The sequence below is a fragment of the Canis lupus genome, chromosome 18 (genome assembly GCF_048164855.1).
Source record: "Canis lupus baileyi chromosome 18, mCanLup2.hap1, whole genome shotgun sequence".
Taxonomy (NCBI): domain Eukaryota; kingdom Metazoa; phylum Chordata; class Mammalia; order Carnivora; family Canidae; genus Canis; species Canis lupus.
The window spans coordinates 22,384,718-22,503,762 of NC_132855.1; the positions used below are offsets into that span (position 1 = coordinate 22,384,718).

The 119,045-nt window shown below is 39.2% G+C and overlaps 3 protein-coding genes, 1 long non-coding RNA gene and 1 pseudogene across 12 annotated transcripts; 3 read left to right on the forward strand and 2 right to left on the reverse strand.

Annotated features, from left to right (window-relative positions):
* The first annotated feature begins 18,613 nt into the window (after window positions 1–18,613).
* Window positions 18,614–21,882, forward strand: NPVF (neuropeptide VF precursor). Its single transcript, XM_072784755.1, has 3 exons — window positions 18,614–18,751; window positions 20,040–20,443; window positions 21,831–21,882. Exons 1-3 carry the CDS (start codon window positions 18,614–18,616, stop codon window positions 21,880–21,882), a joined length of 594 nt encoding a protein of 197 aa, XP_072640856.1.
* Window positions 21,883–39,066: 17,184 nt separating this feature from the next.
* LOC140608849 (uncharacterized) lies at window positions 39,067–93,977 on the reverse strand. Of its 4 annotated transcripts, none has more exons than XR_012010847.1 (5): window positions 93,786–93,977; window positions 86,756–86,859; window positions 60,794–60,953; window positions 58,167–58,315; window positions 39,067–39,206 (listed from the first exon to the last, which is right to left on the reverse strand). It is a non-coding gene; the product is annotated as an uncharacterized lncRNA (long non-coding RNA). The 4 variants fall into 4 exon arrangements; XR_012010848.1 differs by lacking the exon at window positions 93,786–93,977 and adding an exon at window positions 93,272–93,732; XR_012010845.1 differs by lacking the exon at window positions 86,756–86,859 and having other exon boundaries at window positions 93,786–93,965.
* On the forward strand, window positions 44,485–79,501 carry SPMIP4 (sperm microtubule inner protein 4). Of its 6 annotated transcripts, none has more exons than XM_072783720.1 (11): window positions 44,485–44,641; window positions 45,314–45,473; window positions 52,563–52,709; window positions 55,257–55,424; window positions 63,988–64,059; window positions 66,256–66,285; window positions 69,319–69,500; window positions 71,251–71,339; window positions 75,353–75,527; window positions 75,824–75,915; window positions 78,616–79,501. In XM_072783720.1, exons 2-11 carry the CDS (start codon window positions 45,340–45,342, stop codon window positions 79,432–79,434), a joined length of 1,908 nt encoding a protein of 635 aa, XP_072639821.1. In that variant the 5' UTR covers window positions 44,485–44,641; window positions 45,314–45,339; the 3' UTR covers window positions 79,435–79,501. The 6 variants fall into 6 exon arrangements, with proteins under 6 accessions (XP_072639821.1, XP_072639823.1, XP_072639824.1 ...); XM_072783723.1 differs by lacking the exon at window positions 44,485–44,641 and adding an exon at window positions 50,143–50,239 and having other exon boundaries at window positions 45,319–45,473; XM_072783725.1 differs by lacking the exons at window positions 44,485–44,641; window positions 52,563–52,709 and adding exons at window positions 50,143–50,239; window positions 58,801–58,906 and having other exon boundaries at window positions 45,319–45,473.
* Window positions 86,896–90,686, reverse strand: LOC140608847 (ubiquitin-conjugating enzyme E2 variant 1 pseudogene; annotated as a pseudogene).
* On the forward strand, window positions 93,883–96,622 carry CYCS (cytochrome c, somatic). The gene is made up of 3 exons (XM_072783726.1): window positions 93,883–94,212; window positions 95,295–95,471; window positions 95,596–96,622. Exons 2-3 carry the CDS (start codon window positions 95,303–95,305, stop codon window positions 95,742–95,744), a joined length of 318 nt encoding a protein of 105 aa, XP_072639827.1. The 5' UTR covers window positions 93,883–94,212; window positions 95,295–95,302; the 3' UTR covers window positions 95,745–96,622.
* The last annotated feature ends 22,423 nt before the right edge of the window (window positions 96,623–119,045 follow it).

Here is a 119,045-nt window from a genome sequence, read left to right on the forward strand (position 1 = left end):
ATCTTTTGTCCCAGAGGGAGACATTATCTTAATTTCAAAATTGCTCATTGCAGATATAACCCTGAGAAATACCCTGGGTAAAGGGAGGTCAGGGCCTTACATTCTTGGTATACCCAACAAGATGCGTATAAGCATGAGAAATTTATGGAGGAGTTTTTCGCAATAACAACCAGACCACTGGGGAAAAAGTAGTAATTTTTAGAGATCTGCATTGTATCACTTGCCAATTTCCTGACTTAAATACTACCTCATGGCTGACTTCAAGCTTCCACTGTGATATCACTCAAGTCAAAGTTCAGAAAAGATGTGCACACACACTAGCTGGACCATTCATTGATAATTGTTGCTTGAATCAATTATTGCTATGATTATTGCCCTTGTCTTTGAAATGCATTGAAAGGTATGCATTTCAAAGTCTATTCACCTATGAGAACAAGAACGTCTCTCATCTGAGAATCCTAAAATAATTTCTGAGGAAGTTTGGAAGGAAAATCTTCGGTTATATTCATGGATAAAAGAAAACCCATAAAATTGAAATGTTGAGAATTGTGGTATGATAGTCCCAACTTCTAACTGGTAGTCAATTCTCCACATTTCTTTCTACATCTTTAATAAACCATTAAACTCATGCTTATAAATTTCTGAGTCTGTAGTCATTTTCTCTGACATTTATCTGGCCTTAATTTTCTTCATAATATTTATTACTCCTTAAATTTCCAGGCCCCCCTTTAGTATTTTTTTACTTCATGGATTGTCTTACTGCCTTTAGAATGCAAAAACAAGAATTTCACCTATCTGGTTTATCCCTCTGTCCCCAGAACCTGTAAGTGAGAATTAGTCAATAAATATAGGATTTATAAATGAAATCTGGGTCCTGTGTTAGTTATCAATCCCATCTCATTATGCTGCCTCTGATTTTGGGATGGTGGGCATGAAGATAGCAATCAAGATGGCCAACAGAGGCTCCAAATTTTTTCCTCTTTTTTCTTTTAAGATTTTATTCATTTATTCATGAAAGAGAGAGAGAGAGAGGCAGAGACATAAGCAGAGGGAGAAGCAGGCCCCAGGCAGGGAGCCCCTTGAGGAACTTGATCCCAGGACTCCAGGATCATGCCCTGAGCTGAAGGCAGACACTCAACCACTGAGCCACTCAATCATCCCCAAGTGTTTCCTCTGATAATTAAACCTTGATTAGGTTTCAGGACATCTGATATCCCAATGCTGCCACTCATACACTATGTATAATCAAATCATTAAACCTTTCCATGCCTCAGTTTCTCTATCTAACTCAAGATCTTGGAAAGAATGGCTTCAATTTTCATTGTCATCTGTAGACCATATAGTGCTGGGCATGTATCGGTGATAGTTTTTGTCTCATGCTGATGACCTCTTTGCCTCTGGAAGGTGAAAAGAGAGTAGGAATGAACAGCTAACGTTTTACATTTCTGTCATCTATCATAGTGATTCAGAAAATCTTTTTTCTTTTTTTTTTAAAGATTTATTTATTTACGATAGAGAGAGAGAGAGAGAGGCAGAGACACAGGAGGAGGGAGGAGCAGGCTCCATGCAGGGAGCCCGATGTGGGACTCGATCCCGGGACTCCAGCATGGAAGGCAGGAGCTAAACCACTGAGCCACCCGGGGGATCCCCTGATTCAGAAAATCTGAAGATTCTTTGTAGACAATATCTGTTTCTCTTTAACCAGGGTTCAAACCATTATTCTGACAAGTTTCACAAACTGAACACTCATCTGTATTATCATCTATAAAATGGGGCTAATAACATCTACATCACAGTATTGCAGTGTCAATTAAATGAGACAACCTAAATAAGTGGTTCTCAAGTGAGGAGCTTTCACCAACAGCATTGGCATCATCTGCCAGCTAGGTAGAAACCACAAAATCTTGGGACCTGCCCCAGATCTACAGAAGCAGAAAGTCAGGGGTTGCCCCCTTCCATCTGTGTTTTAATAAGCCTTTCAGGAAATTCAGATGTACATGAGAGTTTGAGAATCACTAACAAATGAAATTACTTGACATTCATTTGGCACTCAATGTCTGCTTTTTTTTATTCATTCAGCTTTATTAGCCACCCAAACCAATCCCAGCTAAGCTGCAGAATTATTTCACCTCACCATACTTGACAGATGGGAACAATGGATGGGAGACTTGGGAGCAGATCCTGCTCTAAAACCCAACTACAAATGCTTGTTCTGGCTGTTGTTCCTCTTCTCTGCAATGATCACATTTTGACCAAATGTTACCTCCATATTTATGTTTTTCTCTCTCCTGTATCTTTTTATTTATCAAGGACTTGTTTCAATAGACCAATTTACACATACCCAAGTAGCCAGATAGTTGCCTACATGGGCAGAGTCTAAGAAGGCCGTAACACTGGGGTGACAGAGAGAAGAGCATGTGCTTCAAGATCAACCAGTGCTGGGCTAACACCATCCAGGGAGAAATTAGCACTGGAGAAATTAGCCTTGATGGATCCTGAGTTTTTCAAATAAAAATTAGCATTAACAACAAGAAAAGTCTATATTTATTGAATGTCTCCTATGTGCCAGGCACTAAGCTAGGCATATTACATTTGATATATATTATCTCATTTAAACCAAAACCACTAGTTATTTTTTTGTCTTTAAACATATCTTATTTAAATACTTCCAACAGGGGCACCTGGGTGGCTCAGTGGTTAAGTGTCTGCCTTTGGCTCAGGGCATGATCCCAAGGTCCTGGGATCGAGTCCAGCATCAGGCTCCCTGCAGGAAGCCTGCTTCCCCCTCTGCCTATGTCTCTGCCTCTCCCTATGTGTCTCTCATGAATAAATAAATAAAATCTTTTAAAAAATAAATACTACCAACATTTTAATGCAATTTTGCAACATACAACACCCATGATTTCATTGTCCAATATAATCAAAAGATAATAAAGATACTTTGGGGAAACAGGACTTAATTAATAACTAGCTTTTTGGCAAACTCTGTTAGAATGCCTCAATTCCATTAAGTGAGTGATATCAGTTGGAAAAATGAGGCTAATTTTGCTGCAGGTTTAAAGAAAGTGGAAATAACCTCTAAATAGTGGTTTATCTGCACTTTGCAGTAAAGGTTCTTAGTTCATTCTTAATTGAAAAGGCAAGTTACTGTTGAATTCTGAAAATCCTGAAAGAGATTTTAAAAGTAATTTAATGTAGCATTTTATGGTTGCTTTTGTAGTTTAGAATTTGCGATGGATATCGAGGGATGTATATGCCTTCTGATCCCTTAGATTTAATCAGACTTCTCGCTTGCTTGCATAATGGTTTATGGTACCTTTGATGATTTGCAACCAACCTAGCTCTTTTAATAATTTACTGTAAAAGCATTTAATTTTTAATGGACAAGAATGGGTTAGAGGTAGCTTTTGCATTGGTAAGTGCTCTCCTGAAGACTGGGAAAAAGGAACAGTGTATTTAAATTCCAAACATTATTGAAAAACATGCGTCTTTTATTACCAAAATCAAATGCATAATTGAAGAATATACCTAACCCAAAATTATTGTTCATGCTTTATTTAACCAGAAGATAGCATTGCTTTCATGATGCTATCATGAGGACATTTTTTCAAATGGCCCCCCTTTTTTTAATCTTCCATGCTGCTTTCAATATTCTGTCCCACTAGATAAAGTCTATCTCCCACAGGGTGAGCATATACATCATTTCATTACAACTTGCTCATCAAGAAAAGCCCAACAAAAGAATGGTTTTAAGTCTGGTACAGAAAAGAAATACCATCTTATACTCATTTTCCTTAAAAGTTTTTCTAAGATCTCCATATAATGTGCATACCTAGGAATGATTTCACAACTAGTCTTAAAAATATCAGAGTTTCCATGTGGAAAGAAAAATGGGAAGATGCCAGGATAAATATTTTTTAAGACTTGATGGAGGACAAAACATATCTTGCCTTCAGAGGCACATAAAACAAAAAATGTTGCAATTGACGAATAACCCCTTTTTCAGATATGCCATATGTAAAAATCAGAATGACTTCACAGAACTACTTTCTAGGGAATCAACTAACAGCCCACAGCCCTGGAAACTTATTCTCTACTCTCCTAACATTCCACAGCTGACTGTCCCCAACCCTACCCTGAAATGGCCCACAGGGAGAACTCTGATGGTCAAGAGTCCAAGTCTAAGCTCTATTTCTAAAGCACCTTTGGAACTCAGACATCAGAGCAGTTTCATGAAAATGTGAAACTCATTCTCTTTGTTTTGGCCTTCAAACCGTCTTGAGACCAACGCCTGCTACACAGATTGGCTCCTAAGAACCTTTGGTTCTTAGCCAGAAAGTTTGTGCTCTGTCAAAAATTACCCCATCTAAAAATGAAAGTTTGAGGATCCAGCCACCATTCCCATGCTTGGTTTCCTGGAATAAACCTGCAGGTGTGAGACTTACCTGGTTAACAAGGACTCTATCTACTGCCCACTATCTTTTGGCTTCCTGGCAGAGGTTATATGTAAAACAGCCCAATACCAACTTTCTCTATTAGCCAGATTCTCATCTCCACCCCAGCTAAAAAACAGATCCCCCAGATTTAAAGAAGTATGAATTGGTCCGGAGTAGACAAGTTCTGGGGCACCTGACTTGGGTGACCCTTATCAACCACATACACACGTATTTCTTTCCTCTCTGGCTCTTTCAAATTCTTTATCTCATATCATCAATATTGACTTAGAGGTAAAGAGTCATTAATGGTCATCAGGCAATCCACAAACCTTTCCTGTAGAAGAAACTGAGAGCTAGGTAATTGCCCAAAGTTACACAAAAGCCAGAAACTAGTTTTCTAAATTGAGTGTTCTCTAAATAGAGTGATTTTTGAAATCTGCTTTCCAAATCAAGTGCTTTCCCCATTACATCATAGTCTCACTCTTCCCTTCACACCTCTGTTTTCCTCTCCACCCTCCCCTACCCTCCCCTGCAACTACTCTCATCACCTTTGCTTTAGCTTTAGGCTTTTCCATGGTGCCAAGGGAACCCATGGGTGTCACTTATCTGAAGTGGTAGGCTTCATTGCTTAAAAAAAAAATTAAGGGATGGGTGGGGAGGGACAGATAGTAGATGGTCCTGACCCCAGTCTAACAACTTTTTTCCTCTTCCTCTTCCTCTTCCAATCAGGTGTGCTGCCTCTTTTTTTACATTCTGACAACATCACAGAATGAACTGACTTACCCCTAGTTTATCTGTCAGCCTCATCTCTACAACAGAAACATAATTAAGTTTCTTGGGCATATTAATTCCTTGTAATGTCCTCACCAGGTTCAGGCTTTGTCACCCATCTTCAAAAGAGAACAAGGAAATGTAGAAAAGAATGTTATAAATGTAGCCTCTAACTTCTATCCCAGTTGGGTTATCCTGGGTTATCTAACCTCTATCCTTGGCCTCACCCCAAAATTTATGCCAACTATACATGAAGTGATACCCTAAAGTGCTAACATTGGTCATTCCATGGTCATCGGACGGGAATAGGGTAGAACCAGAGAGAGAGATTATTATCTTCATCCTATTAACATCTTTTAAAAGATGAGGAAAAAGGAAAGAAGGAAAAACGGGAGAAAAACATGCCTAAATCACAATAAAATTTGTAAGCCTGAAACCTAGAGTATATCAGAAAAAAAATGTTTTAAATATATATTACAAATAAAAAGGCTACAAGGTATAATCAAACCTATAATTCTTTAAATCTATAAAGCTAGGTTTTTAATGAAAGGTGAAAAGGTCTATAAATTCCATTTTTCCCTTAGCAGTTAAAAATAAGAAAATTCTGAGTTATGGAGTGATTGTGAATAGAAAAGAAAAATGTCTCTGTTATGACTGGGTGCTACAATTTTTCATATATACCACTGATATCTATACAAGGGGGAAAACAGACTGAGTAACAGTCCATCTTGTATTTTTGGCAGACTAAATGATTAACCATTTCACATCTGAGTCAGTCTCAATCCAATCAACTGTATGGAAATGAGTCACTATAATAGAAAAAGTACTTAACTCAAAAGGGTTCATTCATTAATCACATATCAACACACCAGAAAGATAATTTTCCTGCTTAAGTTCCCAGGCTCTACTTGCTCATTCATTCCTTCACCAGATATTTGTTGAACTCTTACAATGAGGCAGGCACTCTATAGGGCACTGAGGATAAAACTCTTTAAAATAAAGAGTATTGTTGATTGGAAGGGAAAAATTAAAAAATAAATAAATTAGCTCATGATCTAAACATTAACATAGATTTTCCACACAGACAAAAAAAAAAAAAAAAAGTGCTGCAGGGATGGGGGCAAAAGGGAACAATTACATATCTATTCTAGGGCAAGTGGAAAACTCTTCACAGAAGAAGTGACACCTGAGCCAGGACTTAGGGAGATGTTGGAGTTCATTGCCAAATTTCCAATGAAATTCAAAACCTGAAAATGGAAGAGGCCAAGTTTACAAAGACTTCCATTAGGCCAGTATTTCCCAATGTGTTTATAGATACTATTTGGGAGAGAAAAAAAGGGGCAGGGGATTCCATGGTCAAAGGAAAGTTTAGGAAATGCTGGATTCTACAGCCTGAAAGTTTTCTGTACTGCAGGACTTCTCAGAACCCTTACATCCTCAAAATTTATACCAACAAAATACATGAAAAAGATACATCCAAGTGTGAACATTGGTTACTCCATGGTTATAGAACTGGGGTGGAGTGGAATCAGTGAGTACTATAGGAATCTAGAAAAGAGGGATAGAATATTCAGTAATTCCCAGGCTTAAAGAAAGTTCCCCTTTCTTTATAAAACTTCAGGGTTTACTTGTCTGTGTATACACTTTACAGCTGTATTCATCATCTGTACTTGTGGATTTATTTTCATGTGTGTTTTAGACTAAGATAAGAGAAGGTAATTGTATGCTCCACCAGTGAAAGTTCGAATCCCTACTAGAAAAAGCAGCAGACAAGTCTTAACATTTTATTATTATTCCCATCAACCCTACAACCATTCTCATTCCTGAAGCCTGTTATCATCTTACAGAATCTAGAGCCTCTGCCACCATTTTGTTTGGTGTCAGTGTTCAAAGAAGATCAGAGAATCCAGAGTAAGATGACTGAGTAATACATATGCATTTGATTGGTAATTATATCTGAGAATTAAACCAAATAGCAACCCAGCTATCACTTTTCTTCTTCGTATAATGACCAACAAAGAGATTAATAATCAGATCGCCCCTTCACACTCATTGCACATGTGTGTTAAACTATGCTTTTTCTATTTGTGAAAAGAAGTATAATTAGGTATATTTTAAGAAGTACTAAATATTAATAAAAGGGGGGAAATGCAGATGGTCTAGATAACACAGTAAAAGATGAATGACTCACAGTGTCACTATTTCTGTGAACAGAACCTCAGAAACTGCAGATAAAGACTCCAGGCCTGTGACACGACTCTATTTAAAGCATGTACTACCTGTATAATAGGCTGGAGAAGGACTGATCCAACTGATGGAGGGGGCTTTAGATCTATGACTTGCATTATCATGATGAATTCTATATTAATATTAAAGTTCTATCCATCCATCACATTGGAAATTTCCCTAGAGAGTTTTTTAACATTTCCCTGGTGGCTGCCTCAATATGTAAATCACTGCCATCCTGGGAGACCAATGCAGAATCTCTGCTTATAACTTTTTCTACATTACAGGGCTTTCCCCCCCATTTTATTTCTGTGCAAAGTGAGTTCTTTTGGATTTTACAAAGAAGAAAGTTGCTCCCTCTTCAGATTACCTGAGTCTGTATCACTCTCGCAAGCCCTCTAGTTTAGCTGTTCTGCATTGTTTCCTACTTCCCTTTTGTTTGCTGATAGTAAAATTAGCAGCAGCAAGAGGTTTGCTCCGTAGGCTTAGGAAACTTGGCTCGAGCTGCTAGTACAAGCAATAAATGCTGGCCAGCTTATATTTTGTAGCCTGTAAAATGTTGGATACCGTAGCTCAGATTCTTTGGTCGGTGGCCACAGTCTGCAAATGTCACATTTCATCAAAATCACTTCGGCAACTGTTGTTCACAGGCCTGACCAAAAGGAGAGAGGGTGATGCAATCGGACCATGTGGGAGAGGAGTTGGAGTCTTGTGGAGTCTCTTGAGGGTGTATCAAGAACTGTGCTGCCCCAAGTTCTCAGGTGTGACAAAGATCTAGGGGTCTCCTTGACCGTAATTACAATAAGCTCCAAATTCAACTACTTTTGAGATTTGGGATTGGGGTAAAGGAAAAGAACAACAGGCCCAGAATCACCCACCAGGCCTGATTCTCTCTTCCGTGCCAGAAAGAAAATCTTGGAGATAGAAGATCATCTTCCACCAGCCTTCCAATTATACTCTTCTCCCTCCCAGCCTGCATCACTCTTCTTCCTCCCACCCCACCATTAACTCTAGAGGATAGTGAGAATAAAAGCAGAGCAGTAGCAGTGATCAGTAACTGACATTTAGGAGGATCATTCGGGGCTGATGACTCGCCAGCCCTGCTGAAGCATTTGCTCAACTTTCCCCCCAGATGGGCCATTCAGAAACCGTGGGCAGCTGAACACAGAGCGGGTGAACACTGACTAGCTGCCCTTCACCCGACAGCTTGCATTTATTCCGGAATGGGGCCAACCTACATCATCCTCCCTGACACCAGCATTTTTCACAATTTGCCCTTCAGAAGGCTTCCAGGAGGGGGGCGAAGGAGAATGACTGGCACAACCCAGAGCATCTTGAATGTCCTTTACTAGTGTGTAGTTAAGGAGAGGGGTGTGGGACTAAATTGTCCAGCCTCCTAGATGGAGAGCGCCTACTGCAGGGAGAAATTACCTGGCAGATTTTTCATTCAAAAAACTTTATAAATTTTTTAATCTTACTCTTTCAAAATGAGCCATAAATGGGTCAAATGATACAGAATAGCAAAATGGATTTGGTATGAATTCTTTATAATTATGGAAATGGCAGCTTCCTTATTGGTTACATGAGTCACATAACATGTAATTCCCTGTCTTGGGTTATTAATAATGGATACACAGTTATCAAATTGTTTTAATGAACACTTCTAAAATACTTTCTGTCACTAAAAGCAAATATTTTATTGCAGACAGATCTATTTGTAGGACTGAACTAGGATGTCCCATTTTTACTACTTCTAATTTAGTCTAAGTATTGTCAAAAAATTGACAGAGAACAAGGAAGCTAATTATCAAAAGAATATGTGCTTATATTTGGAATTATGCACAAGAGCCTTATTTTTACTATCTCCAAAATAAACTTACTGATCTTATTATTCAAGGAAAGTCCATTATTTAAGGAGAAGGAATTTTGGACTGTTTCCAAAGACGACCCAAGTGTCAGACGGAGAATGGCAAGTCTGCCAACTTAATAGAAAAATAAACTTGCTTGCTCAAAAAGCAATGAACCATTCTACCCTGGGTCACAGAACTCACTCAACCTTGGTAAACACAGTGGGAAGAAATGAAGCAAGCCAGTATCACCACAGCAAAATAAAGGGTGTGAAACATTTAGGAAAGAGGCCTAAGTTAAAAAGAGTTTAGGACCATTTAGGGACCAAACCACCTGGTCTTGAAATTCTCAGGACAGTGCTTCATATCTGGTGCTGAGCATAATGGTGGAAACAGGAGCGCCTCCAAATGCCAAAGAGAAACACCTGAGCCAGGGCTGCTCTCACCTGCCAGGGGAGAAAGGGAATCTTACAGGCTCTCAACGTTGGCACTGCTTTTGATGGATATATGGAGAAATAGCTGGGAATTGTGCCCTCAGCTGCCCCTGGGGAAGGAAAGATCTCAAATTTGTTTTGTTTTGTTTTGTTTTTACCATCAAAGCCCCACATGAGCCACAAAAATATCTCACAAGAACACCTGCTTGCAAAAACAAAGACCCAGATGGCACAGATGAAAGCACTGTCTACTAGTATCACTGGGCTAGGACAGAGACCTCCTCAGCATCTTTAAAGAAAAACAGAGAAATGCCCACCAACAGAATGATCAAGCGGCTCTTTAATTGCAACTCAGAACTTAAGTTTTTCACCAGCTTGGAAAGCAGTTTTCCTCTGCATGGAGAATTGGATTCAGGAAGGGAAGAGTCCAGATTCTCCCTCACATTCTATCTATCCAGCTGTATTACACATTTTTATATGGTCTTCCCAGTAGCAACACCTACCCTCGACTCATTCACAGGTTTGCAATAGGATCTTCAACGTTAGTGCAATGTGACCCACCCCTGGCCATAAATGATTGGTTCAGGATGGGGCACGTTATCTAGACTGGACCAATCAGAATCCTCCCCCAGTTATTTTGAATCTGGAACTGAGATAAAGCAGTTTTTTATGAGGTTGCTGAAATTGAGAATATGTAAACTCAGAAGGGCTGGGCTGAGAGGTGGAAAAATCAAGATAGCAGTAGGAAGGAATGATGAAACTGATGCACTGAGAGAAGAAATGAGAATCAAGGAGAAAGTCCCAATGGTGATTTAAGTCCTGGGCTCCAGATGTTCTACGAGCCCCCATCCCATTCATAAGATATCCCCATATCCTCATAATAAATTCTCCATTTTGCTTAAACACATTAAAAATTTCAGTTACGTGCAACTGAGGAGCTCTGAGTAATATATCAGGTAAAGGAGAGACTAGTTTTGCAGCTGTGCCAATATGAAAAGCCTCAACTACAAAACATTTACAAGACTAGGAAACTGCTCAAGAGGCAGGGAGGTCCAAAGTAAGCCCACAGTGATTTTTCTCCCATTTCATCTCTCATCATGGCCAGGATTCTGGAACTCCTCTCCTTGGTTATTTTTATCCAAGTTAGATTAAGTTAAGATACTCATTAAGGGAAGTTTTGAAATGGTAAGTTTAAACGAGCAAATCAACCAAAGAATATGGAAGCATAAGAAGGGCAGTTCCACTGCTCTTTGAACTAGATGTTGGGGAATGGGGCATGGACAGAGGTGGTATTCACTGAAAGATCCACATCAGGCTCCTAGCTGGATGCTTCTAGATAGATGAATCAGAGAGGACTCCAACAGGGCCCATCAGCCAAATCCCACCATCGCCTGGGTCATTCAAGCCTATGTTTACAATACGCTATTGTCCCTAGAGACGGTATGCCTGCTTGTACATCTAAATATGTTCTAAAACTTTTACCAGCTTTGTCTGTTTTCTTTATTACTGTTTATCAAAGGGTAAATATCTGATTTTTTAAATTCATCTGGTACAAAACTTAGTATAAAATTAAATCCATTAGGCATTCAATAAGATTACATTAATATTTATTTAGCTCATTTAACCTCCAGTAAGTTCTGAATTTTCTGTTGAGATCTCATATTTTAGAATCAGGAGATTGCCAGAAAATCTTCTCCTTTAATTAAATTTATACCCCCAAGTCACTATAGACTTAAAAGTATGCTTTTGAGGGCTCCTTTGGAAGAAGAAGGAGGCATTTCTGTTGCTTGCTTGGGATTGGTTGCATTTTATTTGTCATAGAAGTTGGTTGAGTTTAACCAGCAGAACTGCCATGTCGTAATTCCTGGCTATGTCATGGACACATCCTTCTAAAGGTCCAATAAAAACCAGTGTTGAAGGAAAATGTAAACCCCTCCTCAGTAGTGAAATCCAGCCACTGAGATCTAAGGGATACAGGCACCGATTGGCATACAGTATCCACATGAGCTCAGACCTAGAACAGAGAAGCAGGCAGTATGGACAAAGCCAAAGGACTGGTAAAAAAGAAGAGCAAAATCCAAGTGTCAATGTGTTAACACAGGAGCGGTCAGAGCTAGGGCAGCTTCTGCTAAGAACAGCAACTGCATGGCTGCTATGGGTCTTCAAGAACTCCTACCAGGAGTACTCAGGACCCCTGATCACAGTACATCTCTAGTAGCCCCCTATATCATCTCTTTTCATCAGAGATGAAAGAGCATCTAGAAAAGTCCACATTAGTGATGACACTCATTGTTATTAGTTGCTCATCTGCCCTTATTCCTGTTTGAGATGGGAAAACAGTTGTACTCAAAAACATCCTTCAAAACCCACATCAGTGTAGGCTTAAGCAACAAATTTCGTCCTCAGTGAAGATGTGTTCAGGCTAGTGGAAAAATCAGGCTACTGGATTCAACTAGGTCCTTCCTAAACTATTAAAAGTCTGAAATTTGGGCAGCTCGGGTAGCTCAGCAGTTTAGCGCCGCCTTCAGCCCAAGGTGTGATCCTGGAGACCCGGGATCCCTGCATGGAGCCTGCTTCTCCCTCTGCCTGTGTCTGTGCCTCTGTGTGTGTGTGTGTGTGTGTGTGTGTGTGTGTGTGTCATGAATAAATAAATAAAATCTTTTTTTTAAAGTCTGAAATTTTCTTTTTTTTTAAGGAAATTATTATTTAAAAAGGCACACACTTGGTAAAAAAAAAAATTAAATTATTCTGCTCAGGTTAGAATAACAAGATGGCTACTTGCTTATTTTAAAAATATAAAGGCAAAACTGGCCAAAAAAAGAGGGGAAAAAAAAAAATCCCAGGAAAGGTCTTGGTTTCCATTACCTATATTTGTATAAAAGCTATGTGTTGTTTTAACTAAACATCTGGTCTTTGTCCCTCATGTAGAGAATTCTGAGTTTTCTTGACACTTTGGCAAGAGGTACCATAACCCCCTGCCAGGCCAGTAAAAATCACACATTTTTCCTGCAAAGAAAAAAATGTCAATAAAAATGAAACATTAAAAAGCATAAAAGCCCGAATTGGAAAGCTGTGCTGTAGAGAGGCTGCTTCCTAATCAGCCTTGCACAATTGCTTTAAAAATTCTTTAAAACATTACCACTCCATATCGTTGGAAAGATTTAATACTGAAAAGTTTGTTCAGTATATTGTTCTAAAATATGTCCTTTAGACATAGGGACTTTGCGGTTTAATCAAACTTCTAGAATAAATCTTATGAATTAATTTTTATAATTATTTAATGTGTATTCCTGTACAAACTGATTCTTTAAGTGACTCCAACTTGAATTGAAATTCAACTGCTTTTACTATGTGGAGGAATCATCTTTGTCTCGCGTTCACATCAGCACCTCCAAGGCCCTGGCATTGTACTCTGTCATAACAAAAAAGCAGAGAAGTAAATACAATCCTACTATTAAAATATGACAAGCTCATTATAACAAGCCACCCATAAATCTTGAAACAAAGGCACCATCACGCATTTTTAAAATAGTAATGTTATACAATTTGCATGGGATATTTTATTTGGAACCAAGGCAGGTATTTCTTTGTCTCTGTGCACAATACACTGAAATGTATTATAAAGCAATGTCACCACCCACCTCTAAAGGGGGCCTGAAATTAGTTAACAAATGGTTACAAAATACTTTGCAAACAGGCAATGCAAAATAAGACTACAATGCCCATGAAGTCTTCTGCAGAGTGCAACAACTGGACTATGCTTAGATGGAGAAGAAAGAAACCATCAAGATGCAAATGCCCTGGAAGTCAACTGCTGGGCTGAGGATGAGGAACAGGGTTCTCTAACAAAATTCTTCTGGATATTTAACATTTACCACCTCTTTGGTAGAGCTCTCCGTGGCCTTATGGGGTATAGATCAATGTGTGGAGGAAGCTAGCTCTACTGCACAAAAACTTTTTTTTTTTTGCACAAAAACTTAAATAAAAAATTTGCAGCTCATGCCACAAAAACAACCACTTACTTTAAATATTGTCCTAGAGATGCAGATAAACTAGAACCTTACAAGGTCCTAAGCAACTCAAGTCAGCTCAGTTCCTGATTGGTAGAAAGGATCTGTCCCCTCCTCTTACTGTCTGCCAGAGGCTGGGGGGCATCTAATGGGCAAGGAAAAAAAATAAGTAATTAGAGAAACCTTTTTCTATCCTTAGCCAGGGGATCAGGGGAGCCTATGAAGTCTGCCTACTGGAAGACCCTGAAGCATCATCAGGAAGCCCTCTTTTGAGCTGTGTCATCCCTTTACACACCCTTTCTGGTGTTTGGATCCATTTACACAGCAAGATCCATCAGAAAATATTGAACTTAATCAAGCTACATGTTGCACTGTAACAGGATAAACCGATGCTCACATTCAACCTACTTATACCTGACTGTTCGTGTATGAGTCTCAGTCTGGGAAAGCCTTAGATGTGAATCCTCACCAGGAAAATGTTAAGATGTTAAGATTTCTGGATAACCCAACAAACTTAAGCTCTAATAATATATAAGTCACAGGAAAAGGAAACTCTGGTCAACAGCCAAAACTGGAGAAAACAATTAACAACCACCTTCAATTTTAACCCTTATTCCTGAGACACCTGGGTAGCTCAGTGGTTAAGTGTCTGCCTTCAGCTCAGGTTGTGGTCTCGTAGTACTGGTGTTGAATCCCACATTGGGCTCCCCTGGAGGAGCCTGCTTCTCCTCTGCCTATGTCTCTTGTGTGTTTTTCATGAATAAATAAAATCTTTAAAAAAACAAAAAAACTTATTCCTAATACCAGTAAAAAATGTGTTCATTCATTTAGAAATAAAATGTCCTGAGCAACTGTGAGATAGACAATGGAAATGCCACTGTGTTCTACACAAGCAAGGCTCTGCCCTGACATAGTTTCCCCGAGCAGTACAGGGGGAGGGGAGGCAAGGTATGGTGTAGGACACGTCCTAGCGAAAAAGCCACCACCAGTAAATACAGCAAGAGGCTGCAGCTGGAGGTCAAGTGAGCTGGAGGTCAAGGGAGACTTCGTGTAACACGTGATGCCTCAGCTGAGACCCAAACGATCAAGAGGTATAAGAAGGAGAGAAGGGAGTGGACGAATATTACATGCATCAGAAAATCATGAGCAAAGGCAAAAGAAATCACATCCATTTGGAAGAACAGAAAGAAGTTTGTCAGAAAACACAGAGGTGGTAGGGAGTGGTGGGAGAGACAATGCGGGAGACGTAAGGAGACTATACAAAATGAAAAGTGGGCCTAGGTGAATCCAAGAAAAATGGGAAATCACTGAAAGGTTTTAAAAAAGAAATCACAGATATGTTCTACTTTGTAAAAATGCTTCTGATTACTCCATGGAGGAAGAATTGGAGAGGGCCAAGGAAAAGGTCTAGGCAAGAGAAAATAGTGAACCAAGTACTGGAGATGGGGATGGAGAGACGTAAACAGATTAATTAGAAGTTAGAGGAGGCACACCTGGGTGGCTCAGTGGTTGAGCATCTGCCCTTGGCTCAGGTCGTAATCCCGGGGTCCTGGGATCGAGTCCCGTATCGGGCTCCCCACAGGGAGCCTGCTTCTCCCTCTGCCTGTGTCTCTGCCTCTCTCTGTGTCTCTCATGAATAAAGAAATAAAATTGTAAAAAAAGAAAAAAAAAGTTAGAAGAGACCAGGCTTGACCGGGCAGACTGGCAAAGTGAAAGCACATTCATAATGCTTGGATTCAAATAATCCTGGCTCTGCCATTTGTAGTTGCTTCATCCTTCTGCACCTTAGTCTTCCTTTCTTGAAAATGGGAATAATAACAATAATAGTAGTAGCTACTTATGGGACTATTATGAAGGCTAAACAAGTTAATTCACAAGGTACATAGGACAGTTCTTGGCATGTGGCAAGCGCTCAAAAAAAATACTGTCTGTTATTATTGAATGTGATAGCTCAAAAACTAGAAACTAGCTGTTTATTAACTCTAGAATGGGATGAGGGAGAAAAGGGGAGAAAATAGTTGTGAATCTCTCAAAGAATTTGGGCCTGGTCAAATGTAGTGACTGTGCCAGTTAATCTATTTATTGCCTCTCAGCTCCAAATCTGCTCTTCATTTCATGCTCTGAGATAATAGAGATGGACCCCACAAGCATTTTATCCTTTACAGCAGGCATAATTTTAAGCTTCGTCAGTAAACAGCACTAGAGGGGTATACTACAGGAGGAAGGGACATCTCCTGGCTCGAATGGGTTTCCATTTGCTTCTTTTTGCTCCTACACATGGCTATCAGTGGTGCACATGGGGGGCATCTGTAGTACTCAGCCCCATGTGGTTTCAGCGGCAGATTCCCACTGAGTCTCAGAAATATCCCAGAAAAAGCCTTCCCAGCCTTGACCCATTGGTACCCCGGAAGCATATCTCCCACCTGTGACTACAGACAGGCTCTGGCCTGGAGCAACCTGGCATGCTTCTCTGCCATCTATACTTTCTCCAATATGGTTTGAATTCCTATCAGCTTATCCTTTCCTTGGATACTCTCCCTTGGCCCTCCACGTATTCTTTCTCATTTCATAGTTAACCCAGATTATCACTAAATTCTTTATGTTGTTTAAATTACTATGTTATTTTCTATCTCCTGATTAGACCCTGACAGAAACAGTATTGTTCATTGAAATGGGAAACATAGGGAGAGAGACAGGTGTGAAAAAGATAAATTCCAATTTGGACACAGAGGACTTGAGATGCCTGTGAGGCATCCCTATGGCACTATCTGGTAGGAAGCCAAGGATCAGGGCGGGGGGGAGGGGGTCTAAAGCTCAGCAGAAGTGTCCAAGCTGGACAGAGAAGCTTAGATGTGAGTAGCCCTCAGGTCACTAAAGTCTCCGTTAATGAAACATGTATGCAAATGCCACACATACAGAAGATAGGTTTTTTTTTTTCATTTTTTGTATGTCCCTATGCCTCATCAAGAATCCCTAAATATGCTATGTATGTAGGAGCACAATTCATCAAAAGATTTATAGTGATTTCACACCGTGTGTGTCAGGTCATGTTGTTTTGTATCAGTGTTTTCAAAGCTCACTGAAAATACAGTTGAAAAGTGCCAAGCTCTATGTTAATAAGATAACTCTAATTATGCTCCAAACTTGGAAGTTTGAACCTGGTGGAGGCAGGGGAGTAATTAGTCATATCGGCTACACTAGATGCTGACTGCAATCAGAAAAACTCATAGATGTGCCAAAATCCCAAGTAGCAGTACTGAAAATCGGTGTCCTGCTAACGTCTGGAACAACCAGATAACAAACACACTTTGAGAGAGACCCAGGCTGATCCCTTCCACTTTTTCCAGGATGTGAATTCAGCCAACATAACTTGCTCCTTGCTTCACCCATTTCTCAAAAGTTTGGATCTACTGACCACAAAAAAAGGAAGTTCCATCAGCAGTTTGCAAAGGAACAATTTGAAAGAGAAATGCATTAAATCCTCAGGGAAATTAAACCCAAATAATCCAATAACAGTGTTACAAAATTAACCCTAGACTATGAATTGAATTAATTGCCTCCTACTGTGGGGATTCTTGGCTAGCACAGACCAAAACAAATGAGGCCAATGATGTCAACTGCCTTCAGAGAGGACTGTGGGCAAGTGCGACCTCAGGGCACCCAAGAGTTTACCCTTTGTTGTATTTCTCATTTATTCTGGAGATCTATAATACAGAGAAAGTCTTCACGTCTGCCCATCACAAACCTCAAATTATGGTTAGTTGCGGAATTGGCTCGAGGTGGCTCTAGAAGTAGCTAGAAATCAATCACTCTAAGGTCTTTTCTCCTGAGAGGGATGAATGGGCAGATGGGAACAAGTAATGATTTCTCTAGAATCCAGGCAGTCTAATGATAAGGAAGGTTTTTAACAACACCAGTCATCTGCTCCAAAAGAGATTCGCTTTGGCATTTCAGTAAATAAGCATTTATTTCTATAAATTCTTTTTTTTTTTTTATTCCATGATGTCAGTATGCCTGTGGCAGTGCAAGATTACCTAAATAATATGAGCCAGGGGAGCAACAAAATTAGCATGTGTGTGACTTACCAAACCTCTGCTAGGGTTCTTAAGGGCTCTGCAGAGGAAGGTAGGATACAGCATCATCACGGAAATACAATCCCAGTGATTTATACAGTTTTGCCAAATAAGGCCCACAGGGCAGATACAAAAGGCCTGTAACTGCCTCCAGCTTCTCCTGAGACAGCCAGTTTGTCAAAACGCCTAGCACATGGTCTTATGCCCACCTTTCACGTCGCAGCTGACATTTACTCCTGAAGCTTTAATAACCAAACAGCATTTTAGAAAAAGTTAATTAATGTCATTTTATTTGGGTATTATGTGACTTAGAACTCTTTTTACATTCTGAATTTTGTTTGACATTTTGAAAATACTACGCCTAACTCTTTTGTGTGGGTAAAAAAAAAAATTTTTTTTTAACATAGCTAGCATGTACTGAATACTATTTTTTTCCTTCTCAAGAATTGACGCAAACACCAAAATATTTTTCATTTGAGCTCAAAGAAAAGAAGCATCCTGTTTGTTTGGAATCTTAATTACCATGGCCCCAAACTTATCTAATTAGACGCTCCTTCATAATGAGGAAAATTATTTTCAAAGTTAATGAATTTGCAAACAGGAACATTGCTGTCTTTCCAGAAAGAATTACCCACATTCCTTAAATACATAGTTTAGTTAAGCACTCTAATTAATACTAGTACTTAAAACATGTGGAATTGGTTTCACTGATAAATCAAACTTTCCTTTGTTTTTAGACAGTATAAAAAGACCACGATTCCCCTTCTTGCAGACACCAGGCTACACATAGAAACTTAATTCTAGATTCTGAACAAAATGAAAATTATTTCATCAAAACGCTTTATTTTATTGATTTTAGCCACTTCAAGCTTGTTAACATCAAACATCTTTTGTACAGATGAATTAATGATGTCTAATCTTCACAGCAAAGAAAATTATGACAAATATTCTGAGGTAAGTTTTTTAACTCTAACATGACTAGTATTAACTATATATTTGTCCCAAATCTAATGCTTTTGTATTTTGTAAAGAGTCGGGAATAAGTTAGTTTGTGCTTCATTGTTTGTCAAACTGTTGCCTTCCCATGACAGTACATTGATGTAACTTGTATTTTTTAACACAACAGCAAACAGTCTGGGCTCTCTAATGACAATTTATGTATAGGATATGATACTTAGCAAGTAAGGTGCATTAATAATTTTCACTTGGCTTAGAAGTACACAGTTGTAATAAATATTTGCAGAAATAAGATCTGGATACATTTCAGCTGAACATTTGAATTGTCTTCAGCTACAAACAAAAAAAAATAAGGATTATATTTTCTGCTTTGTAAAGTACTGATGAGCCATAGATTTACCATAAATTTATGGTAATCTATATCTAAGTATTTATCCCTAGAGGGTAGAATTACAAGTTATTTTTATCTTCTTCTTTATGCTTTTACATATTTTATATATTTTCCAAGTTCGCTGAAATGAGTACATATGACTTTTTACAATAAAAAAAAGTCATTCAAAAATCTTCATAAGGACGAATTTTCATGGTAAAGCTAAATCTAATTAAGTATTTGCTATATTTCAAATGGTTCCTTTACAGTTCGTATTTTAGTGGCACAGTAACCCACAAGCCAACCAGTGCTTTACTAAAAATGTAATCTGTATATTAATAAAAATACCATCAGTTTCCTACAGCAAGCTCTGAATATGAGCAGATAAGAAAGAAATTCAGTGGAGCTTCCTCTAACTCTACCCCAAAACCCGACAAGTATCTCTGTTTCCATGTATCGGCCACTTTGGCGTTTAAAAAGAGGAGACACAAGAGACATGAAGAAACAGTGGGAGGTTTCTCTAAAATCAAAATATAAAAATATATGAAATATTTCATAAACCACATAGATTGCGGTTTAAAAAAAAACTGAATGAGAATAACTGCAGTAAAACAAACTTTTGCCTCATTTCAATGCTTTATTACGCTCCTGCTGCTCAAACACACTGCTGTATTCACTGTATTTATTTTATTAATATTTTATGGTTGTCTTACAGTAGTCCAGGGACATTGAAACTGGACTGCTTTAAGAAGCCTAATACGAACTATTTATCTTTAAAAATTCTGCATACGAATACACAAACTTTGTTTATAGTTTTAACAATTCTGCTAACTAAAGTCTGGATTTAAGTTAATTTGAGGTTTAAATCTATTGCTTATAACAATGATTTCTTTTAATATTCATTTCTAATCATAGCATGAAGGAGACCCTAAGGGGGAAAAGGAAAGAAGTCTCAATTTTGAAGAACTAAATGACTGGGGTCCAAGAACTGTCATTAAGATGAGTGCACCCACAGTCAACAAAATGCCACACTCGGCAGCCAACTTGCCATTGAGATTTGGGAGGACCATGGAAGAAAAAAGAAGCACTGGGGCAATGGCCAACCTGCCTCTGAGATTTGGAAGAAATATAAAGGAAAGCATCTTAAGACATATTCCTAACCTGCCCCAAAGGTTTGGGAGAACAACAGCCAAAAGTGTCGCCAAGATGCTGAGTGATTTGCTCCAACAATCCATGCATTCACCATCTGCCAATGAGTTACTTTACTCCATGAACTGCCAGCCTCAAGAAATCCAGAATCCTGATCAAAAACACCCATGGTAAATACCTGAAAACCAGTTAAAATGCATGGGCCATTATATATAGCTGGTCCAGAAATGCTAAAAAGGATTACCACTTTTCAGAAGAAGTTTCTAAGAAAATTAAGTTTCTTAGAAGGAAAAAAGCAAAGGGACAAGGAAATAAATATCTGAGCTGAGAAGCACAGAAGGCCAGATATAAACATGATCATAGGTATAAAGTAATGAGATGGCTTTCCCTAAGCCCCACGTGGGCATCTATCTCATTATTCAATAGCCACATACCGAGTAGGAAGATTCGATGACAGGATTGGGAATTTAAGCCTATGAGATATTGTCCAACATTTGACCTCTTTAACGTAAAAGGTCTCGCATGAGGGAGCTATCTATAAGTACAAAGGAAGCCATCCCAATATGTCAGGTCTCAAATACAGAAGGTTTTCTCCCTCAACTTTAAATCAAATTTTTTTCTTTTTTCTGGATCTCATTTTATAAATGAGTTCTATTATGATCATTGCTTGTATTAATATTAGCTACTATGTACAAATCAGAAAGCAAGAGGTTCATTAATAGGCAACCTACCTATTTTCTAGTAGAGAATATATATATAAAAACAACAAATTTCTATGATGTAGAACATGACACTTTAATTAAGGCGTATGCAAAGTAAGGCAGCAAGCTGTGAAACCTTGTGAGACCTTTTCAGAACATTCCTGGTTTACTTTTTACCATGGCTCTTATCCCTATCTGATGTATGCTTAAGGTCCATTCCCCTACTAGAATTCCCATGCTTTTTGTCCACTGTATATCCCCAGTGCCCATGGGAGAAGAAAAGGAGAGTATTTCTACATGTGGGAATCTGGGAAAGTTTCATGAGTTAGACTTCGAAAGGTAGCTCTGTTTTGAATATTCAGGGACTGTTTGGAGGAGAGAAGATACTTTCGGGCCAAGAGAGGAGTATGAACAAGACAAGACAAGCACAGCCAGGGTTCAGTTCGGCAAGAGCATCAGAGGTGTGAAGAGGAAAGGAAAGAAGGCAAGAAGGTTGGGCTAAGAGCAGAGAGTGCACACAGGGTCAAGTAAAGGACTTTGGGCATTATTCATCAAGGAAAGGAGAACCACTGACATTCTGCTGAGGTCCTAAGATATTAAACAGAGGTAGAAATTGGCAGCTAACCAGATGTGGACAATGGGACAGTCATGAGGGAAAGATGAGTCAAAGGTAACTTGGTAAGTCGGAGTACATACTCATTACAAATTCATGTTTTCATCAACATCTCACTCGTTTCAAATGCAACACGATTCAACTCAAGTATAACTCAGCAATGAGGATCATGGCTTGTATTTTTATATGTAATCTTGCTATTGTTATGATGGATGAGAACATCTTGCACTGCTTATGTTTTAGGAGACTGGGACTCAAGGAAATAGATGATGCAGAACTGAAACAAGAAAAATAAGAAGTCTGGAGCTTGTCCCTACAGATGATATAAAGCTGTGGCCTGTAGTCTGCAAACAACTCTATAGTGAAGACACCAATGAATGAAGAGTCACTGTATTTTGATGGGTTATTACTGACAATTTTTCCTTGTCACTAGAGCTAGTATCTTAAAGTTCTTTTAAAAAACAATTTAAAGATATTGTAATGTAAAGATGAAATAATTTTCATCTAAATAAAAAGAACATTGCAAATACTTAAGAAGCCTTTGGTAATGGAGGGGCTTGGGGGGAGGCTGAAGCCATACACCATCTTACGTAAAAATCATGGACACAGCCCCATTTGAAGTAAGAAATTAAACAGAAGAGTAGCCTGACAAAATATTATTATGAAATTTAAATAATTTAAGAGAGTAACATGGATGACAAATGAACAAAAATAACAAATCATTTACAAACATGTTTCTATACACTCATTTTTTCCATTACATCAATGGTTAATGATTGTATGATAGGTTGAAATTTTTCTAAAAAGAAAGATTTTTAAAAAGGCAAGTGTTAGATAGCTCTTCTCTATATCTGGAAATTTGCCTTCTGGTGTGTCTCTTTTCTCCTCATTTAATAGTTTGAGTTTTTGATTGGCAGAAAAAATCTGGTCGTTCTTAAACAATTTATAAGCACAGTACGCCACAACACAAATGCACAGTTATTTGACTTTAGTCCTTAATCAGATATAGCTGGTTTATTGAATAGTCTGAAGTCCATAGGGTGCAAATAAGAAATGGTGTTATTTTTCTTCTATCCTGCTCCCAGCTGTGCAGTGTTGCATCTCCTTTCCCTGCTGAGTAGTGATCCCTTAATGAGATACCCTGGACAGATTCTATAACCTCCTTGGCCACTTCCTGATATTAGAAAACTCAGTCAAGTCCACAAGAAACACTCTTAACTAAGACAACAAAATGATGGTGACCAGAAGGGAGGTTGGTGGGGGGATGGGGTAAACAGGTGATGGGGATGAAGGAGGGCACGTGTGGTGATGAGCACCAGGTGTTGTGTGGAAGTGTTGAATCACTATATTGTACACCTGAAACTAATATTACACTATATGTTAACTAACTGGAATTAAAAAAAAAAATCTCAGTCAAGTCCAGTTAATGATGCCAACCTCATGTGCAAAGCAAAGCTTCCCCTCCCCCATTGCTGGCTGGGCCAGTGGCTAGAGGCCCTGAAGTGGTGAAAGGGGCATGTCTCTGCTCTTCCTCTCTTCCTCCCCTTCCTCATCTCAATGGTAGGGTGGTAAGCAGCAAAACAGTAGGCCTATGAAAACAATCTCTTCTCCTAGCTTCTCCAGGGTCTCTAAATGGGCAGAGCTGGGATGGGGGTAAGGGATCAAGAGTAGCCTTTTTGTCGTCTCTCTATAATGTGACTGCTTCTACAAGTGAGTTCTTCAGGAAGCCCTACATGGATCTGCACTTGCCCTGGTCACTGACCTGAGAGACTTGGATGCTACTTCCAACTACTGCTACCTCATCTATACTCCCCATAGCTTGTTACTGACAGAAAGGCTAGAGCCAACCACCATCTCAGCGTCCACTTGATCCATAGAAAATGCGGTCATCCTTGTGTGTCAAGGGCTGTATTGCATGCTGCCCCCACGTGTCTCCAACCCTCTTTGCCCTGCTTAGGAGGGACAGGGGCAGATGAGTAAGTCTACTGCCTAAGCAAACAGCCAATCAGAAGTGAATTGCCCATGCCCACTTCACGACCCTGCTCTCTATGAGGGATTTTCTAGAAACCTCTCTTGGCTGGCTTCAGAGGGAGGAGCAGCTGCAGGAGGTCTCCTGAAGGGGCGGGGAGGGCAGTCTCTCAAACATAGCTGGGAGGGGCCTGGACCTATGCAGGGGCTGTAATGGCTCTATCACCTCTTTGTAAACCCTGAAGTGGTGTCTGGCCCCCACCATTCACAGTTTTCATTATAATGTCAGGTGTTTTGGTATATTTTCACATCCAGGTTTGATCCCCAGTGGCCAATTCTGAGCAACAGAGAAAGTATCATGCAACATCCTGATACGCTAATAAAGAAATAAACAAAAGGCCATTTGACCCCTTGATACTATTCGATATAGGGAAATTTCTGGTCATATAATATGAGTTCTTTATCTAAGCCCTTGAAATATATAGAAAGTGTCAGGTAAATAACCAGCTGCCAGTTGTCCCCTCACCTACTGGCTTACTCTGTTTTAGCCCATCACCACTCACCAGACCCTTTGCCAGCTTCAACAAGAGACCATTTGCATAGGAAAGTTTGCAATTTTGCTATGGATTTGTGGCATCTTGAGGAGGGGATCACATTCCAGAGTCTTTCACTGAAAAAGTTTCAATTAGATGAGCCTCTTCTCCTGAGGATCTCTTCAACTGGACAACTAGTAAGTTCTCTTCCTTGCTCACCCCAGGACATGCACATCCATGCAGTCACACAGGGTTGGTTAAATGCTCTGTTGTTGCCTTCTTGAAATTCACAATTAATTTTGAATAAGGGGTCAGTCAGTATTTTTATTTTACACTGGGCCCCTCAAACTATGTAGTCTGTCCTGTTCCTCCAGACTTATCCCTTCTGGTTCTTGAATACTTCTAGTATTCAATCCCTCCCCATGTTTATTAATCAGAGCAGCTCCCATTTTCCACATGAAACCCAAGGGCCAGCCTGTCACCTGAGCCTGGGAGGTCTGCTTACATCCTACAGTGGGTATCAATATGACTGCACAACTTGCAAGATGTGGTCACAGTGCAAATCTATTTTTGTATCCCACTCTACCTGCTCTAAAATGTAAGGGACAGGGAAGAGGGCATACAGCAGTTCTCCCCCGGCCCTGGATAGAAGCCTTGACAGATGCTATGAACCTCCCAGCTCTCAAGTGATGTCAGACCCTTGGTCTGTCTAAGCCAAAAACATGGGATCTCAGTTCCATTGCGATCAGCATTTCAATCTGTGTTCGGCCATCCATTCATTTGTTCTCCACTGTTCCCATATAAGGCTGAGTTTGGGGTCAGGATTGTACTCAACTTCTGCTTCTCTTCTAGGGTCACCTGATTTCTCACTCTCTGGCTGCTTTGTTGGACTCTGCTGGGATGGAAGACAATCTGAGATGAAAGACATAATACCTTTCAACCCCCAAGCTGGCCTCAGCTCCTGCCCTAGGACACAGCCACCCACTCCATGGATGACCATTTTCTCTTCTGAAGATCCTCTTCAGTAGGACTCCAAATGGTTCTTGCAAACCTCTCTTTACCAAAATCTGGTCACACACCGTTCACTCTCCATACTTCCAAAACATTTCTGCTATCCTGAAGCTCCCAGAAGCTTTAGCTTTTTGGCCTGGAGTTGGGTATCAGGCCTTTTTTCTCTCAACTACATGGAACCCATTTCTTCATCATACGGAAGCCCTTCCCAGGTGAAGAATAAGAAATGCAGTAATCTCTGACACCTGGGCATGGGTAGAGGGCATTTAGAGCTCGGTAACAAAGCTCTCCAAAGAAATCTCTTCATAAACCCAAATCCCGCCTTTTCACACTCTCCACATTGGTAAGGGGAGTGAGGACTAGTGGAATGTCTTTCGAAACGCTTCCTTCAGAGTCTGGATATTGTGATCTCGCTTTGGAATTTTATGTCTGTTAAATTCTGGTGTTTGGCTAAAACTTCATTTTTTACATCCTTTGCAACAATGATGGAATCCTCCTTATAAGGAATGCTTACAGTTGCTAAAAATGACATTTTCTCTGAATCATTACACATATATGTGCATCTTTCTGAAGAAGAGTTCAAAACTCTTGGGCAAACTTTCAGTGGGGTTTGTGATCTCCATAAAGTTTAAGAATCACTGCAACAGAAGATTTTTATTTCTAGAATTACTTTAAATGAATATCTAGTTCAGTTTATAAGTGAATATTGTTATCTGATTAGACAATTAAGTACTAAGAATGTAATGCCAAAACAATCAGAGTCATTCAAGTGGCTTAACCCGATCTCTTCCAAATGCTGACTTTTATGGTAGCATAAAATGGGAATGACACGGTAATTTTGCTCTTCTCCTTAATGTGCTTCCCTAGGCACATCCCCAAAACATGCCATTCTATACCCTTCCTCCTCTCTTCCAATACTTCTCCCCTTTCCCAAGAATATTCCACTTAGATTAGTCCTGACCTAAACTTCAGTCAGCCTGTAAAAAGTGAACAAAGCACAGGGGCTTTGAGAAAGCTGGGGTTGACAACGTCAACGATTTTCATGGAAAACAACTTCCATGTGATCTCAGGTCCACATTTCATACATCATACTATGACAATGACCTTGAGAAATACAAAATGGAAAAAAAATGTACTGACTATGGGACCAATTTCTCAGTGAGAAAAATGAAAGGTCAGTGTTCACTTAAGTGTGACCAACAAAATGAAATAGGCAAGAAAGGTGAGAGCACTGGTCTCCACTTACTTCATGTGTGTTTTCTCTTTTTTTGGCGTAAAGCTCTTCCTGCAGACATTATGGGACACCCTTCCTTTGGAACTTATCCTATTATCTAATGAACACACCAAACTACTCTCATGTTTCTGTACCTCTCCCCAGCTTAGTAATAGGATGATTTGTTGTTATGATAACTGTCTGTTTTAACATCTAATGCTATCATAACTATTTCTGTGATGCTCATTTTTATATGTGAGCAGTAAACTCAGAAAACTTTCAGAAGAAATGTGAGCTAAGAAGTGGACAAAACCGAGATCTGACTTCAATATTTGTGCTCTTCCTCCTCCATCCACCAACCTGTTCACCACCACACAACCACCTCCCGTCTGGCCCTCAAACATTTTAAGTATTTAGGAAACATTTGTTGAATTAACCTTTAAAAAAGAAAACATTAGTGCCCTGAGCCCAGCCTCAGTGTTTTAGAAAACTATATGCAGATGCAGATTTTACAAAGGAGGGAGGGAAGAAAGGAAGAAACAAAGACCACAGATTCCTGGACAGTTTTAACTTAGTTGGTCATTAAGGTATCTACCTGAAGAGCAGTAAGGAGGTGCCTAAGTTATCACTAATGAACAACTATAAAAGGTTAAAACATCACAGAATAAACTCTAATGAAACATTAACTAGTAATTTTGTCCCCCTATATCAGACCAAGGGTTATTGTTGATGATGAAACTCAACAACCAGTTTCTGCCTCAGTGGGAGAACTGAACTGGTCAAGACAGATACTAAAATATGTTGTCACTGGGGCACCTGGGTGGCTCAGGGGTTGAGCGTCTGCCTTCGGCTCAGGTCGTGATTCCAGGGTCCTGGGATTAAGTCCCACATCAGGCTCCCCACAGGGAGCCTGTTTCTCCCTCTGCCTATGTCTCTGCCTCTCTGTGTGTCTCTCATAAATAAATAAGTAAAATCTTTTAAAAACATAAAATAAAATATGTGGTCATTGGCAAGCAGAGTGGGGGGAAAAAGGCATTTATGTAAACTTGGCCTGATAGGTCTTTGATTCCGTGGGCTATTTGCAGCTTCGCACAGATCTCATTTGTGAACTGTAACAAAGCAGTAAAGGCATTAAAGTAAATCAGAAGGAAGTCTGGCCCCAGCCCACTGCCATCAATTGCAGGAATATCCGAGTATTATAGCCTTTACCTTTCTCTCACCTAAACTGATGTCTGTTACTAATCACTTTGCTTCTTGGAGTCAAGCTTGAATTAGGAAAACATTATGTGGCGAATGTCTGTCCCTCTTTATTATATCAAATGTTTATTTTAACTTACTATGCATTAATTTGGCCCTGAGTTCCTAAAATGCTTTTTAGATGTTGCACATTTTATTCATTGTTGTTACAAGTATTAAAAAATCCAAGTGAAAGGGATTTTTTACTTGCCTTTTTAATCTATTCTTTTTATTGTGGTACAATGTACACAACATAAAATTTACTAGCTGAAGTACCTTTAAGTGTACAATTCAGTGGCGATAAGTACATTTCACCTGTCTTTTTAAATAGTCTGGCACTCTTCTCTAATTCTATTAATACCTAAATAAGTACATCTAAACCTTTAGCATGATTTTGCCTACCAAAAAAAATTCCTTTAACAACAAGGCTAACGTTTTGAGAGATGCCAACTCTGACAGACTCATATTACTTAGGAGTGTCACATTTTTCACCAGAACATTAGGTTTTTTCTATATTCTCTTTAAGCTTGTCTTGAAAGTGGGTTATTGTTGCTAATCCTTTTTCCTCCCAAGCTACTTTATCATCTCACCAGCTCATAATATAATGCTTTCATTTGGGGCCAGAGCTAGTGCTTCTCTGGAAATACCTGGAACTGTAAAGTTCTGTTAGCAGTCAGCTATGAGGAGATATTTATTTCAGAGAAGTGATGAAAATTATCCCAAGAAATAAAGAATGGCCAACAATCATCTGTATGCTTGCTATTTTGTAGCACTTTTCTTTGAACTTCAGGGATGTAACATATTCTTCTTAATAGTCTATTTTTGTCTTTCATATATCATGAAATTTTACTCTTATAACATTAAGATAATATGTATAATCCTATCCCTTTAGCCTCTTCCTAAATACAGGAACTATGAAAAGAGTCAAACAGGAAAATCTCTATTAGAATCAGGAGTGGAATTAAATTATGAGATTAATGTCAAATTAATACTCTCTTCATAGAGGGAGAGAAATATTATTTTAATCCTGAAGAAAATTCTCTTAAAATTTATTTCTCACCAGATTTCTAGGAATTGGTAATTGTGATTAATAAAACACAAAAATTATTGTTTCTCTTTCTTAAAATACACAACCATAGTAATTACCTGCAGAAATGTGCCCACATAATTTTCAAATCGCTTTTAAAATATCATGAAATGTCATGTAGCTTTTCCCATGTAATTTAAAGCATGAAACTGTAACAAATATTGCAAAATTACTTTTAACCACCAGAGGGCAGAAAATACTCCACATTCATAACTTAACCAGTTTTAAATTCTTAAGCCAAAAACAACAATCACCACCACCACCACCACTGACACACAACAGTCTTTAAGAGCCTCTTGTTTTATACTGTATAGTATACTGTACACTTAAGTCTCAATTAACAACTTAAAATTTTTAAACTAATGTACAATCACCTCAATTCAACAGTTTTTAGGAAGCAAAGGTTAACATTTTTGCAGGCTCAGTCTAGCTATGAGTTAAGAATTATTAGCATCAGAGAATTCATATCCCTTAAGGAAAGCAGAGTACTTTATTTCTTTAAGTTTTATTTATTTAAGTAACCTCTACACTCAACATGGGGCTCAAACTCGTGACCCCGAGATCAATAGTCATAAGCCCCTCTGACTGAGCTAGGCAGGCACCCAGAAAAGCAGGGTACTTAAAAAAACAAACAGTACCCACTGAGAAACAGCAAGATCCTATGTTAATATATCTGCAATGAAATGCAAACATTGTATTTATTATAAAATTGAAATAGTCACTGAATTCACAAACTGATCAAATATTAAAATATTTACATTAAACCCTTTAATTTCTTTTTTTTAAGATTTTATTTAATTTTTTTTTTTTAGAAATAGAGCATGAGCTGGGGGAGGAGCAGAGGGAGAGGGACAAACTCCACACTGAACCCAGAGCCTTGACGGGGTACTCGATCCCACAACCCTGAGATCATGATCTTAGTGGGAATCAAGAGTCTGACACTCAACTGACACAGCTACCCAGGGAACCCTAGACCCTTTAATTTCTACGTGCACCTTCTTTTACTACAAACTGGCTGTAGGTCTACTTCTGGCAAAGATGTTTTTAGTTTCCTCTTAATATACCTTTTGGATCTAATTAACTTTTGCTTCCTTCCCAATTAAGCCATTTGCATTTCAGTAATTAAAGCATTACTTTGTTTGATTAGAAACCACAACCTCTTCACTTTTTCACTCTCATTAATTAAAATGCATCATGCTAAATTAAGCCATTTGGATTTCAGTCTGGGTGGGTGACATTTTAACAACTGCCCCTTCAACCTTTTCCCTCTGTCAATCTTGGCCATGTCCTCCATCATAGGATGGTGAGAAGGCAATGGCATTCCTCCAGATGGGGGAATGGGGCAGGCACGGAGCCAGGGATTATACATCACTGAAGTCAGCGATTTCTCTGATACATGAACCTTTCACTTGCCAATCAAATCGGATAAGGCTTTTACCTTGTGGGGTTATGCATGACCTTAACCAAGACACTAAATCATTTCTGAAGTCCTGTTTCTTACCCTAAGCAAACCTGCTCTCCCCACTTTTCAGCCCTATGAGCACTGTTCACTCTGAGACTAACAAACACAGCAAAGTGGTAGAGAAAAGCTGGGGGGTAGAAGAGGGTGGACGTTTCACTTCTTTAAGGAAAGCAACGTGCTTCTAAAATCAAGGCTGGTCGGAGAAGAGAACGGCTTCTGCATTATTACCTATGGGTGGAAGTTACAAATTGTTAAGTTTGAAAAGAACTTCTCACAATTATAGCTGCCCAGTAGTTGATCTAACACGAGCTATGGAAAGGTGTGTGAGCAAAGATTGGATGGTTATACATCAGGAATATCACAGACATCACTTCTGCATGGACTGTGAAGTTAAACTAATTGGCTTCCAAACTTTATGAGTCTTCTTTTAAGACTAATTTTATGTTTAGAAAGAAATAGGTGTACAAAGTCTAAGAAGTCAAAAGAATTCTACAGGATTTGTATTAGGATGACAGCACCGCCCCAGTTTTCCAGGGAGAGTTTTAATTTAGACTTACTTTCCTAGCATAATTTTAATAGTGTCCCCCTTTCACCCATAAAAATGTTCCAACTGAATGAAAAATTACTTTCTCAAAGCCAATCTCATCCACTCCCAATTTCTACTCCCCAGAAGCAACTACTTTTAACTCGTTCAGGATTTTTTCTATATGATGTCAAATTTCTAAACAAACAAAAAAGCATGATTATACATTTGTATCAGTTAAAAATCATCTTTGAATTTAAAGACAGGGGTGAGGTGGTAGGGGGGGGATCACTGACTTACACAAATTGAAAGATTCCTGGAAGGAACATTGTTCAAAGACTTGCTAATCTAAGAATAATTTCTCTTTCTCCACAGTGTTGGGATTTTATATCCACCCAAATTCTTATCAAAGTGTAGGGGTAAGAGAAGTAATGACAGGCCATTTGTGCTCCAAAGCACCTCAGAGAGTTAGTCAAATTTCTGTTAGGCTCAAGACACAGATAGACTTGTCCCTCTGCCCAGTCTTGCTTCCTTTCCTCCCTTCCACGGGTGTTGATCTTCAACAAACATCTTATACCCCAAACTCCATCTCAGCATCTGCTTCCAGAAAACCTCATCCACAGCAAATAGTAATATAGTTCAAAATTCAAAAGGTGCAAAAAGGGAATATGGTCAGTTACCTCCCACCCTCCACTGAGTTCTAGTTACTAGGTCCCCTTCCTGATGAGGTCAATCAATGTAATGTGGCCAGGTTCTTGTGCATATTTCTAGAAATATTCTAAGCATATGTAAGAAATGTTGAGTGTATACCTGTATGTACAAACACATAATTAATAAGAAAATATGTAAATTTCTTTCATTTATTAACAAATAGTAAACATAGCCTACAACTGTTCTATACTTTGATTTTTCTTCCCTTCAGATATATCTCAGAGGTTGTTTGAAGACAATAAATAAAAAGTATCATCAGGGACGCCTGGGTGGTTCAGTGGTTGAGCATCTGCCTTTGGCTCAGGTCATGATTCCGGGGTCCTGGGATCAAGTCCCACATCAGACTCCCCATAGGGAGCCTGCTTTTCCCTCTGCCTGTGTCTCTGTTTCTCTATCTCTCTCATGAATAAATAAAATCTTTTTTAAAAAAAAGTATCATCACTCTTACCACTCTTTTTTAATGCCTGCATTGTATGGATGTAATATAACTTAGTCGATGGACATTTGGGTGATATCAAATCCTTTCCTGTTACAGACAATGCTGTACTGCTTAAGCCCTGTGGGCATGCATGTGTGCAGAGAAAATTCCTAGGAAAGGAATTCCTAGGTCAAAATGCTATCCAGTCACAATTTTAATAGATGTTGGAGAATTCCATTTATATTATACATTGTCTCCCAATATATTCCATTATATTGCCTTCCATTTATATTGTACCAATTTACATTACCCCAAAAATAAATGAGAGGCTATTTCTCCCATTTACTTTATGTGTATCACAGAATTAATGAAGTCCAGCATAATATATAAATAAAATAGAAATTTTAAATGTTGGGATAAAAAATATAGAGGTTCTAATACCTTTTCATGCCCTATTGGATCATCTTGTGCCAGCTTGGAATTTGAATTTCACCTCACTTTGGAATTCAACAGGTTACCAAACTACAGAGCTTTCTGTGATATGAATCCGACATTTTCAATTTTGCATCCCCTATGTTGAATACACTGTAGTTCAATTAACATTTATAGAATACATGAAGTAATGGAAAAATGAAAATAAACCTGGTAAGCAATATACATAAGCCTATAAAATCTCTCATTTCAATGTGCCTATTTTACCACCAATATGTTTGAGAGTTGTGTACAAATATATATACACAGTTCACTACTGAACAACACAGAGACTACAGGCACCAACCCCTATGCAGGCAAAAATCCAAGTATTACTTTTTACTCCTCCAGAACTTAACTACTATAGCCTACTCTTGACCAGAAGCCTTACAGGTAACATAAACAGTCAATTAACAGGCATTTTATTTGTTGTTTTTATTATATACTATATTCTTAAACAAGCTACAGAAAAGAAAATGTTATTAAGAAAACCATAAGAAAGTACTGTAGTGTACTGTGAAACATCCACATATAAGTGGGCCCACACAGTTCAAATCCATGTTGTTCAAGGGTCAACTGTAGAATATACTGGTAAAGTGTATGTGTATGTGTGTGACACATGTATATGACCAAAATACTCAAAATTCTTTTTAATAATTCACACACACACACACACACACACACGCTTTATCTATTCATCAATGGACACTTATGTTGTTTCCATGTCCTGGATATTATAAATACTGCTGCACAAACATGGGAGTCTAGATATCTCTTTGAGATTATGATTTCATATCCTTTGAAAATATATTCAAAAGTGGAAATGCTGGATCATATGATAGTTACATTTTTAATTTTTTGAGGAAGCTCCATACTATTTTCCATAGCAGCTGCACCAGTTTGCATTCCCACCAAAGTGCCAAAGTGCATGAGGGTTCCCTTTTCTCCATCCTCACTAGCACATGTTATCTCTTGTTTCTTTGATAATAGCCATTCTAATGGGTGTGAGAACACTTCTCACTGTGGTTTTGATTTGCATTTCCCTGATGATTAGTGATCTTAACCACTTTTCATGTACCTATTGTTCATTTGAATGTCTCCTTTGGAAAAAATGTCTATTCAGACCTCTTCCCCCATTTTAATCAGATTATTTGGGGTTTTTCGTTTCTTTGTTTTTGTTCTTGTTTGCTATTGGGTTATGTGAGTTACTCATATATATAGGATATTAACCCCTTATCAGATATGTAGTTTACAAATGTTTTCTACCATTCCATAGGTTGCCTTTCATTTTCTTGATCATTCCTTTTGCTGTGCAGAAGCTTTTTAGTTTAATATAGTCCCACTTATTTCTGCTTTCGTTGCTTTGCACTTTTGATGTCATATCCACAAAATTGTTGCCAAAACCAATGTTTTCTTTTAGGAGTTTCATGGTTTCAAGTCTTAAGTCATTAATCCATTTCCAGTTCATTTTTGTGAGTAGTATAAGGGTCCAGTTTCTATATCCTTTGTTTGTGAATATCCAGTTTTCCCAGCACCATTTATTGAAGAGACTGTCTTTTCCCAACTGATTATTCTTGGCTCCTTTGTCAAATATTAGCTGACATATATGCATCTGTTCTGTTGGTCAATGTATCTGTTTTTATGTCTATACCATACTGTTCTGATTATATTTGATTATTTGATTGTAGCTTTGTAATATAGTTAAAAAATCAAGACATGTGGGACACTTGGGTGGCTCAGCAGTTGCGCGCCTGCCTTCGGCCAGAGCGTGATCCCGGAGTCCCAGGATCGAGTCGCGCATCGGGTTCCCTACATGGAGCCTGCTTCTCCCTCTGCCTGTGTCTCTGCCTCCCTCTCTCTGTGTCTCTCATGAATAAATAAATGAAATCTTGAAAAAAAAATCAAGATATGTGATGCCTCTAGCTTTCTTCTTTTCAGAATCGCTATGGCTAATCAGGTTCTTTTGTACTCCCATGCAAATTTTAGGATTGCTTTTTCTATTTCTGTAAAAAATGCCATTGGAATTTTGATAGAGACTGCATTGAATCTATACATGGCTTTGGTAGTATGGACATTTTAACAATATTAATTCTTCCAATCCATGAGTATAGGATATCTTTCCATTATTTGCATCCTCTTCAATTTTTCATCATTGTCTCATAGTTTTCAGTATACAGATTTTTCACTTGGTTGGTTAAATTTATTCCTATGTATTTTATTGTTTTTGATGTTATAAATGTGATCATTTTCTTTCTTTTTAAATAATTTATTTTTAGTGTATAGAAATGCAGATAATTTTGTATGTTGATTTTGCTTCCTGTAACTTTACTAAAGTTTTTTTTATTGGTCTTAACAACTCTTCAGTAGAGTGTTGTGAGGTTTTTGATTACTGATTCAATCTCTTTACTCATTATTGATCTGTTCAGATATCCTATTTCTTTCTGATTCAGTCTTGGTAAGTTGCATGTTTCTAGGAATTCATCCATTTCTTCTAGGTTGTCCACCTTGTTGGTGTATAATTATTCATTACAATTTCTTATGATCCTTTGTATTTCTGTGGTATCTATTATAATACCTCCTTTTTTCATTTATAATTTTATTAACTTGGGTCCTCTTTTTTCCTTGGTCTAGCTAAAGGTTAGTCAATTTTGTTCATTTTGTGGGGGGCACCTAGGTGGCTCAGTGGTTGAGTGTCTGCCTTTGGCTTAGGTCATGATCCTGAGGTCCTGGGATTGAGTGCCGTATCAGGCTTTCCACAGTGAGCCTGCTTCTCCTTCTGTCCATGTCTCTGCCTCTCCCTCTCCCTCTCATGAATATATAAAATCTTTAAAAAAATTTTGTTCATCTTTTCAAAGAACCAACTCTTAGTTCTGTTAATCTTTTCTATTGTTTTTCTATTCTCTGGTTTATTTCTGCTCTAATCTTTGTTATTTCCATCCTCCTGATTACTTTGGGTTTAGTTTGTTCTTCTTTTTCTTATTCCTTGGGGACTAGTTAAGTTGTTCATTTGAGGTCTTGCTTTTTTCTTGATGCATTTATCACTATAAACTCTTAGAACTGCTTTTGCTGCATATCCTACATTTTGTATGCTGTGTTCTCATTTTCACTTACCTCAAGGTATTTCTTATTTTTTTTAATTTCTTCTTTGACCCATTAATTGCTCAGAAGTATACTGTGTAATTTTCACGCTTATGAATTTTCCAATTTTCCTTCTATTATTAATTTCTAGTTTCATACTATCGTTATCAGAAAAGATACTCAATGATTCAACTTCTTAAAGACCTCTTTTGTGAACACATGATCCATTCTAGAAAAAGTCCTGTGTGCACTTGAGAAAAATGTCTATTTTGCTGATGTTGGTTGGGATGCTCTCTATACATCTGTTAGATCCATTTGGTCTATAGTATTGTTCAAATCATTGTTTCCTTATTGATTCTCTGTCTGGACGATATAACCATTGCTGAGAGAGGTGTATTAAAGTCCCCAGCTATTATTACATTGTTGTTTATTTCTCCTTTTAGTTCTGTTAGTATTTGCTTTATGTATTTAAGGGCTCTGATATTAGTTGCATAAATATTTATAATTGTTATATCTTCTTGATGACTTACTATTGTCATTTTGTTCATTTTTTTCTGAATGCTTTGTAGATATTATTGTTCCTACTTCTTCTCACTATCTTCCTTTGTTACTTGATGATAACTTTTTGTGGTAGTATACTTTGACTCTTTTATCATGATCTTTTATGCGTCTAATCCAATTTTCTTTTGTGGTTGCCATGAGGCTTGCACAAAATATATTTACAACATTCTATTTTAAGCTAATAGCAACTTGATTTTGGTAGCATACAGAAACTTTATACTTTTATTTCTCCCACTTTCACATTTTAGGTTATTGATGATACAATGTACATCTTTTTATATCATGTATCCAATAACATATTATTGTAGTTATGGTTATTTTTAATACATTTGTTTTTGAACTTTTAAATGAGAGTTGTAAGTAAATGATGCACCAGGGTAGGCCTCCTGGCTGGGCTATATGCCAAACAGGGCTGTTGGGTGGACTCTCATTGGGTGGAGATATTGGCTGTGCTTCACAGTCAAATGTGGCTACTAGCCAGGCTCTGTAATCATCTCTGGTCAGGCAAAGTCACAGGCTGTGTTCCATGGTGAATGACTCCATATCTGGGCAGGGTATGGGCTGAGCTCTGCAACTGCCCCTGGTCAGATTGGATCTCAGACTGTGCTCTCCAACTGGACTGGACTCTGTGCTCAAGTAGGACTGCAGGCAGAACATCATGGTTAGGCAGGCCTCAGACTGGTTCCTATGATCAGGAAAGGCAACAGGCCCTGAAGTTGGACAAGACTACAGGCTCTGCTTCATGATTAGGTAGGCTGCTGGCTATGCTCTCTGGTCAAGAGAGGCCTCCCAGCTGTATCCTGCAGTTTGGTGGGGCTAGATAGTATATGCTGAGGTCTGGCAGGGTCACTGGGTTCCCTGTTGGGCAAGGCCATGGACTGGGCTCAGTAATAGGGTTGGGCTGTAGGCTGGGCTCCACAGATGGGCAATAATGTAGGGCTGACTCTATGCTTTCCTAGGTTGACTGTTTACACTCTCTAGTTATATTGGGCCAGATTATACTAAATAGTTGGGCAAAACTGCTGACTTGGCTCCCTGCCTGTGAATGGCTATAGGATGGACTCTGTGGCTCCTGGATTTCCTGATCAGACAGGACTGCAAGCTATACTCAGCAACTGGGTGGGAATGCAAATTTGCTTCCCTACTGGGAGGGTGAGGCAACATAGAACAGGCTCAACAGCCAGTAAAGCCTGTTGGCTAGGGACCCAAATCAAGCAGAACTGCCAACCAAGTTCCCTGTTCAGGCACTGCTGCAAACAGGAATGTGATTTGCCAAGTTCTGAGCTTTGCTTGCTGTAAGCCCCACCCTCTTCCCCATCTCTATCTTAAACCCAGTGGTTAAGCCTCACAGATTCTCCAGTGATCTCTGTGAGGAGAGACCCAAGAGGGCTTACTGGGAAGCATCCCACAATACTCAGAGGCTGGATGTCCACCTTGGGCTCTATATTCTTCCCCGCTGGAGAAATCATAGGTCCTGAGAGGACATTAGCACAGCCAGCCAGAGGGGCAATACAATCAGATGCAGTCACTCCTACTCTCCTAATGAGGTTCTTCTCAATCTCTGTGGACATGGAGGTGCTTCAGCCTCACCCCTGGTTTCTGTGATTTTCACAATGGTGTCTTGTCTATGGATAGTCACTGGTTGGTCTTCTTATATAGGGGAACTGAAGTTCAGGATGTCACCATATTGATTGTCACCTTTTCTATGTTTAATTTAAACAAATGCTTTGGTGCTTTAGATCTCATTGTTTCTTTGTTATTCAACAGTTTTTCTTTTCTATATGTGATCCAATATGTATAGTTAGGAAAAAGGAAACCAAACTAGGCATTGCAGCAGAGGGAATTACAGAAAAGTGATCACACAGATGTTAGAGGCCTGAAAGAGCAAAACAAGAATAGAAAAAAATAACAATAAGCTGAGGAAACAGAGGAAAAATTAGGGGTTATCAGGTCCTGGAAGCTCATGAATCTTAGACTCAGATCTATGAGGGAGGGCCTCAAACACACAGCAAAATCCAGAATAACTAGAGTAGCTGCTGGAACATGAGAGCTGAACAAGGATTCTGGACACTGAACAGTGCTGGGGACACACTGGAGTTTAGGCCTAGTGAGAATGGAGGGACTTTGGTGAACATTCTGGCCATTCAGCTAAGGCCCTTTGGTAAAGAGGCAAAAAGTCAGGAGCGAAGTTGAAATAGACCCACCCTAACAAAGCCTAAAAACAAGCCTCATATATGCTAGTAATTTAACTGCCTGCCAGAACAAAACCTAACATTCTTTAAATACCTATAACATAATCCAAAGGATGAGTCCAAAGTTCCTTACTTGAAAAAGTGACAGAGACAGAATGTGAACCTAAAGGAAATTTAATGGAATGGCCAATATCAGAACCTGTCCATGAAAGTGAAGTAAAATTATACCATTATACTATGAACCAAGTGGATTTTTTTTTTTTTTTTTTTTAGGAATCAAAGTTTTTCTAGGCATGAAGACATATCAAAGAGATTTTTAATTGACAGTTTCCCACCACATTATAGTATTAATAAATAAATCAAAGTATAAAATAAAAAGTAAAAAAGCCTTTCCCTATTCTCAAGACTCAACCAGACCAACTAGCTTAATCCAATGCCAAATATTCAACCCAATTCAACAGACTTACTTGGCACCTATGTAGGTGTTTCCAGAATTATTTAGCCCACTGGCATTGGTTTCAAGGAGAGAATACCCAAACAATTATTATTTTCATGAGCACTTAGGTACCTGTTAGGTACTAAGTAAAAAAGATATGCATTGGGAACCCAAAATGAATAGAAAAAATATGATTCCTGCTTTTCAGGAACTCATATTACTGAGAGAGGTAGACATTTAAGCCAATAGGTACTGCAATATAAGTGCTGTTATACAGAGACAAGCACTGAGGGGGAAGACAAGAGGGTACATTTAACTTTCCACAGAGAATAAAGGAATATCAGGATAGCAGAGAGGAGCATAGCTTTGATGTCCAGACAAACATGGATCATTTTTCATACATGTCAAATAAGGATACTATCTACTCCACAGGGCTGCTGTGGGATTTAAAATGATGTACACCAAAAAAATAAATAATAAAATAAAATAAAATGATATACACCTACATACACACACACACACACACACACACACATTCTATCATAGCGCCTGGCACTATGTTAAATAAACTATCATTGCTAAGGTGTGCAAGTTATCAATTTATTGGTTCTCCATTGTAGATTCACTCTTCTTTGCCCTGCATTTTGTGATAGTGGAAGCTTCTCCTTTGTCAGGGGGCAGAATCTCAAGCTTCATCAAGAGAGGGCACTGGAATGACCCTGCAAGGCAATGATAACAGTAAGACACTTCTATTTCAGGTACGGATCCTCTATTATTATTATTAACCACCAGAGCCCAGTAGCCGCACAGAAGAGTTCCAGCTGTGCCATTAGACCACTCTCTCTCCACCAGCAGCTGTATCCAGCCATACCCTCGCAATGGCAAGCCAGTTCTGGCAAACTCACATCCTCCAAGACCAGACCATTTCTAGAGAACAGTGCCAACCTACACCTCCGGCAAGTTTTTTCTCCATCTGAAGGCTGTGTGTATCTATGATAGGGACACTATCTTCCAAGAAGTTTAAATCTCCCTCTTTTAGTAGTGAACCAGCTTCTACTAGCTAATAATCCTTTATATTAAATTTGTCCTGCTCAAGTAATGGGTATGGTTTCTGCTCCTTAATGAACCCTGACTCACAGACACAGTTTATAAAAAAAGAATGAAACATGATATAAGGGAATGGCAGGTGGAAACGTATGGAGACCAGAAAAAGGCTAAGTCAAGAAATTTCAAGTAGCTCAGTACAATCAAAGAGTGGGCTGCCTGTGGGGCAAGATTGAGAAAGATCAGATTATGAAAATTTTTTTCAGATTAAGAAGTTAGTCTTCATTGTGTGAATAACAGGGATCCACGGTGGACTTCAAGTAAGAAACATGTCAGATTCGCATTTTACAAAAATCTCCCAGATGGCAGTGTAGAGAATGATACGATGAAGCTAAAAACTTGGAGGGAGGCAAAGTAGAAGAACACTATGACTGACATTACTAGAACTCACTAACATTTCCAGGTCCCTCTTTTTCTAAGTACACAGGGACACGACATAACTCAGGCCATGCCCTGTAACTTCTGATGGCCACTGAAATGTTTAGAAACTGGTGTGAATCACTTGTGAGCAGAACTAGTTAAGAGCTGGTGCTTAATTATCTACACTCCCTTCTGCTGATGCAAACCTTAGGCCCCATATTGAGATGACAGAGTTATGAGACAGGGGGTTCTCCATCAACATAAGCCCTGAATGACAAGGCACAGAGGCCCCCTGCAGTACTGGTTTAGGGATCCCAAGGAGAAACAAGCCACTGTGATTTTAGGCCACTTAGGTTTGGGGGTTATATGTTAATGTGGCATGAACTAGCCTAGGGTCTACTCCTTTGGCTCTTCAGTACCCGCAGACACATTGCTACCCATATTTAAACATCAATGCAACAATAATAAAGCATGCTTCCATCTAAAATGATATTATTTTTCATACAAATGAATATCCTATCACTCACTCCCCAGAAGGTCCTAATAATCACCATGTCTATTTCTGGATGATGTTAACTTCCTCTCCTCATTTAGTTACAAAGCCATTAAAATATTCTGCATCCTAAATACTACATTGTAAAGTCAACCACCAACAAACACCCTAATTAATGTTAAAATATTAAAACATTCTAATATTTAAAAAGTTAAGAAAAAAAGCAAACTACATAATATGTACAACATTACATAACAAGTGTTTGTTATGTAATGATAAGCCGTCCTAGGACTTGGTGGTTTTAAAGACAACTGTTTTATTGCTCTGTGATTCTGTGCGTTGACTGAGATCATGTGGGCAGTTCTTCTGCTGGTCTCATCTGGGGCCTCTCATGTGGATGCCGTCAGATTACGGGTGGGGTTGGAGTCATCTCTTCAGATAACAGGGACATTATGACAACAGGGTCTCCCTCTTCATGTAATCTTTTCACAGGGTCCCTCCGGTAAGGTAGTCAAGCCTACTTCATGGTGGTTCAGGGTTCCCAAAAGCAAATGTCTCAAGAAGGATAAATAGGAAGCTGCTAGCCCTCTTAACAACTGGGTCTAGAATTGTTATGGCACCATTTTCACTGCATTCAAATGGTCAACATGAGTCACAGATCAACCCATACAGATATGTGGGAAGGACACATGAGCATTAATAGCAGGAGCTGTGGTTCACTGGGGGCCATCTTTGGAACCCAGCCCCACTAGGCTAGGTCCTCATTTCCATAATTCTTAGGGCTAGAAGCGCAAGAGTATTTGCCTCTCAATGCTCCACCTACCACCTTGGATTTTAACTGGTCCCTGGTTCCATATCCCCAAGAGACCACAGGCCCTGGGACAATCCCTGACACATTCCAGCCAACTAGGGATTATTTACTAAATAAGCATATTTTACAAATGTCTGCATCTATGTCATTTCAATGACTACATAGTTCCTTAGCTACTCAAGGCAAAAAACTCAATTTACTATTAATTAAAGTGTCACTAAATTCAATTGTAATCACTTTAATTTTAAAGCCAGTGAAAGATGTATTTTTAATTGTCATCCTAATAAGTAGGATATATACATTCTAATCAATGAGGTTTTCAAGTTTTGTGATTTTTTTTAACTTATATTTTACAGCCACTGAAAGAGACTTCCCAACCCATCTTCTGGGAAAGGAATAGGAGTCAAACTTTTTCCATTTAAAAAATACTCATGAGGGGATCCCTGGGTGGCTCAGCAGTTTAGCACCTGCCATTGGCTCAGGGCATGATCCTGGAGTCCTGGGATCGAGTCCCGCGTCGGGCTTCCAGCATGGAGCCTGCTTCTTCCTCTGCCTGTGTCTCTGTCTCTCTCTTTCTCTCTCTCTGTCTCTCATAACTAACTAACTAACTAACTAACTAAATAAATAAATAAATAAATAAATAAATAAATAAATAAAATCTTAAAAAAATAAAATAAAATAAAAAATACTCATGAAATCATATATCAAAAAGATATCTGTACCCCCATGTTCACTGCAGCACTACTTGTAATAGCCAAGACATGGAAACAACTTGAGTGTCGATTTACAGATGAATTGATAAAGAAATGTGGCACATGCATACACACAGGAAAACTATTCAGTCATAAAAAAGAAAGACATCCCGCATTCATGACGACATGTATGCATCTTGAGGACATTATGTTAAGTAAAATAAGACAGAGAAAGATAAATACTGTAAGATCTCATTTATATGTGGAATCCAAAAAGAAAACAAAACAAAACAAAACAAAAAAAACAAAACAAAACCCATGGAAAAAGAGATCAGATTTGTAGCAGCCATGGGCAGGAGGTAAGAAATAAGAGAATCAAGTGAAAGTGGTCAAAAATCACAAATTTTCAGTTATAAAATAAACAAGTACTAGCGTGTAATGCACAAAAGGATGACTAGTTAATGCTGTATGGTATATCTGAAGTTGCTAGGAGAGCAAATCCTAAAAGATTTCATCACAAGAGAAAAAAGTCTTTTTTGTAACTATATGCGGTGATAGATGCTAACAACTAAAATTACTGTGATAATCACTTCCTAATATACACATATATGAAGTAATTATGTTGTACACCTTAAACTTATACAATATTATATGTCAATTATTTCAAAACTGGGGGGGGTAGTTTTTTTAAATACTCCTATCTGCCAAGAAGTACCAGATCCCTCAAAACCATATTTGGTTCATTATCAAATACCATTTAGTTAAAAATCTCTATAACATTTAAAATAAAGGTTATAGAGTATAACTGATAGTTTACATGATCATATACTTCCTGTATATTATTTCCTTGAAGGTTAAAGGTCTATCTTTAGTGTTTGAAATTTTTGTCAACTCAGATACAATATTCTATGCATATTTTTTTTTTCATTCCCAAATTTCATTTTCCCTGCTGGAAGGATTACTGGTGACTCAAAGAATACATTAAGGTAAATGGGGTGATGAAGGAGAGATTATTAACATGTCAAAACGTAGGTTATCTGACCTTAGTGACTCTGCTGGTGGTACTGACATACCTTAAGGAATCTCAAATTTATTTTGAGCACCTCTAGGTAGGTGTCTACTTTGTGTTGTTGAGGTCACATATATATATTACCTGATGGCTGAGGCAGTGTGAGCTAAGTCAAGAAAGCCTAGAATAAGGGACACGGTCAAGTACACCCAGTCCTGACATCCTCAAACACCTTTCAGATAGGAAAGGATTTCCAAAGAAAACACTTGCTTTACAAAGATCTGACAATGAATCTTTTTCTTGCCTATAAATTTTATTTGGGAATAGCAAAGTTAAAAATAAGTAATTATATTCTCCTACCCTTTATTTCCATTTGACAGAAAATAAAATTTCAAGCCCACTAGAACCTGGAGATGATCACTACATATCCCGGCCAATTGACCCACTGTTGCCCTAACTTCCCTGGTATCCCAACCGTCCACGTACATATAAGCACATGGCTAGTGATGCAGGTTCAGCAGATATGCCTGAGTAAATCTATTATGCACATTACTTCCCAGGAAGAATCAAACCATAAGGAAGAGGGACAAAGGTCAAGCACAAGAGAAAGGTGGAATATGGAATTTACTGCAAGGCTGGGCACAGGAAATAGGCTGAGCAGGTGCAGGGACTAAGAAGCTGATCCAAGAATACAAAACTACTACCTTGCTTACTCCAATGCACCTTTCTTTCCCTCATGTCGGCTAATATTCACCTAGAAGGCACAAGCACAAAATAAATACCCACTGGTCAGCTGACTGAAAAGTTGTAAACAAACAAACAAACAAACAAGTCAGAGAATGAGGACACTGTCACTCCTCCCATCTCAAGGGTGGTAACCCCTCTTAGCCCCATAACCTTCCGTGCTCCTGCAGGCTCAGCTCTAGCCTCGCCCAAAACCTGAGCTCCCCACACCCCCATCCTTCTGGGGAGCCGAGTTCTCAGTCGCCCCCGAAACTGTGGCCCTGCAGGTGCAGAAACGGGGTTCGCATTTGCTCCTGGGGGAAAGGGGCGAGGCGGGCAGTAGGAGGGCGGGTAACCTGAGGTCATCCGGGCGGGGCGGGGTCCTCGGGACTGCGAAGCGCGAGGCGTCCGTGGCCCACCTGCCGGGTCGCGGGTCCGCACCCGCCCGGGGAGGAAGCACCCAGGGTCTCCCGGGGCGCACCCCGGGCGCAGCGCGCGCAGCATCCTCCGAGGCCGCCCCGGGTGCGGCCGCACCTGGCCCGCGCCGGGCGGGGGGGGGCGGGGAGCGGGGAGGACGGCCACCAGGGTCTCCGCTGGCCCCCATCCCGGCCCTGGCCGGCCGGACGAGGGGAAAGCCCTAGAGCAGGGGGCGCACCTCGGGCGGTTCGAGGACCCCGGGTCGCTGCGGCCGAGGGCTCCCGGAGCCGCCCCCCGCCCCCCGCCCCCCGCCAGAAATGCGTTACCTGGTGCCACGGTCACGGCTGGCGTCACAGGCACCCCAACCCCACCCTGCCGGCCCGCGGCGCCCCGCTCCCTCCCCCGCACCTGCCCCCGCTCGCCTGCTCCCCGGGCCGCAGGGGCGGACGACCGCGGGATCCCCCGCAGAGGCCCCCGCAGAGGCCACCAGCTCTGGGGAGCGCAGGGGAGACGCGGTCCCGGGCCGCTCCCAGGCCAATGTCCAGGTGCGGCCGAAGCCCGGAGTCACCGCTTGGCAGGACGCGCGCTGACGGCCCGGGGCTCGCGGGCCCCACCGGGGCGCCTCCTTGGCTCCCCGCTCCCAGCCCGAGGGCCGGGGTGGGGGGGGATTCTCAGCCCTCTGGGATCCCCCTGGGGCTAGGCCGCCGCTTCTCCACCTCTGTGCAGAAGGCTTCTCTCCTTCGGGTCCCGACACCTTGAGAAGCACAGCTGCTGATTCTGTTGGATGGAGTAGGGAGCGAGTTGGGGGGAGGGGGTGGGAATCAGCAGAACTTTAATAGTTATGGTAAAATTTGAGGCAAAAATCTAATTTCAGTCGATGTCCATGCAGTAGTGAGTGGCCTTTTATGGACGTGAACCTACATGTCCTCCACCTGGTGTTTAGGTTGTACTTAGGAACATCATCTTCTGCTTTGTGGATTTCTTTCGGTTGAAGCTCATTTCCATAGAATTTAAGTTGCTGCTTATTACTGATGTGATCATCTGAGGGTCCATAGACAGCCTCTAGGTGAGGAAGGAAGTGATTTCTATGCAGTGTTGAGTTGAACAAATTTAGCAGCATAAAGGATGTTTCCCGCCTTCCCTGAGGGAGGGTCACTGTGGTAGTGATCAAGGCAAGCTGACCACTGAACCAAGGGTGGCCTCCTTTTCTCTTCCAGCCTGTGCCTTCTTAATATAAAGAACCATGGAGGTCATTCACGGCAGGCCCTATTGTTGCAGAGAGCTCGAAGGGGCTGACCTACTGTCCAACACCTTCTACTCTAATGAATTGCACACCCCGCTACAAACAACTGCTCGCCCAACTGCCTCAGAGGACAGGTAAAACAAACACTAGAGAACATAAATCATTAAAGGGGGCTTTAATGTATTCGTTTATTTTTATATGTGGGAAAAACGGGGGGCTCTTCCGTTTATCACATCAGAGGGATGGCATAACATGACAATTAACTCAGCTGTAAACTGTCCACATGTTAGGAACTTGATCAAAAGTAAGTTGGTGTGTATTTTTACAAGGCAGACATCAGTTTCATCCACTACATTCCAGAACTCCAAAACGATCACTTCCATCATTTGAAAATTCATCTGTTTCAGTCAAACTTTTTATTTTATAAAGAGTAGCAGAGTGGTTCTCTATCGTCCCCTAACACCATCTGTTCAAAAACACTCCTGGAATCTGTTGTTCATAGTTGCTATCTAAATTTTTGCTTTACCAAATTTCCTGTAACACATTAATTACAAGTTATTATTAAAACTGTACCTAACAGATATTGAGTGATTACTGTGAGTGGGCCCTGAACCAAATGCTTTGAATGTAGCAATTCTTTTAATCCTCACAACCCTATGAGATAATACTATTATTATCCCCATTTTACATATGAAGTAACGGATACAAGCAAGTAATTTTTCAAGATCTTAGTGCCAGCTTCCTTGAATAATTTTGAAGCAAAAAATTATCTCAAAACACTTGGACAGTGAAAAAATAGCCCATGTGGTTGTTTTGTTAATCATTTCACACGGCCAAACCTCTTGTTTAAGAGTTCCTTCTTTAAGAAATCACTAAGGAAGCCACCCAGACTCAGTTTACACTTCCAAAATGGGAGTGTCACTACCACACAGGCAATCCATCCCAATTTTGAATGCTACTGATTGTTAGGTAGTTTTCTTTCTACTGAGAACATTTTTTCCTCTTCCTAATTTCTACCTGCTGATCATAGTTCTTCTCTCCAAAGTCATGCGGAATAAGAATAATCTATCACCTCCATGACAGCAGCCCTTCAACAAGAGTTTGAAGATCCTTTGGCTTTGTAAGAGTTCTCTTTTCAGACTAAACAGTGGTTCTCTGCAGACTTCACACTTTCTTAAATGTAGGCTTTCACAAATATCTTGATCAGACTTCCATGGATCTAATCCAGTTTGTAAACATGCTCTTTATATGAAAAAAGAAGAAAGTTTTTTCCCCATAATTATAAAATTAATACATGTTCCCTATAAATAATTTAGAAGTCACGGACATCCATAAAGAAAACAAATTTTCCATTTTTGTAACAGAAGAAAAAGCATGAAATTAAACCACAAGGAAGAAAACCTCTGTACTTCCTTTATCCAGAGTAACCACCGGTAACATCTCGACATGTGTCTTCCCCATTTTTGAAAATATAAAGATCATATTTAACATATTTTTTGTAAACTGATATTTTCCCTTAATGAAAGGAATATTTGCATATTTGTGGGAAAGAGGACATTTCTGAGTCAGCCCATGCTGCACATGCTCTTCTGTTACCTGATTCCCAAAACTGACTACTTAAAGTAGTCTACTTGAGTACTTAAATTCCTACCTGAGTCAAAGGGAGCTCTTAGCAGACCATGCCTGATCTGGGGATAGGCAACTGTCCCTGGTTCAAAAGCATTGTAAAATTTTATATTTGGCCGAAAGGGATCTGAGTAGGAATTTAAGGCCGTTCTCTCTTATTAAATTCGCTATCCTCTCAAAACCACTATGTAAGGCTTTTCACTGAAATGTTTATCTCTCCTACCTAAATAGTCCTATGGTTGGTTAATAATTGGCTCTAAAACCTTTTAAATGGCATGAAATTTAAGAGAAGCATCTTTGAGAAAATATTTTATTATTTTATTAACTGATTATAAAATTAAACACATGTTCAGTTACCTATAAATTACAATAAGGTACTACTTCAAGCAAAAAGCAGGTTCAGCCATGTTCCTGATTCCTAATAACTAAAACTTGCTTTCCCTTTTATTCCATGTGAATTTTTTCCTATCCTAGTCCCCAAAAGGGAAAGCCAGGATGATCATGCACTCTCACAACCCCTCCTGTTAACTCCCTCTTACAAAGCAGCTGGGCAGCTTACAAAAATAGAAGTTCTCTTTTTCTTCTGAACTGCTCTGAAAAGTGGTCATCAGGGTAACATTGGCACCCCTACTCTGTGTGTACTGAGGCTCACCTTCAGAGCAAGGTCAGGCTGTAGCTCCCAATTCAAGCCTCAAGGTATTTTAAGAAGCAAAACAAGACAAAAAACTCCTGGCCTTTAGGGGTTGCTCTTCATAGTGGTAAGGATGAATGTGAATCCTAGTGTATATTAGCTCTAAATAATTTAGAAGTCATGGACATCCATAAAGAAAACAAATTTTCCATTTTGGTAACAGAACAATTTACTTTTCTTAAACTTGGCCGTACTTATGGAGATGCCTTTTTTAAATATCAGAGGTATTCTGAAGGCCATTTTAACTGCAATGCAAAATAACTTCCTCACATCAGCCTACCTCTTTCTTTTCAGAATAGGCAGTCTAGCTCCACTGTTACCCAGCACAGGTGTGCAGACAGGACACATCAGAACCACATGAGCAGCTTTCTAAAAATAGAGATTCCTAGCCTCAATCTGGAGATATTCTGGCTCATAAGGTCTGAGGTGGGTCCAGGAAATCTGGACTTTCAGGTTTTCAGCTTACTTTGAGAACCACTGGACCAGCAAAAAGCATTGAAAACAGTAACAAAACCAGGATTATAGTTCTGGCTTTCACCCATTGGCCAAAGGGCAGTTATTCTTTTTACTGTAGTTTCTTTCTTCACTGGTGTATTTTGGAGCAATTATAGTAGTCACTATTATATATACTCTGACTTGATCTTCTTTAAAAATATTAATAAGTAAGTGGTATTCTTTTGTATTTCTTCCATTGAAAATTTAAGAATGGCTGGCACGGCTATTCAAAATCATGACAGATGTCTATCTCTGTTTTCCATTCGGTTGACATCTCCTTACCTCTAGCAAGTTCTCTAGCTTATTAAGCAAACAAACATCAATTAAGGAAGTGCCCTAAGAATTGCTTAAGATTTCATCAAACATTCCCATTTGGTTTCTGGATTCATTCCATTGCTTTCAGATTCTTGAATTTCTTTTTATTACAAGTCCTCTGCCAACTAAAAATGAAAATATATTTGTTCAGAGCTTTTCTTTAATCATGCCTTCCAATAATTACTGGCTAAATTCAGCCCCCCAAGTAGAATGTAATGCTCCACAGTGACTCCAGAGCAAGATGCTTCATCTATAGGAAAACTATCACAAAAACAAGTAACAATAATTTTGTATGGCTAGAAATTGCAGTACTAACAATTTGTTATTTCCTTTGTTATGGAGACCTGCATTATTTAAGCTTTCAAGTCATTTAATTCTAAAACTTCAATATTTATTTCAATTCATTCCCTTTATAAGATGCTATTAGTATTAAAGCTAAGGGGGGAGGTACAGGAGACACTAAAATAAAGGAGAAATAGGACTTCTTTATGTTTTTGCCTTTTATTTTAAATGGTTTCCTGCAACTTACTAGCTTTAGATGGATGCCAACTCAAATGATTGATTAACATTATCTACTGGCTCATCTTCCTAGGACAATGTAATATATGGAGGTCAGATGTTGAGAAATTGACTCATCTAATTTAAATATAACTTTTTAAAATGTAGATATTAAAGCTTAGCTTGTCATAAATCAAATGTGTTTAAGTATTTTTCACTTGTCATGCCCTTCATACCATGTCTACTGATCATCGCCATAAAGCTGGTGAAGACCTCAGAGGTCTAAGAGCTGAATACTGCCATCCCTTCTACAGCACCCTAAATCAATGGTCACCCAGATTGTCCTTGACTAGCAAGTGCAGAGCTTGGTAAACTTCTATAAAGGGCCAGATAGTAAATGCAGTTGACCATTGAACAACACAGGTTTGAACTGCATGGATTCACTTACATGTAGATTTGTGTTGAGAAATACAGTACAGTAATATAAATGCATTTTCTTTAGCTCACTTTATTGTAAGAATACAGTATATGATACACATAACATACAAAATACCTGTGTTCACATGTGTGTACACTATTACAAAATAGTATAATCAACTATTTATGTTATCTGTTAAGGCTTCTGATCAACAGTAGGCAATTAATAGTTAAGTTTTGGGGGAGTCCAGAGTTATATGCTGATTTTCACCTGCATGAGGGGTTGGCACCCCTAACTCCCACATCATTCAAGAGTCAACTGTATGTTAGGCTGGTCTCTGTCAAACTACTCAACTCTACTATTGCACAGCAAAAAGCAGCCATAGACAAAAGATAATACATAATGAATGACTGTGGTTATATTCCAATAGAATTTTTCTTACAAAGACAGGCAACAGGTTGGATTTGGCCTATGAGCCATAGTTTGCCAACTCCTAATTAGTGACTTCCTATGATAAAGCATTCCGTTTATAAGACAGTGTTAGTTCTTTATTCCATTCAGCAGATATTTACAGGAGGATTACATTAAACCAAGTGCTCTGTTGGTACTAAGATGTTCCACAGTCCATACCACCCCTGTCTCTGCACTCCTCTCCCATGTTTCTAATTGACTCCCCACTGCACAGACATTATAATCCAAAGGGCTCTTAAGGTTCTCAGCTATTGTTCTTATTCTCCTCTCTTGCTTTACCCCTTACCAGAGCTCTTCTCTGCTATGCTGCAAATTCCTGAATTCTGTATCATCTCTATGGATTTAGTCCAAAATTCAACCCCATTTTCTTAGCCCTTAAGATCTAGGTAAGTTCCACTCAAATCTTTATTCTGTACCTTCTGGAAGTCTAAAGCCTTCCTCAAAACTTTCCACATTCCTAGGATAGGGGTGGGGGTAGGCATTAATAACCTTGTTTTGGTTTCCTTTGGTTTCACTTTTGCTGCTTCTGTTCAATGACACTTTGACCCAGCTGTGAAACACAGTCATCCTCCAGTTTTCTCCAAAGACCTTATCCACACAGCATTTGTGAGCCTGGTAAACTTCCCTGATCAGTTAGGGGTCAAAAGGAAGAATCACATGACACCGTATAACACATAACTTAAGGTCCCTTCTTAGCCATCACTTGTGTATTCTCAAAATTTCTTGAGCCCAGCTGTCACCAGGGTTCCTCACTGAGCTTTTCACTCAGTGCAGTACCCAGCCTCCTAATACCTTGCTGGCTTGTCCCTTCTTCATCTCCCTTTACTGTACTTTTCTTTCATTTTCCTCTCACAAGAGCAAAAAACTAAATCCTTCCCACTGCAAGGCAGCTTAGTCAGTCTTAGGTGACTCACTGTCTTACCAACACCCATACTTGCAGACTCTCAATCTCTATACCAAGTGGCCTAACAAAATATTTTATAAAACAAAACAGATCCTTTCTAAAGAAGGGTTCTGGAGCCAACACTGTCAGGAATTTTTTCAATTCCATAATCTTTCTAACCTCTATGCCTTTGACATGTTATTCCCCCACCTGGATGTCCTACTCATTCTTTAGAACTCATCTTAGACAGTGATTTCCCCCAAGAGTCCTTCCTCCAGAAAGGAATCTTGTTGGTTCTACAAGGTGCCTCGTGGTCTACTACCTATCTTGGACCACTTAAAACCAAGGTCAAGTCATGGCTGACACAAATCTGGGCAAAAGACAAGAGAGGTGGTCTACTTCTAACTTATCTTTAATATGGAAGAGTAACTTTTTGGAGCTTATTGTGGAGATAGTCTCCTTTAGATTTCTCACCTGGCTGATTTCTGTACCCTTCACCCAGCGACCTCTTACAACAGAAATGAAATTTGCAAGAGTTGACATTGCCCTAATGGCAAAAGTGGCTCCTTTTTTTGTTTACCTCTCTGGAGTCCTATATTCCTCTTATGGAGCTCTGGTAACTCTTTCCAGACTTATTAACAATGAGTTGCTTTTTAAAAGATGTTTCTCTTTTTTCCTTTTTGCATGCTTTTGGTCTGTCTTCTCCAGGTAAATCAATAAGGTCAAACAGAAATAGAATTACACTTCTCCAAGAAAAGTTAATCCAAAGTAATTAATCCCCTTTTTAAGATTTTCATCTCATTGTCTGCTCTCAAGGAAAATAACCTAGTCAATAAATATTTGTTAGGCATTATATATTTGCAAGACACTATGCTATATCCTGAGGATTCTGTAGTGAGTATGACAGAGTCCTTGTCTATGGTGACTTTCTGCTGTGCTATGGAAACTGTGACGAATCAATTTTTCTTTATTCTGTACAGTATTATATTGTTCATCTCTTGGTGATAGATTATCAGTTTATCATAAAAGGATGTAACACAGAAACAGCTAGGTGGAAAAGATTCATAGGGCAAGGTATGTTGAAAGGCACATGGTGCTTCCATGCTCTCTAAATGTACTACTCTCCTCCACATCTCCATGTATTTACCAACCCAGAAGCTCCCTTTTCAGCACTTTTGGTTGTTTTCAGTGGAAAGGATAGTCCAAATAATCTAGACTGTCATTACTGGAAACTGGGAGTCATTTTTTTTCCTTGCTAATTAGGAAGCAGATTTCCACATATTCTTAAGTGTTTTGTGAGACCTCCTTCTAAGGAAGAAGCTTTCATTCCTGTATGACAGGCTACAGTCCAGGAAACAAACCATCTCTTTGGCTTCACTCATTCAACAGACTCCAATCACTACTTCCTACAAAGCATGTTTACAACAGTGAACCAGTTAGACTCCCTGCCTTCCACCCTCTTAAGAAAGACCAGAGAAAGTCATCTGAATTAACAGTTTTCAAGATCAAACTAAGGCCTACCAGCCAATTTATGAAATTTCCACATCTCCAGTCCACTGAATGGTACAGTTGTAAGGGATGAGACCTGATTCCTAGGAAAGGTAACTGTGGAATGGAGCAATGCTTTTATAAAACTTTAGCATGCGTAACAATCATCTAGAGGGCTTATGAAAACAGATTACTGGGGCCCACCCCCAAACATTCTGATTCCTAGCTATGAGGGAGAGCCTGAGAATTTATATTTCTAGTAAGCTTTTTTTTTTAAGATTTTATTTATTTATTTATTTATTTATTTACTTATTTATTTATTTATTTATTTATTTGAGACACACAGAGAGAAGCAGAGACATAGGCAGAGGGAGAAGCAGGCTTCCCATTGGGAGCCTGATGCAGAACTTGGTCCCAGGACCCTGGGATCACAGCCTCAGCCAAAGGCAGACACTCAACCACAGAGCCACCCAGGTGCCCCTTTGGTAAGTTTTTAAGAGATGTCAACGTTGGGGCACCTGGGTGGCTAGTTGGTTAAGGGTCTGACTCTTGGTTTCTACTCAGGTCATAATCTCAGGGTGCTGGGATCTAGCCCAGCATCAGGCTCCATACTCGGCAGGGTGTCTGCTGGAGGATTCTATCACTCCCTCTTCTTCAACCCCCTCACTCCCTGGTGTGCTCTCTTTCTCTCAAATAAATAAATCTTTAAAAGAGAGAGAGAGAGGGCAGCCCGGGTGGCTCAGCGGTTTAGCACTGCCTTTGGCCTGGGGCATGATCCTGGGGACCCGGGATCGAGTCCCACGTCGGGCTCCCAGCATGGAGTCTGCTTCTCCCTTTGCCTGTGTCTCTGCCTCTGTGTGTGTGTGTGTCTCTCGTGAGTAAATAAATAAAATCTTTAAAAAAAAAAAAAAAGAGAGAGAGAGAGAGAGATGCTGATGCTGCTGGTCCATGGTCCACACTTTGAGAACCATTACGGGATCTCTAGATAAAGCTTAGGAGCAAGTGCTTCTGCTCCTTTACAGGACTCTCCATTTTTAAAAAATCAAAAGACAATCTCTATGTCCATCAACAGATGAATGGATATTGAAAATGTGATATATATATATATATATATATATATATATATATACACTCAACCATCGAAAAGAATCAACTCTTGCCATTTGCAACCATATGGATGGAAGTAGAGGATATTATGCTAAGCAAAGTAAGTAAGTCAGAGAAAGACAAATATATGATTTCACTCCTATGTGGAATTTAGGAAACAAAACATGAATATAGGGAAAGGGAAGGAAAAATAAGATGAAAACAGAGGAAGACAATCATAGGAGACTCTTAAAGATAGGAAACAGAGGTTTGCTGGAGGGTGCACTTGATGGAATGAGCACGTGGTTGTTATATGCAACTGATGAATCACTAAATTCTACCTCTGAAAATAATAATACACTACATGTTAATTAAATTGAATTTAAATTAAAAAAAAATCTCTAGCCAAGACCACTCAATGGAGAAAGAATATTCTTTTCAACAAATAGTGCTGGAACAGCTGGTTAAAAGAATGAATTGTATCCTTATCTCACACCATGAATAGAAATTAACAACAAATCAACATGGATCAGAGACTTAAATGTGTAAGAGCTAAAACTATAAAAACTATTAAAAGAAAACATATGGGTAAATCTTCATGATCTTGGATTCAGCACTATATTCTTGACAGTAAAAGCATAAGAAACAAAATAAAAAATAGATAAACTGAACTTTATCAAAATTAAAAACTTTTGTGCTTTGAAGGACACTACCAAGAAAATGAAAAGACAACATATAAAGTAGGAGAAAATATTTGCAAATCATATATCTGAGAAGGGACTTGTATCTAGAAGTGTTACAACTCAGTAATAAAAAGAGAACCCAATTTAAAAATGGCAAAGGATCTGAATAATAGACATTTGTCCAAAAAATATGTACAAATGGCCAATAAGCAAAAAGTTGCTCAACAGCATTAGTCATTAGGAAAATGCAAATCAAAACCATAAAGAGCTACTACTACAAATGTACTAGGAAGGCTTATATGAAAAAAGAAAGTAGATTAGTGGTGGCTTTGGGCTTTGGGGGAAGGGCAAGTGGGGAAATGAAGGCAAACAGAGTATAAGGTTTCTTCTTGAGGTGATGAAAATGTTCTAAAATTATGATGGTAGTTGTACATATTTGTGAATATACTAAAAACCATTTAATTTTACACTTTAAGTAGATGAATGGTATGGCATGTAAATTATCTCTCAATAAAGATGTTTAAAAGAAATACGCACATGGACTCCAACTGTAAAAAAAAAAAAAAAAGGTATCTCTAAGCCCTCAAGAATTTAACCTTGTTCCTTCAGCAATCTGATGATGCCTAAATAACCAGTGTCTCTCATAATCTACTCGGCACTGAGAATTCTGTTTAAAAATGCAATCTAAAAATAATACTGAAGCTGTAGGAATTTTAGTTGTTTGTCTTAATCTGTTTTGGGTGCTATAACAAAATACCACAGTGTGGGTGGCTTCTTATAAACAACATTATTTCTCACAGTTCTGGAGGCTTGAAGTCCAAGATCATGATGCCAGCATGGTCCCATTCTGATGAAAGCCTTCTTCCTGGTTCAAAGCTGGCACCTTCTTGCTGTGTCCTCACATGGCAGGAGGGGCTAGCGAGCTCTCTGGGGTCTCTCTTTTTTTTTTTAATTTATTTATTCATGAAAGACACAGAAAGAGGCAGAGATATAGGCAGAGGGAGAAGCAGGATCTCTGCAGGGAGCCTGATGTGGGGCTCAACCCCAGAACCCCAGGATCATGCCCTGAGCCAAAAGCAGACCCTCAACCACGGAACCACCCAGAGACCCCAGAGGGTCTTGACCTAGGCACTGAGTAAAGGCCCCACTTTCTTGTATCACCACATTGAGCATTAGGACTTCAATATATGAATTTTGGATACAAAAATATTCTGACCACAGCATTCCATGTTGAAATGATTTCAAAAGTCTCTTTCTTCACAGGTATCAGGAATTAAGGGAGTCACTTCAACAATGTAGACTTCCGTGGGGTGCTGAAAGGGAATATGGTGGCATAATACCCATTTCACTCCCTGAGGAACACAGGCCAAAATATCGTTTCATGGGCAAAGGACATAAGCATTATGGATTTGGTGGAGAAACCTGGCCGAGGTAAGTAACTTTCTGCCCTTTACAGAGAGGTCTTTATTTTTCATTTTTCTTTCTTTCTATGGTAAGTCCTTTGTTAAATTAAATCTACCTCCACACTTACTGCTTTTACTGTTTATGACAAGATGCAGATGGAAAAACTAATTACATAACTTCTAATTGTGAAATAATTTTTTAAAAATCTGCATTTATGGATGTCTTTGCTATCCTTAGAGATGTTTAAGTATTGCAATCAGAAATTTTGATTAATTCCCTTGCTAATCACATTTTATCTAAAACTAAATGGGACTATTCCTGAGAGACATTAAATTAAAAATGTTTTGCTTGCGCAAATAGCTGGCCTAATTTGTACAGATGTGGTTGGTTTTTGGAACTTTTGATTTCTAATTTGTTCATCAATCTGTAGTCATTAGAATCTGCTGGGCACCATTTTCAAATATTAAAGTATTTCAATAATCATTTGTAACTCTTAAAAGTCACTCAGCAACTTTATTCAAAACACATTAAAACTGAGGAGAAAGCAAAAAAAATCTGAGCAGCAGATTGTCACATTAATTGTTCACTAAAAATATGAAATTTTTTAAAAACTATGAAATTTACTCAAGCACAATCTATCAAACCTTCATACAGAGCCTACTGCTCCTGCTTTATCTAACAATCCTGCTTACCTAGTTTACTAACAATCTAACTAGTTTTTTGTTCTAAAGCAATTAAAAAAAAATAAATTAGGAAAGACAAGCTGCACACAGAAAGAGCAACAGCCAAAATAATGACAGATGGCAGCCGACAACCTTCCTGAAGCCTCAATGAAGCAATAAGAAGCAGACAAGTGAAAAGGCCTGTCAGTCCAATTGGAAAGATGCAAATATTGACACACTATAGATAGCAAGGGCCTCAAGATCATGGCTTCATCCAACAGATTTTTTTTAAGTCCCCACTCTCATGGAACTTACTTTATGATATAAAATAAATAGATTTATAATACTTTTGTGAAGAGACTATTGTTATCCTGGTTTTACAATACACAGAGACACCTGGAAGATTCAGTACCTTTCCTGGATCAGACAACTGTGAAGTTGTGGAACGGGAAATGGAGTCCACGTTTCTTGGACTCCAAAGCTCAAGCAAGTTCTTTTCATCTGTCCATTCCATTCATTGTTTACTCAATAATAATATTCAAAATGTTACTTAAAAATAAAAATATTCATTTGTTCAATAATTTGAGTACAGCAAGCATTGTTCTAGATACTAGAGGTATGACTCCTTACAGAGCTTACATCTATTATCTTCAAAATTTAGGTATTAAAAAATGCACAACATTCTAAAAGGATCAGAATTATATTCATGGAACTCCAGAGTGCAAAAAAGAGAGCCAAAGATGAGTTTCTTAAGGGAAACCCAGGTTGAAATGGGAGGTTTGTGTTTCGTGCCTCATTGAATGCAGCCTAAGGCCACTGGGAGATGAAGTAGTTGTTCCAATTAGAACACCCATCATCCACACCTCAGAAATGCAGGTTCCTGTGTTCTGTTCTCTTCACAGCCTTTTATGTTAAATATTACTGTTTTGGCATATTTATCTCTTAAAAATTTATTTAAGGCAAAGTCCTACTTTCTGATACAAAGCATATCCCTTGACAAACAGCTACAGAATAGGGTTTTACTTATTTCCTATTAGGAAATAACGTCTGTCACAGTATTTTTCTTTTCTCCCCAAAAAGAGCCTTTTAAACAGAATAGCAGATTATTCTCCAGCTGTCTGTGGGGTCAGGCCTCATCTGATCCATAAAAGCTTGTGCTGACAGTCGTGCCCTACCACTTTCCATGGAGGGCATGTGCAGTGGGCTATTGTGGCGCCACACATACACCACTGTATGCATGGGGAACAGGATCACTCCTGTGCCTCACCAACCCCTCAGTCAAAGGACTCGGTAAATTGAAAGTACCTACTTCTAAGTTAAATGTCTAGTGAGATGTCTTACTATATGTCATCTGAGGTTAAGAACATAAAAGAATGTGGCTTACTAATGAAAATATAATCACATACATTTATATACACATGTTCCAATGCAGCCTACCCCTTCCAACATCACTCTTCCTTCTGACACTTTATGACATTCTCTAAATAAAACTCTTTTGAAGGAACTTTAACAGTATCTACTTAACAATAGGTGCAAGTATCAGAAATTCCAAGCAAAGTTTTCATCACCTAAACCAGCGTACATTTGCTTTGAAGAATGAAGTTACAAAGTAATAATTTATAACTCTTTGCACTTCCATAAACACTTTAAGATTTTATTTATTTATTGAGACAGAAAGAGAGAATGCAAGCAAGTGTGAAAACCAGGGCAGGGGCAGAGGGAGAGAGAATCTCAAGCTAACTGTACACTGAACTTGGAGCCCACATGGGTACAATCTCAGGACCCTGAGATCAGGACCAGAGCTGAAATCAAGAGTCAGGTGCTTAACCATCCAGGCACTCCCATAAATACTACTGAGCTTGGTAAAGTAGCATAGTTTTTACTTTGTTTAAGATAAAGGAAATGAGGGACACTTGGATGGCTCAGTGGTTGAGCATCTGCCTTCGGCCCAGGGCGTGATCCTGGAGTCTCGGGTACAAGTCCCACATCAGGCTCCCTGCATGGAGCCTGCTTCTCTCTCTGCTTGTGTCTCTGCCTCTCTCTGTGTGTCTCTCATAAATAAATAAAATCTTTAAAAAAAGAAAAAGGAAAAGGAAATAAGAGGCACCTGGGTGGTTTAGTCGATTAAATGTCTGCCTTCAGATATGATCCCCCAGGGTCCTGAAATCCAGTCCAGCATTGGGTTCCGGGCTCAGCAGAGAGTCTGCTTCTCCCTCTCTCTCTGCCCTTCTGCCCCTCTGCCTGCTTGTGCTCTCTCTGAAATAAATGAATAAAATTTAAAGAAAATAAAAGGGAACTAGATCTTCCTCTAACATGTTTGGCAAATGTTAAAGAGCTTCTAAATAGATTATATAGTGTCCTGTGAACTAAAGAATATTTTGAAATAATGATAGTAGTAGTGGTGATGGTGGTGGTAATGCTTGAAGGTCAATGCTTATGAAACAAAATCACAGAATATCCCTCTCCTGTTACCTAAAAGTGAAATAAATAGGAAATTACCAGCAGCCCCCAAATAGTAAAAGGAGAACAACCTTAAAGCCATTCATTTTAAATGTGCCAAGGAAAGAAAATTTCTGTGTAGTTTATTTCAGTTCCTAACTGCTTCTCAAGAGGGCATTTGGAGCAGGGCAGTTCTTTGTTCTATACGTTGCAAGATATTTAACATCTCTGGCCCTTGCCCTATAAATACCAGTCTCATTCATTGTGACAACCAAAATAAAACTGGCCATGCCTATTTCCAGATTCTCCCAGACTCTCTGCTGGAGGTATAGAGGGAAGCCACATTATTGGTTGAGAGCTGCTACATCTAACCCCAATTCCAACACTCCAAATGCATACAGAGACAAGGTAAATCAACAAAATCCTGATAATTCTCCAATTTGAAGAGAAGGTTAAAAGACTGTGTAGGCAATCCTATTAGAATAGAAAAAAGACTCAAGAGTAGAAGCCCCTATTTTAAAACATCGAGATCTCAAGAGAGATAAAGTTGTACAGAACGTGTACTCTTCTAGAATACTGTGTTGACTTGAGGGAATGAGCAGAAGCCCAAGGGTATGGCTACTTCTCTAACTTAAAGGAAAGAGCCTTACAGAGGACATTTAACAGGATCTTAGATGGGAGTATACCCAAAATGCTTGTATTCTATCTGATACAGTCTCAGCACTTACTCTCTGCCACCTCCATGCCATCAAGCTAAAGAAACATGAAAACAACAATATTCAGTCATCAAGCTTTTAGCACAGACAGAAAGGCAAACTTATTTCAGATGACATAATCAAGAATTCACTCACACTATATCATAGCAAATAACTGGGTTTAGACAGAGCTGTCCAAGTAAACACACATAATACACAACATGTGGTAAGGCGATTTTGTAACCAGGAAGACAAAAGAAAAAATATGACACACATATATATTATATATATTACATATGTAATATGTTTTTATATATATTATATTATATTATATATAATAAAATTATATCTATATAAAAAAATATTTTTTTAATATATAAAACACATGAAGAAACTAGTCTGAGAAAAACCACAGCCCAGGAAACAAAAGTAGATTCTCTACAAAAGGACAAAATAAGTATGTGAATCCAATAAAAAAATGAGATGATTAAATAATAGAACATTATAAAAGGGAAGATCACAGGGCTAAGGGGAAAAATGAGAAAACAACTACACAAAAGCACTCACAGATCTAGTACAAAAAGAAGCAGCAAGAAACAGAATAGATGTCACTGAAAATTGATATAATGGGCTAAAGACAATAAATCACAGAGAAGGCAGAGAAAAAAGTTATGGATATTAAAGAGTTAAAAAGTGATGGCTATTGGGCAGCCTGGGTGGCTCAGCGGTTTAGCACCATCTTCAGCCCAAGGTGTGACCTTGGGATTGGGATCAGTCCCATGTCGGGTTCCCTGCATGGAGCCTGCTTCTCCCTCTACTCGTTTCTCTGCCCTCTCTCTTTATTTAATAAATAAAATCTTCAAAAAAAAAAGTGATAGCTATTAAGAACAAGCATAATTATCATAAGGAAAACTTATGTCCCAAAGGAAGAGCATGTAACAAGTAAAACAAGTAATAAGTTAATCTAACAGAAAAGGTACTCAGAGATATACAAGTATCTATACACAGTATTAATATTATTAGTATTCCCTTGAAATTAAGAGCTGACTCTGAAAATCAAAAGGATGTACAATGTAACAGAAAAAAATTGGAGTGAAACTACTGAAATTGAGATACAACTTGGTTATATTATTTTATTCTTAAAGAAAGAAGCGTGTGTTCTTAGGCTACTCACATTCAAATCAAAGTCTAGTGCAGATATGGATGACTGACAAAACTTAGGGCACACATTTGCACCCTGATTGCTCAGGAGGCTGGAAAGCAGGTTTTCTGGATTCTTCCTGGGCAAGTGAAGTGTGAGAAATTAACAAAATGTACAGAGGGTATGATGAAGATGTAAGCCATCTGTGCCAGTCGACTGCCATGCTAAATAACAGCAGCAACAGAAATAATACACTTTTCTATTCAACATGAGTTCCGTGGACCAGCAGCATCTAGGAAATGGTGAATGCAAAATCTTGGACCCCACCCCAGATTGACTGAGACATAATCTGCATTTCAAGAAAATCCCTAAGGTAATTCTAACATGTAGCGAAGTTTGAGAATCACTGCCAATATAAGAAAATGCAAGCCTTTTTCATACAACTGAAAATGCGCTCACCTCCCCCAAAAGGGAAAACTCAAGAGTTTAGATGCATTAGGTCCTGCATCCAGCTCCAAGTCCAAGATCTCTGGGTGATGTTCTCCTCTCTAGTTCAGTCCTAAGCTCGTCCTCATAGTCCTCAGCTGTGCACTTAATGAAGTAAACCATCACCAATATCCTATATAGAGTAATAAGGAAATAAGGGAAAAGGATGAATGAAAAGAATTAAACTAGTTAGTACATAGAAATATAATCAATGTGTTATATGTTATAATCTTTATATATTATAATTATATATTATAATATATTAAAACATACTATATAATTATCTATATGTTAATATAATTATATATACATCCAAGTTCCCTTGCCCTCAACCAGCACCTGAGCTGGTAGGAGTTCATTACCTGGTAGAGCCCCCCTCCCCACTAGTTTTCTTCCTGAGAGATCTAGCAGTCAGTGGTTTTGCCTTTGTGAGGCTGCTCCAGTATTCTGTTAACTTTATGCCACTAGAAACAATACTAGGAGGTGTCCAAAAGATTCTTTAGAGTCTAGAAATACTCCTTTTCCCCATCATTGAATAACAGCAGTCTTCTTACTCTTGACATTCAGGATCAATCATCCCAGGCCACTTGGTATAATCCTTTCTTGCCTGTTTTCCCCAATCATAAGGAGCCCCAATGACCACATCATCAGTTCAGCTTCCAATTCAATGGAGCCAGTGTGTTTCCTGATGAAGCATTTCTCCCTTGACATCAAAACCAGCAAAACTCAAGTGGTTGAGAAGGAAGTAAAATTTTTTTCATTTTTTAAACCATCCATTCCAACTGTGGGAGAAACCATTTATTGGTCACTGGTTCAGAGCATGTGCCACACTCTTGAGAACAGCTTCAGCCACAAATGAATCATTATTAGGCTGGTCTACATTCTGTAAATATGATAAGACCAGAGTATCCTTTAAATCCAATCAGTGACATCTTTTGTGGTAAATTGAGTTCCTTAGTCAAAAGTTGTATTTTTTCAAATGGCATGCAGTGCATAAGGTAATCAGTAAGTCCACTGGTGACGTAAGTGGCAGACGTAGAGTGAGAAGGAAAGGGAAATCCATCTAAGTATCTACTCATGTGGGGATAAATCATCTCTTTCATGATGGAAGGGGTCCAGTGTAATCAGCCTCCCACCAGCTGGCTCACTAGTACACCCAGGGAGATTTTTCTCTATGAAATACGTAGGTTTAGTAACTTCTGCTGGCAAACTCAGATGTGGCCAGGTCAGTTTGATGAGAAGTTCATGTTGCTGAATCTATTCATAATTTCTGCCCTGCCTCCATGATAACTTAGTTTATGAAGCCACGGAGCAAGCACTGGAGTAACTGAAGAAAGCCAGACTGCTGGTCACTTAATCTACCTAATTATGAAGCACATCCTCAACTATAGGGCTCTCTTGGTTAGCATTCTTGTGGGGTAAAAATAACCTTCACACTCTAGGACCACTCTCGGGGGATGAAAAAGCAAGTTTTCGAGAATCTGTCTTGGGTTGATGAGATAAAAGATAAGTATTTAAAAGATACTAGGAGCCCCAAGTGACAGTTGAGTCCTACAATGTATATTAAAACATTACAAGCACCAAAAGTGAAGGCTAATGTAAGCTATGAACTTTAGGTGAAAATGATGTAGGTTCATCAGTTGTAGCAAATTTACCAGTCCGGTGGGAGATGTTAATAATGAGGGAGGCTAAGCATGTGTGGGGATAAAGGGTACACTTTATAAAGGGAAATCTCTCTACCTTCTCTCAACTTTGCTGTGAACCTAAAACTGCTCGAAGAAAAATAAGTCTTTCTAAAAAGAAACCAAACACAAGGTCTAGTTTCGTTTGACCACTACCCCACCAATCCCAGTTTCCTTCCTAAAGGGAATCACAGCTACCACTTTGGTATGTCTACTTTCATACCTTTTGTTACACAATTACATAATTATTCATGTACCCACTGGAAATAAATGTATTATATTGTTTATGTGTGGAATCACTGGATATATAGTTGTAGGCAACTTGGTTCTTTTTTCTCTGTATAATCTAGAGACTGTAAACACAGATCTATCTAATTCTCTTTGTGTTCAACAACATAGATGCTAAAGATTAATAGTTCATAAACTATTTAGCCATTTTCATATTGCTTTCCTTTACTTTTTGGCATTAACTATATGTAATGAATATTCTTGTATGGGCCTCCTTGAGCTCATACACAAATGTTTCTCTAGGGAAAATCCTAAGTGAAAGTTACGGGTCATAATATATGAATATTTTCAATTCTAGAACAATAGCCTAAATGCTTTATATTCTCATGGTAGAATGTAAAAGTATCCATTTCCCCATACTCTTGGCCAACTGTGTTATATTATCAAACTATAATTTTGCTCTAATAAGTATAAAGGTTATCTTGGTTATCAGAATGCATTTCTCTGGTTGAGTACTTATGTTTATGTTTTCTTATGCATGGAAAATATACATAAGACATTCACATTCTCTTTTCTGTTCTTATTTTTTGCCCATTTTTATTATCTTTAGTTATAGATTATTAGTTATATTCTAGATAATCCTTTATATATCTTTATTGCAAAAATTTCTTCCAAACTTTGCTTTGAGCTTTTTTATTCCATCCTATCTTCAAAAGTTTTTCTTCTGATGTTATCAAATTTCCTTTTGGATTTTGAGTTTAAAAGAAAAATCTAAGTTAAAATGTTTTCCCCACCACATGGGACGCACCTGTGTGGCTCAACCTGTTACACATCAGACTCTTTATTTCAGTTCAGATCATGATCTCAGGATTGTGAGATTGGTCCTGAATCGGGCTCTGCCCTGGGCATAGAGCCTGCTTAAGAAAAAAAAGTTTTCCCTACCATGAAGAAAAAAACATAATTTTTGTATATTTTCTTTTGATATTTGTATGTTTTTCTCAATTCTTTACATTTTTAATCGATCTGAAATTATCTTTAAACATAGGATGAAATAGAAATCTACTTTTCTTAAATGGCTAGGGAATCTTTCCTGTATTGTTTATTGAAAAGTAAATCCTTTTCCACTAATTTAAAATGCCACTTTTTCATATACTAAATTTCCATATATACATGATTGTATTAGTCTATTTGTCTTTTACTATCTGCTCATCACTATGTTCATTTGAAAAGATGTTCTATTTAATCTTTTCTTTACAGAAAACTTCCTATTGAACAATACTATTATTTGACGCAGAATAAAAAAAGTGACATCTATGGAAATGATTCTTTGTAAGTTTGGGATTTCTTTTCCTTATATTGGACCAAATAACTTTCTTAAGTAAAAATGAGTTATATGAGAAATATAAAATCCCCAAAATGGGAACTTTTAGAAAAACAAGTATTCTTTAACAGGGATCATTAATAATAGAAATCAAGACCAAAGAAACAAAAATAAAACAATAAACCAAAACCCACTAACAGTTTGTGACATTTAAAAAGAAAAAAATACAAAATACAGAATAGCAATGTTCAAAGGAATTCACACAAGTCACCTGGGTCCATTTCTCTGCCTTTGACCTAGTTAGTCTAGTAAGAATCCATTAAATTTCTTAAAAGGTTCATAGGAAATGCTCCAGCAGCTCTGCATAATTTTTTCATCAAGATTTATGAGGACAGGGCATGCCTGGGTGGCTCAGCGGTTGAGCATCTGTCTTCAGCCCAGGGCGTGATCCTGGAGACCCGGGATCGAGTCCCACGTCGGGCTCCCTGCATGGAGCCTGCTTCTCCCTCTGCCTATGTCTCTGCCTGCCTCTCTCTCTGTGTCTCTCATAAATAAATAAATAAAATCTTAAAAAAAATATTTATGAGGACAGAGGTTCATTATGACAATCTACAAATAATTTGTACTAAAATTACTAAGTCTCCTTTTTAGATAAGGAATACTTTTTAATTTATCCTTTGCTTAGAGGAATTATTTTCTAGTATAATATTTTTTCTTCTTTGAAACAATTTGGTGTATAATTACAAAAGCATACTTTTTAATTTTCAGATAAAAATAAAATACTGACAACACGGAAGTAACAATGAAAATATCACCTCTTTAACTATTAGAATGGTCAGGAATCTGCTTTTAGGAAGGATGTTAATATAGAGTTCAGCCACGAGAGGGAGCCCAAAAGACATGAATTCTGTAGTTGTGAGGCCCTGTTTGTTTATTCCTTTGGGATCAGTAAACTTGGAAAAGTAAATGCAGAGTGCAGCAGTAAAATAATGGACTCGTTCACATCAAGGAACTGGTCTCAATGAGCATTTTTAATTTTCATTCAACCTTTCAAACGCTCAATTTTTTAAAAAATTCTTTTAATTTTTTTTTATTTTGAATCAGATTTTAGGTATATACTTGTCAATATCATAGCTTAATTTGTCATATGAGAAAAATTTCAGATGCTGATTTCATATTTCATAGCCTATCTAGTAACTCAAGACCCCCTGGATTCTTCATATTCATTGCCCCCCACCTCTTCCCCAACTCAACCACAAATATAACTGGAAGACATGTTTGCGTTTTTGTTTTTTAATTTCAAGCCTACAAACTTGGGAGTCCAAATAAATATATAAACCTTAAAATTAATGCGAATTATGTGTTTATAATACACTGTAGACTCAGAAAATTATAAGGCTTATATACCACTTTCTGAATAAACATGTACAAATTAAACCTTATAATCCTTTTTATAGATTTTTGCTATCAACAGGTATCACTGTATTTATTTTTCATGCCTGAAATATTTCAGAAATGTCTGCATCAGCTGAAACTAAGTGTTGAATCCAACAAAAGTAGGTGACAGTCCTTCTCGCATGTGGACTTTGTTCCCGGGCTACAGTATTATTTCTTGGCAGGCAGGGCTCAGAGTAATTAGTAAGTACACAACTTTCAAATGAGCTGATTCAGAAAAGCCAGGCCTCCAGGAACTTGTTCAATTTTGTTCTAGCCTTTCTGGCATCTAGGCAGTATTTACTATCACGAGAGATCAGCAATCCTGAGCAAAGGGACAAAGCACACATAGTACTTATATATCTTGCCCCATCAGGACACACTCGGGTCACCTTAGGTCATGTAATTGCACCACATGCATGGTGTCAGGCTGCCACAGAGCACTTTGGCTATTGCCTGATTACGAGGGTGAATGTCAGAACCAAAACCATGGTATTGTTAGAAACAGTCAGTTTTGCACATGCGCTGCAAGTAGGAAATGCAAATGGGTGCTGAATGGGACTGAAGTTAGATTGGTCGCTAAAACTGAGATGTGAGGACATCCTATCTCTCTATCCGGTCAATATTCAGTGTTCCAGAACATCAATTGAGAATATTATCTTAAAGACACTGTAGTTTGAAAATGAGATACATCACTATTCTTCTAATAGGAACATATGCTTTTAAAAATCTTTAATATAAATGGGGATTTATTTCCGTTTTTATTCTAGGATGCCCAAACCACCTAATTCAACAGTAGCGTAAGTATATACTTACATTTTCCTTCCCTGTTATAATCAAGAAAAGAAATATTGGCAATCTCTATGTCTCAGTGTGAGGATAAATGTGCCTTTTTATGAAAGATTTTTATTTTTAACAAGTGGGGGGAGGAGGCTGGTTAATTATATAATACCTTGCTAGGCTTTTTTAAATAAATTTTTTAAATTAAGTACAGTTTAAATTTACAGAATTATTTGAAAAATAGTACAGAGTTCCTATATATCTCATACCCAATCTCCCTATTAACATCCTATATTAGTATGGTATATTTGTCACAATTCATGAGCCAATACTGATGCATTACCTTTAACTAAAATCCATACTTTATTCAGATTTTAACAAAAATAACCTTTGTAATACATACAAAATTTTTAATGAAATCTCATATGAGATTCCTCAAGACATAGAGTCCATAGCTCACAGGTCTTCAAGTAAAATATGCTTTGCTAAATCATTGCCAGATATAACTTAATATTATCAACCAGGAAATAGTTTCTAGAATCTGAGGGGAAAAATATTTCTGCCTCAATCCCAAATGATCAGAATTAATCAGGGCCTCTCCCTGCCTTCCTAACTTCTACCTTTTATCCCTTCTTCACAAAGCCAAAATCCTGACTACAGGTTTACAAAATCAGAAGGATCCAATAAAATCATTTTGCAAATTGACTTCCTATCAAGGGGACCAATCCCTAGGGGGTAAAAAAATGGCTTTTAAAATTTTTGTTGTTCTTTTTTTGTGATTTAACATGATCTTGGCCTTTAGAATTTGTCTTCTAAATTAAGAAGTCAATCTCTACTCTCTGGTCATGTCTTTGTGATGAGAACAAGATACAACGAAAACCAATGTAATGGCCTTTTCAGGAAGTCCTTACCAACATCAGATTATTAGAAGATGGGGCCACCCTGCCCTGACCTCTGGGAACATGCTAGTAGCATTTAGCTTGTTGAATGATCCTCTGATAAAGATTACAGATAAAGCAGTTAGCAGAGGCCTGGCACATAAATGCTTTATTGTTGTTGTATTTATTGTTGGGGTTAACAATATTTCAAGGCAACCTCCTCGGAGTATAATTCCTATTCATGCAGTAGTTACAATGTCTCAGGACCTCCCACTGAGATATTTTGTAGGGAACATTAGACAAAGGTGACTATTTTGTGAAATCTCCATACCACATTTCCTTTAACTGCATCAAGTCTGTGGGAAATGGTATTGGAAGTTTAAAAATTAATCCCTTATTGATTTCTCATTCCCACTGATTCTTACGTCTTTGCTCAATCTGATACATACTGGGAAAAATTCAAGAGAACCAGGATGAATCTTCTTCCCAGATAAGTTAACTAGCACATACTGAGACAATCATTAGACTCTATTTACTAGGTCATTCTTTCTGGTATGTTTTGTGACTAAATCTCTCTGACTGTTGGACAATATTTGAACCCCTGCCTTTCTCATTCCATTCTTCACTTCTCATTCTGGGAATGAAGATCTCCATTCTTCAAAGAGTGAGTTTCTATTGTTCTTGCCTAGTCTCATGAAGGTAAATGAGGCAAGCCCCCAAGGCTCTGAAAGTATAAGAACTTCCTCTAGAACACGAGCTTTTTACTAGACCTCAGTAAACTCCATCCTTTCCCGACGTAGACTGGACATGTTTCCATGAGCAAAAATGTGTTCATTCCTGTTTTATTCACACAAATAGTTTGCTCAAACTATAAATGATCACTTACTTTTAAGCGGATTTGTAAGGGGAAGTTAACTCAAGGAAGATAGTTAACTATGGAATCCATCAAATTAGACAATGGAAATATATATTCAGAAAAAGTAGAAATCATTGTGTCTTCTATAAAATGAGGTACAGCCAGTATTTCTTCACTGAAAGCAGTTACTAGGCTAGTGTTTTTATGACCATGAGGGACAGCAGTCAGATTTGAGGAAGTCTTGATTCTGTGTTCTCATGTCATCACAGAGTTGACAACTTTGTGCCTTGTACCAAACCATGTAGTAATTGATGTGGTACTTTTTAAGCAAAGTAAATAAATCAGAGAAGTGTTTAGTGATTAGCAATAAAATGATGCTATACCCAATGCAAAAAAAAAAAAAATGTGTTCAACTGAGAGAGCGTGTGACAAAGGCAGGAAAACCAAATCACTTTACACAAAAACCAAATGAACTAGCTGGCCTCATAAATGACTTTTGCTTGGAGTCAACTTTTTCTCTTATAAATCAACCTTCTTGTGGTATCTATGAGAGACAAGGAATTTGTTATGAATCTTATACTGCTAGGTATTTCAGAGAGCCCATCAAGATGCCAAGGCTGATGAATTCAGTACAGATTTGCATCATGGGCCAAGTAAGCATAGAGGCCCAGATCTGGGCCAGCTCTCACAATTTTTTTAAACCTCTGCTAGTTCTTTTAAGAACTGTTAGTTTTTCACATCATAGGAAAATTATATCCCTGTGGGTTTTTTTTTTAACTTTTTTTCCCATCAGCTAGTATACTAGCTATTTTTGGCTTTTTGATTTCCAAAGAGTACTGTGTACATAAACGGGCAGTATATTTTGTTGACTGCTTAAAAGAAACAGATGGCCTGGGTTGAAAAGTTCAATGCAAGATGGTTAGAGATCACTTTGCATACTGAATGCCCAAAATGATCCCATAAAATAAAGTACAGGGACCCTCTTAAAATAAGAGGTAGGAATTGAAAGCAACTAGAAATTCTTCCTATAGCATTCTAAAAACTATACATTTCATGTTGTGAAAATTATTCACAGATAAAGAATTCAGTATGATTTATTTTAAAAATTAATTTGTCTAGCAAAGTTAAGAAAATTTCACGTTTAACGGAATACATTCTACCAGAAAGCTAACTCCATGAGTATAGGGACTTTGTTTCACTGTCATATCCTCAGGGATTAGAACAGTACCTACCACAAAGAAGAATCCCAATAAATACTTGATTAATTTTTTCAATTGCACTTCTTTCTATTCTGTTTTGTTTGCTCAACTAAATCTCAGAGAAATCTGTTCTTCATATCCAATTGAACACCCGTACCACACACACATCTCACGTGGTGCCATGTTCCCGACCTTTACCTCACCTAAGGATCTCTACACCGGCATTAAAGCCCGAAACCAACAGCCATTTCCTCCCACTGTACCAACAAAGGCTTATGATACAACGATTTTGAAAACAAGAGGTAAAATGTGATTTGATATCAGAACAGTATTGATTCTTCTCATATTTGAATTTTATTCAATAATAAAATTAAAGAAAGTAGGGCAGAGAACTCAAGTCACAAAAGTGTGACCCACCAGTAGATTATGAAAGTTGTTCTTAACTGTGGCCACACTTTAGAATCATCCAGGGCCCTAACCACAGACTAAGTAAATCAGATTCTCTGCATGTGCGCTTAGCTTTTCTTCTTTATATAGAGTCTCTCCCATGGTAGAATCAGAAACCAGGCATTATAGAATTATTTTTATTATTCTTCCTGTATTGCCTATTTTTATTTCCTTCCTGTTCTCTCTTATGGTTTAGCTTTTAAAGATTTCACCCTAGCTCAGGTGATCAGCACAACAATGATATTTGGCCCAGAGCATCAGGGTCTAGATACGGGTATAGTAGTTGTGATGAAATTGAAAGACTGTCATTGAAATAAGACTCAGAAGATAATGGAAACAGTTTGTTTAGGTCCCCTTAACACTTGGGGCATCTTCTTCAGATGCAGGCCTTGGAGTCTTTCCAGATGTGTTTTATTAGGACCGTAAGGCCATACACTAATCATCAAGACTCTCCCACACTAGATACCTTAAAACAGAGGAGAAACCTATGGAGACAGATTGAAGGTCCTAGAGAAAAGGTAACTGAAGGTGACAGAACAGGTGCATGGTAGGTAGAGAAAACCATCTGTTGAATGAATTTAAGCTGTGAGATAGGCAAGACCCAAGAACTGTCCTATAAATGCAGTTTCTCGGTATATAAATATTTGGACCCAAATGTTTGCCATCATCAACATCAGCTTCAGTACCTTATTAGGAGACAGTAACAATTTGAGAGACATAATCATGGAGTGTTTAAGAACTATGGAGTCAGACTGCATGGGTAGGATTCTCGCTCTACCACTCACCGTGAAACATAGCAAAGTCCCTCTTAGAGGACTTTAAAAGGATAAGTTTGTTGTAATAACCCTTATAAAATATCTTTCCAAAAACTACTACTGCATTAGTATTTCTACTCTCCTTTTTTTTTTTTTACACTTACTTTAACTCTTCTTTAACAGAAATTGATAGTATGTGGATTAAGAGTGCAGGCCTAGTACCAGATTGCCTGAGTTTGAATTACTCCACTTAACTAGCTGTGTGATCTTGGGCAAATTGCTTACTTTCTTTGTGCTTCAGTTTCATTCATTAAAGTGGAAATTATAGTACTTTCCTCATTGTAATGTGATGATGTATATAAAACACATAGTACAGCACTGGCATATGGTAAATGTTCAATAAATGCCAGCCTTTGTTCTTATTACATATAAGGATGGATGTACAGAGCATTATTTAATGTGGAACTTATTATAGGGCCCGAGGAGGCCATGCTGTGTTTGATAAAGCTTATCAAACTACCACTAATACCTAAGACGGTATAATCTTTAAAATGTTCTCCTTCAGTGCCTTTTTGGTAAGCAAGTGTTAATTCCATTTCTTGATATTTAGTCAGAGAAAGCCCAAATCAAGTAGTATAGAAATGTATTTGCCAAGCCTTCAGAGACCAGAAAGAGGATCCAGGAAAATTTAAATTTAAAAGTGATGACTTACCTAAGAATCCCTTTCATTAATCAGAGAGGTGCAGTACAGGGCTAGCATCTTATTTCTATTTCTTGCACCCCAGAACTCTATTCATAGAAAACTATTCTTGCATATTACAGATAACAGTGCTTTTCCTGAAAATTTCAGGTAATCCTTACAGATACGAACTGCTTGATTTTCCAATGGATTCAAAAAAGAAAGCCTTGACTTGGCCAGGTCAGGGTGTATATTATGATGTAAGTATCTTTTAAACTGTGTTTTTAAAACAAAGTTTAAAAATGTTTTCACACTATACATTTATAAAAACCCCAAAGATGGATTGTTTTATTTTCTATCTGGTTAAAAAAACCTTGAGATTTTGACCATAATTCACATGTTTTTGTTTTCTTAGTTGATTTCACATACTTTGGCAGTTATGTAACATTTCCACAACTATAACAAAAAAGGTTCCCACACTGAAAGAAGGTGGAGGGCTGCATTTCACTATGTATCCCCCAACTCTATTCTTATAATTTATAGTATATTAACTACAAATATACACAGGTCCCCTCAGGGACCTCTTCTCACTGGCCATTTCTAGCCATTACCAAGCCAATGAGAACACTCCTTTTCCTTTTATAATTGGCAAACAAATTGATTAAAATACTTTGGCTGTTTTTGTCATTACCTCCCCAAATGGCCAAAGATTTTTAAAAAGGTTTTCTGTCTAATAGCCAGGAGATATATTTTTGGAACTATTTAAGATTTTTATTCTATTTCTCAAGAACTCAACTCTTAGTTTTTGCAATATGAAAATACTCTTTAGGATAAAATCTACCTTAGGATCATCTTATTTTTTGAAAAAGTGTGAGGGAGTCGGGGGTGTGCAGAGAAACAGAGACAACCTTAAGCAGGCTCAACTCAGAGCCCAACACAGGGGCTCAATCTCATGACCTGAGCCAAAATCAAGATTCAGATGCTTAAAAATTTTTTGATAATTAAAAAAAAAAAGAGATGCTTAACCAACTGAGCCACTCAGGTGCCCCTTGTAATCATCTTTTGAGTAAGATGAGCTATAATAACCACAGAGGTCAAATGCCATAAACCTCTACCTTTGACTAGAGTATTTTAACAAACCATTTTCAGAGCCTAACTGAACCTACTATCCAATTTTCCTTAACTGTAAATATTTGGAAAGAACTTTGGGTTTCCTTGGAAAGAGCATCCACTCATATCACCCTTACAGAGGAGTGTGGTTTCTTTCTTGAACCATCTGCCATATTTCTAATGTACAGTCCCCATCCCCCTCCTAGAGATACATTCCTCATTCCTAAAACAGTTCTGTCTCTGCACAAAAGCATCCATAACCCATAATCCACATTCACCCTCAACTAACCACAATGAATTTGGCAAGGACACAGGTACCTTCTTTAGAAATGTAACATCTTATCAAATAATTGGCTGCCCACAGTTCACCTCTCCTTCACCACCAGCACCCTGGACCCCACCCCCTACTTGCTCATCTCCAGCAACAACTAACGTATCCAGAATGAGAAATAAACTGGTGGGTTTCTGCTCTACCCTGCATGTTTCCCCATTTATGGTCTCACCCACCCCTCCACTTTCCCTCCTCCAACTCAGGCAGCCTTTCCTCCCATTGTGCATCCTCTTCTCCCTTGAACTCTTTCTTCCCAAGACCTAACTAGATACCAAAGGAAAATATCTCTGCCAGTCTTTCATTTCTTATTTACACCCTCTCTCCTTTGTGCTATGTTTCATATGTAAATGAAAAAAATTCTTAATCGCAACTTCTTAATGTAAAAATGATGCTGATACAAAAGAATTAAGTGAAACACGACCCACTAAGGAACCAGTGTTCCTAGAACTAAGCTCTCCAGAAGGGCAAAGGGGTCTCCAAAATAAACCTGTTCTTGTTTTCCTATTAAACCTGATTAAGCCCCATCATTCAAGACTAAAAACAACAACAAAAACTATATTTAATTTCTTGTTTTTTTTTTTTAATGTGTTACAACAATATTAATCTCTGTTATTTTGTGGCAACTTACAGAGTTTTGGTAGTTACCACGGGGCCCTTAGAAATTTGCACATACTTTGCATGTAATAGTTATTCAGTAAATGTTTACTAAGCAACTTATGAGTTATATAGATTTTATGGGCTACCTAGGAGTATAACTATAATTTATATGGTACTACTCTGAAAATGTATTTCAAATTTAAAACAACCAATATCACTGTAGATTGGAGTGTCTGCCTAAATAGTAACATCTCAGGAACCGGAATTCCTTCCTGCTTTTGTACTTCTATTGCATATCAGACACAAATGTCACCCTGTGAATAGTACATTTAACCAATGAATTCCTATTGAGTGGATGATCACCAGCAGCCACTCTCTCATTGTCCTCTTAGAATAGCATTACCTTAACATACTGAAAATTAGCCAGCTCTCCACTCTCAAATATTCCTGACTCTTTAAACTCTTCTCAAGACACCAGAGGTTACAGTAAAATCTCAAATCTCCCATTTCCTTCCTCTGCATTTCAGTAGGTCACTGCTGTTATTTAAGCTAGATCAAGACACAGGATTAATCCAGCCCCTTGAAACAGTATTTGGGGAAAAAAAAAAAAATCCTTATTTCTAAACTATCTTTGCAAATCATGATCAAGATAAGGAGAACAGGGATCCCTGGGTGGCGCAGCGGTTTGGTGCCTGCCTTTGGCCCAGGGCGCGATCCTGGAGACCCGGGATCAAGTCCCACATCGGGCTCCCTGCATGGAGCCTGCTTCTCCCTCTGCCTGTGTCTCTGCCTCTCTGTGTGTGTGTGTGACTATCATGAATAAATAAATAAAATCTTAAAAAAAAAAAGAGATAAGAACAAAGAATAAGCAAGCCACGTATTTGTTAAAGGTTTATAGAGGTGGTTACTTAATACATGAAACAGTCTTCTGTCTAGTGTCTTTTACCATGACTATTCTATATATGGAAAATGGGGATCATTCAAACTTCATAGGGTTGCTATATTCAGCATCACCCTGAAATCCAGAATCATTTGAAGGCCCCATGCCTTAGGGCTCAGCTCTAGCTTCCTCTGGCTGTGCCCCTCCCCATGGCGCAGGATGTTTATGGGAACAAGAGGTTAAGTCCATCTAGAACCCATGCTCCCCAGTCTCCCAATTCCAGCCTGATGTCGAACTGCAGAAAATCTTTACAAAATGGCTCTGAACCCAGTACTCAGGCCCTTGTAGGGTATCTTTCTAGGTCCATCCTCCTAGAGGTTGACACTGCTTCCAAGCTAGTATATACCTTTAGACCAAAGGGATGGCCAAGTGATGGCTGTTTGCTGGAAGCAGAGGTAATAGGTACAATAGATCTTGAAACTGAGGGCCAGGGTACCCTCATATCCAAGACACTTCATCATTTGAGATGGAATTGGGGGTAGGAAGAAAGCAGTAAGGAATGTTGAGGCCAAGGGCCAGCAACTAGCTCTTTGTGAACTACCATATCCCAATACACAATTAGGATAGTCTAAGAAGTCTAAATTTGAACCTGGTCTTCCAAGTTTTCATGAAGGTATTTCATCGAAGTAGGAGAATGAAACACATTTTATTTCTTTAACAGCTTATTTCCTTGATTCATAAATTAAACTAGTTAGACTAATAGAAGGTGGATTCTCCCGCTATACTCTAGCCCCAGGACCTGCAAATGTTAAGGGTGGGCCTGACCATCAGGACAAGTGCATAGTGTTCAAGAAAGTTAATTCCATACTTTCCACTGCCATCCATATCCCTGCTCTTACTGTTCCTTCGGCCTCCCCATCTCTGCATGTCCTAAAGGCCTATTTCTGTAGTATGATATAATATGGCCTCTTGTCTCCTCCCTTCTTCTCTGTTCTGAGCCCTACTTCCCTGTTCAGATGGAATCAAACTCTTCCTCCTTAGAGTACCTTAGAGCCCTCTTTATCTTTAATAAAATGTTGTTGGAGGTAGAGTATTCCGAGGGACATTTCTCCAACGTACACTATAGACAAAGTGCCTGCTAAAGCAAAAAAACTTTAGAAAAGACCTCACCATTTCTTTGATAAAATATTGTGTTTAAATATGGTTAAGTTGCAGAATACTAGTAATTAATGAAGAAAAAAATAGTATCTGACTTCACCTTGGAATTTCCTTTACCCTTCTTCCTGCTGACATAGTGAATCAGCCCTTACTCTACTAGATGACATTAACAACAAACTCTTATGTTTATGTTCTAGTTTCCTGAATGTGTTGAGAAAAATAAGCCTGTATTCTACCCAAAACCTCCTAAAACCTTCGCTCCTAACACTTCTTTAAATTTGTGGGACCCTATTAGCTCTCTAAAAGAAGCCAACATACAAAGAAATCTTGAGAGGTCCCACTGGATCCCTTCATACACTCATGATTTTACAGGTATGAGTTTACTTTAATATGAATAAAAAGAACTAAACTGGAATACCTGGCAAATGCTGTTACAAGCTTGCATCTTCTAGTGTTTTTCCCTGTTTCTTTAATCTAAGTACTAATACAAATAAGGGTGGGTCTTAAGCTTCTCCTAGTAAGAAACTGGGAGGTAAAATTTGTTTTCAGTTTATTCATTCTAATTATATTACAAAGGGAAATGGGTAAGAGTTTTTCTATAAAAGATCATTTAAGTGTCAACCATCATTTGCTCTAACAAAGTAATAAGATGTGGTGTTTCCATTAAGGTCTGGGGCCCATGAACCCCCTTGAACTGGATGATTACCATGAAAAGGAGGTAGCAGAGTTAACTGGACAGATAGGATTTGACCCAGAGCCTGTAAGTAATTGCAGTTAACTGTCAGTTATTTAGGGGGAAGGTATCCAGGTGTTAGGCTCCTTCTTGCTTTGCCCACTTTTTCTTTGCTTCATGAGAACTGGTGACCAGGTTAGCAAAGGGAAAATTTAACTTATCTTAGAAGTTAATTCTGAATTGATTTTAATCAGTTTGAATATGCTTGTCCACTATTTCAAAGAACAGGCAGGGGTTCTTTTCCTATTCACAGCACTGGTGTTTTGTGGGGTTTTTTGAACAGATTTTCTACTAGGCTACTCTTCTAAAATTTACAAAGGAGTCATTTTAGAAATGCTTTAGTTTAATGAGATTCTTAATAAACTCTATGAAATCTTTATAGATTTGTATATCTTGTACATTTTCACTGCTTTTGAAGAGATAAAGTCTTCTTCCTGATATCTACCATAATTGAGAGTTGACTGAATTACAGTAGAAAGCCAATAAATTCTCTACAAATATCAATACAGATTTCTTAATTGGTTATGTCATTCTTTCACTGAAAGAAATGATCAAGCCCTTCTGTTGGCTTACTTAAAACATGAAATAAAATAATGTAACAGTATACATATTGTTTTATTTAGGGCCTAGATTTTATCCTATAAAACTTCAAAGTCTTTAAAAACAAAACTAGTATTTTCAAAAATATAAACTGTAGAAAGACCCATAAAAAGTGACTGTAGGATATTTTAGTATGAACTCTTTTTAGACTGAACACATTTATTTTACATTGGCTTCAGTATTTCCCAAGGTGATAAAAATATATATATATCATAGTACCTTAAGTAGTTCCACAGACTGTACTTTATCACTTACTGAAGGGTTTTTCCTTTATGTTTCACTTGCAGCAAATATTCTCTAAGACTAGAAAACACTATACATATACTTATATTGTCGAGCATGTTCAGTAGCTGTCCAGATTTCCACAGATTTGATCCTGTAGGGTCCAGCCCCTCAGGAAGCAGCTTTACCATTTTTACAAAAAAAGTACATGTACAGTAATACAAAGTATACCTGTCAAGTATATTATAAACAAAATTATTCTGCAAATAAATCAACAAATTTTTATTAATAACAAGATAAAACATGCCTAAAATGGTTTAAAAGTAAGTTTTAGTGAATCTTGCTGGTCTCTAAAACACAAATAACAGACTCTGGGAAGGCATGTTTTAGTGGTAATACGATGAAATATTTTCTTATAGTAGAATGAAATAAAGATACTAAAAACTGCTTCTTGCATAAAAGGATACTGTAAAGTAGGATATGATACACCCTAGACTTTTTTGTTTGTGACAAACTTAACATAGTATTTCAGAGAGCTTAGGTTTCTTTTTTTCTTTATAGTATCTACTCAAACCTGTTAGCTAAAGGTTAAAACGTATTCATAACAGATGTTAATTCCTCCAACCCTGAGCAAATTAGGATCCAAGAAGACACTCCTAAGTCCATTTTATTTCCTAAACCCAAACTACAGTTATGATTTTCTCACCATTCTCATTTGTATTATCTCTGCTATCAATTCCATCCTTACCATCCACCCATTCTTTTTTAGTTTTTCTTCAACATATTGTCATAAAAATTTTCAAACATATGGAAGGTTGAAATAATTTTGCAATTAACATCCATAGACTAACCACCTAGATTCTACCATTAGCCTTTTGGTATACTTCTTTTATCACATAATCTATCCATCTTTCCATCCCTCCAACCATCCATCAATACTTTATTATGTTTCACGCATTTCAGAGTAAATTGCTGACAACGGGATACTTCAGCCTTAAAAATGCAGCGTGCATAGATAGCATTGAACAGTTCAATTTGTTGCAGTTTTTCTGTTAAGGCAAAATACATACCCAATGAAATGACACAAATATAAGTATACATTCAATGAGTTTTGACAAATGCACACACTTTTGTAAGCCAACCACCTACGGATATATTGAATATTACCGCCATCCCAGAAAGTTTCCATATGCTCAACTCCTCCCTCTTCCTCCTGACCCCCTCTCCAGACATATATCTATTAATAACCTTTTAAATACACTTATTACTTTTGCAGTTACGAGGCAGGATTCACAATATTTGTCAAACATCTCAAAAAACACAGATATGACAAGCTCCCCACAGACCAGTCTCTAAGCATAGCACATCTGTGGCCTCAGCACCATCTGAGATGCTTGTTAAAAAAGCAGATTCATGAGTCCCATTGCAAAACCTCTGAATCACAATCTCGAAGGATCAAGCTTAAGAATGTCATTTTCTCCGAAGCTGATTCTGATTCAACCAAGGTTTAAGAACCCCTTGGTTGGCCGAATAAAAAAGACTTTCACTGACATTTAAGCAACTGCACATAACCATTAACATCAACCATTGGGGATGACAGTTTTGCTTCAGAGATTTTTTTTATCTCTGAAAGTTTTAAAGCAAAGAGTTCCTATATAGAGGAATATTTCTATAGACAGTAAAAATATCTATCCCCTTTCCATATTAGCAAAAGTCAAAGCGAAAAACGTGTTTATTAGAGCACAAATGTCAAGGTCTATAAACAAACACTGCAATATGCACTCCTACACCCATCCTGTGTTTCCTCAGTGAAAATGGGTATGAATTTAACCTGCCATTTGTAGCAATAAACTTGCAATGCCAGATTTATTAACTGATTTTCTCCTTTTTATCCCACCACTACAGCAAGAAAAATTCCATCCTGTCTTAAAACCTTCCAGGCCCTTGGAAGGACGAACTGCTCGACTGATTCAGAACCGACGTCCTCTAGAGGCTATTGTCCAGCAAAGACAGCCCTCCTGTCCAGATTGTACCCCTAGAGTTTTGTGTACTTTTCATACCTTTGTACCCAGTTCTACAGAAATGATGGCACTTTGTGATAACACACTGGCAGGTGTCACCCATAAAAAGCAGGAAATTGAAGACAAGATTAAGCAAGAACAAAGCTTGCTATCTACCTATGCATTCCCACCTTGTTATCCAACAAAAGATCTGAATAACACTTGTGACATAAAAATGTTTCCAAAAATCACAGATACTAAAAAGATAGAAGATTTGTACTGGAGACAGCTGGCATTAAAACCCCAACATACACCTTACTGCAACCCGAACCATTACATTCCATATGAGCAATTTAAATGTGTCATAGGTGACCAGTATACTATGTGTCAAAACTCTGTTAGCCTTAGTAAGCCTAGTATTTTAGAAAGTAAACGAGATTTGGGAGCTTTTGATTTAGAACATTTTTTAAGTAAGCCAGAAGAACAGTCGTCCTTGAACACAGAAAACGAGGAAACAAGACCTATTCTGGGTTGGATTCCTAGAGCTGGAGTGGCCAAGCCTCAGACTGACCTGCTGGGGCTTAAGAACTCTTTTTCAAAAACTGGTGCACAAAAACGTTTCCATAAATCAATTCTTGAAGACCATAAAGACCTCAGGGATAAAGTGCATTCAGGGATGAAACACCAATTCTATGGCCATAATTCCTATTATTTCTATAATTGATATTCATCCTTTCCTTCAAAACCCAGCCTCTTGTAAGAAAAGTAAAAATATAACAGAATTTCTTCCATGTTGTTGGATTCTCTTTTCTAGAAGAGCCATAATAATCTTGTTAATGAAATTTATGTTTTCAGGAATTTAAATTAGGATCTTGTCTGAGGATGTTGTTCTTGATAAGTTTAAGAATTTCAATAAAATATTAGAACCAGAAAAATTTATAGTCTTTAATCTCATTTCCATATTATACTCCAAGGAAGTTCTCCAAAATCTTAAAAAACAATGTTTGACAAAGTTTACATCATTGTTTTATAAAAACGAGTATTAGAAATTCATATGCCAAATAATTGGTGGATGTCTATACAAAATACAGTACTTTAATAAAATAAGTATGTGAACACTGTCTCCTTCTGTAAATGTTTGTACAAAATAACATCAAATACTAAAGACAAAATTCACATGCCCAGTTAACTGAGAAACAGCTTTATAAACATTAACTTAAGAAATTAAATATATAGGACCTATTTTTTTTTTTTATGTAAACATGTGGGCAAAAGCTAGTAGAAAAAATGAAACCCAAAATGCTTTGCATGCATGCATCAAAGTTGGATGTTTCTTTTCCTTTAACCCTTAATAGAGAAACATAACCATTTATTTTATGCAGGAAAAAAAAAAGATTTTATTGTGAAGATCTAGCAATGGCTTTAATTAATAACTGCTGAGTTCTAATTGTGGCAAGAAAGGATGTTAGTCTTCTTTGGGCTGCTAAAACAAAATACCATAAACTAGCTGGTTTACTAATAACATTTCAAGTTTAGGAAGTCCAAAGTCATAGCACTGACAGATTTCATGTCCGCTTCCTCACTGGCAACTATAACCTCACATGGTGGAAGGGGCAACGGATCTCTCTGGGGCCTCTTTTATAAGTGCACTAATCTCATTCATAAGGAATCCACCTTCATGAACTAATCACCTCCCAAAGATCCTACCTCCTAAAAAACTTCAGGGGTTAGGATTTTAACATATGAATTTGGGGGGGACATAAACCTGCAAATCAAAGCAGATGCCTGATATCAATTATTCTAAAGCCAAATATCATTTTTGGAAGGTGGCTACCAAGAGTTTAGCTAACCTTCAAATGCAAGTCAACTCATTTAATGTGCCAAAAGGCACATTTTAGACATAATTTATCATGGAAAGTTCATAAGGAATTTATAAGGAGTGTTTTGTTGAGATTTCTTTTTAATTTTTTTTAAAGATTTTACTTATTTATTCATGAGAGACACAGAGGGGCAGAGACACAGACAGAGGGAGAAGAAGGCTCCGTATAGGGAGGCCGACCAGGACCGGATCCCAGGTCCTCAGGATCCCGCCGTAGGCCGAAGGGCCGGGACTGCCCTTTTTTTTTTTTTTTTTTTTTTTTTTGAGATTTCTTTTAATTTTTATGTTTCATGACCATATTCATTTAACTATACCTTCTATAAAACTATTCTGGACTAAAATTATGGAATTCTTTCCAATCTCTATTTTAGAGCATTATTTTATATTATGTTAGGTATTATGGAATACAAAAACTTACATGGTAAAATAACATTGGAGAAAACAGGGAGCAGCAAAGCCAATCACATTATTTAATCACAGGATTCTCCTTAGCCTTTTATATGAAACATATTTGGGAATGTGGGGGGTGGGGTAGGGAGGCTATACTCATTTCTCAAACAAATTTGATCCTTTTATCATAGAGGTTATCATCAGACTACAATTCTAAAGAATTCTGGAAAATGCAAGTCTGCAGTATAGGAATTGGGGGTTTTAATTGCACATTTTCCCCTGGGTTGCAGGGACACAGAATTGCATTAGGACTATGGGCATTCACTCCACCCACCTCTATGCAGAAGTAACACAGCCTTCTCTCCACACATTGATCTTAGTCACCCTCTTCAATACTCCTACCAGGATGTCAGATCTAATTCTCTGTTAAGGCCTTACTAGGTGACAGCAAATACCTATACTCCAAGTATGCTCATCATAAGCTTAATTTTGAAAAATATTTATGGAGTCTTCCAGATTAAGATATACCAAATCTATCCATCTAATTTCATTTACTCTAAAAAGCACATTAAAACTTGGTGACTTATTTTGTTTTTCTTATTGTATTTTTTGTTTGTTTTATCCTACACACAAAAGCATAAACCAGCCAGGTCATAGTGGAAACAGAGCCAAGACCTCAGGAACATTTTGGAAAAGAGATAAATGAAAGATAGATCCTAACCGACTGAAGACACTAAGAACCCTAAACTGGCAGTGGGGAAAACAGCCTGATTTACATAGTAGATTTCTCAAAAGGTTCAGGATCTCAATACCTAGAGCTTTTGGGTCCGGTAGTAAAGGTAGGGGGTGGGAGGTTGCTGAATAAGGAAGACTATTTGAGAGCTAAGACACAACTGGCTCCCTACACCCTCTCCCTGCCCTGCCCTGCCTCACTCCACAGCGCTAGACAACTGCCTTCCCTCACCCTGGCAGAAGTCCAGAGGATAATTTTCTGACGAAAGATAAAATAGGATATCTGGCATGGAGAATACCAGGCATAGCTGAGACCTGGGTGCTGTTCTGAAACCAGGAGGAATAAGTACTTGGATCAATCAGGTCCCAGCAGGAAACAGCCCCTCAAAGGATTCCACTGAGGGGAGTTCAGTAAAGGGACAATTTACAAAGATATATGGGCAGGGTTAAAGGAACCTCCAATAGTGGGGCAGCCAGGAACCAGCAGCAGCAGCAGGAAGTCTTACCACTCCCAACCCCTTAAGAGAGGTAAGGGTCCAGTGTTACAGTGCTTCCCATTCACATACCCAATCTTTAAAAATAAAAAAGATTGTGAAGATTGTACATATCTGTGACTATACTAAAAACCTAACTAAAACTAAATTGTACACTTTAAATGGGTAAACTTATGGTATGTGAATTATAACTCAACAAAAAGATTAAAAAAGAAATTTGTGAAAGGAACACAAACTCCTTTGAAACCCTGAAACAACTGTTCTCTAAAGGGAGAGACTGCATTGAAATGGGCTCCCTAATTTCTTTTTTAAAGATTTTATTCATGATAGACACACACACACACACAGAGGCAGAGACATAGACAGAGGGAGAAGCAGGCTACCCACTGGAGCCTGATGTGGGACTCGAACCCAGGACATACCCAACCAGAAGCCAGAGAGCAAGGGGGCTCAGGTGATGTAGTTCTTAGATACTAATGTACTAAGGCAAAAAAAGGTGAAAAATGGATGTAGACAGGCAAGAAGAAAATAAGCAGCAGTGATCTTATAAATGCCAACTCCTCAGAGCTAAGTGGCACAGCTTTCTTCCACTCTAGGCTACCAGAAAACCGACATACATCAACTCTCCAGGAGAGAAGAAAATTCACAGCTGGGTTGAACAAGGAAGGCCACACACTGCCCTCTTATTTTAGCTCTCATATTTAAAAGTGTCCTTTTCACGATCTACTTCATGCCACGTTGTTCACATTTCTGTATCTTTTGTTGGTGATTTTGCTATTTCAGATGGTCCCCAAGCACAGTGCTGAAGCGCTATTTAATGTCCCTAAGTGCAAGAAGTCTTTGATATACCTTACAGAGAAAATGTTTAAGTGTGTTTCATTCAGACATGAGTTCTTACACTTGACACCAAAAGTGTGATGCATAAAAGAAAAAACTGATGATATGGACTTCATTAAAACTTAAAAATTTTGCTGTGTGAGAGATCTTGTTAAGAGGATGAAAAGCTACGCTACGGACTGCAAGAAAACATTTTAAAAACCACATATCTAACAAAGGACAAACATCTAGAATATGTCAACAAATCTAAAATTCAATAGTTTAAAAAAAAATCCCATCAGAAAATGGATAAAAGACAAACATTTCACCACAAAGGAAGATATACTGACGGCAAATAAACACAAGGAGGATGTTCAACACCATTAGCCATTAGGAAAGTACAAATTAAAACCACAATGAGATATCACTACACACCTGTTAAAACGACTAAATAATGAAAACACCAAATGCTGGTGAAGATGTGGAGAAACTAGATCATTCATACATTACTAGTGAGCTCTAAAAAACGGTTTGGCAATATCGTAAAAACTAAATATGCAACTTCCATATAATCCACAAACTGCACTCCCAGACATTTATCTCACAGAAATGAAGACTTCTATTCCCACCAAAATCAGCATATGAATATTTATAGTAGCCTTATTCATAATAGTTCCAAACTGGAAACACAGATGTCCTTCAATGGATGAATGAATAAACAAAATGCAGTACATCAATACGATGAAATATTATTTTGTCATTTAAAAAAACGAAGTTCTAAAACATGTTATAATATGGATGAGCCTTGAAAACATTATATTAAGGCACAAAAGGCCACATACTATGTGATTCCATTCATACAAAAATCTAAGGTTAATCTATGGAAAGTAGATTAGTGGCTGTTCAGGGCTGGGGTTGGGACAGGGGGAGATAGAAGGATGATAATTAAAGATAAAGGTTTTTTTCTTGACATGATGAAAATGTTCTAAAGCTAATGATTGTGAAGATTAGGGCACCAGGGTGGCTCAGTGGTTAAGCATCTGCCTTTGGCTCAGGTTGTGGTCCTGGAGTCCTGGGTTCGAGTCCCACATCAGGCTCCAGTGGGTAGCCTGCTTCTCCCTCTGTCTATGTCTCTGCCTCTGTGTGTGTGTGTCTATCATGAATAAAATCTTTAAAAATAAAAAAGATTGTGAAGATTGTACATATCTGTGACTATACTAAAAACCTAACTAAAATTAAATTGTACACTTTAAATGGGTAAACTTATGGTATGTGAATTATAACTCAACAAAAAGATTAAAAAAGAAATTTGTGAAAGGAACACAAACTCCTTTGAAACAGTGAAACAACTGTTCTCTAAAGGGAGAGACTGCATTGAAATGGGCTCCCTAATTTCTTTTTTTAAGATGTATTTATTTACTTGAGAGAGAGAGAACGCACCCACATGCATGACCTGGGGAAGAGGCAGAGGGAAAGAATATGCAAGCAGACTTTTGCTGACGTGGGGTTCAACCCCACAACCCATGAGATCAGGACCTGAGCCGAAAGCAAAAGTTAGACAATCAACTGAGCCACCAGGTGTCCCTGGGCAGCCCTCCCTCCGCGCCACCCCCCCCCCCCCGCCCCGGTTATAAAAGGAATAAGAGAATACCTGACTGGCAAAGGCCAAACTCACCCCTAATGGTCAGAGGCAAAGTGGGAATGGCTATTATAATAGGTAGGGTAATCAGAGCAGTTTGATACAGAGGGATATTTGGCAGTGGCTAACTGTTCTTGGGATACTTAGGACCAAAACAGATAAGCAGGACAGATAAGGTCTGTACGATCTGCATAACCAAAAAAAAGTTAAAAAGTTACAATAACCAAAAATAATCCAACCAGTCACCAAAAGAGACAAAATCTCTTGCCAAAACTCAGACTTAAGTCACGATTCTTAAGTACAATTAATGAGGGTGAAACTGATTAATTAACAAGGTAAGAACCTGCAAATAACAAGGATTCATTCTAAATCTTCCACCTAGCTTTTCACAAAGGGATCCACTAATCCCTTGGGACCCAGAAGACCACCATGATCTACTGGTCAGAGGAGAGAGGTTCGGCCAGCTTTACCCCAGTTTGCCTCCTGGTGGAGCCAAAGGAACACAGACATGCTATAGCTATTTCCTCAGTTCTTGAGTGTATCCTTGGAACAGATACACTTAGCAACTGGCATAACATTGCTGTGGCTCCCTAACCCACTAAATAAGAAAAAGCCCAGTGGAAGTATCTGAGGACCTTCCCCCATGTGTTCCCCACCCCTGCAAAATAAAGTTAATAACACATCTAGGGGAAGGAGGTAAAGAGAGCAGAAAGGTATCAATCCCACCATCAAAGACTTGAAAAATCCAGGAGTGATTTTTCTTATCCCACTTAAATCACCTATTTGGACTATTCACAAGATACATGAATTTGGGAGAATAAAGATACATTATTTTAAATTTAAAATGTGATAATGCTAACTAAAACTACTATTCCATATCTAGTAAGAATATACTCTTTTTATGTCCTCTGGAAAATTTAAAATTACTGGGATTATCTCTTATTTAAATATTTGGTATAATTTACCACTGAAGCCCTGAGCGTCTAGAGTTTTCTTTGTGAGATTTTAAGTTATGAATTCCATTTCTTTAACAGTTATACTATTCGTTTGCTCCTTATCCCTAAGGGTTTTTTTTTTAATTATTCTTATTTTTTTAAGTAGACTCCACACCCAACATGGAGCCCAATGTGGGGTTCCAACCCATAACCCTAAGACCAAGACCTAAGCCAAGATCAAGAATCAAATGCTTAACCAACTGAGCTATCCAGATATCCTTGCCTAAGTTTTGATAAATAATATTTTTCAAGGAACTTTTCATTTGACCTATATTTTCTTTCTCTTTTAAAGATTTATTTATTGAAGAGAGGGAGAGGGCACACGCTGCACATCATAAAAGTGCATGAGCATGGGGGAAAGTGTAGAAGGAGAGGGAGAAAGTCTTAAGCAAATTCCTGCTGAGCACTGAGCCTGATGCATGGCAAGGAGCTCCACGTGGGGCTTAATCTCATGATACTGAGATCACAACCTGAGCCAAAACCAAGAGTGAGCGGCTCAACTGACTGTGCTGCCCACACACTCCCACATATTTAATAAAGTAATGCTTATTTTTTATATAGATTTTTAGTACCTTTTCTCTTGATCCTTCTTATCACTTATCTCTTGTATTAGTCTATTCTCTTACTTTCAAACCTTTTGTATTCTTGTGTTTTAGATGTATCTTCTTTATGTAAAGAGCAAATATTTCAGTTTTTGAAAAATCCTATTTGAAAATCTCTGTGTTATAACAACAGAATTTAGTTCATTTTATGTAGTAACTGATCTCTCTGGGTTTAAACCTACCATCTTACAGTGTGTTATCCTTCCTGTTTTTCCTTTTCTTGCCTTTTTAAAAAACTAATCACATTCCATTTTTTCCATTACTTTGAAAAACATACAGAACTTTTCTATTATTCTCTTAGTTTCCCTAGAAGCTACAATATACTCTCTTCCTGAATAGCACAATATATAGATAGAATATTTTAACTCTACTATTGTGATTTATGTGCTACAGTTGTTGCCATATATATTAATATTAATGCACACTTTTTATTATATTAAAATAGTCTGGCAATAAAAAGGCTGCTTATAGAATACTGTTAGGTTAAACTTTACTTACAGGATGTTAAATCCTTAGAATTAAGGTTTCCCCCAGAAAAAGATTAATGAAAACACTGATTGCTTTTCAGATTTGATAGTCACTGCTTCAAAAGGTGGTTTTACCTGAATAAAACAAAGCCTGAATAAAAACCAAAAAACTTCAGAACACAATTAACACTTTTATTTCAGTATGCATCCACATCTCAGTATTTAGTGGTCCTGAACAGAAAAGTGGAAAAATGCAGCAATTTGCCAGGAAGTTAAGCCCACCAATTTCAGGGATCTGGTGTGCACACTGAGTTCTTTCTTAATCTCTGCTGAGGACCATGATCATAAAGCAGCAGCATCAAAAACAAAATATGCACCAAATTCAACGTTCTTTTCGTTCCAGTTGTCAGATTCCAAACGAGACCCACGTGGATTCCAAGACGACCAAATGAGAACTCTGTTTAAAACCTCAAGTTTTAAAAGCAAAAGCAATTACAGGAAAAGAAAACAATTCATTCAGAGGAATTACGTGTGCTTACAAATGTCTTCTGTGGCCTTTCTTCGTGTTTTACCACCAAGAACTTTGAGAGCTGGCAGGTCTGAGTGCCCCTGGTGGCTGTTCTTTTCATTTTAGCAAAACCTGAGCTGAAAAACTGCCATCAGCTGATGATGACAGCAAAGAGTGGCAGAGCTAAGGATCTAATATTCATTCCCAGGCTGCTGGATAATGAGTAAATTGATTCCAAAACTAAATAAGGGAAGTCAGAAACTCTTTCCAACCTTACCTGATGGCTTTTAGCCAAAGCAAGGAAGTGTCATGGAAAGTGCTAAGTGATGATGGTATACAAAAAGGGACTTGAGGAGAAGGAAGGAAAGAGCAGCACCATTAAGGTAGGGGGAAAGCTATGGAGAAAACCCTGAATTCCTCACCAAAGGCCAACTTCAGAGGGGAGCAGAGGAGGTCACAATCTATGCTTTGGCCAAGGGTGGTAGTGGGAAGTGAAGAAAGGACAATGGCTTGGAAGTGGGAGGGCATCATTTAAGACTAAAAAGAAAGAAACCAGGAGTGCAGATGGAGTACTCCACACACACACAGCTATAGCCCCACAGGCTGTGACCCAAAACCTTCACACCTACTCTAGCAAGCCACCCCAAGCTAGAGGGCTGTTGCAGGGAGGGGGGATGAAGGGAAGAAGGGAGAAAGGAATTGAGGGAGGGGTGAGGGACGAGAAGGGGAGAAGGCAGAGACCCCAGGCCATGTAATCAGCAGCAAGGTGACTGTGTGATTTGTCTTTTCATAGTTGAGTTAGGTGTGCCCCACTGGTTACGATGGCAATCTATTTATACTTTCTTGATCCCACAAGTTCAACTATGTAGACAGTGATTACACTTGACAGGATTTGTTATAGCACAACTTATGTGTTTCAAATGGACAAAAAATTAGTATCATTTACAGTATCTTAAATTGCTTTTGAAGGGGAGCTTCCTTTCCAGTACTTCTAGGTCTATAAGACATAGCTAGAAAATTTACTACTATGGAAAATAAGGGCTGCTTAAATCAAAGGCTGGAGGGGAGAGGTCCTGTAGTTTCTCTTTTTGATTAATTGCTATAACACTGTCCTTCCGGTGGCTGAGGGAGTTTCATGTTTTCTTTAGCCATCATCAGGCTCCACAGCTCTTGCAGGACAACTTTAATGCTATATGAATCCTGCCATTTTGCTAGCACTGGCATGGTTCTTGGGTCCACCACTCCATTAGAACTATTAACTCCATTCATATTAATTTTTGTTACAAATCTTACAAAAGGGAATCTTCTGGGTATTTAGCTCCACATTCTATTTTAAGGCTGTATATGAGATTTTCATAAATTGTTCCTAGAGGCCTAATTATCATCCTTGTCCATCTTATAAGTGTCATGTCTTCCTCATCTTCTAGACCCAGCTAACTGCCATCTCCTATTCCTTTCTGGCCTCCTTCTAGTTCTTCCAAGTCAAAAATTGCAAGGGACTTTTACTCCTGAGCCCGTGGTGGCTGCCATCTTGTGTCACTTTGTATATATATCAGCTACAAAAAACATTATCATTATTTGAACAATGTCCATTTAGATTCAATGACATATTTATCTATGTTGTTGCTCTTGATTTTTCCTTTATCTTTGATCTCTTAATCTGTAATAATTCTTTTGTATAAGAACACCCTTTAGAATTTTCTTCCTTGTGGATATGCTGGTGACAAACTCAGTTTTTGAAATGTCTTCCTTTCTTAAGAAATATTTTGCCAGATAAAGAATTTAATTTGACAGTTATTTTCTTCCAGCACATCCATATACTGTCCTCTGGCTTCCACTGTTGATGTAGAGAACTCAGTGGTCGGTTCAAGAGTTCTTTGAATATCAGTATTTTTCCTCATTTTGCTTTTACATTATCATTGTCTTTATTGTTAGTTTTTTTATTGTATTAGGAATGACTGATTTTCTTAAATCTATGAACTGGTATCTTTCACTCAAATATTGTTTCTACCCTATTCTCTCTTCTCTCCTTCTGGGGCTCCACTTAAAAGTACATTATACATTATCTCAGTATCCTCTTTTGATTATTTTTCAGTTTTAGAATGTCTATTTGATTCTTGTTCAAATCTGTTATTTTTTTTTTTTTGAAGATTTTATGTATTTGAGAGTGAGAAAAAGACAGCAGGGGTAGGGGGAAGGACAAGCAGATTCCCCCGAGCAGGGAGCCCTATGCGGGGCTCTATCCCAGGACCCTGAGATCATGACCTGAGCCAAAGACAGATGCTCAACTGACTGAGCCACCCAGACCCCCCTGTTATTTTACACATATATACTTTCCAGTCGCCTTCTAAAATGTTCAAGCCTGGCTTTTATGTACAGAACATAATAAATATTTCATAGTTTATCTGATGATTTTAAAATCTGGAATCCCTACTACTTGACTGTTGCTTATGCTAGTTCTCACTCATATTGTGGATCTAATGATCTTTCTCCCTTTGCTGAACACCTTAAAAACTTTATTTGTAGTAATAATCTGAGACTTAAGCTGATATTACCTACTTCCAGAGAGAATTTTCATTTGATTCTACCAGGTGCTTAAAGGCAACAGAATTCCTATTCCAAGTTCAAAATTTAAGATTTTCCCTAAAGAAATCAGGCCACAGATCTTGTAAGATCAGTATTTCCTCCAGTTTATCCTCACTTCCAGCCTGCAGCTCTTTGAAATGCTGACCGAAAGCAAGGGTTGTTTGCCAGGTACCAGGTTCTCAACCTCTGCAAGTCCTGACCTGATATTATAAATAGAAATACATACATTTCTACATACAGATATCTATATATCTAAAGACAAATAGTGTGTCCAATGATCCCTGCAGCTGTATTTCCACCCTTGTGAAGGTTCCTTCTACATTGTACCAGGATCAGTGACTAGTAACAGAAGTAATGGTATATCACTTCTAAGATTATAAAAGACTGGCATCTGTCTTAGCTTCTCTGTCTTGGGGAAGCAAGTTCCATGTGGTAAGCAGTCCCATTCACAGGCCTCCAGCTAGGAGCCAATAAGGAACTGAGGCCTGACAACCATGTGAGTAAGCTCAGACTTGGATTCTCTAGTCTACTTGAGCCCTCAGATAACTGGATCTCTTCAACAGTTTGACTGCAAACTCACAAGAGACTCTGAGCCAGAACCAAAACCCAGCAAAGCTGCTTCCACAGAAGCTGTAAGGTAATACGTCTGCTTATCATACTATATGCAGTGTATTTCAGTGATCATAATTTTTATTTCTACAAATTAGCTTTGGCTCTTTTTAAAAATCTGTTTTTTGATAGTCTCTTGTTTGTTGCAAATGCTTTTGCTTTCTACTTTGTCTAAATTTTTTAAATTTATTTTTTATTGGTGTTCAATTTACCAACATACAGAATAACCCCCAGTGCCCGTCACCCATTCACTCCCACCCCCCGCCCTCCTCCCCTTCTACCACCCCTAGTCCGTTTCCCAGAGTTAGCAGTCTTTACGTTCTGTCTCCCTTTCTGATATTTCCCACACATTTCTTCTCCCTTCCTTTATATTCCCTTTCACTATTATTTATATTCCCCAAATGAATGAGAACATATAATGTTTGTCCTTCTCTGACTTACTTCACTCAGCATAATACCCTCCAGTGTCTAAATGTTTTAAATGTCTTCGTATTATACATTAGAAAGGTAAATAAAAATTTTCTCTGTTTATAAAGGAAAATGACATTGTTTCCCCTTTTAAGAACGTTTTCTGTGAAAATCCAAAGTCCTCACTCTAGCCTTTAAGAATGTATGTTTCTCAGAGGTCTGGGCTTTATCCCTTTTGGTATGTAAACACCTAGGAACCTAGGAAGACAAGAGCTTCACCTCAGGAGCCTGAAGTAGGTACAACTACTTATTTCTCAGGAAAACAAGTTTTATTATTCTTTTGGATGAGGACAACTAATTAAACAAATGGCTACCCCAATTCCTGAGGGAATTCAGGGTAAAAGAAAGTGAAAAAAACTCAACTGAGAAGGATCTGGCCACAAACTGTAATGGCAAGTCCTCCTACAGAAAACTGGTTACCATTAATCCATATAACAAGCAATAATTGTGTGGCCAAAAGGGAAATCGGCTACTATTGATCATAAAGCCTCATGTTTATTACGTGCTAACTAAAACCAGTATGATAGAAAAGCATTATAATTAATTTAGCTGTATAAATTGTGTGAGACTTTATTCTGATTTGGTAGTTTCTTGTAGACTACCTATATACAACCACTTTATTGTGCTTACCCAATAATGAACAAGTTTACTTTCGCAATATAGTAAAGCGAGGAGACATCTCTTTCCTGCTAAGATTTTTACTTCTCCATTGATATCTAATAATTCCAACTCCTATGGCCCTTTGCGGGTATAATTTTGCTCTTTGTGTTTTTCGTAATGATCTCATGCTTGGCATTTCTTAAGTGTGGGAATCCTGAAGGCCTGGGTTAAAATATTCCTCTGCATATTTATGTTTACTTCTGCCAGACACCAGAACACACTGCCCATCCACAGCTACTATGTTAATTTTCCAGATAGAGGTTTCCCAGACGGGCAGGTAAAGTATAATCAAACCCTAACACTGCATGAGAGCCCACCTGCAGTTATGAATTCTCAAAGGATACTTCTTCCTTCTACTCAGTACCCAAGGCCAAGCCAGACAAGACTAACCTGGTTATTCCCTCTGCCGGTGAAGAGACTGTGTTTTACGCTTTGGATTCAAGGGTTTCAGCATTACGCAGTAGTCTCACCCAACAAAGGGATCCAAGGGCTGTGGTTACCTTCCCTTCCCCCTAGGGATCCAAGGGCTGTGGTTACCTTCCTAAGCTTACCATGTTCATTTTCAGTTCTTGTTCCCCACCTCACCCCTGCCTCCAACCAGATTTCTCTTACTTTCTTAATGACCCTCATTAAGTGTTTTGGTCTGGGTGAAGAGGGTATCTTATCATTAGGTCTTTTTCATCAGAAGGGTCTTTAAAGGGATCCCTGGGTGGCGCAGCCGTTTGGCGCCTGCCTTTGGCCCAGGGCGCGATCCTGGAGACCCGGGATGGAGTCCCACGTCGGGCTCCCGGTGCATGGAGCCTGCTTCTCCCTCTGCCTATGTCTCTGCCCCTCTCTCTCTCTGTGACTATCATAAATTAAAAAAAAAAAAAAAATTAAAAAAAAAGAAGGGACTTTAAAAATACGGCATCTATAATGTTGGTAGAAGGAAAAACCTAAGGCATTGCTTTGTCATAGTTACACCCCTTACCAGCCACTATCAAGCCTACGGGATAAGATGGAGGTAGACGGAACAGATGCAACATAGAACATAAAACCGGGGGAAAAAAAAAAGATAAAATAAATAAATAGAATAGAATAGAAAACCGAACTGCAGAATTATCATTGTTCTCAACTAATTCCCTCAGGTATTGTGAGTAAACTGCAAATACTGTGTGTCTCTTCCAAACTTGAATACATAGATATTATAAAACATAATAGGTGTGATTTCTGTTTCACAGGATGCTTTTGTGGCCCTAGTGTGTGCAATTAGAGGAAACTCGAAATCAGGACGTAGAAAACAATAAAAAAATAATCCGGTCGTATAGAGAGATGGATGGTCTGGAGCAGAAATCATGGTACCCGTGGTCTGGAAGGGGTTTAAGGTAATCTAGTTAAGTTTACTGCTTAACTTGGGAGTAGGAAGAAGATGGCTAGAATGTAAGCTCCACCAGAGAAAGAGTCCTCCACGATCTACTCCAGGTAAATAATATGCATTCAATAAACACTTGTGAATGAATAACGGCAGTGCTAGAACATGAGAAAGGAGGGGGAAAACCCATTCACAACTCGGGGGCTGAATTAGCGGGGGCAAGGGAGTCCAGAAAAAATATTTGCCAGGGACAGAACCGAGCATGTCTGGAAGGAGAGCTAGTTCTGGAGGAAAAGGATGATCCCCGGAAGCTGTGGTTATCAAACCTGCCTTTGTCATATGACCCCAACCGCATTACATCTTACTTGAACAGGTCATTCGGCCTAGGTTAGAGGAGATGCAAATCCTCTCTAGGTTTCCAACAATGCTCTAGCCCCTTGACAAGGCTCCTCGCTAGCGCCTGCACATCCTCCTTGTTCCGCACAGAAACGCAAGGGAGACGGGTGTCGGCGGAAAAGCCGGCAGCTGTGGGGCCCGAGCTACAATCCAGCTTCCGCCGCAGCTACGGCAGCTTCCCTGCGGCAGACCCGGGGTGTCCGTCAAGGGGGGGATGTCGAAGTAGCAGAGTGAAGGCGAAGCGGTACGTCGGGAGCTCAGGTCCAACTCTCACAACTCCGGGTTCCAGGCGATGCTTTGGGGTGCGGCTGGCGGCAGCCGCGAAAGCAGGACAGAGACTGCGGAAAGGCCGCCAGCTGCACGGACAGCAGCCAGGAGGCCTCTACGTGCGTCAGAGTTGGGGCGTTCCCCTCCCGGCAGGCAAAACGCCCCCCCCCCCCCCCGCCCAAAGCGCATTACGTCAACAAGCCCAAGAGCAGTTACCTTAGCACAACAACGCCCTCCATCCACCTCGCGACTCCGCTCCACCCTCCCCTTGGGGATACGCATGCGCAGAAAGGCAGGACGGCGACGTCAGCCCTTCCCGGCACCGCCTCGTTGTCGTACATCCAGGGGCCTGTCGTAACTGCCGGCGGGAGAGCAGAAGGGCACCCGCGCGGCACACCCTACCCTGCTGGCCGGCCTCCGCGCCGGTCGTTAACGCAGGCCCTGGAGACTGAAGCCAATGAGGCGCGGTGACGTCACTGCGTAGCAGGCCGCGCAGCCGCAGGGCGGGCGGCGAAGGGACGGGTCGAGTTCGGTTGCACCGACACCGGTACTTAGGTGCGGAGCGGCGTGTCCTTGGACTTAGAGAGCGGGACGTCCGGCTTGCGAGCGGGCTTCTTCGTTTCGCGCGCGCGACAGAAAGGCGGTGAGCGCCGGGCGGGAAGCCGCAGCACGGGGACGCGCGGCTGTGTCGAGGGGTGCGCGCCCTGGCCGAGGCCGGCGCCCGGGTTCGGCGAGTGGGGCGCACCTGGGGCGGGAAGGCCAGGGGTGACCCCCCCCCCCCCCCGCCTGGGGCTGGCCAGAAGCCGGTGGGCTACGGCTGGAGACGGGGCGGCACGCCGGCTGGGACGGGGAGTGGGCTCGATCAGGGCCCTTAAAGCCCGGAAGCCGCCTGGATGCTGATCCAACCCAGACCGAGGCCCGGGGGTCTCGTAGCCGGGGCCCAGGGGCTGTGGAAGTGACAGACTTCCCGGGATGAGGGCGGGAATGTGGGGGGCTGCGCAGCGCCCCACGGCCTCCTGCAGAGGCGGCCGGAACTACCGCTCCTGCAAAAACGAGCCCTTTTTCTTCCGAGTCACTTGTCGCTTTTCCCCCCTTAACCTGCCTAGGCATCTCGGGAAGGCAGGTGCCCTCCGTCTCCTTGAAAGCCTGATTGGGTGACCTCGTGGGCGTCTCCAGAGAGCCCAGAGCTGGAGGACGGACGGATGGGAGACCTCCCACCCGCACCGCAGGGCCGTTTATACCGGCCCGAGCAGGCTGTTAGCAACCACAGGACTTGGGTTTTGTAAATGTATTTTGACTGATCAGAGGTGGCTTCACATTGCAGTCTGATTAAATAGGCTTTCTTAAAAGCTGAAAGTTTTGGTAGTTTGGTAGTTTTGGTTTAATGTAATCATGGTTTTCGACTTGACTCAGATTTGTGACTTTCTGTGACCTTGACCTCAAACTTTTGAAACCGTTTTTGAACTAGGTTCCCACTTTGCTTACTTGGGCTTTAGTTCTATCACTCGAATACACATAGATGTGTATTTAGGGAAGTCGTTCCAGCTAGTGGTTTTGGTACCTAGAGAGCCAGTCGCCAGCACACTAAGTAAAACCAGATTCGCCCTGGTGATTAATACTCTAGATTTGCAATGGGTTAGTAATTCAGTCCCTGGAGCGACCACTGGTTGGTTTTCACTGGATTTTTACTCGGAGGAAAAAAGTAATGGAGTCTTTCATTTTTAGATTGAAAAATGGGTGATGTTGAGAAGGGCAAGAAGATTTTTGTTCAGAAGTGTGCGCAGTGCCATACTGTGGAAAAGGGAGGCAAGCACAAGACTGGGCCAAACCTCCACGGTTTATTTGGGCGGAAGACCGGTCAGGCCCCTGGATTTTCTTACACGGATGCCAACAAGAACAAAGGTAAGGGTCTGGGAGGTGGGGGATCAGTTATTAAATAACAGAAGCACAATTTCATGAATATAACCAATGGTAAGCCCTTTATCAGGAGTGTAAGATACTTAACAATACGTCCCTCCTTGTTTAGGCATCACCTGGGGAGAGGAGACCCTGATGGAGTATTTGGAGAATCCCAAGAAGTACATCCCTGGAACAAAAATGATCTTCGCTGGCATTAAGAAGACAGGGGAAAGAGCAGACTTAATAGCTTATCTCAAAAAAGCTACTAAGGAGTAATAGTTGGCTATCGCCTTATTTATTACAAAACAAAAATGTCTCATGACTTTTTTTTTATGTGTACCATATTTAAATTGATCTCATTGACCAGAATTCAGATCATGAGTGGCTGATAGAAGGTTTCTCTTGGACAGTCCTGATTTAAATAAGATTGGCTTGTGGTTAAATGAATATGATCAGTTTTTTGAACTTTGATAGTAATTCTGGTTCAGCAAGTGCTCTCACTGTTTTCCCTTCTAAAAAATATGATTGGAATTGATTAGAGATGTGTAGCTTTTCACAGAGATGGTAAATGCCACCTCTAAATTTATAGATTGGTTTTATATTTAGATTTATATAACGGGTTATATTAATATATTTAAATACTGAGGAAATCCCTTCACTCTCAGAACAGCAAGACTCAGCTGTGTTTCAAGTTGTGTTCCCTAGCCTGTTAAAGGCAATGGCTGAAGATAAGCTGGCAGTGTCCACTTTATCTTTTTGGTCTTAACTATGCCAATTTAATTAAAATTCTTTGCATCTAAAATGTTGCCTTTTGCTAATTGAAAGGCATTTTAGTGTGGTTTGTGCGTAATATTAAAATTTTAACACTTGGGTTTTATACACCTGTAAGGTCAGACGCTTTTAAAATTTAGTGTGAGGAGATACAGCAGCAGACTTGGCTTGTGAATTCTTGACTAAGACTACGTTATTATTCAGGATTGTCTTCTAAACAGCTATTCAGTGACACAAATGTGGAATTAACCATGTATGTATGATTGGTAATGGTGCTTTTGCCAACTCCTTAGAAAGGTTAAAATAGAGGAGATCCGTCATCAGCACAAATTTGTACATTATGTGATAAGGTTTAAGATAATTAAAAACAAAGTCACAGATCATGATTTTTCTAATGTGCTTGATTTAATGACTGCCAAAATTTTGAGTACAAGGATCCTAAGCACTGGTGGAGCAGTGTTACTAGCCATAGTACTTGATTGTTTACTTAGTCCTCTAGGACAGTGCGAATTAGAACAACACTTCAGTCATTGATCTTTAGAATTTCTATTGGCCAGAATGAGGAGTGGAGTGTTTATGCCAAATATAGATAGAATAACGTGCTTCTAGTCCTTGTTTTGTGGTATATAACTGTATGATTTATATACCAAGTTATTTCATACATGGTCCATGCCATAAGATTTAGAGTAGGCCCTGGAAATTTTAATGGAGATGGTGAGGTTCTCAGTGAAAGAAATCCTGTGGTGATGAGAGCCAACCCTGGGACAAGAAGGAGACAGGAAGAGGCCTTGTCAGTGCTTCCAAAGGTAATGAGGGTAATAGGTGGCTTGTGAAGGCTTGACAAAGCAGTTTGTAATTGGTGAATCTTATTTTCAATCATTGGAGAACTGTAAGTAAGCAAAGAAATCAGGAAACCTGTTGTAATTCAGGGAAAAGCCTTTGTAACAGAGAACTTGGTAACTGCAGAAGATAGTGGTATTCAGAGACAGTATAGCGATTTACCTTCTAAGAATTGTAGATGATCATGGGAAGATATGGAGACCAGGAAATTGATTTACTTCTCTGCCTCCTACGTTAACTAAAGCCTGTGTTGGCAGAGATAATTACTAAGTACCTGCTGTGTTCCAGTCCAGTTGTACTCACTAAGTGTCCCCGATGCGTTACTTATAACATTAAGTGCTCCTACAGTTAATTCAAAAGTGAAATTCCCAGCTTTGAGGTGTATACGCTCTCAGGAAAAAAGAAGACAAAAAAAACACTCTTTTTTTTTTAAAAGATTTTACTTATTTATTTATTCATGAGAGACACAGAAAGAGGCAGAGACACAGGCAGAGGGAAAAGCAGGCCCCATGCAGGAAGCCCGATGTAGGACTTGATCCCGGGACTGCAGGATCACACCCTGGGCTGAAGGCAGCGCTAAACCACTAAGCCACCCGGGCTGCCCAAAAGAAAAAAAGCTCTGTCTAACACATCTTCATTCCTACTGCTCCATTATAGGTGGGTTGGTGCTGTCACAAATGAGTCAGATGTTTTTTTTAAGGAGTGTTTCTTCCAAGTGCCACCTACACTCTAGATTTTGCCTAGAAAAATCTGTGATGATGGATTATACTTGTGCTGTCCAATACAGTAGCCACTAATCACATTTGGCAATTAAGCCCTTGAAACATGGCTAAATTTTAGCCATAAATGGCTATAAGACGGCTGTAAGAGCATTGATATCTCAGAAAGCACTCAACTGGTGAGCACTGGAATATTTTTCATTTTATAACCACATCAAATTCTTTGAAAGAAGTAACTGAAAGAAGCAACTGAATTGTCATATCTAGTGTTCTTTTTTTTCTTTTCTCAATTAGCTGATGATCCCTAGGATTTTTGGCACCCTTGACTTCTTATTTTATTCTCCCTTGGTTTAAGTTAGCTTCATACTCAATGTGGAATAAAACACATAGGCGTCATAGAATCCTTACACATGTTGCTATAATCTGCCAATCCAAATACATTTTTTTCACATGACATTTTGGCCAAATTCTAGCCCTATAACTGAGATTGCTTTATAGAGTTTATTCACTTCTCAGTTTATCTCCACTGCCTTATAAGGTGTATGGAACAATTACTGCCTCTTTTTATATCAAAAGTAAACAGGCTCAGAGGGGTTGTTGCTGTCAAAGGTCACACAGGCATTATGGAGTAGTATCACATAAACTGACTTGCCTTTTATTACTGTCTTCTAAAACTCCATATAAATTGGTTATCTGTTGGGCTCCTCACAGAACTCAGACTTTTCTTGCTAAAGACTATGTTCTCCAGACCTCTCAACCTCTGCAGCCCTCGTAAGTAGAGCCTGCTTGTCCTTCCCCACTGTCCACAACAGAGGCCGTTAGGGTCTTGGCATTTTCCAGGTCACTGCTCTTCCTCACACGGGCAGAGCTACTTGTGTGAGATTCATGACATCTTTGTGGATCCTTTGCAGTTTTCTGTACTAGTGGACCTTCACTACATTTATTGAAAATTTATGTACTCTGTTCCAATTCTTTTTTTTTTTTTAAGATTTAATTTATTCATGAGAGGCAGAGGGAAAAGCAGGCTCCCCATGGGGAGCCTGATTCATGACTTGATGCCAGGACCCCTAGGACCATGACCTGAGCCAAAAACAGACACTCCACCATTGAGCCACTGAGGTGCCCCTGTTCCAACTTAAAAAAAAAATTAAACTGGTAACAGCTACATAAAAATGAACGAATGACCTGTCCTTAGTACCACTATCACCTCAAAATTTTTTACTTTTTTTTTAATAATAAATTTATTTTTTATTGGTGTTCAATTTTCAAAATTTTTTACTTGATTTTAATTCTTAGTGCTTCTTTCCCATGGTTGCTACTTAGACTTGTCATGGCTGTAGAACTACTCTACTGAAATTTGAAATCCTGTTATACAACCTTATACTATCTCATGTCTTAATCTGTTCTATTTCCTTGAACTTGGAATTCCAGTCCCTGATCATTCCCTTGTGGCATTCCTTCCTTAGCCAACTTCTCCATGTATCTTTTCAGTCACAGTATTGCCTGCACCCTCTACTTTTGTCACCTCTGTTCCTTTTTGTGGCATCTACTCTACACACACCCAGCCTGGGAGTAGCCCAGCTGTCTGCTTTCTCCACTTCCACACCCCCATCTGATCATTACTGGAGAAAATCTCCTACATCAGCCAAATGGCAGCACTGTTATAAATCTCTGATTCAACTGAACCAGCAGACACCCTGCACAACTGTTCTTTTATATAACCATTTTTTCCTAGTCTTCCTCATGGTTAATTTTAAAAAAATCATGCTCCTCCAGCTTATCTCTCCCCTCTCCCCTCTTCTCACAGTAGATGAATGACCTTGCCCCCCATTACAGAGATGAATTATTCCTGACTCTCAAGCAAGGGTTTTGTCGTCTCCCATCCCCCACCTTGTTAATTAAGATATAGTTCAGAACGTTCAATTATGTCAAGAGCTCCAGATGTCACTCTAGCATGGTCAATATAACACCCATTTCCAACCCTATCTTCTGCCTCCCTCTCCCATAGAAGTTCAAAGAGCTAAACGGTTTCATTTCAATGTAGGAACTTAACATTGGGAACCATACTCCCAACAACAAATACACTGTAAGTTCTGGAAATTACAGCTTTTCTTAGTTTAATGAAATTGTAGCTGGGCCTGGGTAATACATCTGGACTAAGAAAAAAAAATCATTACAATTTGGGGAGGATAGGGGAAATCTGTAGGTTTTCTAAGTCCCTTGCACTGAGTTGGCACATATATTGTCACATAAAACTATATTTCTTACTGGTAGGACCTGAGCTCTGCTGGCACTGCTCAGTGGAATCCTGCACAGTAACGTTTCTGTGCCTACAGTTAACTCATCTGTAATTTGACATTAATTACAATAGCCCTGAAGGTTGTTGTAAGGATTAAACAAGAGAATGTGTTTGGCACATTGCCTGGCACTCTAAACACTCTCAAACATTAATTTTGAACTGGGTGGGCAGTACAGTTTGTTAATAGCTGGACAGATCGCACAAAAGCGAGACCAAGAAGACTTCTAACTGAAGTGATATAATGAGAAGTGCCTGGGATTAGAGGTTTGTATCTATGACTCTGGTCCATAATTTTGATAACTCAAACGGTAATGTATACTTATTAGTGACCAGGAAAAAAAATCAATGAAGTCCAACATCCATCAATTCCATTTACCTTGAAAGGTTTTTGGAGGGAGATCTGAGATGTAATAAAGTTGAATGGGCACCTAATTTTCATACCCTGGTATCCAGTTTCTCTGGCATCCTGACAGACATAGTTGTTAGTACCCTACTTACTGGGATTATGCCAATCTGCCAACCTCTGAATCTTTAATCAAGAAAGACAAAGTGGTTCCATGTCATTAACGGCAGCTTAAAGGAATGCTTGGGTGGCTCAGTTGGTTAGCATCCAACTCTTGGTTTTAGCTCAGGTCATAATCTTCAGTCCTGGGATCAAGCCCCTCGTTGCACTTAGCACAGTCTGCTTCAGATTCTCTCTCTCTCTCTCTCTCTCTCTCTCTCTCTCAAATAATAAAGGCAGCTTAGAGAGCAAAGTTTAGGAGTCTGACTCCAGCCCTCCACTGTTTCACCTCCCAGAAGGATTTATCTGGAGGCTAAATCCAGGTCATACTATGGTACCACCTATAAGAGCCTTGCCTATGAAGAACTAGTGCTTCTGTTTCCCAGCTTGGCACAGTGGTTGCTAAACGTCACGAGCAATATTCAGTAGTTGTATTTTTAAAGAATTTTGATTCTGGAAACCAGCACCTTGTAGAATTCTCAGATGGGTCATGTGTGATGTAACAAAATATCACTATACTAGCCAAACATTTATGTGCCCAGGTTAGAGACCATATGGGAAGAGATCTGTGGGAAAGATCTTTAATTTGTGAGTGTCCTGAATCAGAGTAGGTTAAGATACTTGGTTTCTTGGTACATACATAATATTAGAGGGGAAAGGAATTTTAAAGAACCAAGGCTTAGTGGAAAAGTAGGAAGGACCTGCTCATTTTGCCCCCTTCCCAACATGATCTCTCTCAAGATAAAGTATTAGAAATCAAGGTAAAGACTCCAGTGCTCTTTTATAGCATAACAAAACCAAACATGGCCTGTGTATGCCAAATTCTCACTGTAGATATCCTACTTGAAATTCTGTTAGCTTTCTTTCTATTCTCCATCCTGAAGTTGATGAAGCGGTTCACAACCGAGGCCTCTCTATTGTAAGATACAAGAGAATTCAGGTAAGGTGTGTGATTTCGTAAGAGACCCTCTCAGCTGGAGCAGTTGTCCTCTTTACCCATGCTGGTTCTCCAGCAGAATATTTTGAAAGTAAGCAACTAATACCTTTACCCTTGGCCTTCTACACACAGGAGCAGTTTCTGAATCCAACTACTCTGACAGGGAACTGCCCTTTAGTACCCAGCTCCAAACTCCCCACCCTTAGCTCCTTTCCTCTTTCATGGATCATTCCTTCTCAGCCTCATTTGTGGAGTTTTTTGGTTATGTGTGTGTATTGTCTATTATCAAAGAGACTGCTTTTTGGCTACTTGATACCCATTCTCCCCTTCATTTTTAACTTTTTTTTTTTAATTTTTTTAATTTATTTATGATAGTCACAGAGAGAGAGAGAGAGAGAGAGAGGCAGAGACACAAGCAGGCTCCATGCACCGGGAGCCCGATGTGGGATTCGATCCCGGGTCTCCAGGATCGCGCCCTGGGCCAAAGGCAGGCGCCAAACCGCTGCGCCACCCAGGGATCCCCCCTTCATTTTTAGTAACAATGTTGATGGTCTTTTTTTTTTTTTTTTAACAGTAGTAATATGCCTATAAAAGATTATACTCTCCAACTTCCTTAGGTGTGGTCAGTGGTCAAGTGGAAGTCAATTGGGTGGGACTTAACAGGAAATCTCTAGAGAGATCTGACTCAGCCAGAGGACTGCCCTTTTACCCTTTCTCCTCTGCCTGCCTAGAAACTTGATGGGATGGCAAAACTCTGGCAGCCATTTTGGACTGTTTGCATCATTGAAGATGAAAGCCATACACCTTAGGATGGCACAACAGAAAGATAGAAGGAACTAGCACATTTGTGATATGGTCAAACTGCCATACTAGCCCAGACTTCTTTAATAGTTTAATAAACTTCCTTCTTATTTAAGCCATTATTAATTTAAGTTTCTGTTATATGCAGCTAATTCTAATCCTAACTGATGCCCACCCCTTATATAATATTAGTGCTCCCCACAATTATGTCTTTGATATTTTTCTTTACATTTTCTCCTTTTGGCATATCCACACACATGCTGGTGACTTTATCTATATCTACCGTCCAAATCCCTCTTGAGCTCAAAAACCATATACTCCACTGCCTATTGGACATCTTTTTTTGGGTTACCCCCTAGGCACTGTGGTAGGCTGAAAAAGGGCCACCCAAGTGTGTCTATGCTCTAATCCCTAGAACCTATGAACACAACCTTATATGGCAAAAGAGACTGCAAATGTGATCAAGTTAAGGATTTTGAGATGGATAATTTAACCCGGCTTATACGGGTGGGCTTGATTAGTCAGAGAAGAAGGCTATGTGACGATGGAAGCAGAGATTGAGGGATGTGGCCACACACCAAGAAATGCTGGCAGCCTCCAGAAACTAGAAGAAAGATGAACTGATTCTCTTTTTGAATCTCCAGAAGGAACCAGCCCTTCCAACACTTTGATTTTTAGCCGACTGAGACCCATTTTGGAATTCTGAGCTCCAGAACTATAAGATAATAAGTTTATGGTAATTTGTTACAATAGCAATAGGAAACTGATACAGGCATCTCAAACCTAACATATCCCAAAATAAATTCATCAACTTTTCCCCCAAAACCTGAACCTTTTATGTTTCCTGTCTTGATTATTATATCATCCAAAATATGAAATATGTGAAATTAGTCATATATCCTAGATTTGCCCCACTGTCATCCTTCACTGATCACCTTGTATTTTCATTTCTATATACTGTCATTGAAATCAATTCCTAATTTGTCCGCATTATCTTTCATCATACAGTTATGGTAGCACAATGGTCCTCAACTGGGGGTAAATGTGCCACCTTGGGCAGGGGAGGAGGACATTTGGCAAAGTTCTGGAGGCATCTTTGGTTGTTACCACTGTGTAGGGGTGCTGTCAGCTGGCATCTAGTGGGTAGAGGCCAAGGATGCTACTGAACCTCCTACAGTACATTGAACAGTCCCCACAACAAATAATTCTCTGGCCTAAAATAGTGCTAAGGTTGAGAAAGCCTGCCATAGTCTTAAAACTAGTCTCTCTACCCTCCTATATTAAACCACTCCAGTCATGATCATTATAATTTCCAATTCCCTCATGAAATCTCCAGGCATATCTTATTGCACTTTGCAGATACTACATTTTTTTTTTACAAACTGAAGGTTTGTGGCAACCCTGCATCAAGCAAGTCTATTGGCACAATTTTTCCAACAGCATTTGTTCACTTTGTGTCTCTGTATCACATTTTTGTTAATTCTTGCAATATTTCACACTTTTACCATATTTATTACAGTGATCAGTGATCTTTGATGTTACTATTATTGTTTTGAGGCACCAGAAACCACACCCATATAAGATGGAGAACTTTATTGAGAAGTGTTTGTAATCTGACTGCTTCACTGGATGTTCCACTGTCTCTCTACTTCTCCTTGGGCCCATTATTCCCCAAGACAACAGTATTGAAGTTAGGCCAATTAATAACCCTACAACGGACTCTAAAGATTTAAGTGAAAGTAAGAGTCAGTCTCTTCCTTTAATTCAAAAGCTAGAAATAACTGAAATTGTGAGCAAGGCATGTCATTAAAGTTGAGATAAGCCAAAACCTGGGCCTCTTGTGCCAAATAGCCAAGTTATGAATGCAAAGGAAAAGATAAGTTGCTTCTTAGGGATGAGCAAAGAAAGTAGTTGCTTGAGATGGAATCTACTGCTGGTGAAGATTCTGTGAAGATTGTTGAAACAACAACAAAAGATTTAGAATATTATTTAAACTTAGTTGAGAAAGCAGTGGGAGGGTTTGAGAGGACTGATTCCAATTTTGAAAGTTCTACAACCTTGGGGAACCTAGGTGGCTCAGTGGTTGAGCATCTCATGATCCTGGGGTCCTAGGATCGAGTACCGCATCAGGCTCCTTGCAGGGAGCCTGCTTCTCCCTCTGCCTATGTCTCTGACTCTCTGATGAGTAAATAAAATCTTTAAAAAGTCCTAAAAAAAAAAAAAAAAGTCCTACAGTGGACAAAATGCCATCAACCAGCATCCCACAGTACAGAGAAATCATGAAAGGAAGAATCAGTTGATGCAGCAAACCTCACTGTTGTCTTACTTGAAGAAATTGCCATAGCCATCCGACCTTCAGCAACCACTAGTCCAGGCAGCAGCCATCAACATGGAGGCAAGACCTTGTACCAGCAAAAGGATTACAACTCACTGGAAGCATTTTTTAGCAATATTTTTTCAAGATTTTATTTTATTTATTTGACAGAGAGCACAAGCAGGGGGAGTAACAGGCAGAGGAAGAGGGTGAAGCAGGCTCCCCACCAAGCAGAGAGCCCAACATGGGGCTCAATGCCAGGACCCCAGGATCATGATCTGAGCTGAAGGCAGACATTTAACTGAGCCACCCAGGCCACTCCTAAAGTTTTATGTTTAAGTAAGCTCTATACTCAACATGGGGCTCGAATCCACACCCTAAGATCAAGAGTCAAACACTCTACCTACTGACCCAGTCAGGCGCCCCAGCAATAAAGTATTTTTAATTAAAATATGTATATATGTTTAAGACATAAGGCTATTTCACACTTAATTGATTATAATATAATGTAAACATCACTTTTATATGCACTGGGAAACCAAAAACATCGTTTGCTTCATTGTAAATTTTACTTTATTGCAATATTCACTTTATATCTTCAAGATATACCTCTTTTTTGCTATTAATTGTAAGACTTAGAGTCCTTGACCAATAGTGTCAATATCTGGATCACTTATAAATCTATTGTCTTTTTATTCCCTTCAGTTTTCAATCATTTTGACATCTCTCTTGACATGCCAAGTAATTTTTAATTGAAGGCTGACATGGAGTATTAAAAATTATAGTAGCTCTGGAATGTATCTTTCTCCAGAAGTAGTTCACCCTTTCTTTGCGGGGTAGTCAGAATGGAGGCTGATTACCTTGATCCATTTAGAGACTGAGCTGTCTTGAGGCTGGGCTGAAATTCTGGAAAGGCTTTTTCTATGTCTGGTTTACCCTGATGTTAAAGTGTAGCCTTTTAGGATACCAGGAAATCACTTCTCAGCTTTGTAGCTAAGATCGAGTGTGGGGAGTTGACTGAGCTCATCCCAAGGTGAATCTTGAGCTCTACCCTTGTCTGCTCAGCGCTACTAGACTGAAACAAGCTCCGCTGTGCTCTTCAGAGCCTGTCTGCTTGGCTTCTTAACACTGTCCGCTTGAAAATTTGGCAAATGGCTTAAGGGCAGGGTGTTGGGTACACATTTTGCCCCTTCTTACTGAGACATTCACCCTTCCATTCTCTACTTTTCATTTCTTCATCCCCGAGAAGTTTCTCTACCTTTTGGTAGAGGCCCTCTGCCCAAACGCTTCCCTTGGATTCTTAGGGGTTTTGACCCACACCCAACTAAGTAATTACCCAGAAAGAGAACACAGCTACACATTGTGGGTTCACCTCTCCCGCAAATTCTCCCTTCTCCAAGATTTTATCTTTTCAAGACCTGATTGCTTCTCCATTATCTTCGAGCAGTAGATGCAATCTACTTCATTGTAGCTCCACATGTGTGAGAGAGGTGCCCACCAGGCCTCGGAACTGTTCTCAGGCTCTATCCTGTGACCTGCCCCTGTAAAGGATTTGCCTGGCATCTGAGCCCTGCTTTAATGACAGAAGGCTGGTGTTCGCTCTCTTTCTCTACAATCTAACAGTGCCTCACTCCAGTTTAGTTCCCGACCCACACCAGCTTTACTCTGCATCCTAGGCCAGAGCGAATAACACTTAGGCTTTCTCTGTTTTTGTTTTTTGTTTTTTTCTAATAAGTAGGATTACCTGCTTTCTAAATCCTCCTCTCTTGTAGGTTGCATTCTCTTCTATAAATTATAAATGAGTCAGTTTGTGACTATGTTGGTAAGCAAGGTCAAAGATCCCTATTAAAAAAAAATAATGGTAGCTATTCTATAGTTCTGCTATTTTGTGCTCCAGTTGCATGGGTATCAGGTATTTTCTATGCCTGGTCTCATTTAACACAATAGTCCTATACAGGACAGGGTTAAAAATACACTTTATCAGGAAATGAAGCTGAGAGATTTTACATTGCTCATTAGTAAGTGGTAGAACTAAGATTCAAAGTCAAGTCTGAGTCCAAAGCCCTTACTCTTTCTAATACAGTTCTGCCCTCTGCCCCCTAATTCTCAGTGTCTTGATGCCACATAAAATTTCTAACCTCAGGGCCCCTGGGTGGCTCAGTGGTTGAGCATCTGCCTTCAGCTCAGGGTGTGCTCTAGGGTCCTGGGATAGAGGCCCACATCAGGCTCCCTGTGCGGAGCCCGCTTCTCCTTCTGCTTAGGTCTCTGCCTCTCTGTGTGTCTGTCAAATAAATAAAGGAAATCTTTTTAAAAATTTTTTTCTTTTTTTTTTAATTTTTTATTTATTTATGATAGTCACAGAGAGAGAAAGAGAGAGGCAGAGACATAGGCAGAGGGAGAAGCAGGCTCCATGCACTGAGAGCCTGACGTGGGATTCGATCCCGGGTCTCCAAGATCGCGCCCTGGGCCAAAGGCAGGCGCCAAACCGCTGCGCCACCCAGGGATCCCAAAAAATTTTTTTCTAACTTCAGCCCAGTCTAGTCATCATCTCACCCCTGGTGAGACTGTGGATGACACAGAACAGTCCATCACCCTGACTGAACAGCTAAAATGCAGTGACACACAGAACATTTGCAGATGCTGATAACAAAATTTAGGAATATTACACCTAAGTACTAGTTAGTGGCTGAGAACACATAAAGAAGATTGAAGGCCTTTAAGGACCTTTTTATCTCTAAAAAAAAAAAAAAAAAAAAAAAATCCAGATTCTTGGTACAACCATCTGTAACTTGCCCCTCCCCAACTCTTTACATGCTGGGCATTCCCTTCACACTGTCCACCTCCCTTTGGAGTCTCTGAGTCCCTGGTCTTTGTTCTACATATCTTTGTATCCTTAGCACTTAATACACTACTCCACAGTAGGAAACTAACATTGCATGAATGCATGATCTTCCCAAAAACAGCTTAAGTTCTATGATGGCAGAGACTGTCTCCTTTCATTTCAACTCCCACAGTTGTTAATTACTATTTTTTGATTGCATGAACCAGAGATCTCGCACTATCTCAAGTAGTGGGGGTTTATTGGGGAAAAAAAACTCATTGCAAGGAGGGAGGCTGGTATCATACGGCTTCTAAGAATAGCACCATTCAGTCTAAGGCAGCTCTCAGGGCCAGATTAACACGTTTGCTCCTCCAGCGAGAGCTGTTGGATCTAAAGCTGCTAACCTAACAGGCTGCCATTAATAGGACTTCTGGTTTTAATTGCTTCTCTTTTATGTCCTGTCTACACCTGTTATCAACTAGCCTACACTTTCCCATTCAACTACCTGAGGGGGAAAAATCCAATTACTTTATTAACTATCCCTGATATGTAGAGCTTTTTAAGCCAAGCTGCTTCATAGGTTTCCAGGTACCTACCTCTGTCCTAATTGGTGGTCTTCTCTTAATCCACAAATGATCTAGCAAAAGCCCACTTCAATTAGCTCAGGATTCTCAAGGAGGAAGTAACTAGTGGACCTGCCAGGCCCCGTGACTGGCATGTCTGTTAAGGGCCTTACGCAGAGTTCAAAATAAATGTTTATTTAAGTTATCTGAAGTGAGAGCCAGAAGAATTTCATGACTGTGTATAATTTAATCTTGTTTAGTGTATCCTGGATATTTGTACCTTAACATTGAGCTAGGGTACAAATGTCCTATTCTTTGATTTGTAGCTGTCATTGCCGTTTTGAGATTTGAGATTCCGGAAGAGTTTGTGAATCTGTCCCTTTCTTCACAGTTGGTTCCATGCCTTTTACTAAAAAGCCAGCTTGTTCCTGAGGTTAAATGTTTTTCCCATTGGAGCCTAGAGCTATGACACTTTATTTTTAAATAACCATTTACCAAAGCAATATGTCCTTTTCTCTCTATAAATCATTCAGTACAAAACTTGACTAAAATAAGCAATTTCACATTGTCCTGATTTGGCCTTTGAGTGTTATAGTTGCCTTATGTCTGTTTTTTTTTTAATTCAACATGATTTTTATGCATTATATATATATACTATTAATATGCTACATACATTATTTGATGTAGTCCTCCTAACAGCCCTGTGATGTAGATATTATTACTGTTTTACAGATAAGAAAATTAGAGTTCAGGAAGGTTAGTTTGCATAGCTGGTGAGTATAGCAATGGAGGTTTAAAGCCTATGGCTGTCGGATCATTCCACCCACCTACGTCTAGTAATTGTCCAGACTCTCTTCTCTTCCAGAACACAAGCCACTATTTGGGGTCACAGAGAAGTAGAACTGCCTGCCAGTTCCCCTCTTCCTCATCACCCCTTACTCCCCCAGCGCTCTTCATTATCTGATGCGGCTGAGTTCTCTTTGGTTCCATCTATATAACATAGTTTGGTGCTCAATTGAAAATATTTCTTGGAAGCATTAAAAATATGTAAATTTAGATGACTTAATAAGTCACAAGATCTGATATGATCTGGGAGTTCTGGAGGGAATAAAATGGGGCAAAAGAAAGTGTTGGAGAGAGAATAGGATGAAAGAGAGAATAAAGGAGCTCAGTTTTTCCTTAGTATGTCCTGAGTTTTTCCTAGAGCTGGCTCTGTGTACATATGATTCTCAGGGTGACAGGTCGTTTTAAAAACTGATAGCCAGACTCAGACACTCCCCATAAAATAATGTTCAAAATATGATTGGCAAATCCTGGAGAGCCACTGTGCTTGGCTTCATAGTGAACACAAGAGGGCGCGAAGCTCCACAATGATGCATAGGCTTCTAAGGGCCGCAACTAGCATCGTGGCATAGGTACAAATAGCAGTTTTCAAGTGATTCTCTCTCTCCCTCTCCTCTCTCCCTCTCCCTCCCTCTCCCTCTCCTTCTCCTCTCCCTCTCCCTCTCTCTCTTCCTCTGTCTCCCAGTCTCTCCCTGTCCCTCTCTCCCTTCCTCTCCCTCTCCCCCTCTCCCTTCCCTCTCCCTCCCACTCTCTCTCTCTCTCTCCCTCCATTTCTCCCTCCCTCTCCCTCCTTTTTCTCTCTCCTCCTCTCTTCCTCTTTCTCCCTCTCTCAGATTTGAGAGAGAGAGCTAGGAGGAGAAGGGGCAGGAGAGGGAGAATTCTTGAGCAGACTCTGTTGAGTAGGGAGCCGAAATCAAGAGTCAGCTTCTTAACCAACAGAGCCACCCAGGTGCCCCTCAAGTTACATCAAGTGAAGGGCACCTGGGTGGCTCAGTTTGTTATTAAGCGTCTGCCTTCAGGTCAGGTCATGATCCCAGGGTTCTGAGATGGAGCCCTGCATCAGGTTCCCTGCTCAGTGGGGAGCCAGCTTCTCCCTCTCCCTCTGCTGCTTCCCTTAAAATATTTTTTTCCCTAAAATATTTTTTTAACAGTTACATCAAGTGTTTTTTTTTTATATCAAGTGTTAAACAGAGGCTTCTAGCTATATCTACCTCTAGTTTAGTAGACACTCATCTCAGTTAATTCTGTAATTTTCTATGCCTGAAAGATACTGATATTTCTAAGGAAATCAAAAGAAGGTTGGTCAGGAAAGGGGACATAGAAAGATTGCAGAAGTATTAGTAGGAACCCCCTAAGCTTTTGTACTTTCTTTTTTAAAATATTTATTTATTTATTTATTTATTTATTTATTTATTTATTCATTCATTCATTCATTCATTCATTCATTCAAGAGAGACACAGAAAGAGAGGCAGAGACACAGGCAGAGGGATCACAGAAATTCAGAATCATGCCCTGAGCCAAAGGCAGACGCCCAACCGCTGAGCTACCCAGGCATACCGCTCCCACCCCCACAAGCTTTCTCAGTGAAGAGGGAGACTAAACAAAGACTTCAAATGTTGCAATCCCGTGAGAAGACCCATCTACTCACACCATTCAAGCTGAACACCATTAACCCTTCAAACCATCTAACCCTCGTGCTCTAATTCCATGCTCACAAAGCAATCTCTGGAGATTACTTGGCTTCTCATGAGAGGTCTGTGTCCATAAACAGATGCTCAAGGGCAAAACAAACTTTAAAAATTCTTATTTCTTGGGATGCCTGGGTGGCTCAGTGGTTGAGTGTCTGCCTTTGGCTCAGGTCATGATCCTGGGGTCCTGGATCAGGTTCCCCACAGGGAACCTGTTTCTCCCTCTGCCTATATCTCTGCCTAGTTCTGTGTGTCTCTCATGAATAAATAAATAAAATCTTAAAGAAAATAAAATTCTTATTTCTTATGGCAAAACAAAAGTGATATAATTATTTGGTGGCAGTTACATTTCTTGTTTTAGGAAGGTCACAAGACAAGGAAGATTTTAAAACAGCACCCTGAATTTGAATCTGAGTGTCAGAGACAACCATTAGCAGAAATAGAAAAGAGATGGGAGACTATAGCAGTAAAAGTTTTGCCACTGAATTTGAGATACAGGCCATTTGTATAGGTGACAGCAGCAATCAACAACAAGCAGTTGAAAATGAGGTCCTGTATTGGTACCAGAAGACGAGGAATAGAAATATAGATTTAGGAACCTCTGGCATAGGATCCCATGTATGGGATTACTAAGGACCAGTGTGGAGAAAGAAGAAATGAAGCCTGAGGACAGCCTTAGGGGATTAGGAAGGGCAATGGGATAATATTCGGTGGTCATATCATAGGGAGGGATAGATGTCTTTTGGCAAGGAAAGGAGTAGTAATGTTAAGTGCTACAGAGAAGACACAAACAGTAAGGACTGGAGAACAAGGTAAGTTTAGGTAGAAGCCAAACTCCAAGAGTTTACCAGTAGGTAGGCCAGAAACATCTTGTCATACCAGAAAGAAAGAAAACTCAAGGATATGGAAACCAGTTTGAAAAGGATAACACTGGCCAAAGATGAATCAACCTGAATATCAATAAGGATACTAACTGTACTAGTTCTCCATTATTGCTATAACAAATTACCACAATTTAATTGGTTAAATCAATACTGCAAAAGTTGCAGTTCTATAGATTAGAAGTCCAACATGGGTCTCCCTGAGCTAAAATCAAGATGTCAGCAGAACTGTATTCCTTTCTGGAAACCTTTGGGGAAAATCTGTTTCCTTTCTTTCTTTCCCAGCATGACCAAGAAATAAATGCAAGGGGACTGCCAGCAGTCCTTGACTTATGATCACCTTCTTCCATCTTCAAAGCTAGCAATGGTAGAGTCCTCAGATCCCATCACTCTTGATTTCCTCTTTCTACTTCCTTCTTCCACTTTTAAGGACCTTGTGTGTACATTAGGCTCCACTCAAGTATTCCAGGGTATCTCCCTATTTCATTTTTTTTAAGATTTTATTTATTTATTCATAGAGACAGAGAGAGACAGAGACAGAGAGGCAGAGACAGAGAGAGGCAGAGACACAGGCAGAGGGAGAAGCAGGCTCCATGCAGGGAGACTGACAGCCTGACATGGGACTCGATCCCAGGTCTCCAGGATCACACCCTGGGCTGCAGGCAGTGCTAAACCGCTGCACCACCGGAGCTGCCCTTGGATATCTCCCTATTTTAAGGCCAACTGGTTAGTGACCTTGATTCCATTTGCTACTTTAATTTCTCTTTGCCATATAATGGAACATATTCACGGGTTCCTGGGATCAGGACATAGACATGCCACATGGCCTACCACAGTTATTTAGAACAGATTCAAACACACCAAATATGTTTAAATGCATACGTTCAAAGTGATCTGAAGACAAACAGAGCTCACTGCCAGGAAACTGGCACAGTATTTTGAAGACTGATAAATAAAGGGAAATGATCAAGTAGTCATCCTGACCTTCCTGTACAAACTGTTCCTTGGGAACCAAAAAGTTGATAAAGGAAAACTTTTCTTTATAAACGTATTCCAGCTATTATATTAAGAGAGAACACCATCATTTCTCAATCTTCCATGAATTAATGGATCTGGGCAATAATTATTAATGATAGCTAACATCACAAAAATGCAACAGACATCTGGATATTCTGTGCCTCCTGACAAGAGTATACAGTACCACCTATGACTTCTCAAAACAGCAGATCCTAAAACTGGTGAAGCCTCCAGAGCAAACCATGAGTTTATAGAACAAGGGACAAAGGAAATCATTCACCAACTCCAAAAAATACAATAAACAAAATCCAAACTGTGGGAAACTCCACAAACCAAATGATACACGTAATAAAACAAAGCAAAACAAAACCAACTAACCAACCAAACAACAACAACAACAACAAAACATACAGGAACAACAGCAAAAAATGGAGGGAAAGTTATTGTTAGAAAACTTAGAAACCTCAACCAGTTGTGATGTGTGGGTCTTATTTGGGTCCTAATTTATAAGGCAATTGGAGAAATGTGAACAATAACAGTATAATCAATACTAAACAATTGTTAGGGGTTTTTTAGGTGCTACCATGCTGATGTGTATTTTTTTTTAATATTTTTACTTGTTTGTTTATTTCAGAGAAAGCATGAGCAGGGGGAAGGGGTAGAGGGAGAAGCAGACTCCCTACTGAACGGGAAACCTGATATGGGACTCAATCCCAGGTCCCGGGATCGCTTCATGACCTGAGCCGAAGGCAGGTGCCCTTTTAAAATTATTCTTTTAGGATATACACTGAAACATTTGCAGATTAAATGATGTCCGGACCTCCATCAAACTAGCTAAGGGGGTGGGACAGGAGTTGGAAAGGAAGAGACGAAATAAGATTGGCCATAAACAGGTAACTGTTGAAGCCTAGTGATGTGTACATGGAGGTTTCTTTATACCATTCTCTTTTTTAAAAATATGGGCAAAGAACCCAGGTTCTGTAATCAGATTTTCTGGGTCAAATCCATCTATCATGTAACTTCCAGTATTATAAAGAGATTTGAATGAGAACATGTTTTTGTGGTAAAATATACATAACACAAAATTTACCCTTTAACCATTTTTAAATGTACAATTGAATGTACATTAGGATCATTCACATTATTGTGCAGCCATGACCACATCTGTTTCCAAGACTTTTTTAGCATTCCAAACAAGATCTCCACCCATTAAACAAAAACTGCCCATTCCCCCTCCCTCAACCCCTGGCAACCTTTATTCTACTTTCTCTCTCTATGATTTTGCCTATCCCAAGTGCCTCATATAAGTGGAATCATTCGATGTTTGTCCTTTTGTGTCTGCTTCTTTCACTTAGCATAATGTTTTCAGGGTTCATCTATGTTATAGCATGTGTCAGATTTTCTTTTTAAGGCTGAATAATATTGCATTTTATATATATAATATATTCCATTAAATATATATATACCACATTTATTCATTCATTTGTTGAGAGAATATTTTAGTTTTTTAAACATCTATTTTTTATTTTTTTATTGGAGTTCAATTTGCCAACATATAGCATAACACCCAGTGCTCATTCCATCATGTGTCCCCCTCAGTGCCTATCACCCAGTCACCCCCACCCCCCGCCCACCTCCTTTTCTACCACCCCTTGTTCATTTCCCAGAGTTAGGAGTCTCTCATGTTCTGTCTCCCTTTCTGATATTTCCCACTCATTTTTTCTCCTTTCCCCTTTATTCCCTTTCACTATTTTTTATATTCCCCAAATGAATGAGACCATATAATGTTTGTCCTTCTCCAATTGACTTATTTCACTCAGCATAATACCCTCCAGTTCCATCCACGTTGAAGCAAATGGTGGGTATTTGTCGTTTCTAATGGCTGAGGAATATTCCATTGTATACATAAACCACATCTTCTTTATCCATTCATCTTTCAATGGACACTGAGGCTCCTTCCACAGTTTGGCTATTGTGGACATTGCTGCTAGAAACATTGGGGTGCAGGTGTCCCGGCGTTTCACTGCATCTGTATCTTTGGGGTAAATCCCCAACAGTGTAATTGCTGGGTTGTAGGGCAGATCTATTTTTAACTCTTTGAGGAACCTCCACACAATTTTCCAGAGTGGCTGCACCAGTTCACATTCCCACCAACAGTGCTAGAGGGCTCCCCTTTCTCCACATCCTCCCCAACATTTGTGGTTTCCTGCCTTGTTAATTTTCCCCATTCTCACTGGTGTGAGGTGGTATCTCATAGTGGTTTTGATTTGTATTCCCCTGATGGCAAGTGATGCAGAGCATTTTCTCATGTGCTTGTTGGCCATGTCTATGTCTTCCTCTGTGAGATTTCTGTTCATGTCTTTTGCCCATTTCATGATTGGATTGTTTGTTTCTTTGCTGTTGAGTTTAATAAGTTCTTTATAGATCTTGGAAACTAGCCCTTTATGATACGTCATTTGCAAATATCTTCTCCCATTCTGTAGGTTGTCTTTGAGTGTTGTTGACTGTTTCTTTTGCTGTACAAAAGCTTCTTATCTTGATGAAGTCCCAGTAGTTCACGTTTGCTTTTGTTTCTCTTGCCTTCACGGATGTATCTTGCAAGAAGTTACTGTGGCCGAGTTCGAAAAAGGGTGTTGCCTGTGTTCTCCTCTAGGACTTTGATGGAATCTTGTCTCACATTTAGATCTTTCATCCATTTTGAGTTTATCTTTGTGTATGGTGTAAGAGAATGGTCTAGTTTCATTCTTCTGCATGTGGATGTCCAATTTTCCCAGCACCATTTATTGAAGAGACAAAGATCTATTTTTTAGAGAGAGAGAGAGAGCATGAAGGGGAGGGGCAGAGGGAGAGGAAGAACCTCAAGCGGACCCCCTGCTGAGCTCAGAGCCTTACATGGGGCTCTATCTCAGGACTCTGAGATCATGACCTGAGCTGAAACCAAGAGTTGGATGCTTAATCTACTGTGCCACTGAGGCGTCCCTGTGGAGACAATATTTTAAAAGCATTTTTAAAAGTATTTGGCATAGGAGCACCTGGGTAGCTCAGTCTGCTAAGTGTCCGCCTTTGGCTCAGGTCATGAATGATCTCAGGGACCTAGGATCCATCGCTGCATCACGCTCCCTGCTCAGTGGGGAATCTGCTTCTCCCTCTCGCCCTGGTCATGCTCTCTGTCTTTATCTCCATCAAATCAAATCAAATCAAATCAAATCTTTTTTTAAAAAATATTTGGCATATAATACTTTTTTTGTATTGTATGTAGCTTGCTAAATGTCACCTAGTAATTTTTTAAGGATTTTTATAAAGTAATCTCTACATTCAACATGAAGCTTGAACTCAAAACCCCAGCATCAAGAGTCACATGCTCCACTGAGTGAGCCAGCCAGGTGCCCCTACCCAGTAATTAATATTGTTACAGGAAAAACTCTAGAAGAAAATATACCAAAATTTGAACTATAAAAAGGTGGAGGGATTCTGTTTTCTTCTCTTTTTTCTATATGCTTTGCGTTTCTTGGTAATGTTTGATCATTGAAGATAATTGTAAATACACATACATACATTTTAGCTACACTTCGTTCTCTCTTCATCATTTTACCAAATATTTTTAAAAGGTGTGTACATGTTGCCTCAGCCACCTTTTTTAACAGTCTTTTTTAGAAGCATAGAATATTGTCCAGTTTGCTCTGAGAAAGTGCTGCATTTCATTCTGTGCCCAGTTGGTGGCAATATCAACATTCGATCCTGACTGCCACCTATATCCTCATAACCACAGCCCCTATTAACACACCCTCCGATTTGTTACAGTCCTAGAAATATAGGCAGCAGCTATCTATTTTTTGCAGACAGTATTCTATACTGCCAACATCAAAGACCCCAGCGCCAGATTACATCTGTGTCTGTGAAGTTCCACCTTCCCTGGTCCTAATCAGTTGCCTCCGCAGGGCCCCTACCCTGTCGATGATGAAGTTGCCAGAGTCATCCTAAGGACTGGGAAAGAAGGGAACAGAAGGTATAGCAAGGAAACAAAGAAGCTGATTTTCCCTTCTTTCCCCAATTGGGGAAGAAGAAACGCTTTAATATTAAATTAAATTTAGCATTTTCCCTAATATACCAGATAAAGTTTTAATCAGTGACTTGACATTAAACATGAAGAGTCGATTTTTTTAGTACTTAAGAATAAGGCTGATTCTGAGCCGATCTACAGCAGTATGGCTGACTCAATCATCAAAATACATAAGAATTCCTATAGCAGATGGTAAACATTCCAACCTGAGCTCCCTCATGCACATGCAATCACACACACACACACACACACACACACACACACAACATGGCTCTTCTCCTAGAACTCCCCATAGGTTCCAAGATGCAGAAATTAAAGAGGTCACACCTGGCCCCACAGGGGACCTCCAGAAGCCTGGTCTAGCACTTGGGGCCAGTCTGAGTCCTGATAGGTTTGGGGCCATGCCCCAACAATGGTTAAGGACTTATATCACCCTCACAGAAGACAGACCAGAGAAATCCTGAGGCCCGCCACAGATTTTGTCTAGGGACAGAAGGAAAGAGTGTGATTAAAAGGTGGTGGGAGAAAAAGATACAGTTGTTTTCTGATTGTACTTGCTTTCAGCTAATGTACCTGTTACACTATTATTTATATACTTAGGCAAGTCAACAAACACAACAACAAAATGGAGGAAATTAAAAATGAGTGATAGTTACAGAATATAAGAAACATCCACACAAATCAACTGCATTGCTATACCAAGTTAGAATTTCTAAAAAAATTTTTAAATTTGTATTTATTTATGATAGTCACACACAGAGAGAGAGAGGCAGAGACACAGGCAGAGGGAGAAGCAGGCTCCATGCACCAGGAGCCCAACGTGGGATTCGATCCCAGGTCTCCAGGATCGAGCCCTGGGCCAAAGGCAGGCGCTAAACCGCTGCGCCACCCAGGGATCCCAGGATTTATAAAATTTATAAAAATTCTGTTCATGACGGAGAAAAAAACACTAATAACTGAAGACAGGAGATTTTGTCAAGAAAGTAATTTTTAAATTCTGGTAGTAATAAAAAAATAAAAATAAAAGCAAAATACATCAGTGTGAATGGGAGGTTTATGTCCTGTTTAAGAAAACAAAATACAGTATGATGATAATAGTCACTAGGTCTCCGTTTCTCAAAGTGTGTTCCTCAGACCAGCCACTCTACTGAGAACTTGAAAGTGGTATCACTTTCACTCCTCATAGTTGGGTAGCATCACCCACATTTACTAATGAGGGACAGAGATTAGAGGGGTAAAGTGTTCAGCTCGTGAGGTTCCAGAGTTGCTGATAGAAGCACCAGAATTAAAATACAGGTCTGTTTTACTCCAAAGCGTGTCTTCCCCACCAAACAAGGCTGCCTGCCAATTAATATGATGCTGGTAAAAAAAAAAAATTTAATTTATGCACTGCTAAAGCAAGCCCCCCAAAATGATGTTGTAAATAGTATAGAGCTATATAATAAAAACATGATTATTAAATATAGCATGACTTTCTCCTCTGCTTCTGAATACGAGGAAGCTCCCGAGATTTACATGTTCTATTAGCACAACCTTAAATCACAGTTATCTTTTTTTAAGTAGGTTCCAATCCAAGCCCAGTGTGGACCCCACTGTGGGGTGCAAATTCATAACCCTGAGATCAAGACCTGAGCCAAAATCAAGAGCTGGATCTGAACTGACTGAGCCCCCCAGGCACCTCTTAAGTCACAGTGTTTGCAGAGCAGGTAAATGGATTGATTTGTCTGCTTTCGAGCAGTAAATGCAATAAACACCTGGTGGCCACTTGGATGGATCTCATTGCAGAAAGAGGGAAACCAAATTGCATCACGGATGTGCTGGAGCAGAGGAGGAAGGCAAGTCTAGTAAAAAACTCAGAGGAGGCTTCTGTGTGAGTTCACGTGCCGGCTCCACTCAAGCCCCTTCATGTATCGCTCCTGTCACCACTCCTGTCACACAGGCATTGCCAGCTGTTCGAAAGTGCACATCACACCACTTTTACGAAAGAGCTATGTTAAGTACCGGTTTTTGCTAATCGAAGGTAATTGAGAGGGGATTTTTGCTTTTAGGAAAAAAGGTGAAAGGTGAAAATAGTGTTCAGCATTTGTTTTGCAGTGAGGCGTGTAGCAGCAGCATGCACCTAGCAGCGAGAGGGCCCACCAGGCTCCTTCCCTGGGAGCTACCTCTCTGTATCAAGCCGCCTCTCTTTCAACGATGTCTGTGAGCATCTGTGCTTTATCTTGATCTATTTTGTGCATCTGTTAGCAAGATGTGTTCTCAGGTGTCAGAAAAGCCCAAGAGAAGTTATGTTTTTGGTCTGGGAATGCTCAATAAATTTACCATGTAAATTAATGGTAATAGCTTCTTCAATTTATGCCATTCCTGCTTTCAGAAGGTTTCATAAGAACATTCTAGTTTCAGATAGCTAGGGAAATCTGTACTCTCATTGGGTCCTCTCTGCCCCTGGTGAAGAAGCACAGATAGTACAAGTTTCTCCTGGGTGGCTACCTTAGGTGACAGTAAGAACTTAATGTCCTGGGG

What these genes read in the sequence shown, in the direction of transcription:
- NPVF (XM_072784755.1), top strand. Translation starts at nt 18,614, where the DNA reads ATGAAAATTATTTCATCAAAACGCTTTATTTTATTGATTTTAGCCACT. An exon ending in ATTATGACAAATATTCTGAG is followed by an intron (nt 18,752 to 20,039) that starts GTAAGTTTTTTA and finishes TTCTAATCATAG; the next exon opens with CATGAAGGAGACCCTAAGGG. An exon ending in CCTGATCAAAAACACCCATG is followed by an intron (nt 20,444 to 21,830) that starts GTAAATACCTGA and finishes CTTATGTTTTAG; the next exon opens with GAGACTGGGACTCAAGGAAA.
- SPMIP4 (XM_072783720.1), top strand. Translation starts at nt 45,340, where the DNA reads ATGGAGGTCATTCACGGCAGGCCCTATTGTTGCAGAGAGCTCGAAGGG. An exon ending in CCAACTGCCTCAGAGGACAG is followed by an intron (nt 45,474 to 52,562) that starts GTAAAACAAACA and finishes TATTTATTTGAG; the next exon opens with ACACACAGAGAGAAGCAGAG. An exon ending in ATCTATGGAAATGATTCTTT is followed by an intron (nt 64,060 to 66,255) that starts GTAAGTTTGGGA and finishes TTTTTATTCTAG; the next exon opens with GATGCCCAAACCACCTAATT.
- CYCS (XM_072783726.1), top strand. Translation starts at nt 95,303, where the DNA reads ATGGGTGATGTTGAGAAGGGCAAGAAGATTTTTGTTCAGAAGTGTGCG. An exon ending in GGATGCCAACAAGAACAAAG is followed by an intron (nt 95,472 to 95,595) that starts GTAAGGGTCTGG and finishes CTCCTTGTTTAG; the next exon opens with GCATCACCTGGGGAGAGGAG.